General features: G+C 37.9%; 12 protein-coding genes across 20 annotated transcripts in view; 8 read left to right on the top strand and 4 right to left on the bottom strand.

Annotated features, from left to right (window-relative positions):
* The first annotated feature begins 3237 nt into the window (after nucleotides 1–3237).
* Nucleotides 3238–11079, top strand: LOC128207439 (NPC intracellular cholesterol transporter 2-like). The gene is made up of 4 exons (XM_052910359.1): nucleotides 3238–3395; nucleotides 8653–8763; nucleotides 9095–9270; nucleotides 9636–11079. The coding sequence occupies exons 1-4, from the start codon at nucleotides 3323–3325 to the stop codon at nucleotides 9717–9719; spliced, it is 444 nt and encodes a 147-aa protein (XP_052766319.1). The 5' UTR covers nucleotides 3238–3322; the 3' UTR covers nucleotides 9720–11079.
* Nucleotides 11080–15915: 4836 nt separating this feature from the next.
* Nucleotides 15916–25635, top strand: LOC128209706 (proton-coupled folate transporter-like). 3 transcript variants are annotated; one of them, XM_052913875.1, is made up of 6 exons: nucleotides 15916–15934; nucleotides 17666–18529; nucleotides 18856–19098; nucleotides 19839–19922; nucleotides 23273–23429; nucleotides 23975–25635. In XM_052913875.1, exons 2-6 carry the CDS (start codon nucleotides 17680–17682, stop codon nucleotides 24105–24107), a joined length of 1467 nt encoding a protein of 488 aa, XP_052769835.1. In that variant the 5' UTR covers nucleotides 15916–15934; nucleotides 17666–17679; the 3' UTR covers nucleotides 24108–25635. The 3 variants fall into 3 exon arrangements, with proteins under 3 accessions (XP_052769835.1, XP_052769834.1, XP_052769833.1); XM_052913874.1 differs by lacking the exon at nucleotides 15916–15934 and adding an exon at nucleotides 16237–16279; XM_052913873.1 differs by lacking the exon at nucleotides 15916–15934 and having other exon boundaries at nucleotides 16286–18529.
* A 3265-nt stretch (nucleotides 25636–28900) lies between these two features.
* LOC128209554 (uncharacterized) lies at nucleotides 28901–40889 on the bottom strand. Its single transcript, XM_052913628.1, has 6 exons — nucleotides 40858–40889; nucleotides 35119–35361; nucleotides 34517–34736; nucleotides 33877–33996; nucleotides 33272–33357; nucleotides 28901–30903 (listed from the first exon to the last, which is right to left on the bottom strand). The coding sequence occupies exons 2-6, from the start codon at nucleotides 35350–35352 to the stop codon at nucleotides 30346–30348; spliced, it is 1218 nt and encodes a 405-aa protein (XP_052769588.1). The 5' UTR covers nucleotides 35353–35361; nucleotides 40858–40889; the 3' UTR covers nucleotides 28901–30345.
* Nucleotides 40890–40937: 48 nt separating this feature from the next.
* Nucleotides 40938–55533, top strand: LOC128209553 (DNA replication licensing factor mcm5-like). The gene is made up of 15 exons (XM_052913627.1): nucleotides 40938–41131; nucleotides 47035–47161; nucleotides 47363–47491; nucleotides 47734–47906; nucleotides 48616–48771; nucleotides 49395–49476; nucleotides 49817–50073; nucleotides 50608–50788; nucleotides 51107–51247; nucleotides 51537–51713; nucleotides 52170–52285; nucleotides 52573–52701; nucleotides 53247–53389; nucleotides 54317–54444; nucleotides 54866–55533. Exons 1-15 carry the CDS (start codon nucleotides 40974–40976, stop codon nucleotides 54965–54967), a joined length of 2199 nt encoding a protein of 732 aa, XP_052769587.1. The 5' UTR covers nucleotides 40938–40973; the 3' UTR covers nucleotides 54968–55533.
* A 4444-nt stretch (nucleotides 55534–59977) lies between these two features.
* On the top strand, nucleotides 59978–64949 carry LOC128209476 (alpha-tocopherol transfer protein-like). The gene is made up of 7 exons (XM_052913523.1): nucleotides 59978–60515; nucleotides 62063–62228; nucleotides 62568–62632; nucleotides 63125–63327; nucleotides 63548–63658; nucleotides 64237–64366; nucleotides 64644–64949. Exons 1-7 carry the CDS (start codon nucleotides 60386–60388, stop codon nucleotides 64847–64849), a joined length of 1011 nt encoding a protein of 336 aa, XP_052769483.1. The 5' UTR covers nucleotides 59978–60385; the 3' UTR covers nucleotides 64850–64949.
* LOC128209475 (galactose mutarotase-like) lies at nucleotides 64624–77332 on the bottom strand. 2 transcript variants are annotated; one of them, XM_052913520.1, is made up of 9 exons: nucleotides 77319–77332; nucleotides 71921–72020; nucleotides 69128–69258; nucleotides 68043–68203; nucleotides 67438–67647; nucleotides 66927–67008; nucleotides 66610–66760; nucleotides 66217–66400; nucleotides 64624–65238 (listed from the first exon to the last, which is right to left on the bottom strand). In XM_052913520.1, exons 2-9 carry the CDS (start codon nucleotides 71974–71976, stop codon nucleotides 65155–65157), a joined length of 1059 nt encoding a protein of 352 aa, XP_052769480.1. In that variant the 5' UTR covers nucleotides 71977–72020; nucleotides 77319–77332; the 3' UTR covers nucleotides 64624–65154. The 2 variants fall into 2 exon arrangements, with proteins under 2 accessions (XP_052769480.1, XP_052769481.1); XM_052913521.1 differs by lacking the exon at nucleotides 77319–77332 and having other exon boundaries at nucleotides 71921–72025.
* Nucleotides 72404–77513, top strand: LOC128207806 (mucin-4-like). The gene is made up of 3 exons (XM_052910945.1): nucleotides 72404–72437; nucleotides 74602–77292; nucleotides 77416–77513. Exons 1-3 carry the CDS (start codon nucleotides 72404–72406, stop codon nucleotides 77511–77513), a joined length of 2823 nt encoding a protein of 940 aa, XP_052766905.1.
* A 61-nt stretch (nucleotides 77514–77574) lies between these two features.
* On the bottom strand, nucleotides 77575–90497 carry LOC128207137 (uncharacterized). 3 transcript variants are annotated; one of them, XM_052909907.1, is made up of 5 exons: nucleotides 90409–90497; nucleotides 90150–90207; nucleotides 83224–83879; nucleotides 79209–79320; nucleotides 77575–78848 (listed from the first exon to the last, which is right to left on the bottom strand). In XM_052909907.1, the coding sequence occupies exons 3-5, from the start codon at nucleotides 83808–83810 to the stop codon at nucleotides 77844–77846; spliced, it is 1704 nt and encodes a 567-aa protein (XP_052765867.1). In that variant the 5' UTR covers nucleotides 83811–83879; nucleotides 90150–90207; nucleotides 90409–90497; the 3' UTR covers nucleotides 77575–77843. The 3 variants fall into 3 exon arrangements, with proteins under 3 accessions (XP_052765867.1, XP_052765868.1, XP_052765866.1); XM_052909908.1 differs by lacking the exons at nucleotides 90150–90207; nucleotides 90409–90497 and adding an exon at nucleotides 86450–86626; XM_052909906.1 differs by lacking the exons at nucleotides 90150–90207; nucleotides 90409–90497 and adding an exon at nucleotides 85293–86199.
* An 8377-nt stretch (nucleotides 90498–98874) lies between these two features.
* LOC128207807 (calmodulin-like) lies at nucleotides 98875–105890 on the top strand. The gene is made up of 5 exons (XM_052910947.1): nucleotides 98875–98893; nucleotides 100217–100360; nucleotides 101058–101193; nucleotides 103087–103202; nucleotides 105820–105890. The coding sequence occupies exons 1-5, from the start codon at nucleotides 98875–98877 to the stop codon at nucleotides 105888–105890; spliced, it is 486 nt and encodes a 161-aa protein (XP_052766907.1).
* Nucleotides 105891–109603: 3713 nt separating this feature from the next.
* LOC128207596 (alpha-amylase-like) lies at nucleotides 109604–113263 on the top strand. Its single transcript, XM_052910633.1, has 6 exons — nucleotides 109604–109675; nucleotides 110186–110474; nucleotides 110644–111740; nucleotides 111925–112119; nucleotides 112504–112735; nucleotides 113009–113263. The coding sequence occupies exons 1-6, from the start codon at nucleotides 109642–109644 to the stop codon at nucleotides 113247–113249; spliced, it is 2088 nt and encodes a 695-aa protein (XP_052766593.1). The 5' UTR covers nucleotides 109604–109641; the 3' UTR covers nucleotides 113250–113263.
* Nucleotides 113264–117428: 4165 nt separating this feature from the next.
* LOC128208911 (uncharacterized peptidase YuxL-like) lies at nucleotides 117429–136611 on the bottom strand. Of its 4 annotated transcripts, none has more exons than XM_052912616.1 (15): nucleotides 136542–136611; nucleotides 133410–133575; nucleotides 128067–128356; nucleotides 127753–127869; nucleotides 127083–127169; nucleotides 124264–124341; nucleotides 123489–123725; nucleotides 123100–123264; nucleotides 122816–122960; nucleotides 122224–122398; nucleotides 121837–121991; nucleotides 121306–121502; nucleotides 120781–120862; nucleotides 118884–118993; nucleotides 117429–118460 (listed from the first exon to the last, which is right to left on the bottom strand). In XM_052912616.1, exons 1-15 carry the CDS (start codon nucleotides 136584–136586, stop codon nucleotides 118437–118439), a joined length of 2073 nt encoding a protein of 690 aa, XP_052768576.1. In that variant the 5' UTR covers nucleotides 136587–136611; the 3' UTR covers nucleotides 117429–118436. The 4 variants fall into 4 exon arrangements, with proteins under 4 accessions (XP_052768576.1, XP_052768577.1, XP_052768578.1 ...); XM_052912617.1 differs by lacking the exon at nucleotides 136542–136611 and adding an exon at nucleotides 133810–133873; XM_052912618.1 differs by lacking the exon at nucleotides 136542–136611 and adding an exon at nucleotides 133675–133695.
* The window catches only part of LOC128208912 (galactose mutarotase-like), a 14877-nt gene continuing 4828 nt past the window's right edge, over nucleotides 134131–144179 (top strand). The window contains exons 1-5 of the mRNA XM_052912619.1: nucleotides 134131–134280; nucleotides 135246–135373; nucleotides 135569–135729; nucleotides 136094–136303; nucleotides 136563–136644. Coding sequence (XP_052768579.1) covers nucleotides 134216–134280; nucleotides 135246–135373; nucleotides 135569–135729; nucleotides 136094–136303; nucleotides 136563–136644 — 646 coding nt within the window. The 5' untranslated portion in view covers nucleotides 134131–134215. The remainder of the gene's footprint in view (nucleotides 134281–135245; nucleotides 135374–135568; nucleotides 135730–136093; nucleotides 136304–136562; nucleotides 136645–144179) is intronic.

A 144179-nucleotide genomic window follows, 5' to 3' on the forward strand; every position in this document is an offset into this window, starting at 1 on the left:
CAGCAGTTTCATTAGAAAATAATATTATTATTAAAGCCACACCAGAAATGATTGACAACATGAAAGAAATTCATTTAGGAATGGAACAAACAGTCTCAATGGGCTTTTATGACCAAACTGTCTCACTTTGTACTTCAGTTTGGATACCATTTTCTAATATATTATCTTGAAGTACTTACAAATTACAGCATGTTGGCAAACACCAAGTACAGCTTGGCCTCTGGTGGGCAGCTTGGTGGGGGGGGGGGGGGGGTCTTCAACAGACAGTTCCTCCTGGGTCTGCTTCCTATGTTAAAAAAATCCCTCCATTTATACTTTGGAATTGAAAGTGAGGCTTTCATTCATTAGTTACCATCATTTGGAACTATTTCCAAACATTAAATTGAAAGTGAAAGTAGTTTTTTTTTAAAAATGTCAAAAATATATAAGAAAATTATATATTATTAATTTATATTATGTAATATAAGATTTTCACATTTCATACTCAAACACCAATATTCTATGGCTAAGCACTGTCAACTGGCCAAATTTCAACCAGATAGCTGTATAAATTAAGAATTTATAACAATTTAAAATAGGCCACCCCTCCAAAAGCTTCCTCTATATCAGGCGTGAGACCACAGTTATTTTTACTATATGTTTCATATAGACACTAACCTGGCTTTTGACTTTATACACACCCCAATTGAAAAACAAGGACATGGCATCTCTAGAACAATTCAAGACACAAAATATAATCACAAGAAAACACCATGTTAACCATTGACCCGACTGTCAAAATTGAGTTCAAATACATAACCCTTCCGCCAGGGAGTCAATCGGCTACAAACAACTAATTTTCAGACTTCCACAAGCTATGATTTTTCCAATATTTACATTGAAAACTATCAATTTCTGCAATAGAGTGTCAACTTCAGTCAAGTTCTCTGCAAAAAGAACATTTTTTGCTTCTTTTTCATTCAATTTTAATAAAATATTGATACTTGAACACAAGCACTCTTTGTTTCTGTATTCACATCCGGATCTTGGTCAACGGGGGGCAGATAACTGTGGTCTTGAGCCAACTGGTTCCTGATTTTCACACAGAGAAATAGGTACGAAAAACACGGCCCTAGGGTCTAACTTTTTTAATTCTTTACCAATTTAATAAATTTTGGTATCGTTATAAAGAAGAAACAACCACCTTTCAGAAAATGTTTTGGTTTTTAATTTCTAGTATAAAAAATATGCTTATATTACCTTAAAGTCATTGTTGAAAACCGCGTATTTTCACACACAGAAACAGGTATGAAAAACACGGCCCTAGCATCTAACTTTTTTAATGTTAACATTTTAAAAGTTTTGGAATGATTGTAAAGAAGGAACATCCAGCTTTCAGAAAATGTTTTTGGTTTTAAATTCCTACCTTTATAAGCTATGTAAATAAGGTCTAAAAGTCACCGTTGAAATTCGCGTAATATCGCACATGGGCGCAAGTATGGAAAAACACGGCCCTAGTGTCTAACTATTTTAATTCTACATCAATTTAATAAATGTTGGTGTCGTTGCAAAGTAGAAATAACCAGCGTTTAGAAAATGGTTTTGGTTTTAAATTCCTACCTTTATTAGCTACGCAAATAATGTATAAAAGTCACCGTTGAAATTTGCGTAATATCGCACAGAAGCGCAAGTATGATAAACACGGCCCTAGTGTCTTTCCATTTCATTTCTTCATCAATTTAATAAATTTTGGTATCGTTGCAAAGAAGACAAAACCAATTTTCTGAAAATGTTTTTGGTTTTAAATTCCTACCATCATAAGCTATGTAAATAATGTCTAAAAGTCACCATTAAAAATCGCGTTGTATCGTTCAAAAGCGCATCGTTTAATTGCACATTACTGTCACAAATGTCACATAGGTGTGAAGAACGTGGCGCTATGATCTCATTTCATTCATTCTTATTCAATTCCAAAGAAAATAATTAGTTTAGTTATTGTTGTAAAAAAAAGACAATAAACTTTCAAATAATTTTTGGATTTAGATTTAAGAACAAATATGTCTTGAAATCATCATTCAAAATCCGGTCCTTTACTCAAGTAATTGGTAATACAGGAGAAACACGGCCCATTTTTTTAATGTGATAGAACACGCACAAAAAAGTTATTCGCATAGAATACACCATCTGGAATGCAACATTTCAGAATAATATAAGCCAAAACTTTCATGGGCACTCATGCATGTACAGCCTTCAAAGGGGACCACCCAAGTAACTATTAGGCCCTCTTTTGCTAATGTCAAATCATGGGGAGCCCCATGTGTAACGTTTCTTCCCTAGCTAGCTCGGACACACTACCATAAATTAAACTACAAACCTATTCTCGGACTGCATTGCCCCAAAAATTAAGTGTGAAATCAGTAATATAAACACGTGATTAACAATAATTGCTTACAAAACCAAACGATTGGAAATAATTATTATGTTTCAAGAATCAATGTTTAATTATCCCAAAACTAATTACGCACAAACAGAAACACTACAATACCTGTACTTCGACAGGACCAGCATACAAAACGCTTATGTGAAGCATTTTACTTCGGCGCATATAACTTAAGGTCTACTGTATATTTGACGAGGTTCACCTAAGTGTAATCTGCATAATCATTTTGACCAACCTCAAATTATCAAAAATTAGTTGAATCAACTTGAGTCTGAATTAATGGAATGTTAATCACCAACAAAACATAAAACCATGCTCGTTTCTTGTGTAACGAACGATAAATCTGCCCGGAGGCTCTCTAAATGATACACAGTATGGTGTAACCTCATTGTATAACTTCGGTTCATTCGGAGCTCCTCGGCCATTTTTTCAAACTCGGATGTATGCCGGTACATCTGTTGAAGTAGTCCGTATTTTTTTGAATAAAAGCATTAATTAAATGTAGTGTTTAAGAGTTGTATTCATTGCTCTCAGTTTAAATTGATTGCCAGTGAAGTGTATTATTGCAAACATAATTACGATTCCCAAGAGTTAAGTCATAAATTTTAACTACTAAATAAGATTACTACGCGATCTATTTGCAGCGGACTTAAACGTACCACTTTTTAAGTATGTAAACCGTCCATATACATCCGAGGTTGTTTTTGAAAAAATGGCCGAGGAGTTCCGAATGAACTTCGGTTGAACCAATCGGAACTCCTCGGCTAGTATCAAGATGTCTATCTCGAAGCTTGCCGGAGTTGGCCGAGTTGTTACGATTGCGGTTGAACATTCACACAACATCACGCGACTTTTAAGCTTGTACATGTATGTGAAAGTCGAAAGTACAGTAACTGGACCAAAATGAATTCTTCGTTATCACTTACTATTTTATTTGGCTTAGTTGCCGTGAGTTTTGGTGTACAGTTCAAGGACTGTAAGTTTTAATTTTAGATCTTTCTTAATTATTTTTAAAAAGTTTTGATAATTTTTTTTTCTTCAACTCGCTGTGTAGTTGACTGTTAGTCATTCTAAAATGCCGTCCAGGCTTTTTTTAATGATGGTTAGCCTGGGTCCAGGCTAACTATCATTAGAAAAAAAAGTTGACTGTCTACTGTGCATGGTCATCTGGCTCATTGTGTCTGAACTATAGATTAAATTCATTTTGGATACATACTGTATAATGGATTTGGATTTAAGCTATTGTGGAATTGCGATTGTCTGTCATCTTCGTCTGTCGTCAACATTTTCCTTCAAATAATTTCTCCCCTGTTTTGACCATTTCAACCAAACTTCACAGGAATGTTCTATGAGTGGTCCTCTTCCAGGTTCCTTCAATAAAAGTGGTTACATACAGAACTCTAGTGCCATGGCAATAACTTTGAAAATCATTTCAGAAACCACACAGCAGATTTCACCATTTATGTATAATTCACAGAAATGTTTATTAGGTCACCCTGTATCAAATTCCTTCACCTCATTTTGATTCGTAAAATAAAAAAACAACAATTGCCTCCAGGCGGAGGGCTACTTTTCACTTTAGCCAGAGGGCAGGGCTACTTTTCACTTTATGTCTATGCATCATGTCTATGTAACCACGCCCCCCATAAACCATGATTCATTAACAACATGGTTGCCAGGGGCAGGGCTAGTTACGACTTTATGTCTATATTGAATATATATTTTTTTTGTATTTTTTTTATAATTACTTTGTTTTTCAATCATTGATGATATGAACTTCAAACTTCATGAATTTATTCAAATTAACAATTTGCCCTTTTGTGACCAATAATATAACTGCAACTTAAATATTGCAAGATATTTTGCCCTTGTTAAAGCCGCACTCTCACAGATTGAGTCAGTGGACTGTTTTATATATTAGTAATTTGTCAGATTTTGCCGTAAGTTTTATTAACATTTTATCAATTTAGGCTGTTGATGGCTGACTGTTTCAGTATTAGATTGACAGGGAAATAGAACTGCTTTAGTCATAAACAAATACAACATTTTATCATTCTTCAAAACAACAATTTTACCATACATGTTTTCATGTTGATGTTTACATAGTACATTTAAACTGATAAAAATAAGTATTTTATCGTTTTTGACTTATTTATCGTTTGTAACTTATCACCCTTATGTCAGCATAAAGTTTGCCCAAGAACTGAAATACACGTAGGGCCAGAGCTTATCCCCAACAATGTGTGGTTTTAAGAGCAAAACGATTTGTTTCCAACCTTTGGTCACGAGATTTATAATAGACTTGGCATCGCTATTGTCTTATTACCGGCAAACAAAAAGTTTACTGGTTTAACTTTTTTTATCGGATATCTCATCAAATCAGGAAGGTATTGTAAAAAAACAACTTCAATTAGTCTCTGAGATCTGCGTACCTAGTGGTACTTGTGGAACAATGTGTAAAATTACGCATTTATTTACTATTTTCTTAACATTCTATAATGCATTTGCATGTTTTTAAATATTTTTGTATGAATTTTATTTAAATCTATCAGATTTGTTTTACGAACAAAATGTTGAAATTGAAAATTATCAAACTAGTGGAAAATCAAAGACTTCAAAAGTTCACACAATTTACATATCTTTAGAGTAATTGGAGAAGAAATAACATTTAAATAATGATGGGTATTTGAAATTTACACATTGAATTGTTCAATCTGTATTTTTACAGATAATGTGTAAATTTACTCAAGATATGTCAATTTAGCACTTCCCTTTTCCTGAAAGACAAATTAATATTAACCCAGCCAACAGTCTGATAATACTGTTAGTAATTTGAAATATATATTTTTTTAGACATTGGTCAACAATTGGTTATAATCATCTTCTTGTCCTAAACCGCTTGGACAATTTTGATGGAACTTCATAGGAATGATCCTTGGTTGGTGCTTCTTCAAAATTGTCCAAAGAAATGAATTCCATGCAGAACTCTGGTTGCCATGGCAGCCTAAAGGAAAATGTCAACAATTTGGTTATAATCATCATCTTCTCTTAAACCCCTTGGACAATTTTAATGAAACTTCATAGGAATGATCCTTGTTTGGTGCTTTTTCAAAATTGTTCAAAGATGATGAATTCCATACAGAACTCTGGTTGCCATGGCAACCTAAAGGAAAAAATACAAAACTCTTTTGGCAAATACTATAAGGCCTAGTGCTTAAATATTTGGTGTGTAACCTTTTCTATTGGTTATCTACCATGTTAATTCAAAGTATGCACCTGAAGAAAAATTGGCCTCACCCAGTGGGTTACTAGTTCATCATAAATACATTTTGTTTGTTAGTTTTGATAGTTCATTATAAATACATTTTGTTTGTTAGTTTTTCTTTAGAAGAAATTTCATTTTTACTTAATGATAAATTTAATAATCAGTCTTTTCCATTGAACTTCATGTATATTGTTGTAAACTTCATGTAGATTATTCTAAGCTACAAATCTTATCTTCTGTGTGGACCATCTCCGTGGCCTAGTGGATAAGCGTCCGCCTACGGAGCGGGAGGTCGTGGGTTCGATCCCTGGCCGCGTCATACCAAAAGACGTTAAAAGTTGGTACAAGTAGCTCCCTTGCCTGGCGCTTGGCATTTAAAGGATAGTGCTTGGAAAAGTGGTGTACTCAGTACTGGTTTAACCCAGGAAAGTTGTACCCCGTGTATCGGTGCTTTACACCGAGCACGTAAAAGAACCAAGGGGTCTCTTAGAAAAAGAGCTAGGGTCTCGCACCCGGACTTTCTTGTATTCCACCACTGTCTCTTTAGCGTGCTGTCCCTTCAGCAAAAACAAAGGACCCCGTTGGAAATAAGTGCTTGCACTTTTACGGGTTATCCTTGATCGCAAGGTCTAAAGAAATACATACATACATACATACGTGGATAGTGAATAAGCCTGCAGGCAATTGAACAAAGTCCTGTCAGTTGTTTGTGTATCTACATGTATACTAAAAGTTCTTTCAGTGTGCAAGCAATTTAACATAGTTTTGTCAGTATGCAGGCAATTGAACAAGTCCTGTCAGTGTGCAGGCAACTGAAAAAGTCCTGTCAGTGTGGAGGTATCTGTACCAAGTGCTGTCAGTGTGCAGTCAATTATCAAGTCCTGTCAGTGTGCAGGCAACTGAACAAAGTCCTGTCAGTGTGCAGGTATGAGAATCAAATTCTGTCAGTGTGCAGTCAATCTTCAAGTCCTGTCAGTGTGCAGGCAACTGAACAAAATCCTGTCAGTGTGCAGTCAATCGACAAGTCCTGTCAGTGTGCAGGAAACTGTGACAAGTCCTGTCAGTGTGCAGGCAACTGTGACAAGTCCTGTCAGTGATTATCCAGGGAACATTTTTGACCAGTATGTTTTTCAATATTCTTTGAGAACAAATATCAAGCTATATTGATAACATAGGTTAAACTCTTTTACTCAGGTGAGCGATTTAGGGCCATCATGGCCCTCTTGTTTATTTTTTGTCTTGGAAGAGCAGTTTTTTTTTGCGTAAATATCTGAAAACCAGTGATAAAAGACTGATGACAAAAGATCAAAGGGCAGATTTTTTCATTTCCGCTCCAAAATTGATGTTTTGTGCATTTTTCTTTAACCGTTAGTAACGGTTTAAGCCATAAAACATTAAATTTGGAATGGAAATATGAAAATCTGCGATCTGATCTTTTGTTAACAGTCTTTCATCACTAGTTTGCAGATATTTACGCAAAAAAAATGCTAATTCCAAGACAAAAAATAAAAAAAGTTGGAAAAACGGTAAAACTGTGAGTGCAGCTTTAAGATTTTAATACAAATAATTTTCAATGATTTGTTTATTCAAGTTTATCAAATTGATTGACAATGTCTGCTATGTCCTGTTGGCTGTGTTATGGCTTGACCCCACCATGACCCCATCACAACTTAAAATGTGTTTAAATACCATAGGTAATGTAGATGACCTGGGGATAGAAGTGATTTTGATGCCCAGTCAAAACCAGATATTTGAAGACTTGATATAAAGGAGTGAGGTACTTGAGATCTGGGTGTAATACCGTAGCTTTTTGAAGTGACCTCTTGGTTCTTTAATATGCTTGGTGTATAACTCTAATTCATCCAAATACAACTTTCCATTGGTTTAATCAGGACTGAGAGTCAGACATAGTACACTTATTCCCAGTACTACCCTTTGAATGCAGAGCGCTAGGTAAGGGAGCTACTGGTACCATATTAAGATATCTTCTAGTTTGACGCAGAGGTGGTTTGAACCCCTGACCTTGTGCACCAAAAGCCATGGAGCTATTGGGGCAGTATGACCAATTTTCAATGGTACAGAGTACTATGACGAAAGGCTTTAAGAATTTTTTATTAAACTAGCTTCATTTCAGCATGGTTTTAATCGTATACTTTCAGTCCACCACATGATTTTTGCTATCTTCAAGTTCAATTTTAAGCCTCTTAAAGGCTGTTGCCCTATGCCAGGAAGTGTTTCATTGAATTGTAGTAACTACTGTTGCTGATAAAAACATTTTTTTCTTTTTATTACCTAACTAAAATAAGGTACTAGTTCATGAACTGGGCATTTCCTATCCAATGTTTACCAATCTAGGTAGCAATGTTTAAAGGCATCTCAAAATAAATACCAGATGACTACAGTGATTTAGCTCTGAATAATTTAGCAGGACTTTGTTGCATATTTAACATACATGTAATAGACTGAAATAGATTATTCAAATTGTTTTTAACCTGTTTTCCAAAAAAATAACTATTGATGAAAATGTTAATTTTAACAAAAAAATTAAGTTGCCCTTGTTAGTTTGAACATTTTATTTCGAATTCAACGTCTTCTTAATTAAATTGGGTATGTATGCATCCAGGAGACTTGTCTAATAGCAATATTTACAGCTACCCACATTTCGATTTTGAGGTCATTTTCCAAAGTGAAAGCACTATATTTAAGGAATTCCTTGTTGCATCTTGCTCACATCACTCTATTCCCCAAACACTCTGCAAAATGATTTACAAAAAAAATTGTGCCAATTTGTTACTTGATACTTTTTTTTATATTTACAGAATTACTTATAATCAATTCAACTAGTATTCAATACTGGTGCCAAAAAATAATCAATTACATTACAATACCTTGTTCTGAACATACCGTTTTCTAAGTTCACCAGTATACACATGTGGTTAAATCATGTTGTTATTATTTTGTTTTTCAGGTGGTAGTAAGGAAGGTGTAGTGACGGCAGTAAAATGTACCACAGGCGGATCCACAGCCTGTTTACTGACCAGGGGAGAAAATGCCACGCTGGAGATAGACTTTAAATCAAGTAAGTTAACAATGACCACAATCAATCTCCTTTTATAAATAAGTTTGATCAAGATATCTATCATATATTCTACCATACTTTATTGCGTTGTCATATTCAACTTCTACCATATTGTATTGCGTTGTCATATTCAACTGCTACCATACTGTATTGCGTTGTCATATTCAACTTCTACCATACTGTATTGCGTTGTCATATTCAACTTCTACCATACTGTATTGCGCTGTCATATTCGACATCTACCATACTGTATTGCGTTATCATATTCAACTTCTACCATACTGTATTGTTATGTCATATTCAACTATTGACCTGTATTGTGTTATTACAGATACTGCACAGAAAAAACTGAAAAACGTTGTGCACGGCATTATTGCTAGACTTCCTGTTCCTTTTAACCCAGCCGATGCTGATGCCTGCAATGGAATGGAACCAAAATGTCCAACAGAAGCAAATAAGAACTACAAGTTTGTAACATCATTACCGGTCAAAACAGAATACCCTACAGTAAGTAATTGATTAAACTGCTCCAATGTTGTTAGAATTCATGTAAACCAGGACTGGCCACAGCGTTTGAGACAAAGTTCAAAATCCCTTCTTGAGGTTGAGACTTCCGCTTCCATTTGAGAGTTTACATATCGTTAATTACATATTTACAGTGTACTTTGCTAAAGCAAGTACCTGTTACAGAGGATGATCAAGTGGACACTTTAGTTGTGGAAAAATAATATGCTGTAAACAGACATTGTTGTAAGACTAGATGATTGTTGAACAAAGATTTTTATGTTTGTTCTTTCTGTTTCAAGACAAAAGTAACATGAACACATCCATGTCACTGAAATACACCCTATAAATGTTCATTTTAATTTCAGATAAGACTTGTTGTCAAATGGGAGATACAGGATGACCAGAATAATGACGTAATCTGCATTGAAATCCCAGCTCAGATCAAATAAAGTCTCTAAATTCCATGATATAATTTCTATTAACAATCACAGTCATAAACAGTGACAGGTGAATTAATTACATTCCATGGCTTGTATAGGCAATCAAAAGGACACTTAAAACAAATTAATATACAATTTACTGGACTATCTGGACAACAGGTGAATTAATTACATTATTAAAGCCATTGACAAAATCTGTCATCTGTTCCAATTCCTTGCCTTGTTATGGTTTGATTTATAGTATTAAAAAAAACATCCAATGGACCAAATTGTATGTCAGAATATTGAATATTTGAATCTTGCATTTGACTTTGTTAATATTTCACTATTTCACTGGATTCACCTAGATTGCCAACACTTGTGATGGTCTTACAACACAGATGGACAGATTTGAAACACTTTGTTTTAATTATTTCCTGTTTGATTGTTTCATATGCAAGTGCATTGTTCAAAACGAAATGTTATCGGAGTGTTTAAAATCAACTTGAATACAACTAATTACAAAGTTGGAAGTAAGCATTCCAAAATAAAGATTTAAGATGCTTGGTCAACCACACATTTATTTGTGCACGGAGAAAGATTTTTTATATCATTCACTGTTTTGTTTCGTTTGATTGTTGTTACATGATACATCTGTGTTGAACAAGCTTAACAGCTGCCCAAGTGATTCCACTTTGTTCAAGTGGGCACCAAGGAAGCCGGTCATTTACTGACACCATTAATTAGACTCCTACTTCTTGCTATGTGCGTGAAATTTTCTTATATGTTTTTCATGTATGGCTGTTGATTGTATGTCTTGTATGTTGATATTGTCTATTCATGCACAGACAACAACGAATAATTATATTGTCCTAGAATCACTGAATTCTGTTTTAAAGCTTCCCATGTTCAAATATGATTTTTTTTGATGACTGACATCATTTTAATGGATTTGATATGCAAAAAAGATAGTAAATATCATCAAAATAATCATTATTAATTATTATAAAGAAGCTGGTATTATTTTTTGTCATAGCTATAAATACATATTACCTGGTAATAACCAGGAAGCAATTCATTTCTATATGAAATGAAAATGATGCTTGGTCACAACACAGCAACCTTCAACATTATCACCTATGACTTGATATAGCAGTATTAATAACTAGTTTAGACGGTGTTTGTTAATTAAATACACCAGCTTATGTTAGAGAGTTTGAACTTTATACGTATATAGGAATCTCTGTATTGTTTGCTCATGTTATTCGAGTCATGGGCTAAACAATGGTAAATTAACTAATTTTGTACTTTTGTGCTATTCGTTTTCTCTTTGTATAGTTAATGTATACTCTTGGTTATTCTTATTTTTCTAATAAAATCTGAAAATGCACTTTAAATTCCCTGTATTATGTCATTATTTTCATGTATTTGGTTACAATAATTATGGACAGTAGAAGTGTATATTTCTCGATTTTAGACTTGTGCTTTATAACTTCTTATACTAGTATTATTGGTCCCAGGCAAGACATAGTAAATCAACATTATGCAAAACAAAGTGATACTTTTGCCAAAATATTAATTGTCGAGTGATGTGACGTAAAAATACGTTTAGAAAAAATCAGAATTACAGCATACCGAAAAGAAAGTATTCCATTTTGATTATACATTATATATAAAGTTTTACAATGACGGTTTTTAAGTTAGTCATAATTGTCAATGAGTACATCTAGGGGATTAACAAATTGAGAAAAAAACTCAAGTCAGCAAAAATCGGCAGAAAAAATCTCATTTGGAGCTCCTCGGCCATTTTTGTTGTTTTCGATAAAAATTGCCAAGGAGTTCCGAATGAAAAGATCTGACCTACGGTAGTCTATTTTCCTGGTGGCGGTCTCCCCGGACATTTCAAAACCCTATCAGTCGGAAATCAGACCGCTGTCTTGTACTCTTGACAAATGCAACTATGAAGAAGTTTTATTGGCAAATCGGCATCTCACCTATGGCCATTTACATTCCGATGAAATGAAGGAGAGCAAAACAAACCACAAGGCCTGACACCACTTTTTCTTGTGTGTCTTGTTAAATCTGAAATCGCCGTTTTAAGTTTCTTTGTATTCCGCGGAACCAAGTGTGAACTTCATGTATACATGGAACACATGTGCCATTTCATTTTAAAATCCCACTGTGCACGACCTAGTAACAGCCCGGACACGACCAACTAAACTCTTAAGTGCATTTATGCAGATTTCCATTATGATTAAACCTGTAAGTTTGAACTTGAGCTTTGAGGTAGGAACGTGGGTCTCGCATGCGACACGTCGTCATTAAGTACCGGAAAAATATATGCAGCATTCCATAAAAATTGAACTCCATATGTGACCTTGAACTTTAAGTAGGGGCGCGGGTTGCACGCGACACATCGTCTTTATGTATCGGACATTATATGCCAAATAATTTACATATCCTTCTCTGCATGGCAAAGTTACAGTCCGGATACAACCAGCGATTATGTATGACAGTATGTGCATGTTAGCAGCATTCCGTAATGATAAACCTGTAATAGTGACTCTGGCCTTTGAGGTTGGCTCATGGGGCTTGTACACGACACTTGGTCTTTATGTACTGAACACATGTGCCAGGTAATTTTAAAATCCCTCCTTGCATGCCTGGACACGGAAAACCGGACGGACAGACAGGAGGTTCGATTTTAAATCGTACCGCCTTCGGTATTGAAATCAACTTACGAAAAAGTAGAAAACTATTAAAAATACAACTTATTCGTATAAATTAATCATTTACTTGCTAAATTTAGACATTTAATACTAAAACCATAACATTAGTATTAAATACACGAAATCATCATAAAGAAGTCATAGCGATATTTTAAAGCGAAAATCAAATACTCTATAAAATTCACTAAAACATAAATGATTATTTTCCGGGCTCCGGACTACATGATTTCATGAACATTACATTACCCACGCCTCCGGGTTCATGCGTCCGCGCATGAAATATTATGTCAAACAAAATAAAAGAAATGTTCAGTTATCTTTGGTTTCTCTAGTTTGGTATTTGCCACTGCATATTCCAAACCAATGTCTCAAGGCTTGAGACAGACGTTGTCAGATTCTCAATAGCAATAGCCAGTGAATCAGTCTCAGTGGATGCAGACCTCATATGTTCCTGCTGTCTTTTCTCAGCCCGATAAAAAAGCTTCCAACTCCACTGCATGCCTCACAGCATCATTCAGATTGGTTGGTCTTGACTGTTTGATTTTCAGACTCATGCCTGAATTAACCAGCGCATCCATAAACTGCTCTTTTGCTAAGGTTTCTCTTACATCTATAGGTGCACTACATGGTACCCTAGGTTCGTAAGGCGTCTAATATCCTGATCTAGCTCTCCAATGGACTCCATGGCCTTCTGTCGCCTATCCCGAAGTTGAAACCCTATATAATTCAGTCTGGTTGATAGGCGAAAATCGGTCTTCTAATGCTCTGACTAACTCCTTGTAGTCAGTTGTGTTTGAGCTCAGGTAACCAAAGACACCTTGGGCATGGCCTCTCAATGATACCGAAAGGTACAGACCTTTTTGTTCTTCGGACCATCCGTTTAGCTGAACGCATTCCTCAAAATGTGCCTTGTAGTCCGTCCATGCTCCAGTGCCATCATAGGTAGCCGGCTTTACATGACACTTATTCTGGCCTGTACTACTATCAGATTTAGTTTAAACTTTATTTAATTTTACAACGATTGTGAAACAAGCTATAACAACTTATATTAATCACTCTCGTTGGCACGATGTTGCGCGAGAGTGTGGTCTTTTGTTGTGGGGGAAACCGGAGAACCCGGAGAAAACCCACTTGTCCGGCTTGGTGACAACTAACCAAACTCACATGCGCCCAGGCCGGGAATCGAACCCGGGTCGCCTTGGTGAGAAGCGAGTGCGCTAACCACTGCGCTAACCGGACAACCTCAGGCTTAGTACCCGTCCGTTTCCTAAACTGAATTACATGTCTGCCCATACTCTGGTCCTGGGCGTCATCACCTATTGGAGACGAAAACTTTTTACATCCAGTTTCATCATCCGAAAGTCCTCTCTGTATATCAAACCTCATGCGTGGTTTGAGCTGATATTTTTGTGTAGACGTCATGCTTGGTGCTGCAGTTCTATCGAGCTTCTTTTGCAACGATGAAATTTCCTGCTCCAACTTAAGCCTTGTTATTTCTTGTTTCAAGACAGCGTTTTCGCCGATCAGTCTCGAAACCTCGTTCTGGTTTGGGCTGTCCATGTTTCTTTTGTATTCAGGGTAAGCTAGATTGCTATGAATCTATATTGTCCCTCGTTGGGCGCCAAATTTTGGTAACGTTTCTTCCCTAGCTAGCTCAGACACGCTACTTTAAATTAAACTATAAACCTATTCTCGACTGCATTGTCCCAAAAAATAAGTATGAAATTAATAATATATACAAGTGTTTAACAACGATTGCTTACAAAACTAAATGATTGGAAATAATTATAATGGTTTGAGAATCAATGTTCAATTATCCCAAAACCAAGAACGCACAAACAGAGAAACACTACAACAACTATGAAATAACTTCAAACTGGACCAGCATACAAAACGCTTAAAAACCAATTACAAAATATCAGTGAAACCCACAGTCCTAAATGTCTAGCTTTTACGGGGAATCAAACCATTGACCCTGTTCCGTCTGTATCGCAATGATCCAGGCTTACAAAGAGGCCAAAAAGAAACCCCACGGATGTCCGAACCTAGAAACTAGAAGCTGTAGCGCAATGCCTCACTTTAATTTTCCTAGCCTCCAATAGTTCAGAACCCGCCCTCAACAGTACAAAAAGATATTTTAAAGCTTCCCTATATATTACCGTGATGTTCTCCCATCGGCGTCCAGACACGAACTAACTATATATGTCGGGTGGTGGTGTTAGTAGTTTATACTCCGAGTCCCGGCGTGAGCACATTGAAGGGTCCCAGAGTGACAGTTCAACCACCGTACACCTATATTGGGCAGAACCAGTACTAGGTGCCTTCACCTCTGCAAGGAACTGACAACTTCTGTACATGCCAGGGGCAGTGGTACAGTCAGTGCGAATGATCGTAGAAATGATTTCATAACCAATCACAACAAAGGTGACCTGTTCCGCCCGGAAATCGAACCCGGGTTGTCCAATTCAGAGTCCAACCCTCTACCGATTGAGCTAACCGGGCGGACACTAGCTATGGTGGTGGTGGTGTTAGTAGTTTATACTCCGGGTCCCGGCGTGAGCACATTGAAGGGTCCCAGAGTGACAGTTCAACCACCACACACCTATTCTGGGCAGAACCAGTACTAGGTGCCTTCACCTCTGCAAGGAACGGACAACTTCTGTACATGCCAGGGGCAGTGGTACAGTACGAATGTTCGTACAAAGGATTTCATAACCAATCACAACAGAAGTGACCTGGTCCGCACGGGAATCAAATCCTCTACCGATTGAACTAACCGGGCAGACTCCTAACTATGTCTATGCCTTTCGCTTGTTATATACCCTAACATCACGTGACCAAAATGGAATGGTCCATTTTAACAAATCCTATGGGTGAAACCATTATATATAACAAATGTTACAGAGTAGGGGTGTCAAGTTTATCAAACTTGCGAAAAAGTAAAAAACTATTAAGAATACCACTTATTCGTATTAATTAATCATTTACTAGCTAAATTTAGACATTTAATACTAAAACCATAACATTAGTATTAAATACACGAAATCATCTTAAAGAAGTCATAGCGATAAAGCGAAAATCAAATACTCTATAAAATTTGGTCCCTAGACTTACCGAAATACGATTATTTACCGAAAGACGGGAAAAATTACCGAAAGACGCATGAAAGTTACCGATATAATAATTAATTATAAAATTCACTAAAACAGAAATGATTATTTTCCGGGCTCCGGACTACATGATTCCATGAACATTACACTCCCATATTAGATCATCCAAGTTCAAGGCCAAGGTAAGGTGGTATTATGACATAATTGCAAATATTTAAAGTTTCATGTTTCATCACAGGGACTTCTAACAGTGTTAATACCAAAGACAACACTCACCATAAAACAGATTTTATTTTGAACGTTTTCAAGTTCTGATTGAGCTGTTGGAATTGTTGTCTGCTACCAAATTAGCGGGTTATCTAAGAGTTACCCCCCTTAGATTCAAAACTCATATGACCTAAAAGTGGTAAGCTGTTTTGAACTATACTGTAATACTGTGTCTCAGAACCTCAGATTAACATCATTAAAAAAAGCCTTGGACGGCCTTTTCTAAAATCTTGAAGTTTTCAGAATGACTAATAGCCATATGTTTTTCTGTTCATAGCTGAATAGCTGAAGTTCAATGTCCAGAAAAAACAAACCGAATATGTCAAATAAGGAGGGAAGTCATTCTAAAATGCCGTCCAGGCTTTTTTTTAATGATGGTTAGTCCACCATCATTAAAAAAAAGCTTGGACGGCATTTTAGAATGACTAATAAGGAGGGTAACTTGAAAACCTTTAGTTAGTGTAGGAGATCTACTTCCTTACTGGTATAACCCAAATCATGCTAATATATTTAGATAGTGTAGCATTATGCAAAAGCTTGTTAGGCATTTTTACCATTGTAACTTTGAAATTGGCTTAAGTTGAACCAAAATTATTATGCTCTTAAATTCCATATTAACCTTGTAACAAGGACCAAAAATGAAATATTGAATGCATTTATAATGATAAACAATGGGGAAATTGTTTTCAGTTTTGTATTTATCTTTTATACCTCTGTAAGAAAATAAAATTTGTTTTACTTTAATGCATCCCATCATTTTAAGTTCAAAATGACTGCTAACAGTGTGTACACTCAAATCCCCAGGGTTTGATAATCGGACAAATTTCATAATTGATAATCAAATCAAAACGGAAAATCATTATCAATCGTCAAACTAATATATTTTGCATTGCTTATAAGTATTCAATATCAAAGAATTGCATTGCTTAGGAGTGCAATGTAATAACATTGGTCTAACATAATTCTAGAACTGCAACGATTTACAAAAAGCTCGCTTCGATTCTATTCTGATATCAGACATGTTGATTTGATTATTTTCGATTCATGTTTTACATATTGCTTCTATTTAAAATTAAGATGTTTACTGAAAGTATGTTAAATCATTGCAACTATGAAAAACTAGGACAGTGTTTCATCAAAAACAAATTTTAATTTACAAAACATTCTGTTTACAAAGCTAAATAAGAAGTTAACATCACAAACTTATAACAGAAACTGTCTGTTGATAAACTTGAAATGAATAACAAAACATGACATGGTTTTGATATTCATTTCAATTTTATTAACAGATAATTTCTGTTAAAAATGTGTGATGGTTTTCTGTACATGTCAAATTTGACGATTTGACAGACTAATTTTGAACACATCAGTGGAGTGTTTCCTTTTTAAATGCTGCATGAGATTACCGGTAGTTGAGCTGCCGGACTAAAAGTGGATAACTAAGTCTAACGTTATCAAATTAAATGTTACATGTGGTATTTTGTATCAATCCCTCGCGGAGCCAAAACTCCCTGATTTTAGTTTTTTAGGAGCATCTTGCATTGAGGGAGATGTCATATTACTAGGATAGTAAGAATGAAACTTTATTATTGATTGGATGCCAGATTAACTATTAACCAATCGCTTGCCGACAAAAAGTCGACAGGCTTAGAATGCGGATACAATGGGTCATCTTGTAGCATGCATGTTTTATAAGCCGATCGAATCAAGTTTTTGGGGTTTCTGTATCAAATCCAAAAGGCGAGTTTAAAACTGTTTTTTCGATGCATTGAGGCGAATCGTTGCACCTCTACATAATTCAGTCACTCAAAGTCATCAAAATTAGAAACCAATTACTAAATAAAAAATTGATTATTTGCTTTTTTTTCAGAATTGGAATACAAAATGGGAGTGATCATTACTATAAGGAGATGGTCTTTTGATCTCAAATCTATTACAGTAGAGCCAGTTATGTTCATCTACATGTTCAATGTGTTTTTGAACTTTGTAACGTTCCAGGCCCTAGTTTACGACAAAGTGTGTAAAATGAAATTTAATTCAACAGTATGTAAAAATCTGGAAAACATGACTTTTGCTTTAGAGGAAGATACTGTCCAGAAAACAACTTCCACTTGGCTCTTGTACAGTAATCTTACAATGGCTGTGCCAGGCTTGTTGACTGTCATGTTTTTACTGGGGCCATGTGGGGATAGATTGGGAAGGAAACTTCCTGTACTTTGCCCCATTATCGGAGCCATTTTGAGTACAGTCTCAAATCTTGTCAATGCTGCATACATGGATGCGCCTTTAGAGTATTTATTAATAGGCACTGTCCTTAGTGGGTTATTTGGAGGGTACATTGGAGCTTTAATGGCAATGTACACATACATAGCACACATTTCATCACCTACACATAGAACTGTCAGGATGGGAATTCTCGAAGCTATGGTATTTCTCTCAGGCACATTGGGGACAGCAGTGTCCGGTGTGATACTTGATAACACCAGTTATGTGTTTGTGTTTGGGCTGCTTGCCGGTCTGCTTCTGATGGGCCTGGTGTACACTGTGGTCTGGGTGGACAACATCGTGCCGGAGCAGGCAGAATCCACCCCTGATCCTCTAGGTTGGGCGGCTGTCATGCTGGGAGTGGTAAAGGATGTTGCCATGTGTGTGTGGAAAAGCAGGAGCAACAAGAACTTGCTCAATCTCTGCCTGCTCTCTGTGATAATCTTTTTTCTTATGCTCGTTAATGTTGGTAAGTTGTGTAAAAAAATAAATATTACATAATACAGTACCGGTAGTATTTTTTGTGCTTATTACACTAATTCAATCTTGCGGAGACTTTCTTAATTTGTGTTTTTATCCATACCGTAGTAACATTGAAAAATGATGGTTTTACGACTTTATACAGACTTGTCCAAAATATCATACGTTGTGTATTTAGAGCAAAAATGATAAACTGCATTCTCAATATTAACTTTACAATTTAAGTCTTTTGTATAGAACAAAGTCATTTCATAAATTTAAGAAACATTCCATGGTCCATGATCATGATAAAATCTTGCTTATTTATCTTTACAGGCGAAAATGATATTATTCTTATTTTCACGAGACATCGGCCATTCAAATGGTCCCAAACTACTTTCGGATTGTTCAAAGGGACAGAGTCTCTACTCCGAGGGCTTGGAATGCTGATATTGATGCCAATCTGCAAGAAGATCTTTGCTGCACGGGATACTGTTGTGATGCTTGCTGGCCTTATTTCAAAAATGATTTCCATGATTTTTTATGGTTTAAGTCAAAATACTGGAGTCATGTTTATTGGTAAGATTTTCTGAATTTCTTGTGTTTTTATCTTGTACTTGTATATTTGATTTTGTGTATTCAAACCTAAACATAGAAATAAAAATGTACATCTGATTGGTATCAATATTATTTCAGAATCAAATTATCCAGAAATAAATTCAAAGGCTCTAATTGTTTCTGTACATGCATGCATATTCAGGTAGATATTGTCATGCTGTTCACATATTTGCATGGTTTCAATGTTTTTCCAAATGTTGGGCCCCAAAAGAGCATAGGACAAACTATTTTAACTTGCAGCAATATCTGGTCTCAAACCTGTGATGTCCTGTTATAAGGCATTAACCCGAGAGTCCTTTAGAAGTGTTTTTTTTCTGCCCAATTTAGATTGAAATTTGGCCCCATTCTCAATGTTAAATCAAATGCTTTTTTTCAAAATATGATAATAAAATTCCAAATTTATGTATATTTTTAATAACTTGAAAGTACACTTTGAAAGTTTTTATAAGAGTTGATTTATTCTTAAGTACACAAACGTTGTACACATTCTTTTTTTAAGGCATTCTTGTTTATTGTAGGCAATATTGGAATTTAAATTTTAGTCAGCATGAACCATTTTGACAATCAGAAAGGCAGTTTCCTTTTTCTAAAATTGTGAAAAAAATATCATTGTCTAGTGACAGAAAATTTGGCAGCTAACCCATTTTCTACCAAAAAAATGAATAGTTACTGTAACAATTGCTTTGTGTGGCATGTTTCAGGGGCTATCAGTGGAATCCTGCAGGGGTTTAGCTCAGCCTCGATTAGAGCACAGTCAGCTGGGATGGTGAAAAGCAATGAACAAGGTCTGTACAACAAAACCAGGAAGTATTATCATCTTTGTTTACACATCTTAACAAAATGGAAAATAAATCATGTGTTTTTACAGTTTTATTTCTTTAATTTTCCTTTGTGAAGGTTACAGTATGAAAATGGTTTATGTGTGATACTTTTTGCTGTATTTCTGGGCCAGGTTGCTCTGAAAGCTTTATATTTAGTTAAAGGGACTAGACACCAGAAGATGCCTTTGGAAGAAAAAATAATATAAAACATAAAATATAGTATTATTGTATACAACGCATTGGATCTTACTTACTTACTGATGTATCACATGGCTTACGTCACATGACTGACTTTCGCAGTTCTTGTGTATTTTTAGCTTGACTATTCGAAGAATAAGGAGAGCTATACTATTCACCCAAGTGTTGGCAAGGTTGTCACACTTTGGTTAAGGTTTTGCATGTAAGCACCTTTAAGTCATTATCTCAGTAAATACATCATGTGTTGCATTGACACTTTAGATGTGTATTCCAAACTATCTAACCTACTAAATTAATTAAGTTAGATAACACTTGAAGTTAATGTAAATAATGGGCCTTTATTATTTGACTAAGAAATTCTGGTTAACGTTTTGCATGAAAGCACACATAGGTTAATATCTCTGCAACTGCTTGATGTATTACATTAAGACTTTATAAAATAGTACTCAACCATCCAACCTACTAAATAAACCAAGTTAGATAACTCTAGTTTGCATTTAATGCAAATAATTGCTCTTTATTATTCGACTTAGAAATTCTGGATAAGGTTTTGCATAGAAGCACACATAGGTTAATATCTCAGCAACTACTTGATGTATTACATGGAGACTTAATACAATGGTACTCAACCATCCAACTTACTTAATTAACCAAGTTAGATAACTCTAGTTTGCATTTAATGCAAAATAAATGCCCTTTATTATTCGACTTAAAAATTCTGGTTACGGTTTTGCATCTAACCACATCTCAGCAAATACATCATTTACTGCATTGAAACTTTAGAAATGTATTTCCAATTATCTAACCTACTAAATTGATGAAGTTAGATAACACTTTTTTCAATATAATGCAAAGTATAGGCCTTTATTTTTGACTTGGAAATTCTGGTTAAGGTTTTGCATGTAAGCACACATAGGTTAATATCTCAGCAACTACTTGATGTATTGCATTGAGACTTTATACAATGGTACTCAACCATCCAACCTACTTAATTAACCAAGTTATATAACTCTAGTTTGCATTTAATTCAAATAATTGTCCTTTATTATTCGACTTAGAAATTTCGGTTAAGGTTTTTCATGTAAGCACACATAAGTTAATATCTTGGTGTATTGCATTGAGACTTTATACAATGGTATTCAACCATCCAACTGACTTAATTAACCAAGTTAGATACTCTAGTTTGCATTTAATGCGAAATAAATGCCCTTTATTATTCGACTTAAAAATTCTGGTTAAGGTTTTGCATGTAACCACATTTTAGTTAATAATTCATCAACTACTTCATGTATTGCATTGAGACTTTATACACAGGCCCCCAACCATTCATTTCTACTTAAATAACCAAGTAAGATAACTGTAGTTTGCATTAAATTCAAATTCAGGCCCTTTTTTATTTGACATAGAAATTCGAATACATCATGTATTGTATTGAAACTTTATACACAGGCCCCCAACCATTCAACCTTCATAATAATTCAGGAAAGATAACTATCTTGCATATTATATAATTTTTGCCCCTTTATTATGCGACTTAGAAATTCTGGTTAAGGTTTTGCATGTATGCACACATAGGTTAATATATCAGCAACTACCTCATGTATTGCATTGAGACTTTGTACACAATGGTACTCAACCACCCAACATACTTGAATAACCAAGTTAGATAACAGTATACCGTAATGGCCCTTTATTATTGGACTCTGGTTAAAATTTTGCAGGTAACAACATCATGTTAATATCTCGGCAAATACATCATGTATTGCATTGAAATCTAATCTAATCTTACAGTGATCCATGTTTCGCCAAAACTTTTCAATCCTTACACTGAAAAGCGCGGGAATAGTCGAGCGTGCTGTCTCTGTTACAGCTCTTGTTTCAATTCGAAATTTACTGGATCTGTCTATCATGTAAATCCCAGTAATTTCAAAAATAGTCATTATTTATCTGTACTAATCACATGACTTTCACATGTTAAATATACACACTATAAACTGGGAAACCATTATGTGCTATTTTTAAATGGGCAAATTGAGCTAAGACAGCAACAAAATATTATTTTAATAATGTAAAAAAATTTGGCATCATACTAGCTCATATTGACAATTCTAGGCTTGTTTTTTCTAGGCTTGTTTTGAGGAGATGCTGTATTTGCCAATTTAGTCCATTTGGTGTCCAGTCCCTTAAAAAACCTGTCTGCATGAAGTCTGATAAAAAAGGAGTATATCTTCCACTGTCATAGATAAGCCCCCACATAAGGTCATTTCTTTCTTGGTGATAAGACATGAATCTTACACCTCAGTTTAAGTTTAGATTACCACCAAAAATGGAGTCTTGACTCATCAGTATGGTCAGAAGTTATTTGTTAATCAGAGTTTCTGAAATAAAACAAAGATTAAATTAGGGTATTTCCTTAGGCTTATGAAAGTGTGTACAGTTAGTTTTGATGGTGTCATCAATTTGCATCCAGGCTGTTACTTGGCCTGCTTATGGGGATTCTAAAATAATTTTACAGAAATGTTCTCCATGACAAGATGTTGTTTCGTGTGATAGACCCATGTATGTAGGTCGAAGGTCAAGGTAACACTTAATGGTCAAAATTTGTTGTATTTTGGCTTGTCCTGGCTGTTAATTTGTACATTTTTTGGTGAAATTTAAGATTAATTATGTACAAATGTTCACCATGAAAAGCCAACATGTCATATGCCTTACCTTTGTTAGTAGGTCAAAGGTCCAGGTCACACTTATTGCTCATTCGTCAAATTGTATTTTGGCTTGTCCTGGTACCTTTAACTTAATTGCCATGTGTTTGGAAATTTTAAAATTACAATTGCCACATGTTTTCATTGTGAATAGCTTGTCGCCTGAACAAAACCAATACAGCAATATTAATATTAGTTTGATATTCATAAAAAAGTGTTTAATTTAACAACCATTTATATCTATTTATCGACGGGCTTGACATTGATCACGTTTTGTGGGTGAAGCCCTTGCATATATAGAGCATATGAAAATACCCTTGTCCATATGTAGACCCAACCATCACTCATCAATTTGAAAATTTCACAAATTGTAAACCCGGCAGGTCTAGTTTATGATATATTTTGTGTTTTTAGGCAAGTTGTTCAGTCTGATGGCGCTGTTTGAGAGTATTGCTTCCATGGTAGCTACTAGTTTGTTCAACCCGGTGTATAACGCCACACTGGATTTTTTCCATGGCTTCTGCTTCCTTATGGCAGCTGGAATTATGTGCATAGGGATTGCCCTTGGCATGTACGTAGCTAAAAACTTTTACATTTGTATTAAAGCTGTACTCACAGATTTACCGTTTTTACAACTTTTGTATTTTTTGTCTTGGAATGAGCAAATTTTTGCGTAAATATCTGCAAACCAGTGATAAAAGACTGCTGACAAAAAAATTAGATAGCAGATTTTTATATTTAAGTTCAAAATATGATGTCCTTGTTCCACCAGAATTATATGCCTTGTTGGTGTATTTCTTATGCAGACAATAACTGGAAAGCTACTGAGTGTTATTGGTAAACAGTATAGTCACAGAACAGGTACTTTGGACTGTTAGCTGAAAATAGCTGTAAAATTATGGCAGCAACTGAAAGCAAATATATGAAATTTGAAAAAAACTGTATAGTTAATTTATATTGTTCATCTAACCATATTGGCGATGGCAATACATCTACAATAGACCATTGTATGTTTGTACATGTACATTTATAACAATGCTACTTGGCTTTTGGTATCTAATTTCCATTTTGAATTATATTGACATTATTAGTGAACTGTTCAAGTTGTCTTTGCAGCGTCCTGCATGTGCGAGTGAGTAGGAGTGGTCAGCAGAATTACAGCCACCTTGCTGAAGACACACTGGACATAGCTGAACACAATGACCAGTCTGTACAGGAACAGAGCACTGCAGTCGATATACAGTCATAAATAATAAAAATCACTAATTATAAGTCATTGAAATTATGAAGTTCATGTAACTTTCTTTGGTAAAGGCCTGGGCTTGATTTGGGTTTGCAAGCTTATGCTTACTTCTTCCTCTGATGTATTAAAGTATGTTCAAAATTAAACATTGAGTTGTGAGTGTGTAATACTGCTGTTTTAATATTGAAGTTGGTGTATAGCTTACTCTTGTGGAGATGTAAGTTGAGATTACATTTGGGGTCATTGGGTAAAGGTCAAGATCAAGGCTTCTAACAATAGAAGAACAGTTTGTGCTCAAAAGCTTGAGTTAGGTATGCTGTGTAGTGATGAAAGGCTGTGATGAAACTTGGTATGTTGCAAGCTCATGTGGAGACGTGCCAGTATCTCACTTGTACTTCATCCGAATATACTCATCCATGGTGAAAAATAAAGATGTGATGGGTTGAAACTTGTGAAACATATCTCGGGATTGTATTTTGGGTGAGTAGAGTCAAGGGTATTGTTTCTTAACCAATATTTTATCTCAATAACTGAAGTTATGAATGATATCTATTAATAAAGTAAAGTCAAATAGCATGTATGATGATGTTTACTTTGCATTCATTTTGGTTGGTACGAAAAAAGTAAATTATAGAATTTCTGCTTATATTTCTGAGACACCTTAATGTGAACATGCTGAATCATTTTTTTGGGTATAAAATCTTCCAATAGAAAGTATGGTATGGATTAGAAATTGTTTTATTTTGGCTCTGTTGATTTATAAGCATTCTCATTCATCAGAGGTTTGATAATGATAGTTATATGTTATATGCATAGCATCATCTCTTTGGAATGAGAATGATTTATAAGTTGGTGCATTGAAGGTTGTTTAGAATTTCATTGACATTGGGTTCGGTTCACATTTTCGAGCAAGTTTGGTATTTTGGTCACTTCTAAAAAGCCTTTAATGCAATTGACATATTATTTATCATAGTGAATAATGCCATCCAAAAAAATAAGTTGGATTACTCTATGATTCTCAATTCAAGTTATGACCTCAGATTGACTTTGAAAGTTTAATTGATTTTTTTTTTTTGCAAGTTTGGATTTTTGGTCATATCTCAAAAATTGTTAAGGCAATGTAGATGATATAATTCACCTTAGTATTTTAGTATTCAATGTCATTTGACAATTATGTTGAATAACTCTTACTGACAGCTCTTGTTTGATGTTTTGATGTTAAGTTGACCTACTAGTGTCTTTATTTTGAATGAACCTAGTTCAGTAAAGAGTTTCATTGTTACATTATTCACAAAAAATATCTTTATCATAAAATGATGATATTTACTGTCATGGAGAAAATGTGTTTCTACCCTCTTGCTTGCATAGATTATAATAAATCGCTGCATGGATGTGTAATGATTGAATGTAATTTATTTTGAGCATAATGAATAATGATAAGACTGGCTGCTGTGATACACTAGACAATCCATTTACTGTATTTAGTGATTTTGTTTAAAACTTGTTTTGTATTGTTATAAAAATTTAAGCTTTATTTGTTGCTTCTGATTTATTACCCGGTAATAGCAAAATTTGAGTCTTAATAAATATGTCAAGGAGTTACCCATGTGTATAGATTATATTCCCACAAGCAGAGATTGAATGGGGTTTATAAGAATATTCATACATTTGGATGGTCTGTTGCGAAAGGTTTGTGATTGCCTTTTAGAGGTTAGCCTTGAACATGTTATCACCATGAAATGCCTGATATTCTATTAAAATTAGCATTTTAAATTTAGCTGTATGGGCTTTGTGGAGCCAATTATTTCTTCATTATGTCTAAGCACTTGTGTACTTGGGCATGATATATCAGTCTAAGCTGAATTGAATGGAGTAAGGCGCCCATGAACAAAACATGCTGGACAATATGTCTCTTGTTCACATGATGCCTGCATAATATTTTAACATCCTTTGAACTGTACGATAACTCTGTAGTTTTGCATCTGCAACTGCTGCGTATTGTCCCAGGCTAAATCTCCGACCATGTCATACCAACAAAAGTGTTCGTTGCATTGCAGTTATAGAGAAGGAGATTCTTAAATATTTTCCTTATAAAGTCTATATAAAAGATGTGACCTCTAGGGCGGGGCCAATTATGACCCAATTGGTACAATTCGAAAGTTCTTTGTTGATGACCACAGAATAATGCTACACACCAATTATCTAACCTCAGCTTTGAACATTTTTAAAGATTGTCCTATGAGTTTATATGAAATAAGTCATCCCCAGAGTGAGGTTAACACTACATGCTAAATATCTAAGCTCTAAGACTTGTCAATTTTGGAGTTAAAGACTTTTTTGAAGTTTTTCCTTTTGGTTGCCATGGAAACCCAAGTTTTAGATAGAAAATACTTCTATTAACAGTTTTAAAAGAATATCAAGTTTGGTCAAATAAGAGCTATGGATAGTCAAGCACATATCATTTGAAGCTATTGTTGATGACCAACCTACCAGAATTGCTCATTACTAGTATTTCCCTTGGCTGGCACTTGGCATTAGAGAGTAGTATTTGGGACTCAATACTGGTTTAATATAAGCAAAGATTTCCATGTATTTGTGCTTCATACAGGGCACTGGCAATTTGAACAAGAGCTGTCACAGAGACAGCGCGCTCGACTATTCCGCAGCTTTTCAGTGTATGGATTGAAAAGTTTTGGTGAAACATGCATGGATCACTGTTAGATTAGATTTTAATGCAATAAATGATGTGCTGAGATATTGACATGAATTGAATTGGAAAATATTTGAAGTGGTACGCAAACTTTATCGTAAATTCTAAGTCGAAAAAGGGGCATTTATCTGTTAAAATGCTTGTTACAGTGACCTCCTCCTGTGTACAGATTTGGGGCATGATGGTGAACAGGCTTGTGAAGTTTCAAAGCCAGATGTCAATGGACTTTGAAAATATTTGAGGTGGTAGGCAAACTTTAATGTAAGTTTTAAGTAAAAAAAGGGGCATAATTTTGTCAAAATGCTTGATAGAGTTACCTCCTCCTGTGTACAGGTGTAGGGCATGATGGTTAACAAGTGTGCAAGTTTCAAAGCCAGATGTCAATGGACTTTGAAAATATTTGAGGTGGTCCGCACACTTTAACGTAAATTTTAAGTCGAAAAAGGGGCATAATTATTTGTCAAAATTCTTGATAGAGTTACCTCCTCCTGTGTACAAGTTAGAGGCATGATGGTGAACAAGCGTGCAAAGTTTTAAAACCAGATGTCAATTGACTTTGAAAATATTTGAGGTGGTACGCAAACTTTAACATAAGTGGTTATGCCGGCGCTCGAGTGACTCTTCGAATTGTCGAGCTAAAAAAGTAGGGTATGAAAACCAGATCTTTAAAAACACTTGACATCATGATGGCACACAGTGGTATCAAGCCACAATTTGTGTATGCAGACCTATATGAACTCAAAGAAACAAACTGATGTCAAAGCATGGGTTGTGATAATTCATGATAGTTTTAGTTTAATTGTGATGAGCTTGACATATTGTTTAACATGATGGAGTTTCATTGTACACCTGTACCACGATACGATCTTGTCACGTCTGCAACTTTGTCATTCAGAGGCACCAAAATTGTCTGTTATTGTAATAAACAAAAAAGGGACATGCAACAATAATAAAGCCCGAGTTATGGGCCCTGCTACATGTATGCAGATTGTCTTTGGCAAAAGTGATAATAGGTTCATGTGGACAAGTTTTGACCAAAATGTTTCACAAAAACCTTTTTTTACAAGAAGAGGGCCTTGATGATGCCCCAAAACACTCACCTAAGCAAAGGGCCACAACTCTGTGATAAAGCATTAATAAAAATGTTGCAATTTAAACATATCTTTACTGATGACGATGCCTTGTTTTATATATGTAAAGGGTCATGCAATGAAGCTACCTGTAAAGTTTCAGTGAATTAGGCCTGGTAGTTTCAGAGATTTTATTTTAAGCAAAACAGTAAGTGGGCCATTTTGTTGTTGTTGTTGTTGATCAATCTCAATGCCTTGTGGTATATTTGTAGAGGGTCATGCAATGAAGCTTTCTGTAAAGTTTCAGTGAATTTGGCCTGGTAGTTTCAGAGGAGATGTTTTTTAAAGCAAAACAGGAAGTTGGCCAAATTGTTGTTGTTGTTGATCAAACTCGACCCCTTGTTGTATTTTTGTAGAAGGTTACCCAAGGAAACTTCCTGTAAAGTTTCATTGAATTTGGACTGGTAGTTTCAGAGGAGAATTGTTGACGGATGGACGGACTTACCACGGACAAAGACCGATCACAAAAGCTCACCTTGAGCACTTCATGCTCTGGTGAGCTAAAAAAGAGAGCTGCAAAAAAAAAGATTACTTCCTTTACCCTCAAATCCATCCCATTCTCCTCAGACACTACAGACACAGGAACTTACCAAGAATATGAACACTGATACTGTTAAAAGGAAATGGTGCTTCATATGCCAAATACACGGGAATTAACGGGATTTATTGACCATGAGTAGCATGTCCCCCCAGTTTTAACCAAGTACTAACCTCTTAAAAATACAACTTTGTATTTAGAAAAATCCCGTGATAAACAAGAGTCCTGCATGTAATTTTCAGTTCATCCTTTTTATATTCAATAGTTATAAAAGCCAGTTTAGGGCCTTCCTAATGCATATGCATGTTGTCATTGGCAACAAGTGTGCCAAGTTTCTCATGAAAAACTCTAGTAAATTGTATCCATTTTTGTTATGTACATATTAACAATAATATCTTCATGTTTTTGTTTTTATTTTCTATAATTACATCAATAACAAAACAAATATCACAGTGAGACTGACTACAATGTATACCGGAAAATCTTAACCTACAACTAGTAAATTCATAATAATAAATGTTTTATATAATACTGACAACTTGTCCTAAGATACATGTCAAACTCAAATTTGAATATAGCGTAAAATAATACATGATATGGTATACTGAACGGTTTAAGAAAAAAAGAGCTGTCTCTAAGTTAAGTGAAGAATGCCCCTATTGTGCCAGACAGATGAATTGAATATGCAAACTTTCAGGAAAAGCTTACTTAACTTTAAGCATATATTCAGTACTCCATTTCTGTTGACTTCAAGAGGTAGGGACCTTGGACTTGCATGAGACACATCCAGAGATAAGGACCTACTTCATGCACCAAACATGTCGCCTTCAGTAGTGTGCTGAACATCTGTGTAATGCTAATATTTCACAATCACCCCTTGCATGACAAAGGTTCAGCCTGTAAATGACCACTTATACTCTGTGTGCAGTATTCCATGATGATAAACAACTAATTGTGACCTTGACCTTCCAGTTAAGGATGTGGATCTATCAAATTGCCAAATTCCCCCTCTGTAAGGCAAAATTACAGCCTGGACACGACCACCTACTCTCTATGTGCATACATGTGGCATTCCATAAATAATGATTAACCTGTGTGTCAAGTGTGACCTTGACCTTCTGGGTAGGGACGTGGGACTTGCATGCAACGCATCGCCTATGTGTGCCTAACATCTGAGCCAGGTAATTTCAAAATCACACTGTGCATGACAAAGTTACAGACAGGACTAAGAAACAGACCAGCTAATGAAGTCGGCAGGAATGATTCATTAAAATAACATACCCTGGTAACTGTTGAATGATACATGTTTAAATTAAATATATAAGAAATGTCATAAGTTAACTCTACACCTGATGAACATTTAACTTAAAACAAGATCAAGACATTACATGTATGTCTGTCAAACAAAACAACATTGACTTTCAATATATTTTTATGATCACAAGGGTCTTTAAACTATAACAACCACATTTTGAATGATTTCTATAAAATGTAAGTAAATCACACATGTTTTTATAAACTTAGTTTAAGAGGTTTAAAACCTTTTTTCAATAACTTCTTTGGTAGTAGATTAATGGATTAATTTTTACTCAGAGTCAACACAGCATCGGCATATGTAGGAAATGGAATACTCATAAGTTTCAAACAAAAGCATCACAAGTTAAATAAATGCTATACTAGTAATACTACCAAAAATTCTGTTATGCAGAGATAATACCAGCAATGCAAAATGCTAGCTATTGTCTAGACTGCTATGAAAATCTTATTTTAACAAATGCTACAAAACCATGCTTTCAAAGAAAAGTCAACCATACTATTTATTCCATCACTCAAATATTCTTTAACTCAAAGAGAGTGTACCCTGATTCATAAATCAATGTCATGTACAGAGGCATTGATAGGACCAAGAAATTTGGAAATAAATTCCACATCTGACATTTTTTGGTAATGGACAGTTTCCATGTTGCTGTAGTCAAAGTGATCACCGTGGAAATTGGCACTGGTACTCAGGACCTCTGCCTCATTTCCTTTCATACATCCAATGAATTTGGCATGGAATCTTTTGAAAGGATAAATCATTGCTGAAAAGATCTTGTACTCAATGTACATCTGCTCTTTGGCATCATATTTATCCAATGTCTGTTTCTTAACCTGTTGAATGGTACCAAAACCATTCTCATCACACTTTTGCCGGACGTAAATGGAGTCTAGGTTGGCCTCAATTCTGTGCTGTATGACAATGTTGCAGATGTCGGTGAGGCGGGTGGCATCCAGAAAGGGGGTGACAATGTACACCTTCCTATCAGGATCAGCAAGCCAGTTGTGCAGAAGGGACCGCCAGAGTCGGTAGATGTATGTGGAGCCGTCACGAACACAGCATGTCTGCAATTTCCTCAGCTGGCTCTCCAAAACATCGACTGGCCACTGAAACAAAATATCATAAGGTAGTTGTCAGACTGCACACAAAAAAAACATACTCTTTCTAAATAACAGTTTATTTATACCGAAGGAATTTCACTGGGAGTATGATGTATTACTGGTTTAAGCAGCAGTTAGCAGTATTTGATGAAAGGCTTTTTTTCCCAATCTCAAGTCATAGGCAAGTAAAGCCATTTGACATGAAACAATGATTTTGTAGACTACAGAAGTCCACTCACTATTGGCAAGTCGGGCATCAGGAAACTCTACCAGTTCCCCACACTATTTTCAATATCACAAAGGAGGCAGTATGACATGTCAATGATTAAGTACCACATGTCAATATTACGGATAACGAACCACTTGTTAATATAAACAAAGGGGCAGGAAATTGCACCACAAGTCAATATGACAAAAGGAGGAAAAACATGCTACATGTCAGTATTACAATGTGGCGGGGTAACGTACCACACGTCAGTGTCACGATGTGGCGGGGTAACGTACCACACGTCAGTGTCACGATGTGGCGGGGTAACGTACCACACGTCAGTGTCACGATGTGGCGGGGTAACGTACCACACGTCAGTGTCACGATGTGGCGGGGTAACGTACCACACGTCAGTATTACAATGTGGCGCACATGTCAGTATTACAATGTGGCGGTGTAACGTACCACATGTCAGTATTACGATGTGGCGGTGTAACGTACCACATGTCAGTGTCACGATGTGGCGGTGTAACGTACCACATGTCAGTGTCACGATGTGGCGGGGTAACGTACCACACGTCAGTGTCACGATGTGGCGGAAAAACATGCTACATGTCAGTATTACAATGTGGCGGGGTAACGTACCACACGTCAGTGTCACGATGTGGCGGGGTAACGTACCACACGTCAGTGTCACGATGTGGCGGGGTAACGTACCACACGTCAGTGTCACGATGTGGCGGGGTAACGTAACGTACCACATGTCAGTATTACAATGTGGCGCACATGTCAGTATTACGATGTGGCGGTGTAACGTACCACATGTCAGTATTACGATGTGGCGGTGTAACGTACCACACGTCAGTGTCACGATGTGGCGGTGTAACTTACCACACGTCAGTGTCACGATGTGGCGGGGTAACGTACCACACGTCAGTGTCACGATGTGGCGGGGTAACGTACCACACGTCAGTGTCACGATGTGGCGGGGTAACGTACCACACGTCAGTGTCACAATGTGGCGGGGTAACGTACCACACGTCAGTGTCACGATGTGGCGGGGTAACGCCACATCGGGGTAACGTACCACATGTCAGTATTACAATGTGTTGGGGTAACGTACCACACGTCAGTGTCACGATGTGGCGGAAAAACATGCTACATGTCAGTATTACAATGTGGCGGGGTAACGTACCACACGTCAGTGTCACGATGTGGCGGGGTAATGTACCACACGTCAGTGTCACGATGTGGCGGGGTAACGTACCACACGTCAGTGTCACGATGTGGCGGGGTAACGTAACGTACCACATGTCAGTATTACAATGTGGCGCACATGTCAGTATTACGATGTGGCGGTGTAACGTACCACATGTCAGTATTACGATGTGGCGGTGTAACGTACCACACGTCAGTGTCACGATGTGGCGGTGTAACTTACCACACGTCAGTGTCACGATGTGGCGGGGTAACGTACCACACGTCAGTGTCACGATGTGGCGGGGTAACGTACCACACGTCAGTGTCACGATGTGGCGGGGTAACGTACCACACGTCAGTGTCACAATGTGGCGGGGTAACGTACCACACGTCAGTGTCACGATGTGGCGGGGTAACGCCACATCGGGGTAACGTACCACATGTCAGTATTACAATGTGTTGGGGTAACGTACCACATGTCAGTATTACAATGTGGCGCACATGTCAGTATTACAATGTGGCGGTGTAACGTACCACATGTCAGTATTACGATGTGGCGGTGTAACGTACCACATGTCAGTATTACGATGTGGCGGGGTAACGTACCACATGTCAGTGTTACGATGTGTCGGGGTAACGTACCACATGTCAGTGTTACAATGTGGCGGTGTAACGTACCACATGTCAGTGTTACAATGTGGCGGGGTAACGTACCACATGTCAGTGTTACAATGTGGCGGGATAACGTACCACATGTCAGTATTACAATGTGGCGGGGTAATGTACCACATGTCAGTATTACAATGTGGCGGTGTAACGTACCACATGTCAGTATTACAATGTGGCGGTGTAACGTACCACATGTCAGTATTACAATGTGGCGGGGTAACGTACCACATGTCAGTATTACAATGTGGCGGGGTAACATACCACATGTCAGTATTACATTCTGGCGGGATAACATACCACATTAAGGGTCATCAGTTCCAATTCCTCTCGGGACTCCTCTGCTGCCGCCTCTACAGCCTGTCGCAGCTTCTTTATACGAGTCTCTACAACAGTCACATAATGTTGTATTATTTTCACTACATAGAGACTCTTATAACTTAAAGACTATTGCTTGAACCAGTTGTCGCTCACCTGGCAACTTTCCCATCTTTAAGTAACCTGATAATTTTTGCTATTTTATAAAACCCATTTAATGAAAATTATTGCTCACCTACTTGGGTCTGAAAAACTAAGGTCTTTAAGTATGATTTAGCAAGGTTGGAAACTTCCTTTGTGTTTCCTATTGTTTATAGTATACTAGTATATTCAGCTTCCAATACATAAGATCAATTTTTACCAAGGATTTATATTTGATGCGTGTTTTTTTAAGCGTTTTGGTAAAATAACATGTTCATCTCACTGCTGGTATTTTTACTGAATCTGCTTCCATTATAATCAAGCTAAAAGAAATAAGTGAAACCAACACAAATCTCTCCATCAAGTCTCAGCAGTACAATTCATTAACCATTTCGTATTTGATGCTAAATGATTTACTCATCATGTCAACAAGTGCCACATAATACCTTTGTCTTCCTTCATTCTATCATAAGCTTTGGCTGTATCAGTCTGAATGATATTTTCTCTGTCCTCCAAGATCTCCAGGGAGCGATCTTCTCTAATTCTCTCCTCTCTGTCTGTTTCAGCTGTAAAAAAATCTGAACTGTATCATCGTACAATAACACAAGTCCTGCAGACTTGAATGATTTTAACCTAAATCAGATGGCTAGTGTTGAAACAAATATCTGTCATAACAAAATCTTTTTTAAAATGTAAGCAAAACTGTCTCAAAATAATTCAAACATTCATGATGAACTGAGTGAATTTTTATGGACAGAACATATTATCAAATCTATCTATTTGTATACTTACTCATAAAAACATGAAATATTATACGCAATTATGTTTACTTTTTAATTTTACTACCTCTAGAAGTTGTCCTTTATCTTATTCTTTGAAACAGACTTCAACAGCTTAACTTCTTATTACTAAGATCTGATCATACGCCAAGCAGTCTGTAAAAGTCAGTGAATAAGTACTGTTATCAACGTTTATTTTCACCCTCAATATCTCACCTGTGATTCAGATACACTCATGTCAAAATTCTGGATATGGAAAACATGTACGGTAAAAGGCAACTAAAACAAAACACACCTCAGAACTTACCTTTGCGTAGTGCATCACTCTCCTGCAGAGTTTTCCAGCTCTCTGTGTACTGCTTGTAGACTGTGGAGGGCTCGGACCGAACACGCTCTGGGGCATCATACGCCTCAATGATTGTGGGGAAAGTGTTTAGGAACCACTCTAAAACCCAAGAGCCCTGCATTATCAGGGTGCCACATCGCATCAGGGTTGTTATTTTTATACTGTCAACTTTCAGAATCACCTGAAAAGAGGGATATCATCATACATGATGTAAATAAAGTTTAAAAATAAAAGTTTACAGCATTTTTGTGTGTTTTTTTTCCAAGCAACCAGCTCCAAGTTTTACATAATTATTTGTTTTATTATGCCTGAGCTGTATGAGAACATTTCATGGATTTCTACAAGAGTTTTCAAAAAGGGTAATTATTTTCTATTCATTTCATTGATATTTTTTACCTTTAATTTCAATTCCAACAATGTCATCATTGAATGTTATGGAGCTTGATAATGTATTACATTTAGTAATTGCATATCATGCTTTATGCCATTTAAGTCATCAATGTATCAGAAATCTTTGTACAAATGTTGAAATACATGTACACCCAAGTGCAATGACATGTTACCTTGTTTGTGCCTTGTTTATCATAAACCTCCTTGTAAGGGTATTTGGGCATCGGGTAATTGTTCTTGTGTCTTAAAACTCTCAGCCAAAACATGGCAAGAGCAGTGGAACCCTGTCTGGCGCGTGATTGGACACATATTGTGTTGCTCTTTGCAACATCCAACCAAACTTGCTCTTGAATTTTGGCAAACACAAATTCCCTCACAGACTTTTCTATGGCAGTCTCTCCTTCCATGGCTCAAGCCTGCAACAAAAATGTAGTTTAGGATTGGACAAAAGCATCTCCAGTTAGAGCACGGACATGTCTATTATTTTTAATGCAACTTCATCGACGTGCAAAAGACGGCTATTTTATTGTTATGTGACATTGGTCTGCTTTAAGGTAGACCTGCAACATATGTATGTAGAAGTTTCATTTCTGATTTAGTTTGCCTGGCTAAGAGCACAATGCAAAGTACTATTCCTCATGGGATGATGGTTGTGTCACAGGAATGCTAAGTACAAACATGAAACTAGATTTAGACAGTCTCCAAGATCACCCAAAACAGGCAAAGTTGGTCTTCCTGTTTAAGATAATTAGTGGTATGGTGCCAGCAATCAACAAAACAAGTTATTTATCACTGATTGAATAAAAGTGACAAATAAAAGCAAAAATATATAAAGACTCCATTCAAAAAGAAAATAGTTGAAAAATTCACCAAAAATCTCTCTAACTGCTTCAAGATACGAGATACAACAATCTTCTTTTTTATATATATATATATATAATAAGAAATATACAAAACATAACTAAAAGCTGGTGACCTAGAAAATAAAAGCATCTAGTTTTAAATAGGTACAATATTGGAACAAGTATTTAAAAAGGCTGTTTCTTAATATATTCATTCAATTACAAGAAGTAAGATGGATTAGAGCACTGTATACAGTGGTAACATCAACAACCGGTAGTATTCCTGGCTGTACGACCTATTTGACATACCTCTGTAAAATGTAAGTTTTTTCAAGAGTATAAATTAAGGATGATCGTATACATTTAAAAAGGCAAAATTGTAAGTAGCATTATGTACATGGGATTACAGCAGGGTGATGTGAAGTTGGTTGAAATATTATAATTAATTTACTTTGCTAGGAATTATCTTTGGAAAGTATTGCTAAGAGGAGGTACTTAATTTATCATGTAATTTAAATACTACTAGATTTTGCTGATATTATCAGAAACAGTACTGTACAAAGGCATGGTTTCTCCTATGCATAGATCAATCCCTACCTACAGGTAACCATCCAAATTTCTGCACGGCCACCGTCCTGACAATATCAGCACCTACCACTGTGTAAGAATGTTAATTGAAAATGCCAAATTGTAACACCTTAATAATCACCTGCCACAAAAACACACACAAATAGATGTATGTGTTGGACAGATGTTAATAATATGTAAATTTGAAACAGTCATAAACAGAGATTAGTCCTTGTTATTCAATTTGATAATTTTTATTCATATTCAAAATGCCTGCTGAAATCTTTTCTGGTATTTAAATGCCACATCTTGTCCAGTGGATGTAGGCTATCCCAATGGAAACAAAACACCTTTTCTGTGTAGACAAATGATAAAAGATACTCAGTGAAACACCTAATAATTCTCAATTTCTTCTCATTTTAAGTTATAAAAGATTATTTGCACCTAAGGTAAGAAGCACCAGTCCAGGTGCAGATCAGCCTTACAAATTCCAGGTAGTTTTTTGAGCAATTTATTTCCTTCGGGAGGCTGTTCAATACCTGACTGGCCACAAAGCGGGAAGAGTTCTTCCCATATTTAGTTCTTACTGATAGCACATCTACACAGCTTTCATTATCTGAGATTAAAATTGTGTCTTAAAAGCTACAAGGTTTTGAACATATTCTGAACATATTCTGGTGAGAAACCCTGCAAACATGTTTAGGTTTCGTCAATTTTACAGGTATCGTGATAGATAAATGGTTTCTCTTAGGTTTCAAAGATAAAAGAACAATTATTTTTTTTATAGTTATCATTAGTAACAGTTAATAAAAAAAAAATCGAAGGGGGAGGGGCATGGTAAAAGGATTGTGTCAAAACAATACACCCTGCCCCTGTGGTACATCCCATATCGGATCACCTACTAACCCCGTAACATATATATATCATGTCAACAACCTGTTATCTGTTCAAATGTTTCATTTATTTATCAGAATATTCACCAGAATCAGAAAATAGATGCCATTTTGGTACGATATAAATTTGGTGACCCAATATAGAAAAATATGGGATCACCGTGCGGTGACCAGTCCTTGACCAATGATGCGTCATTTATGTTGGAGGCGTGATAAATGAATATGAATATTAATAAGGAGATGAAAAAAGATGAAGTCAAAATGCAAAATAGTGAAATACATCAGAAAAAAAATCATCAAGAACAGTATCCAAAGGCAAAGTAGAAGTTAGAACTTCAAGAATATATAGAACAGAATGGAGAGCAGAAGCAGAAATTGCTTATCAGGGATCGAATTTAACGGTCGCTAACTCGCAAAATGCGAGTAAGAATCGAAAAATGCGAGTAGAAAATCCTGGCACTGAATATTTTAGCGACCGCGAATAAAATCGTCGAATTCGCTCAAACTCTCCTTTGCGCTTTAAAAACTTCTTTCAGCAAGTTTACTGCCAAAAAAGAAGAGAAAATTAACCACGTTTTGTTACGCAAAAAGGCCTGGAAAGGTGAAAAGGCTGACAGCGACGCGGGGATTGACCGAGAAGCCCCCCAATAAAACCAAACCTAGCGAAAAGTCATGAATTGTCGGTACTTTGTCGCAAACCAAAAATTCTCGGTCCGTTTCTACGGCATCTGTCAGAACCGTCAAAAAATAGGAAACGGAGTTGAACACCAAACTTTTGTATGCAACAACAGAGAATAATGGCAATGTTGAATTCAAAGTGTAGTGTGATGTTTGTAAAGAATTCGTCAGCGATAAAACATCAACTGTAGGCATTTCAGTATTTAATTTTTATTTACTAAGCAACAGTTTGCACCCTGCCCATATTACTTGCTAGATCCTCCATGCTTTGGTCACGTGTGCAACATACATTACCATCGAAAAATGTCAGTGTACATATATATTTTCAAGAGAAAAACATCTACTCTGTGTAGGATTCGAGCCTATGAACCCCTGCTTGCAAGTCTGGTCCTCTACCCAACTTGACTTACCAGGCACTTGGCTACTCAGTCGCATTGAATGGCTTAGAATAATGACTGTTACACTCCTCCCCACTTTACATTTTGAAAGTATAAACTTTGGTGGGGAGGAGTGTAGTCACTTACTACTAATGATTCAAGGCTTTTGAGTAACCAGGAGCTCAGTTAGCCCAGCTGGGTATATGATTTATTTATGTAAGAATTAAAAACAAAATGTAAACGTTTATAGTTTATTCTTATCTCAGTGCACTTTATAAGCAATGAACATAATGCTACAACAGAACTACTTGTTTATTTGGCAACTAACATGAAGTAAAACAGCCTTTAAATAAGTGCTAGTGGAACCCACCATTTTGCTAGTTGAAAAAAATGGCACTAGCAAAAACTTGCTAGTGGCAAAAAAAAGTTAAATTCGATCCCTGGATTAGGAATTGCCTACCTAGGGTTCTTTGGAGTTTGGGTCTTAAACTTTATATTTTGCTGATGGAAATGTAATGAAGTTGTGCATTTTATGAAACTTTATAATATTCTCAGAAGAATTCAAGTTAATTGGAGACAATTGGTTAAAAAATAAATAAGTTATAAGCTTTACGAAAACACCATCGTTCGTCAACCTTAATTAGAATATTAGTATTTTGGGGATTTTTTTTCTCTTAGAATTTTTGGTTGATATTTACATGCTAAGGCCACACCAAATTGATATTTCGTTCCGCAGATTTACCGCTCCTATTTTCAACATGTAAAAAACATTTATTTATTTTTTGTGCGCCCGCACCTCCATTTTGATTGCCAAGCAGATTTTTTTCAGGTAATAATTTTTTTCAGGTTATAATTTATTAAAAGGCTAAAAATAATCAAGTATTATTCATCTACGCTAGTTTTCGTGTTTTTGTAAAGGGAAGTTACCGATGCGTAGTGTTTTTATACTGTATATCGATCGGTTTAGCATGGGTTTCAATAATTTTCATCAAAATGGCGGCTTCCGGTATAAACAATGTGGCTCAAAGTTTGGAAATTAAATCTTATTTTTGACAATAAATATGTTTTGAGCATGCTTGAAGTCACTGTTGACCATCTTATGCACTAAAGGATCATTAATTAAAGCAATCATTATGCAATAAAGCATGTGTATCTGAGAATGGTAGCGATTATTTGCGTAATTAATAATTGACTGGTTTTGAATGGAAATCGGAATGATCAACTTAGTACTATTTTATTCAAGTCATAATACAAGGGACCAAAATTTTACCTCGTTACGACGATGCTGAAGATGACAGGTCAACTTATCTGGAACATGAGTCATTGTTTGGTCCAAATTGATGTATCAAGCTCATTTTTCATCAAATTCTGACAAAACATCATTTTTGAACAAATATCTTTTCACAAATAGCGATATAAGCACTGGTGTGGATATACCTTAACATAAACTAGAAATGTGTCCATAGGACACGGATGCCCCCACTTCGATTTTTTGTCACAGAAAATAAGCCATAATGATTATTCAGGATAATCTCAAGTCTTTTTTTTGCAAATAAAGGGCCGTAACTCCTAAATGACAAAAGCGATTTCCATGGCTATCGAACTTGATCAAGATATTATGGTCACAATCATGTATGTAAAGTTTGGTGAGGATTGGACACATACTTTTCAAGAATTAGATTGGAAACATATATTTTTGAAGTATTTTTGGCAAAAAAGGGCCGTAACTCCTAAATGACTAAAGCGATTTCCATGACTATCGAACTTGATCAAGATATTATGGTCACAAACATGTGTTTAAAGTTTGGTGAGGATTGGACAAACAGTTTTCAAGAATTAGATCGGAAACAATCTTCGGGACGTACGTACGTACAGACAGACAGACAGACAGACAGACAGACAGACGTACGTACGAACAAGGGCAACCCTATATGCCGCCACTTTGTGGGGGCATAATAAGCCTAAGTTTATCACCTTATATTTTGTTTTTATTTGCAGCATAATCCGGGATTGTAATGCACTTGTCAATTGTAACCACTGCCCTGCCTACCCCTCGCCCTCGTTCCAGGGGTATACCGGGGACAGCGGAGGCAACGGGCTGCGTTTTTACCTTTCAGGTGGCCCCACAGTGCCTAGTGAATGTGGTTTTGTCTTCATATTAAAAATAGTCAGTATTGGGCCTCACATAGGCATTCGGGGTTGCAGGGCCATTTGGCAGGGATTTTACCAGCAGTGTGTCCCAGCAGGTCAGGTATTTTACCTGGGTTTTGAGAGACCGGAAGTCAAAGTCCCCGCTATTCCGGACTTAGGGGAGGGGGGCATATACAATTGGCTGGTGCATAAAAACATCTAAATAACCAAAAAAAGTACTCTAAAAAATACCCTTGTTTTGTTTTTGTTAAAAAAGTTAAATTCGATCCCTGCTTATGCACTGAAGTTCAACTACATGCATCAACTACATGAACTACGTGTATCATTGTATGTATATGTTGCATTTTTTCGCATAAATGTACGCGAAAAGACTATTTTAACACCAAATTAATCCAATTACTTACGTTAGCAACAACTGTTTACACAGACACCGGTTACCTCCTTTTTGAAGAGTAATACGGAAGTGAAGTTCCCGCGAAAACCTTCCCGCCGCAAACAAAACCACGTGAACAAAACAAAGATGGATACAGGCTTCGACGACCCGGGCATATTTTTCAGCGATAATTTCGGCTCTGAGGATCAAAACAATGACGATCAAATCAACAGAGTACAAGTAAAGAAGCGGTTTAAGGATTTCATCCGACAATTTCATGAAGGCCAGTTTTCATACCGTTACAGGTGAGATATCTTTGTTACACAACTTCAGACAACTTCCTTTGATCGTTTGTTTTATGCGAGTTTATCGAGATCTGCCCGCGCCCGTTGGCTGCATTTTTGCTTGACCCCGCCATGACGCTATCACGATTTAAATTGTGTTTGAATGCCATGAGTGTCATGCGATAGAAGTGACAGCAATTCACAGGCAAATCCAGACATAGGACAGTGGCGGATCCAGGTTTTTCAGTTAAGGGGGGCGTAACTTCTGAAATTGACTTCTGTTGGCCGCTAAGCCCATGTTATGTTTTCATGGTAAATCAGGGGGTCGGAGGCCTTCGAAACGGCCTCAAGCTCTTTAGTCTAAATAATTGTACGTTGGCGGATTTTTTTTTAGATTTTTGATATGGCAAATCCTTCACATGTATACAAATTGTTTAGTATCAAAAGTGGGTAGTTGTTCCGATCAGGATTCCGGGTTAAAGCATATAGAGTCTATAAAATATCATAAAAACGAGAAATATTACCAGATAATGTTATTTTATATTAGTTCCGTACACAAAAAATAAATATCCAACTTATAATTATGAGTTTGACGGCTTTTTTTCATTTCATTCTGTCAAAACATAACGATATATATATGATGGGCACCTGCAATGCTTCAGGGCACAGTTTTAAATCGCTCGGAACATTTCGGCCATGGCCGAGTTGTTACGATTGTATGACGAGGTCAATCTCGAAGCTTTGTCGGAGGAGGCCGAGTTATTACGATTGTATCGAGTTATTCCCCTTTGCATAATTGTTTTCTGTGTTAGTCAACTTCCGTTTTATTGGAAAGGTAAACAACTTGTTTTAATGCATTAAATGCTTGTTTAGTGCAAAAAAACATTTCACTTACATGGTAAAATATGAATATAACTCTTTATGATCAATTTCAACCATAAAATACTTCACTTAAAACAATTTCAATATTTTTAAAACACCCCCGTTTTTTGCACATTCCCGTTTAGACATTAGGGATTGGAAGAATCCTGTATAACACATCTATTATTTTAGACTACAAGCTCTTAAACTATTGCATGTGTTTACTATGGAACGCCGGGCTCCATGCTTCTTGCGAAATGCGTTATGCAAATGCTATACAGTACACTCAACGAGTTAGACCCACTTTCCGTTTCCCTCCGCGGATTTTTGCTATAGCGGACAACAAAATGATTTTATTGACTGTCTGCGTTCCTCGGAGTTTGAATTTAAACCCGAATTTAAGGCCCTCGGAGGGTGATCAGTCGACCGAAGAATAACGAACTCGGCGTTCCTCTGAGGGGTTAACTCCGTGAAACTCTGCGGACACTAGATAAGAATCTACGCTAAAGTTATATTTATTTTATTATAATTTTCAGCCGATTACGACGGCTCCAGTAAATTGCTATTATTCTTTTTCCTCTGCCTGTTTTGCATTAAGTTAGCTTACCACAAGAATGCAGTCGTATTTCACTAGTTGCACATGCATCTTATAAACATGTTTTTGCTAATGACTGATAAACATATTTCTTCCGAGAAATTCTTGGTTACACATTTTCGGAAAATCAGGAGGTCAAACACTCGTTCCAAGTTCACAGCGCATGGTTTTGAAGGCCTTCTTGCCTCGTTTTCTGTGGAAAATTCCTTGAAACGTCATAGCTATTTTTAACCACCAATAATAAATAGTATATTCTACATTGTATTGATCACGCGCTTGACATCAGAGGTCATGGTCCAGAATCGTGTAAATAGTCGGCTGCTTTATGATGTAATAACTTAGTGGATATACTTTAATGATTCAATGTTTATAATTAAAGACAATATTCTTTATTAATGGAAAGTGGGTCTAACTCGTTGAGTGTACTGTATATAGAACAATAGTTTATTTATGTCTTATGATCTAAAGACACCTCTGACTTTTGCACTCGGTAAAATTGATATCTTACTTGGCGATTTAATGAGGATGATGATGATAGCATTGTACTACAGTAGGACAATGTTTTTGTCCGATTAAGTATTCTACGTTACGTGTCGTATAACCCTGCTATTAGTAAAAAGTTTGAAACGACTAATATGAATCTACCTGAATCAGTTTAACATCATATGGAACTGTAATTAGACATACTTAGGATTTATTTTGGATTTGTAAAAATGATCACTTACACAGGCATCATCAAACATCAGACTCCATATAACATAGACTAAATTTTGTTTTTATCATCACAGGAAATGCAATGACATGACTTTTGTGCTAATTAAAACAAAAACAAAACAAGGGTATTTTTTAGAGTACTTTTTTTGGTTATTTAGATGTTTTTATGCACCAGCCAATTGTATATGCCCCCCTCCCCTAAGTCCGGAATAGCGGGGACTTTGACTTCCGGTCTCTCAAAACCCAGGTAAAATACCTGACCTGCTGGGACACACTGCTGGTAAAATCCCTGCCAAATGGCCCTGCAACCCCGAATGCCTATGTGAGGCCCAATACTGACTATTTTTAATATGAAGACAAAACCACATTCACTAGGCACTGTGGGGCCACCTGAAAGGTAAAAACGCAGCCCGTTGCCTCCGCTGTCCCCGGTATACCCCTGGAACGAGGGCGAGGGGTAGGCAGGGCAGTGGTTACAATTGACAAGTGCATTACAATCCCGGATTATGCTGCAAATAAAAACAAAATATAAGGTGATAAACTTAGGCTTATTATGCCCCCACAAAGTGGCGGCATATAGGGTTGCCCTTGTTCGTACGTACGTCTGTCTGTCTGTCTGTCTGTCTGTCTGTCTGTACGTACGTACGTCCCGAAGATTGTTTCCGATCTAATTCTTGAAAACTGTTTGTCCAATCCTCACCAAACTTTAAACACATGTTTGTGACCATAATATCTTGATCAAGTTCGATAGTCATGGAAATCGCTTTAGTCATTTAGGAGTTACGGCCCTTTTTTGCCAAAAATACTTCAAAAATATATGTTTCCAATCTAATTCTTGAAAAGTATGTGTCCAATCCTCACCAAACTTTACATACATGATTGTGACCATAATATCTTGATCAAGTTCGATAGCCATGGAAATCGCTTTTGTCATTTAGGAGTTACGGCCCTTTATTTGCAAAAAAAAGACTTGAGATTATCCTGAATAATCATTATGGCTTATTTTCTGTGACAAAAAATCGAAGTGGGGGCATCCGTGTCCTATGGACACATTTCTAGTTTATGTTAAGGTATATCCACACCAGTGCTTATATCGCTATTTGTGAAAAGATATTTGTTCAAAAATGATGTTTTGTCAGAATTTGATGAAAAATGAGCTTGATACATCAATTTGGACCAAACAATGACTCATGTTCCAGATAAGTTGACCTGTCATCTTCAGCATCGTCGTAACGAGGTAAAATTTTGGTCCCTTGTATTATGACTTGAATAAAATAGTACTAAGTTGATCATTCCGATTTCCATTCAAAACCAGTCAATTATTAATTACGCAAATAATCGCTACCATTCTCAGATACACATGCTTTATTGCATAATGATTGCTTTAATTAATGATCCTTTAGTGCATAAGATGGTCAACAGTGACTTCAAGCATGCTCAAAACATATTTATTGTCAAAAATAAGATTTAATTTCCAAACTTTGAGCCACATTGTTTATACCGGAAGCCGCCATTTTGATGAAAATTATTGAAACCCATGCTAAACCGATCGATATACAGTATAAAAACACTACGCATCGGTAACTTCCCTTTACAAAAACACGAAAACTAGCGTAGATGAATAATACTTGATTATTTTTAGCCTTTTAATAAATTATAACCTGAAAAAAATTATTACCTGAAAAAAATCTGCTTGGCAATCAAAATGGAGGTGCGGGCGCACAAAAAATAAATAAATGTTTTTTACATGTTGAAAATAGGAGCGGTAAATCTGCGGAACGAAATATCAATTTGGTGTGGCCTTAGCATGTAAATATCAACCAAAAATTCTAAGAGAAAAAAAATCCCCAAAATACTAATATTCTAATTAAGGTTGACGAACGATGGTGTTTTCGTAAAGCTTATAACTTATTTATTTTTTAACCAATTGTCTCCAATTAACTTGAATTCTTCTGAGAATATTATAAAGTTTCATAAAATGCACAACTTCATTACATTTCCATCAGCAAAATATAAAGTTTAAGACCCAAACTCCAAAGAACCCTAGGTAGGCAATTCCTAATCCAGGGATCGAATTTAACTTTTTTTTGCCACTAGCAAGTTTTTGCTAGTGCCATTTTTTTCAACTAGCAAAATGGTGGGTTCCACTAGCACTTATTTAAAGGCTGTTTTACTTCATGTTAGTTGCCAAATAAACAAGTAGTTCTGTTGTAGCATTATGTTCATTGCTTATAAAGTGCACTGAGATAAGAATAAACTATAAACGTTTACATTTTGTTTTTAATTCTTACATAAATAAATCATATACCCAGCTGGGCTAACTGAGCTCCTGGTTACTCAAAAGCCTTGAATCATTAGTAGTAAGTGACTACACTCCTCCCCACCAAAGTTTATACTTTCAAAATGTAAAGTGGGGAGGAGTGTAACAGTCATTATTCTAAGCCATTCAATGCGACTGAGTAGCCAAGTGCCTGGTAAGTCAAGTTGGGTAGAGGACCAGACTTGCAAGCAGGGGTTCATAGGCTCGAATCCTACACAGAGTAGATGTTTTTCTCTTGAAAATATATATGTACACTGACATTTTTCGATGGTAATGTATGTTGCACACGTGACCAAAGCATGGAGGATCTAGCAAGTAATATGGGCAGGGTGCAAACTGTTGCTTAGTAAATAAAAATTAAATACTGAAATGCCTACAGTTGATGTTTTATCGCTGACGAATTCTTTACAAACATCACACTACACTTTGAATTCAACATTGCCATTATTCTCTGTTGTTGCATACAAAAGTTTGGTGTTCAACTCCGTTTCCTATTTTTTGACGGTTCTGACAGATGCCGTAGAATCGGACCGAGAATTTTTGGTTTGCGACAAAGTACCGACAATTCATGACTTTTCGCTAGGTTTGGTTTTATTGGGGGGCTTCTCGGTCAATCCCCGCGTCGCTGTCAGCCTTTTCACCTTTCCAGGCCTTTTTGCGTAACAAAACGTGGTTAATTTTCTCTTCTTTTTTGGCAGTTGCGAATCACAAACCAGACGAAAAAAAGTTATCTCCTAGGCGCTTGCTTAAATACCCGATAATAACATTTGAGGACAGCGACAAGCGTCCATACACGGTCACATGATTATCTTCGAGGCGCTTACTTAAATATCCGATAGTAACATTTGTACGCAGCGACAAGCGTCCATATACCGGGTCACGTGATTATCTTTTATGCAGTAAACTTGCGGAAAGAAGTTTTTAAAGCGCAAAGGAGAGTTTGAGCGAATTCGACGATTTTATTCGCGGTCGCTAAAATATTCGAGTGCCAGGATTTTCTACTCGCATTTTTCGATTCTTACTCGCATTTTGCGAGTTAGCGACCGTTAAATTCGATCCCTGTAATCACCATCAGAATCTGTGTTTTCAGCTAAAGTTCACCTTCTAATTTCATGCTCTGTGTAAAGCACCAATTTAGTGTCACAGGATTCAACTTTCCTGGGTTTAATCAGTACTGAGAGCACCAATTTCCCAGCGTCCCCTGAAGGAATGAAGTTGCAATTCTAATAAACATTTAATTGGGCCTCAAACCAAATAAATTGAGATCCTTTTTATCACAGAATTAAACAAATGTAAATGTTGTAAAGATCTTTTTTATCAGGATGGTAAAAGATATGAAATATATATCATGTTATTAAAATATTTAATCATAATGCAGTTATTTTTTGCATTGACATATATTTTCGTTTTTAATTTCCTGTCGTTATTTTGCAGGGATGAACTGAAACGTCATTACAATTTAGGAGAGTACTATCTGGAGGTCGAGATCGAAGATGTATCCAGCTTTGATGAGGCACTAGCAGAAAAGTTGTACAAGCTGCCAGCACAACATCTTCCACTGGTAAGTAAATATTAGGCTCTTCAATAAACTCTTTAGTTTCTTGTAATAAAAATATACATTCTGCAATCATTCCTTTGGGGCTGATCTAAAGAGATACAGTTTAAAATATTAATTTGCATTTGTGTCTTGGAAAAAAATGTTAGCTGTACACTAGATAAACAAATAAGGAGTTTGGACAAATGTCTTATGAGTTTTTATTAGTTTGAGGATGCAGCAAAGGAGGTGGCAGATGAGATTACGAAGCCAAGACCGGATGGAGACGAGGAAGTTCAGGACATTCAGGTCATGCTTACATCTAAGGAAAATGCAACCAACCTCCGCGGGCTCAAGGTAGTTACTTTTTTGTTTGGTTTAAATGATTGACAAGAAAAGAAGTCAGTTTTTGAATAACCACTTTCAGTATTTTTCAGGGATAATTATGTTGATGTTCTGGTGCTGCAGTGAGACTTGAAACCCAAATTGGCCTATTAATCTTGATACAAAAAGTTAGTTAACATTAATTTGAGTCTTTGTAAAAAATACAACAAGGTGAATGAAATTATCAATGTTAACAATGTTTCAATCATTTTCAGTCTGACCAGATGTCAAAATTGCTGAAGATTCCTGGCATTGTCATCGCAGCATCAGCCATCAAATCCAAAGCCACCACACTGACCCTCCAGTGTCGCAGCTGCCGTAACGTTATCAACAACATTGCTATTAATCCAGGATTAGAGGGCTACAGCTTGCCTCGAAAGTGCAATACGTAAGCCTTTGTTATCTCTTAGCAGGTGTTTTTGTATTTGACACGCAGATCAGGTAATCTGAACCATTGGCATTCTTTTTAGAATAAAACAAGATTTCTAGTTTTGACAATAGTTTTTTGCTATACTGTATAACATAAATAATAAACAACAATTTCATTCTGTCACCCTGATTGCTCTCTCCTCGAAGCCCTCAGATAATTTGTTGTCGTTGAGAATTGTATAAGCAACAGCCGTAGATTGTATGTTAATGTTCTTTACACCTTCAGCTAAGTATATCAAACACATGGTATAATGTGACGAATAACACTGTCATTGCATCAGTTTGTACTATTGGTATGGTGCTAAAGTAATGCAGAGGGAGATCTTCGCACATTGATGGTGCATGATGCCACTTAATGATCATATGCATGTCTATTTTTATTTTAATACAGAATTGTACTACCTAATATCTATTGTACAATTGAAAACGTTTAAACAATGTAGGCTTCTAAAAGTTTGAAATTCTGGAATTTCACTTGGTTGAGCCCTGGTTTTGACCGAGATTAAAAACAGAAATTACAATTGGTGTACCATTTTTTAAGCCTTTTTCTGTTACTGAAATCGGTCTTGCAGAGTAAAAATCGGTCCAGACCGACAAATTGTCAGTTTTTAAAAGACTTGTTAATAACCATAACCGATTTTCCACAAGGGAACCATGTCTATTTTCAGTGACCAGGCAGGGAGGCCCAAATGCCCAGTTGACCCGTTCTTTATTGTACCGGACAAGTGTCGCTGTGTAGATTTCCAGGTGTTGAAATTGCAGGAAGCTCCCGAGTCAGTGCCCAATGGGGAGATGCCACGACACATGCAGCTCTTCTGTGATAGGTGACCAGTAATCTAAATTAAGATTTTCTTTATCAAGCTTGAATACTTTGTTCATCATATTATTTAAATATTATAACTAACAAGCCTGATTCTGAAGCTAAAGACACTGCTGACACTCAGCAATTTTTCAGGACAGACATTTTATCAGTTTGAACCCCTGTTTATAAGCATGTATGAGAGATTTTCCATACATGTTTATAAACAGAGGTTCAAACAGATAGTTTTATCTAGTGACCTAGTTTTATCTAGTGACCTGCTAGCCAATAGGCTGTGGTAATCCTGTACAAAAATTGGGCGTCTTTTGTCACCAGGTTTCTGTAAGTGTTGCTGCTCTCAAACCCAGCTCAAAATTGAATTATTTGTTCTATGCTAACATCCATACAGTGTTCTTTCAAAGAGCTATCATTCAGAATTTGAAACTGGTAGTATGAATTTCCTAAAAAATAATATATGAAGATTTTCACTGAAATGTGGAAGTTTTAAGTCTCTCAAAAAAGTTGTTAACTGTTTCAACTATAATGTTTAAAAACATGTTTTGGGCGTAGTCATAAAATGTTCCCCATTTTTCAACTTTTATGTTTAAAATCATGTTTTGTGCATAGTTGAAAATCTATCATTTGCAGGTACATGTGTGACAAGGCTGTTCCGGGTAACAGGGTGTCTGTCATTGGCATCTTCTCCATTAAAAAGATGGCCCCAACTAAGGTTTGTCAGACAGATAATCTTTGTGAAATTTGGTAAAGTATTGTTCTGGGTGGTTCCCATTTTAAAATATAAAATAGTGAACATTGTATAATAGTGAACATTGTATTTCATGTTCTTTGTTAGACGATCATGACAGATCAATGGACAGTTTGGCTGGTAAAATATAATGGAGTGGTCTATTGGTATAGGTGTCATCAAATTTGTGTTGATTACAATTAAGAATGTAGAGATTTAAGATATGACCTATCAAAAATTTTGGGCGCAGTCATAAAACCTATCATACTGTTTGAAATCCCTACCAAGGGTAAAAGGTTTCCCAACTGCGGTTTCATTGTTTCAGGGCAGTGCTAGGGAGAAGGTGAATGTTGGAATCAGGGCTCCGTACTTCAGGGTAGTGGGCATACAGGTGGACACAGAGGGTAAAGGCCACGCTACAGGCACCACCATCACACCCACTGAGGAGGAGGACTTCCAGAGATTGGCCAAGACTCCCAATGTTTATGACACCATTGCCAAGAGCATTGCTCCCTCCATCTATGGTAGCTTAGATATGAAGAGGGCTATTGCTTGCTTGCTGTTTGGTGGCTCTAGGAAAAGGTAATTTGGCCGATATCTTATAATTCCCATTTTCCTTCATGTAATGTCCCAAATATGACCTACATTTGGTCCAAGGGTGATGAAATGATGTGAACATGAGGTGGTCAAAATATCTACATTTTTTAAGATAAATATAAGTCATGAAATGGACAAATTTAGATAAAATGTTTAAAACTTTTCTGTTTAGCTTACTTGAGCTCTAGGTGACTATTGTGATCAGTCTGTGTTCTGCGTTAACAATTGCTTATAAATACCACCTCCTCCAAAACTGCCTGGACCATTTTGATGCAACTTCACTGGAATATTCCTTGTGTGGTGCCCTATCAAAATTCTTCAAAGAAATGAACTTGATGCAGACCACTGGTTGTGAAGAGTTGCCAAATGGAAAAACAAAAACTCAATTTATAAATAGTTTTGATAGGGTGAAACTTTAAAAAAACTTGCAGTTTGCTTTAATTTCCCTAATCAGGCATTTTCCCTATATTACTGAAATAGCCATGCAGAATTAAAGATTTAAAATTTTGTATGTTCCAGACTACCTGATGGTTTGACACGTCGTGGGGATGTAAATTTGTTGATGTTAGGAGACCCAGGTACTGCCAAGTCCCAGCTGTTGAAGTTTGTGGAGCGTGTCTCTCCCATCGCAGTTTACACCTCCGGCAAGGGCAGCAGTGCTGCTGGTCTTACTGCTTCTGTCAATAGAGACCCGCAGACAGTGAGTGCTTATGATCAGTTGAAATGATTCATCGAATGTTATTGTTTAAGAGTTCCAGTAACTCGTGCAATGATCACTTGTAATTACTAGTTATTTAAAAGAGATATTTGGTTCAACAAGTTTAAATCCTTACATTATGATATGGCTGATTTAACAAGCTTTGTAAAATTAAACTTTTGAGCAAAGCCAGTTAATATTTTACCTTGAGTTTTTCCTAATTGTTTATCATATTCATTGCACCAGTATGATTTGGTACTAGTCTACAATTATCAAATTAACAACATTGTCAAAACTGGGATTGTTATGTGATTATTTCAGCGTAACTTTGTGATGGAGGGTGGGGCGATGGTTCTGGCAGATGGAGGTGTCGTCTGCATTGACGAGTTTGACAAGATGAGGGAGGATGACCGTGTCGCCATTCACGAGGCCATGGAGCAACAGACCATCTCAATTGCCAAGGTACTTTAGTTCTAGGCCATGGCCCTATCTGACTTCATAATCCTTCAGCAACAGATATGGCATTGCTGACTTGTAAAGAAAGTTATATTTTCTAGTCTTAAACTTAGGGTTAATTCTCTAATAGGCTAGGCATCAATTACATAAGTGATTTGTTGTCTGAAGACAATGCATTTTTTTATGTGTTTAAAACTATTTCATGAGCTTTAGGTAGATCTCCTGATCATGTTTCAACCATTTTATACCAATTCATGCTATACCAATTTGCTTAGACATGGGATGCATATTACAGGCTGGCATCACAACAACCTTGAATTCTCGCTGCTCGGTGCTGGCAGCTGCAAATAGTGTGTATGGCCGCTGGGATGACACCAAGGGGGAGGAGAATATTGACTTTATGCCAACAATCCTCTCCAGGTTTGACATGATCTTCATCGTCAAGGATATGCATGATGAAGCCAGAGATACAGTAAGTATGTTACCCTGTCATTTCAATTTCTGTTTCATATATCATAAATAAGATTACGATTTTCTCGATCAAGCATTATCACTAGATACTTGTCCTAGGTTATAACCCGCAAGCCTGAACATGAATATATATCAACGCTCCAGCTAGGCCTAAATAGCAGAGGGTAGAGCCCTGGTGTCCTTTTTTGGCCCCCTGTTGCATTTTATCCGCCCTGCTGTACCCTTTTCCTTTTGTTTGATGGACACTTTCATCAATTTTTTAGAAACAAGTTTAAAAATAATAAATATACCTAGTTTCATAATTCAACAATATTGTAGAGAACAGAGCATTCTATATTAATATCGTGTCTGGGCCTGTGCCCAATTTGATAACTGCTGTATGATAACCACAGATGACCTCATGCTGTATATACTCTGCCATAAAAAAGTGGAAAAATATTTGTACACGCTATTTCAGAGATTGGCCAAGCATGTGATGAATGTCCATCTGAATGCTCTTCAAATGACCGAAGAACAGGCAGAGGGTGAAATTGACCTCCTGACCCTGAAGAAGTACATCAACTACTGCAGGGGGTACAGGCTTTTTGTCTTCTACCAACTGATATGTGGCATAAAACTGTGTTTATGCTGTACTTTTTCGTTGTGTAAAAATCCCACAACTTTCTGTTCTTTTCATTTGAATAAATTTAATATTAAGAAAAGAAATTGCAAAGATCCACTTAATATAAGTGTGATGGCCAATAACTTGCTAGACTTAATTTCTGATCCTGAGTCTTGTGCTCCTTGTTTGAAAATTGTCGATATTGGCTAATAGTGCTGTTATTAAGTAGACAAATGAATATTGTGTACTCACCCTTCAGTAAATGTGGTCCCCGCCTGTCTTCGGAAGCTGCTGAGAAGCTGAAGAATCGCTACGTCTTGATGCGCAACTCTGCTGGGGAATATGAGCGAGAGACGGGCAAGAAAGTCAGCATTCCCATCACTGTCAGGTAGCCTTTGTTTCCCTGTAGTATATATATATATATTTATACTGGTAGCGTCTAGTCGTAGGTCTTTTGTTGATGCAGACTAAGAGGAAGTTACTGATATGCCAAAGGCCAAACAAAAATAATGTTGTGGTTTGTTTAAATGTTGTTGATTTTTTCCCTGATTGTTAAGGAAGTTAAATTAACTAAACTTAGATACTCTTCGTTGGCGTGAGAGTGAGTCTTGCGTTGTGGTTGAAACTATTGAAAACCCATTCATCCGACTTGGTGACCACTATCCAAACTCACAAGCACCAAGGCCAGGAATCGAACCTTGATTGCATTGGTTAGAAGTGATTGTGCTTACTGGACAACTTTATGTTGTTGGTCCTGTTATATGCTGCCAAAAAACAGGCTTAGTAGGCAGTGTAAACATTTTGTTTTTAATGAATAATTGTGCACTGACACATGAATAATATAATAACAAAGAAAAAAACCCATTTATGATGTTAAAATGAAAATTAATAAATATATGATGTCAAATTAAAAATGCCATGTGTCCTATGCAGACAACTTGAGGCAATCATCCGTATCAGTGAGTCGTTGGCAAAGATGAAGCTTCAGCCATTTGCCACAGAGTCTGAAGTGGACGAAGCTCTACGCCTGTTTCAGGTCTCAACCCTGGATGCTGCCATGACTGGAAACCTTGCAGGTACGCTGCTTGGTTTTATTTGGTTACTTGTTTTGCTTATTGAAGGTATTCCGGCTAAGGAGGTTGGCTGTAACCAGTACATGATCCATTTTGATTAGGTCAATGTGACTTTAAACCAAAAATTTGTCCCAGTAATTAGACAATACCTAGACACATGATCTTCAAAGCTGACTTGGTTGGTGTGACCAGTAGATGACCTTTATTTTGAAATGATCAGGTCAAGGACAATTAATAACTTGACAATGTCTGCATCTATGACCTACAAACTTGACATGAAGGTTGTGGGTGTGACCAGTTGATGACCCCAAATGATTTTGAGGTCGAAAGTCGAGGTCTGAGTCACCTTGAATGTGAAGTTTTTCTTGAGTAATAACTGGACAATGCCTTGATATATGATCTTCATACTTAACATTGAGATTGGACTGCCCAGTAGCTTACCACGGTTGGTGTTTAGGGTCATCAGTTCCAAATGTCAGGCAAGTTCACAATTAATTGGCGTGAAAAAAAATCGAAGTGAAAACAATGCCTGCATTGAATGGTCCTCAAATTTGATGTGGAGGTTTCCAGTAGATGAACTGTAGTGATTTTGAGTCCAAGGTCAAGGGCAAGATGACATTGAATGCAAAAACCTGATCTGATTGATAACTCGAGAATGATTTGCCCTCTTCATTCTTCCCATATGGTATGGCATGAAGAGACTGAACATGTAGATCTCTGTAATACACCTTTTTTAAACTATCCTCCTTTATTGAACATTGGTCATAACCTGCACTGCATCATAGGCATCTTTTGGTCCATGCATATTTTATTTCAATTGTCCAAATTATTGTGACATGGTGCACAAGGGGGCATAATGTTAGACAACCATATCTTATTATTTATATGTCATGTTGGCTTAATCAAGTAAGCTGGCTTATCAATGTGTAGGTGTGGAGGGGTTCACGACAGAGGAGGACCAAGATATGCTGTCTAGGATCGAGAAGCAGCTGAAACGACGTTTTGTGATTGGTTCCCAGGTCTCTGAGCATGCAGTTCTTCAGGACTTCTCTAAACAGGTCAGTGCAGGGACCCGAGCATGCATTAACTTCTATTTAGATATTGGGGATTGGTTCTTTGATAAATAAAGAGTTAAGTACATGTGTCTTTTCTAACAGGTGTCATCTTCCTTCTCTCCAGGTAAAATGTTCAGGATTCTAGATAAAATAAAATCTTTGCAAGGACACCAGATGAAATGCAATAGCGGTACGTAAGTGATGTTTTAGGTCATGAATAATTGCATATTGTTGAAAAGCATTGCAGTAACAATCATTTTGGCATGGTTGTCCCACTGAACAAATGCCGTCATAAGAACTTTGCGCACAATTATCAATCTCCTGATAGAATCATTTTGCCCTGAAAAGTTCTGAAATGACTGTGAGGTACAGTGACCATCTATTATTTTGCAATATTAAGACCATTCAATGATTGGTTTTGCAGAAGTATCCAGAACGTTCTATTCAGAAGGTGATACACTTCATGCTGCGGAGAGGGGAGCTCCAGCACCGTATGCAGAGGAAGATGCTGTACAGGGTGAAATAGGGGGACCCCAGCAATCTGATTAAGGCCCCTAGTAGGCCTACAAGCACTAGACCGGAGCTTCGTAGAGAAGGCCTAAGACAATACAACAGTGCTAGAAAAAAACACATCTGAAGCTCACAATATACATGATAGTTAATTATGATAGTTAATAATGAAGATTTGTTCCTTTGTCACAAACATGGAACCTATTTTGCAATTGGCAGGATTATCGTGAACTTTAAAAAAAAAAAATGGCACCAAATTTGATAAAAATATTTTTTTTAAAAACCTAGTGTAGTATGATATAGGAAAATTGAGCAAAAAAGGAACTTTTAAAAAGGCAGATGTAAGTGATAAAATAATTTGCCAACAGGGCATTCAGTTATTAAGTTTCATGAAGACAGTTATATCTTCTATACTTATTCTCTGGAAATGAATGTTCTCAGTGTACATACTTGTATTATACAAATGTTATAGCCAAGATTTTGAGGGAAACTGTTCTGATACCACGTGTGTGTTCAACTGTACAGAAAATGTGTTCAAGACTATAATGTGTTCAAATATTTTTCATAAATTCTTCCAATGGGTTTTGTTTGTATTGGCTTTTGGAACCTGTTTACTTTGTATATTTATATAAAATTGCATTTTTACAGCGCATATACTTGCTCTCCACACGCTTATTTTGTCATGACGATTTCTACATTGATCAAATAAAATTCAAATGAACAAAACTATTGTCAGTTGTTTCTAGCTCGTCTGGGGTTTTGTAAGAAAAGAAGTTGACGTTAAGCCCTGGCTTGTCGTCGTGTAAAGAACTTAATTAAATTAATATTAATCCTTAATGGAAACTGGGGTCTGTTTAAGCTTGTGTGTGTTTTAAGCTCTACTGGCTAAATGGATTTCTGTGGCGTCCTTGACAAATCGCTTGTGAAAGCGAGTCATTTATTATCCGACGTTACTAAACTTATTCAGTAGCCAGATATCAATGAGCTCAGTTTCTTGCGAAAAAGATCCGTCCATGCATGATGAAATTAAGGCCCTTGATTTAGACAAAAGTATTGGCCTTTTGACAAACCATGCTTGACTTGATTATGGCCATTTAAATTTGAGGTCATAGAGTCCAAGGTCATGGTCATAACACTATACCCACACTTTCAATGGTCATAATCTTAAAACTGCCTCAACAGTATCCAATGTCAGTGACAAATCAGCTGTCATTTCGGTCCATGCATATTTCATTCAATTTTCCATATAATCCTGACAACATGGCGCTCAAGCATCTCTTGTTCTGTTTTAAGTGAATTTTTTGCCAATTTTATGTATTATTTTGAACCTGTTGAACAATCACGCATAATGACACATATTTATCTTATATTTACTTAGTATTGCTCACTTAAAAGGTTTTGCTGAAGACAAGTTTTCCCATCGTTTTGTGTCATTTTAACTTTGTCTTTCATATTTATTTGTTTTGAAATCAGTTTTATCAATAATCATACCACCTTGTACAATGAATCTGCTTGTACTTATTTTGCTATAACCACCACAACAGCTATTCATTTAATGGACATTCGTGTGCAGAACTTTGTTTGTCTAAAACACACAAATGTTCAGACAGAGTATTGCATGCAGGACCCGACTCCTTAGTAAAAGGATAATATGAAGTCATTTTTACCAAACATATTTTTTCCAGTTGACAGTTGTTTGTCTTTGCATAAGTTCATTATCGTGCGTACTGTGACATGAGCAAAATTTATTTTTTATAACCATGGGCAATGTGACAAACCCAGAACTTAGCATCCTCCATCTAAGGTCAATTTCCGTGATAGAAAGATTTTCGTTGTTGGATTTTAGGGCATAACTGTACGACTACTGAAAGCTCATCAACTATTGATCTTATTCAATCAAACTTTATACAATAGTTTGGTATTGACCATAACCTGATCATGTGCAGACCCAAGTCCCTGATTTCAAAATCTAGATAAATGTAAAGAAATTATGAAACTTGGCCAGACCATACATAGCTTACTACAGCTGTATTCTTCACGTATTTCCCCCATTTCCAGTCATACGTGAGTATCCGATTATGAAACTTGGCCAGACCATAGCTTACTACAGCTGTATTCTTCACGTATTTCCCCCATTTCCAGTCATACGTGAGTATCCGATTATGAAACTTGGCCAGACCATAGCTTACTACAGCTATATTCTTCACGTATTTCCCCCCTTTCCAGTCATACGTGAGTATCCGATTATGAACGAATGATATTTCTTACTGTTAGACCGTTTTGTGTCTTGGAATTGTATCCTATCAGAATTTATCTGTCACTTATTTAACTATTTGGTTCAACTTCTCCATGCATTTATAAGCTGGCATATGCTGTCTAAATAATTACGTGGTTTCATATTGCAAGTTTTCATCAGTCAAAACAGTTTTTTTTTCAAAAAACATTTCTTAAAATGTCTCCTGGTGCAATGTTATAATTCATGTCATATTAAGTTAGATATTTCAAAATCTAATTATGATGACAACTATGGTGAGTTTTCTAATGTGCATCTGATATGTTAAAAGCATCTTGTCAAATTTTGCCCATAATTTGTCTAACGCTTCAAATTATTTATTTTATATTATTTTATAATGCATAGCAGACATTTTGTTTTGAGCCCCTCTTAATGGATGAAAGTGGCAAGCTTTGAAGCTTTGTTTTTTGCTTATTTATTTGCTGCAAAAACATCACTTTGTTGCATTTATGTTCACTTCAATTTGACATCTACATTGCTTTGAACATATATAACTATACAACTTTATTCTTGTTTATTTTATTTAATCAACATGTCCGTTACGTAATCAACATCTCACTTAAGATAGAACTTGTTAACATATTGAACTTTAAAGCATACCATTAGTACACTTGAGTTTAATTAAATCATCTTTATTTTAAGTGCTATACAAAGTGCTTCCTCTTTTTATACAAACAAAACTGATGTGAAAATTATCTCTTCGCTGTGATCTAACTGGGGCTTGTTGCATAGTTATTTTTTAGTTAAGATTAAATGTTCAATAAACTAAATCTTTTATATTTTAAGCAGACCACAAATAAACTTAAGTCTTTTAATACTTTATTATCATGAATGTCATTTCATACTACAGAAAGTTACGTAAAAGCTTCTCTTCCCTAAGAATTTGACTATAAAAGGTCAGGCAGTTGACATGTGCACCCCCCCCCCCCCCCGCCCCAACCCCTCTATCTGCTTCTTTAATATAGGTGTGGGGGCACATGTCAACTGCCTGACCTTTTGAACATGTTCGTCAGTCAGTCTGTAGACCAAACATCCGATAAATAACTAACGCGAGGTTTGTCCTCAATCTTTGTAGGTAGGTTACCCATGACCAATATTGATTTTGTGGTCACGGTCACGTTTAACGCCACTTGTAAAAACACCCTGAAAGAACAGTGTGTGTATACACCACGTGATAAATTGCGTCATAAATGCTACGTCGGAAGGCAATATTTTGCTTCGATTGAAGACTTAAAACAATGATACGGTGATAACTTCTCATTTTCTTTAACATTTTAAATGAAACATAGCACAGTCTATGCAGCTTACGGAGCCCCGCCTTCGGTCTTTTACCAAATTTTGATTGACAGTTTAGTTTCTTATAACACTTCGACAAACCTTTTCACGATACGGCCGTCTGACGGAGCACTGTCAAAACATTGTTTGGGAAACAGGTTTGTCGAAGTGTTCGATGAAACTAATCACCTTATCAAACTCCGGTTATAAAACAAAGGTGGGTCTATTAAAGCTGAAATGACTGGCCTTTCTTCATTTAAAATGGTGAAGTAAGCGAAAAGTTATCTTTAATTTAAGTCTTTATTTTAAGAAAAATATTGCCTTCCGACGTATAGTAGCATATATGACGTAATTTATCACGTGGTATACACACACTGAAGAACGCTGGGCCTAACTGACCTCAAGAGCGGTTGGTCCTGACAAGTATACGACCACCTATCGCTATCAGTGTTAGATAATTTGCTACAGTTAAGTAATTCGATCTGCTGTTGGGTGAAGGTACCAGTAGTTAATATTGAATTAAAAATTAAATTTGCGCGAAAACGACATAATGTCGTATTATATAGTATAGTCGAAAGCATACTTTACCAACAATCAAAAGACCTGGACAAGACTCCCGGCTGCGGGAGACGGACGTTTCATGTTCCACAACTGATTTTAGTATTTGTAATTTTGTAACTCTAATTGCTCACAAATGTCTGATGATATTCATACAGAAAGTGACAAATTTGGCAAGCCAGTAGAGCACAGGCCTTCATGGGTCTCTTGTTTAAGAAAAAATAGTTCTTGTGATTACCTTTCCTGCATGCAAAACGTTAAAACCGTTCAAGACATTTGCATGAAACCTTAAACACATGTTTCTAGTTAAACACATGTGTATCAAGATTCATAACAGGCCCCAATATCACAAAAATACTTAAGTCAACTTTATACTCAACCCCTTTTTACCACATAACGTCAGAATTAATTAATAGTCTTACAAGCTTTTGCATTATTTAAATGCACATTTTGTCATAGAATAAGTGGATGAAAAAATTGGTAAAGATGTCAAGATATTAGGGTTTTTTTTAACTATCGATCAAATGTTTTTATCAACGTCTTCTATGAGAAATAATATTTTTACAAAGGGTATAATTATGTACGATTTTTTATGTTTTGTGGTAAAATGAGTTGAGATTTAGTTGATATTGATAATGAGATTTGACTTGATTTTGGACATCATATTTGACAAGCTTTGCCTCTTGGTCGACTGGAACAGACAGGCGAACGAGGGCACCCGATTGGCTTGAGAAGGGAAGCGGAAACCGTGGGAACAAGTTGTTAATTGTCATGCCAAATTTCGTGCTATTAACGTACCATTGTTCATTGTCAGACTTAATATCACACTGTCATGTGGTGGATGGTGGTCTTTAGTATCGGAGAAAGTTTGAGATCGGAAACGACGGAAACAAGTTTAATCGTAATATTATACAATGTGTGAATTGGACGTAAAGGGTGTGTTGTTGCCATTGTCAAGTTTCGTGCTTTTATTTCATGTTATAACATTTTTCATTGTCAGACTTGATATCACACTGCAGTCGTGCACAAAATCGATAAGAACATATTTGGTTGGGGAACTGAAATATCTGTAAAACCGCCACTTACTCGGTGAAATCCAATAATCGTGAAGACAATTGCAGTGCAGTGAAATAGCCTTCACCATGGCCCTGGAAGTTTGTCAGGATTCAACCAACGAATACTAGTTTGTCATGAACACTTTAATCATTTAATCAAGAAAGAACATTAAATGGACTCGAGGAATGCCTATATGATATGATCGCCTGTTTGAAATTACTGCATCAAAAAGTAGCCGGGACCTAGACTGCTATGGATCAAACGCCCGTTGAGTGTTCGGAAACATTTCCGGATTGTCGCAAAACGGAAGTTGATGTGAAGGAGGAGACGGACGCGCTCCGGGATTGGATAATCCAGCAACCGGAAATACCAAACTTTATTGGTAAGAAACGCGCTTGAATGCAAATGCATATGAGCCACGTGTTGTATTCATGTGCCATGATTTTTTAACATTATATATTTTCAATGTGACCGATACTAATGTTATGTTTTTGCTACTTTAAAGTAATTAATTCACAATGATTTTGTTATCATTTGATTAGCAACAAGCACATATTAGTTTCATTTATTTTATTGAAATGATGTTAATGCAAATAAATAATGAATTCATTGTATTATATAACCAAATATCGTTTTATTTTAATACCTACTAGTATAGAATTTGTTAATTATACGAATCGTTTCATGTAAAAATGCGAAAAAGACGCAGGATGCGCATCGTTCCATATACTTTTCTGACAATTTTTCACTAAGTTCATAACCAGAGGCGTAGCTTGGCTGAAAACACTGTGTGTGCTGAGTTTTCGGGGACTCTGACGTTCGGGAGACATAACCTCTTCGGAGTTATATATTTCTTATAAATAAAGATGTCTTCATCATCATTCTTTTCTCGAGTTTTCTGATAAGAATGTATGACTCCGCCTACATTACCTATATGTAGCTACGCCCCTGATACCAACACATATTGTTTAAGGTCGGTTACAATTTGGCTGCAATATATTTGTGTTTTGTCTATTTGTGAGTCAGTTTCCGCTAAAGGATTTCAAAATAGCTGCATCTAGTGCACGTTGTGGCGACGATACATTGAGGTCAAGCAACTTGACAGATAGGCAAACAATATAAACAACTTAGGCAGGGTTTTAGCAAAACAGTTATGGGTGGTGGTGCTGTACCCCGTCCTTTAGAGAGCACCTTCTCCCTCATGGAGACCAGCATGTACACCCTGTCCTTTTGGGAGCACCTTCTCCCTCAAGTAGACCAGCATGTGTCCCCTCCTACCTTTAGAGAATTTAATGCTTCGATAATCAAAACATTTTTTGATCAAAACTTAAACTTTTATTTTAAACTCGTACAAACTTGACATATTCGGCAGTTGAAACCAATTATAACTACGATAAGGAACAAAATTAATCTTATTTTTGTTTAAAAATTCATTAAGTTCAAATTCTTCACTGCCGACACAATGCGCCCTTTTCTACTTCAGCACCCTGTCCTTTAAAAAACCTGGCTAAAACCCTACCAACCGCTGCGTGAGTTTACATTGTACATCACGCACATAATACATTCATTTGTATGCTAATCAGGAATTGCTTCGATTTTGAGATAACTTGGCTCAAAAACGTCATGATGATGTGGTTTCTGGATGAATGTTACAGTCGCGGCAGTGCAATGCCAAGATTATCTGTTATTTTAAATGTTTGTCAATAACTCACTGTACGCTTTTCATTATATATAACCGTATTTCATTATGCCAAAGAAATTATATGTTCCCATTTGTGCTTTCCATCTTACTCAAGTTTATCTTGGTTAGCATTCATCAGCACCATGCTTTATTTGAAAACCGACATAATTATTCACTTGTTTCGTAAGTGTCCTGACAACCGATGTAACGTGTTACGCCATGATAATTGGTTTTATCTTTTATCTCAGAATCTCGCGTTTTGGCGGCTTTCCTGAACGTGTGCAAATTCAACCAAACCAATACCCGAGAACGCCTTCGGCGGTACTGGGTAACACGGCGGGACGGTATTTTACAACACCTGAATGACCTTGACCCCGCGTCTCCAGTCGTCCTTGAAATCCTCAGGGGTCCACAGTAGGTTCATTTTTTCTGGTTCCGAGTTAACTTTTGTTTGAATACTGAATGGGATATGTACATTAAAGAATATGCCACATTTATCACAGTTCGGGTGATGGCAGGAGTAATACAGATTGCCAATTGAATCAACGACCAATAACATAGTGACCCCATTTATATAACAAACCGATGAGGCGCAACCATGTTCGAGGTAATTGTTGGTCTATTGATGATTTGTATTGAGTCACCTATGACCATCCTTAATCAAAAACAAAATCATTGGTCATTATGAAAACATGTTCTTGTAATTCATACAGCATAGTTATTAATATAGCAACACAAAAACGTGTATTTCAGTGCAGTGTACGTGCCGCTGCCAGGCCGCGACAAGGAGGGGCGGCGGGTGATTTTGGCTCGCTGGAGTAAGCAGATAATTATATCATTTCACCATAGGGACATAGGGATAGTTAAAATTACATTTGGTTTTCATTATAAAGCAAATCACCTTCTCCGACTTCCACCTATGCCGTTACCCTGCTATCGTATTCTTGGTATCCTATATGTGTAATAATTAATTACGGATATACAATTACGCTTGCCAAGTTGGTTTCAGTGTGTTAAAAGGTTTAATTAATACGACGATACTAACTTAATATTTCTAATGGAATCACGCAAACATCATCACCTGCTGCACGTTATACGGACTAATTACCAATACCTTGATGTATTCTGATCTAATGAATTTATACTCTCAGATTTACACCGCTGGAAAGTGCCAGCCAAAATGGCCATATATCATATGTACATGTGCACTATTACTGTAGATGTATTGTGGCGCTCCAGACATGGTCTTTCTTTATCAAAACCAAATACATCTACATGTAAAGTTTTTTTGTTTTTGTTTTTTTTTACAGATGAGCTTGACGTCAGCGGAGTGTCTTACACGTTTGAAGAATGGTTCCGCGCAATCAGCGTCGTGTTTGACGTCGTCAGCTTCATGGATGAAACCTCATACCGCAATGGCATCACGATCCTCATGGACGCCAAGGGCGTTCGGCTCGCGCACCTGCTCTTTTTCGGTTACACCAACAGTTGCAAGCAGGTCGCAATGATGCAGGTCAGATCAAACGTTTACACACACTCGTTAAAACTTGCTAGAAAGTTTCCGGATCCCTTAGACATTTTTTTCAGTGGATTCTGTCAACATATGTAGCATCTGTACTTAGAGACATATCCGAACTGACAAAGACAGTGTTAGAAAGAAGAAGATGACTTAATGTCGAATAAGTACTAAAAACGAATATTGAATTGTGTTCTTTTGCCTTTATTCCCTTCAGAAAGGCTACCCGATCCGGATCAGGCAGGTGCATTACATTAACAACAGCCGGGTGATCGACATCTTCCTCCGCATCGTCAAGAAGGTCCTGTCCCAGAAGCTCGCAAACAGGGTATGCAAACACCGCCCCAACCACACCACCATAACCACATCACCGTGATCACCATACACCATAACCACATCACCGTGATCACCATAACCACATCACCGTGATCACCATAACCACATCACCGTGATCACCATAACCACATCACCGTGATCACCATAACCACATCACCGTGATCACCATAACCACATCACCGTGATCACCATAACCACATCACCGTGATCACCATAACCACATCACCGTGATCACCATAACCACATCACCATGATCACCATAACCTAGCCGACTCCGGCCTATCCTATTCAAACACTTTATTTATACATTTAGTATCGTTACTTGGCCAATATAAATCTTGCTAAAGAAAGAACAGTTGTTGAACAAAATACTCGACTATGTACAATTGTTTAATTCCTTTTCATTTCCAAACATCTGCGTTGTTTTCTCCTTGCAAACACCATTAACAAGACTGGGTATCGTCTCTGTTAGGGCTTCTGTGACCCAAACTTATTCATCATTATTTTTATAATAGGAAATATCATTGGCTCAGTGACATGAATCATATGAACTTGTTAAATACTTTTTAGATCGCATTGCACGGGACTAAGTACGAGAAACTGTTCCAGCACGTGGATGTCACGTGTCTCCCTGACAACTACATCCCGGCGTACGCGGATAGCGATGGGACGGGAGCGGGGTCTATCCATGATATCAAGGGTACATTCCTCTTTAAGTTCCACTTTTAGCCTGACCGTTTTGGCATACTTAATAAAAATATAATAAAGGCCAGAGAAAAGAGGAAGAATATGGTGCACATTATTTAGCACTGCCAAACTTGTAAAATAAAAAAAGGAAGATTATGCCATCGTTAAAAGAATATTGATTCGGTCATTTCGAATGACTTAATTTGGGAACTATGTTATTTATTTTGCTACCATCAAGTCATGCCGTGTATAACGTTAACAATTCACCAGTTTGTGTACTTCTGTTAAAGAGCGTTTTGTCCACGATGAGCTGCTGGCCCCACGGACGCTGACCTTCCTACGTGAGCTATACAGCGCGAGGGCCGGACAGGATGAACCCTGTCCTCGGAACTCGGGACTAAAACTGGAGGAAAAGCCAGCTCCGCGGGATGGAGTGTTATTGCCGGGGGAAGAGACCCCGGCGAAACCGGTGTATGATGAGTGTGACTTTGACTAGGAGGCAGATGACGGACAGGGCGGGAAATAGAGACAACTACGACAATCGTGTTCACGCCGACTGTGATTTATGTGTTCATGTGAACTGTGTTGTAATTTGGTTATTGAGTTATGTTTGATTCCTGTTTTTTATAATTAAAATATAATTATTCATGACTTGCTGTGTTATAAAACAGAACAGAAATACCACTCAATTTATAATACATCTATGAAATGTTACCAGCTTGTATAAATGGTCGATCACTGTTTTGGGTGTTTAAATGTGTAAGCAGTGGCTGAGTTTATTGACCATTCCAATATCCGGGCTCACTGTTCTTGGAGGCCAAACGTGTACCAGGCGGTCTCCCGGTACTGCTGGTCGGGCTTCAACACTGACTGGGGGAACTCCGGCTGAAACACGGAGAATACAAACAAGTCTAATCGTTGAAGCTGGATATGCGTGCTCCCTCGGGATGTTGGGATCTTGTTTTTTTTTTCTAATCGACACAATGATATAAACATATCATAATGAAACTTATACATACATTATATATATATATATATATATATATATATATATATATATATATATATACAATAATTGACCCACCGTTCAAAATACTTCTTCTAGGACAAGCATTATCGTGTTTTATATGTTCCAATCATAAACTAAATTCAGATATAAGCAGACATTAAAATGTGAAGCGTGTAGCCAGAATTCTTTTTTCTTTATGAATATTCATATTGGTACGTGCAAGGTTTAAATAAATTGATGTTTCGAGTGTCCCCAATGTGAAGAAATTGGAGCAAACCATCTTTTTAATTGGCACAGTGGGCAGAGAAGTCAAATGATAACCTGATTGTAAATTGCCGACTGCGATTGAAAAATAGATAAAGCATAAGTCCATCAAGAAGATAATGTTAAAAAAAATGTTGTATTCTGGGGCTGGGGGCTTTATTAACAATAAACTCAGCTGAATTTGAGTTGATATACTATTTATATTAGTAACAAGAGATATGCACCTGAGGCTATGCCCATGTTGCCAAGTCTGGAGTAAACAGACAATAGTCCTTGTTGCAAAACATTGATGTGGAACCAGTTCGTTTTTTGTACTCATGTACACATATACACATATCTTAAAAAAAGAACACTATGTAAATCATTTAAAACATATTAACAATTGCCTTTCTCAGTCTCAGTTTAGGGTCAGATTGGTGTCCGTCCGTATATAGATACCTCAGGTACTAGATTAGCAGTATTAACAGTCATAAGTCTGTGTTGGAGTGTGTGTGAGGGGGGGGGGGGGACTTTTGCCATTACTCAGGACACAATTCGGTACAGAATATCTAAACAGTCACCACAATGTTGAAGCGGTCTAAGAAACTCACCATTTTGACGGAGTTAGGGTAGCCCATCGGCATGAACTCAATGGCGGCGTAGCGCGGGTACCTGGCGCCTGCCTTACATGGGGCGTCCCCGACAATTTGGGGCATAAAGTGGTTACTGTACGCGAACACTGTACTGTTGGTAGAGGCGACCTCTAGGTACCGACCGCTGCCCGGATGATCCACCCTGCAGTTAAAAGTGACACGAAGGGATTATGCTAAAAGCTAGTTGCTTTCAAATGTATGATCAATCAAAATTTGACAAGTTGTGCGACGTTCTATTTCGACAATGCTCCCTTTTCATTACACTTTACTATCTACTAAGAGGTAGAGAGAGGTCTAGAAGCATGTGTATCCATCATAGGTAAGGGCCAAAAGAAATTAGTATAAACTAACCTTGCCATACGTTTTCGCTCTCCTCGGCGGTCGAAGACAAAGGCGTGATGGAAGGCACAACCACCGCTCAACGTTTCTAATACCTCACCGGCCAGGTCGCGACCGGACCGGAAGTCCATCACCGGATCCTCATCCACCGATATCAGCTTACCTGGGGCAGGAAATGGATTTCGGGTTAAAGGGGACGTAACTTTTAGTTTATGAAAAGGTAATGTGTACCCTGCCCCCTCCCCTTTTAATGATATGCAATTTATCTTTGGCAAGGAATGAAGAATGACCACTTTTCGAGAATGCAATTTGGTGAACCTTTATAATACCTGTTGGAAGAAAGTCGTCACCAATGTCCAGGAATTTGTCGCTGTAGACGGTGACTTTGTGATCTTTTATGGCCCCTTTGTCCTGAAAAACAAACACAATGAAACTTTTTAATGAATGTCAGACTGGTCAATTAAAGCGGCACTCAGTTATACCGATTTTACAATGTTTTTATTTTTTGTATTGGAAAGAGCAAATTTTTGCGTAAATATCTGCAAACCAATGATAAAAGATTGCTGACAAAAGATCAGTCGCAGATTTTCATGTTTCCAAAACACCAATTTTTGATCTTGAATATAAAAATCTGCGATCTAATTTTTTGTCAGCAGTCTTATATAACTGGTTTCCATGTATTTTCGCAAATTGGCTCGTTCCAAGACAAAAAAAACGTAAACAAAAGTTGTCAAAACGTTCAATCTGTGAGAGTGCAGCTTTAAATAAATGGATAATAATTACGATTGACACATGATACAAGCTACACGTTACATCAACCCCACCCCCATGTGTACGCACGTGTCCGGCAAGATTGACCATGAAGTGACTGCCCATGTCCACCACAGTGGTCTTTGTGGTTGTGGCACTGTAATCCATAGTAAGGGTGTTGTCCTCACCCAACGTGAACGTTACATGGGTGGTCACCTCCCCTGGGAACCCTTCGCTGCCGTCAGCGTCGACGTACGTTAACGTCAGCGTATCGCCCTCGATCTTGTAGTCCCATACACGCTGGAGTAGGAAGGTGATAGTGTTGTACTGACATCGAAGCGTTGAACATACATGACAGATTCATGACACATGATTCGATTCTGATAATGAAGAAAAACATATTGTATTCTGTAATAAGTTCTCGTAACTAAGCTACTTATGTTGTATGTACTAGCAAAAAGGAACAGTACCTACTTCGAGATTTTGCTGAATAAAGTCGCGTGTTTCGATGATTGCATTATGTTAACCAACTATTTGGGAATACATGCAACGGTGTTAACGAGAGGCACTTCCTCAAAGATTTTGAATTTTTCACAGTTAAGTCATTTTTAAAATATCCAATACAAATGTAACAACGTATGCCGTATATTAAAGGCGCACAAATAAGGTTGATAAAAACCCCAGACAAAGCGTACCCTGCTGAAACCTACGAATCCCCCATGGACGATATGGCCGCCGAGCGGGTCGTTACGGGAGAGTTTGAACGTTTGTCCGTCAATCGTCATCTCGCCGTTCCCGATCCTGTTTGCAACCCTTCCACACAGCGCTCCAAAATAGTTGTTATTCTTCTCATAATCTGGTGGATGAATATTGATTAGGTTTGCTACGAAGTAATTCCGTACCGTTTTTGGTAAAATCAAGTCAAGTTTATCGTCTCACCCCTTTTTGAAGACTGGAGATACACGTCTGTAAATACCGGTTTGTCGGTCGGATAGTCTGTCTGTCGGTCTGTTTATGTCCACACAAAAAATGGGATGATGTAAGACCATAAACCTCCAATGGAATTTAGCCAGTAGCTGACGCCTATTGCATTTGGGGGTTTGGTCCAGTAGTAGGTTTTCATTGTCCGTGATTTTGATGTTGGAGTCAAGATAAAGTCACTAGTGTTTGTTGGTACACTATCGAGACAGGTTTGACCTTTGACAATGAAACTTTAGTAAGAGGTTGTCCTTGACCAGTAGTTGATGCTTAAGGCTTTGTGGTCCGTATGTCAAAGGTTAAAATATAAAGTTACTGCACAGTACCTTAAGAGCGGTGGACGACGAGTCAGGAGAGAGTTATCCCTGTCCAAATGCTGACCCCATTTTTTTGGTGTCACAACGTCAAAGTCAAGACCAACTCACGACCCGTTTGACATAGGACCTTGTAACTTGACGGGAACGTTGTTGCTTTGGAAACGAATTCGTCAAATATCAAGGCCACAGCGATTTTCAATGCATTCCTTCTTAAAAAACTGAATGCAGTCTAGCAAATGTTTCTGATAAAGTGGCGCTGACGGGGATGTTTTACAAACATTGGTTTTGTGTACGTAGCATTGAAATCGATTCTAATCTTTATAGAGCAAATAAATGAGCAGTAACGATAAGCGTTGTATGTTTGTTTATACAACGTTTGTATGTTCTGTTTGATGTTGTAAAATGATTCGGTATTCATTTAAGTATATTCACTGTAGCATCTTTTTTTTTACTATTTGGTAAATAAGTTAGAGTTATGTACGTACCTTTGACGTTATCGAAGCCAAGGTTGACGTCGACAACGTTGCCGTCTCTGTCCGGCAGCTTTATCTCGTAAATGACGCAACCAAAGTTCAGAACGCTGATGGTGACCTTGTTCTCATTCGTGAACGTAAATCTGTTTGGTAAAAGTTTTAAAGTACATGTTATTTGTGTTTCTGTAGTCGCTTGATTCCTTTTGCAGAGTGGAATGGTCTCGCTTTTTGGATAATTTGAAATTAAGGAATAATACCAATTTGGGGAGATATGGTAGTAGACTTGTCAGTCCGTCGGTCAGACGATAACTCATAAGATTGTGGATGGATTTAAACAACTGTTTAACAGCATAAGCCATTCGGAGATCCTCGGCCATTTTATCGAAAACAACCTCGGATGTATTTGGACGGTTTACATACTCAAAAAGTGGTACGTTTAAGTCCGCTGCAAGTAGATCGCGTATTAATTTTATTTAGCAGTTAAACTTTGTGACATTACTCTTGGGATTCTTAATTATGTTTGCAATAATACAATTCAATGGCAATCAATTTAAACTTAGATCAATAAATACAACTCTAAAACACTACTTTAATTAACGATATAATTCAAAATTTTACGAACTACTTCAACTGATGTACCTGCATACATCCGAGGTTGTTTTTGAAAAAAATGGCCGAGGAGTTCCGAATGAGCATAAGCAAAACGCAAGCTCGTTTTGGGCTACGCTCCACTATATTTTTTATAACATTATGGCCCCTTTCCATCTAAGAATTTGCCAAAACTACGTTGTCCGGACAAGAACTCATGACAAGGTCGACGGATTTAAATTAGTATTGTTATCTACGCTTTACACCATGAAAAACAGGTCAAATTTGACTACAAACCATCAGTTATTGACGGAGTTATGTTTCCTTTTCAACTTAGAATTTGCCAAAAAAACGTTGTCCCGGACCCTGAATACCCGTGAGAGGATTGGCGGATTAATATGAGTTTTGATATAATAGTTGTTTAACACCATAAACAAAAGGCAAAGTTCGCCTTTGGTTTCGATCAACTAGTTTTTACAGAGTTATGATCCCTTTTCAACTTTAAATTTTGATAAACTTCGGTGTCCGGACAATATCTCATGACAAGGTCTACGGATTTAAATTAGTATTGGGACCCTCGTTTAACACATTTGGTCAAACAAAATAACTTCGACGTCTTTATGTAAAGAAATGATATGACAACAACTTACACAGAGTGTGTGTATACCACGTGATAAATTACGTTATAAATGCTACGTCGGAAGGCAACTTTTTGCTTCGAATGAAAACTTAAAACAAAGATAACTTCACTATTTCTTCAGCATTTGGAATGAAACATAGCGCAGTCTACGCCGCTTATTGAGCACCGCCTTTGGTCGTTTACCAGAGTTTGATTGAAAGTTTAGTTTCATAAAACACTTCGACAAACCTTTTCACAATACGGCCGTCTGACGGAGCAGTGTCAAAACATTTATTGGAAGCAGGTTCGGCGAAGTGTTTTATAAAACTAATCACCTTATCAAACTACGGTAATAAAACAAAGGTGGGGCTCTTTAGGCAGCATAGACTGCCCTTTGTTTTATTTCAAATGGTGTAGTAAAAGAAAAGTTATCGTTGATTCAAGTCTAAATTTTAAGCTAAATGTAGCCTTCCGACGTAGCATTTATTACGTAATTTATCACGTGGTATACACACACTGTTAAATTAATATTAAATAAATACCCATAGTTAATGGAGCTACCTTTTAAACATCCGGAGCATTACAGTGCCACGGGTTACAATTCCAAGTACATGATCTAATTGTTAGGTACGTTTATGAATGCACACAGCCAATATATGAATGAAATGGAAGCATTATGAGATGTAAGCAATGGGGGTAGTAATTCATTTTGACAATTAATCACTGAAAACTAAAATAGTTTTTTTTTTGTACATAGACACCACAAATCATTTTAATATGGTTCAGTAGTGGCATGCAGTCTTAACAAGACTTAGTTCAAAGTTATTTATGGTTTCAAGACACACCAGCATTTGGTGCGCTTCCGTTTACAATCAAAATGTTTTATTTGCTTAATATTTAGGCAGCGCTCTTTACATACATCATTAAATGGGACACCCGATAGCCCAGTGGTTGAACGTTCGTTTTGGGTGTTGAAGGTCAGGGTTCAAAACCCAGCCGCGTTTAACCGAAAGACGTTAAAACATAGTCCCGTAAATCGGTGCTTTACACCGAGCACGTTAAAGAACCAAAAGTTATCTTCACAACAGCTATGTTTCTTCAAGTCTTCTTAAATCTAGGTCGAAAGTGATGGTTGTATAAATCCATAGCGAGCGTTCTACCTGTTTTAATAACGGTACCAATAGGTTGAATAGTTTTACCTTTAATCACAAAAATCCAATGTATAATAAAAAGCAACAGCAGAAGAGCGTATTACCTGTGCGAACTGTTGGTCATCAAGAGAAATTATCACCCATCGAAAGAAGAAAATGTTGCAAAAACATCTTGTTATAATAAACTTACCACGTTTACAGGTTGCATTGATTAAGGGAATTGGCTGCTAGAATTATAAAACAACATGCGTTTGTGCTGTAAAGGCAACCTGTAACTATATGCATCGTGGTTTCGGCATTCAGCACTGACTTATATTTTCCCAACAAAAGTCGCTGTAAAAGAACAATATCATAGCTGATGTTTTAACCATGCATTATAAATTACATTTCTTGAACCGATTCATGCTGAGAAATGTCTTACAGAACAGACAGGTATATCAAATTTACTTGTAAACGTCTTCGCCTGTCGACGTCTTTCCGAATAATTCTTGTTTTAACGGCATCTTTCACCTCACGTTCCCCTCATCAGTCAACTTGGATGTACACCCTGAGTTTATTTTCATTATCTAGATATACATGATTTTATCGTATGTCTATCATAAACATTCGGTATCTGTCTGAACTCACGATAAACAAGCATATTCAGCGGGATATAACCGAGGTCATGTGTTCTCTCACACCAGCCGCCCCAGACATCCCCCATCACAAGAGACCAGCCCAGATCAAACGCCCGTTCCCTTTCGCCCTACAGACAACCCTTACCATAAATACGTCACTGTATTGATTTATGTTATATTTCTTATATGCTGAATTTAACATTTAAGAACGAGTTCAAACCAATGGGCGTTTATTTGAAAATTGATAGATACACATAAAGTCTCGACGTTATATGGTGACCTTAGTCCAGAAGTGTTCAACTCCTGTGCAATCATGGAACGCACCGTTACTTTAACTAAGTACTACGGTAATTAAAATCTGGGACAGCAGTAGTGGTTTCATTGCAGTGAAAATAACAGCAGAGTAAATAACATGATAGCTCACCGAAAATAACAATAACCTTCCCCTCTCCCATATCTTATCACTTCACGCCATTTCCCTCTCCAAATGCACATAAACTGACGCCTTACGACCCCCCCCCCCCTCTTCCAAATCACACAACCTTACGCCATTCGCCCCTTCCCCTCTCCCATATCACACAACCTCACGCCTTTCGCCCCCCTCTCCCATATCACGCAACCTCACGCCATTAGCCCCTTCCCCTCTCCCAAATCACACAACATCACGCCAATCGCCCCTCCCCCTCTCCCAAATCACACAACCTCACGCCATTCGCCCCTTCCCCTCTCCCAAATCACACAACCTCACGCCTTTCGTCCCCCTCTCCCATAGCACATCACCTAACGCCTTTCGCCCCCCTCTCCCATGGCACATCACGTCACACCTTACCCCTCTCCCATATCACATCACTTCACGTCTTTCGCCCCTCTCTCCCATATCACATCATCTCAAGCCTTTCAACCCCTCTCCCATAACGCCATTCGCCCCATCCCCCTCTCCCATATCACATCACCTCACGCCATTCGCCCCTTCCCCTCTCCCATATAACATCTCCTCACGCCATTTTCCCCTTCCCCTCTCCCATATCACACAACCTCACGCCTTTCGTCCCCCTCTCCCATAGCACATCATCTCACGCCTTTCGCCCCCCTCTCCCATGGCACATAACGTCACACCTTGCCCCTCTCCCATATCACATCACTTCACGTCTTTCGCCCCTCTCTCCCATATCACATCATCTCAAGCTTTTCAACCCCTCTCCCATAACGCCATTCGCCCCTTCCCCCTCTCCCATATCACATCACCTCACGCCATTCGCCCCTTCCCCTCTCCCATATCACATCTCCTCACGCCATTTGCCCCTTCCCCTCTCCCATATCACACAACCTCACGCCTTTCGTCCCCCTCTCCTATATCACACAACCTCACGCCTTTCGTCCCCCTCTCCCATATCACATCACCTCACGCCTTTCGCCCCCCCCCCTCCCATGGCACATCACGTCACACCTTTCGCCCTTACCCCTCTCCCATATCACATCACTTCACGTCTTTCGCCCCTCTCTCCCATATCATATCATCTCAAGCCTTTCAACCCCTCTCCCATATCACACAACATCACGCCAATCGCCCCTCCCCCTCTCCCAAATCACACAACCTCACGCCATTCGCCCCTTCCCCTCTCCCAAATCACACAACCTCACGCCTTTCGTCCCCCTCTCCCATTGCACATCACCTAACGCCTTTCGCCCCCCTCTCCCATGGCACATCACCTAACGCCTTTCGCCCCCCTCTCCCATGGCACATCACGTCACACCTTACCCCTCTCCCATATCACATCACTTCACGTCTTTCGCCCCTCTCTCCCATATCACATCATCTCAAGCCTTTCAACCCCTCTCCCATAACGCCATTCGCCCCTTCCCCTCTCCCATAAAACATCTCCTCACGCCATTTGCCCCTTCCCCTCTCCCATATCACACAACCTCACGCCTTTCGTCCCCCTCTCCCATAGCACATCATCTCACGCCTTTCGCCCCCCTCTCCCATATCACATGATCTCAAGCTTTTCAACCCCTCTCCCATAACGCCATTCGCCCCTTCCCCCTCTCCCATATCACATCACCTCACGCCATTCGCCCCTTCCCCTCTCCCATATCACATCTCCTCACGCCATTTGCCCCTTCCCCTCTCCCATATCACACAACCTCACGCCTTTCGTCCCCCTCTCCTATATCACACAACCTCACGCCTTTCGTCCCCCTCTCCCATATCACATCACCTCACGCCTTTCGCCCCCCCCCCTCTCCCATGGCACATCATCTCACGCCTTTCGCCCCCCTCTCCCATATCACATGATCTCAAGCTTTTCAACCCCTCTCCCATAACGCCATTCGCCCCTTCCCCCTCTCCCATATCACATCACCTCACGCCATTCGCCCCTTCCCCTCTCCCATATCACATCTCCTCACGCCATTTGCCCCTTCCCCTCTCCCATATCACACAACCTCACGCCTTTCGTCCCCCTCTCCTATATCACACAACCTCACGCCTTTCGTCCCCCTCTCCCATAGCACATCACCTCACGCCTTTCGCCCCCCTCTCCCATGGCACATCACGTCACACCTTTCGCCCTTACCCCTCTCCCATATCGCATCACTTCACGTCATTCGCCCCTCTCTCCCATATCATATCATCTCAAGCCTTTCAACCCCTCTCCCATAACGCCATTCGCCCCTTCCCCCTCTCCCATATCACATCACCTCACGCCATTCGCCCCTTCCCCTCTCCCATATCAAATCTCCTCACGCCATTTGCCCCCTTCCCCTCTCCCATATCACATCACCTCACACCATTTGCTCCTTCCCCTCTTCCATATCACATCTCGTCACGCCATTCGCCCCTTCCCCTTTCCCATATCACATCTCCTCACGCCATTTGCCCCTTCCCCTCTCCCATATCACATCACCTCACGCCATTTGCCCCTTCCCCTCTTCCATATCACATCTCCTCACGCCATTCGCCCCTTCCGCTCTCCCATATCACATCCCGTCATGCCATTTGCCCCTTCCCCTCTTCCATATCACATCTCCTCACGCCATTCGCCCATTCCCCTCTCCAGTATCACATCACCTCACGCCATTTGCTCTTTCCCCTCTTCCATATCACATCACCCCACGCCATTTGCCCCTTCCCCTCTTCCATATCACATCTCGTCACGCCATTCACCCCTTCCCCATTCCCATATCACATCTCCTCACGTCATTTGCCCCTTCCCCTCTTCCATATCACATCTCGTCACGCCATTCGCCCCTTCCCCTCTCCCATATCACATCACCTCACGTTATTTGCCCCTTCCCCTCTCCCATATCACATCTTGTCACGCCATTCGCCCCTTCCCCTCTCCCATATCACATCACCTCACGCCATTTGCTCCTTCCCCTCTTCCATATCACATCTCGTCACGCCATTCGCCCCTTCCCCTCTCCCATATCACATTTCCTCACGCCATTTGCCCCTTCCCCTCTCCCATATCACATCACCTCACGCCATTTGCCCCTTCCCCTCTTCCATATCACATCTCCTCACGCCATTCGCCCCTTCCCCTCTCCCATACCACATCACCTCACGCCATTTGCCCCTTCCCCTCTTCCATATCACATCTACTCACGCCATTTGCCCCTTCCCCTCTCCCACATCACATCACCTCACGCCATTTGCCCCCTCCCCTCTTCCATATCACATCTCCTCACGCCATTCGCCCCTTCCCCTCTCCCATATAACATCACCTCACGTCATTTGCCCCTTCCCCTCTTCCATATCACATCTCCTCACGCCATTCGCCCCTTCCCCTCTCCCACATCACATCACCTCACGCCATTTGCCCATTCCCCTCTTCCATATCACATCACCTCAAGTCATTTGCCCTTTCCCCTCTTCCACATCACATCACCTCACGCCATTTGCCCCTTCCCCTCTTCCATATCACATCACCTCACGTCATTTGCCCCTTCCCTTCTTCCATATCACATCTCCTCACGCCATTCGCCCCTTCCGCTCTCCCATATCACATCCCGTCATGCCATTTGCCCCTTCCCCTCTTCCATATCACATCTCCTCACGCCATTCACCCCTTCCCTTCTCCAGTATCACATCACCTCACGCCATTTGCTCCTTCCCCTCTTCCATATCACATCACCTCACGCCATTTGCTCCTTCCCCTCTTCCATATCACATCTCGTCATTCCATTCGCCCCTTCCTGTCTCTCATATCACATCTCCTCACGCCATTTGCCCCTTTCCCTCTTCCATATCACATCTCGTCACGCCATTCGCCCCTTTCCCTCTCCCATATCACATCACCTCACGCCATTTGCCCCTTCCCCTCTCCCATATCACATCTTGTTACGCCATTCGCCCCTTCCCCATTCCCATATCACATCACCTCACGCCATTTGCTCCTTCCCCTCTTCCATATCACATCTCGTCACGCCATTCGCCCCTTCCCCTCTCCCATATCACATCTCCTCACGCCATTTGCCCCTTCCCCTCTCCCATATCACATCACCTCACGCCATTTGCCCCTTCCCCTCTTCCATATCACATCCCGTCACGCCATTCGCCCCTCCCCCTGTCCCATATCACATCTCCTCAAGCCATTTGCCCCTTCCCCTCTTCCATATCACATCTCGTCACGCCATTCGCCCCTTCCCCTCTCCCATATCACATCACCTCACGCCATTTGCCCATTCACCTCTCCCATTTCACATCTTGTCACGCCATTCGCCCCTTCCCCTCTCCCATATCACATCACCTCACGCCATTTGCTCCTTCCCCTCTTCCATATCACATCTCGTCACGCCATTCGCCCCTTCCCCTCTCCCATATCACATCTCCTCACGCCATTTGCCCCTTCCCCTCTCCCATATCACATCACCTCACGCCATTTGCCCCTTCCCCTCTCCCATATCACATCACCTCACGCCATTTGCCCCTTCCCCTCTCCCATATCACATCTCCTCACGCCATTTGCCCCTTCCCTTCTCCCATATCACATCACCTCACGCCATTCGCCCCTTCCCCTCTCCCATATCACATCTCCTCACGCCATTTGCCCCTTCCCCTCTCCCATATCACATCACCTCACGCCATTTGCCCCTTCACCTCTTCCATATCACATCTCGTCACGCCATTCGCCCCTTCCCCTCTCCCATATCACATATCCTCACGCCATTTGCCCCTTTCTCTCACATATCATATCACCGGTACTGCCCACTACATATTGACGTACCAGCCGGAATTTACTGCAGCAGTCCGTTTGTTACTAATATTTTTTAACAATACCAGTACTTGAGTATATACATAATATGCATTCTTATTCATCACAGAATCTGTAGTACGCAAAGCATTATCGCTCGATCTGGTGTACGAGAAAGAGATCTGGCTGATGCAAGCCGATAGGAAAACTTTTACATACAATTTGTAGCAAGTGCATGCTGTATTTGTAGCAAGTGCATGCTGTATATGCAGAAATATAACGCAAGCCCCCAAGTTCACAATGGTATAATTTTGCAAAAACAACATCATGATTAATTGAAATATTTGTTTTTAAATATAACGCTTATAAATTCAACAAAAGTTACAACGTAAGTAAGTAATAATATATAATGTAAATATAACACAGGCCGGGGCTCAGCCAAAACCATGAGAGTAATTGCATCACATACGATGCTGTAATAAGTTCTTATTACTTTAATGAAGGTTGAGATCTATCTTTCGATTGATGATACACATGTATATACGTTTACAAGCGGTCTCATAACTTTGTCTGAAACATGAACACATCGTCTCTGTGAGCGGGCCTGTATGACATGGCGAATTGGTTTGTCCGTCTGTCCTCCACACTCGGACTGCGATCACGTGGTGGTTTTCTAGGTGACGTATATGCACGTGCAATATTTCCGTTGGGTGCTCGTGTGAGTACCACAAATGGCTCCCGATGCAGATTAGAGCTGACGATCTCCCGGTCAGTGTAGGCCTGGGGAGTCGCACTGACCGGGCTGCTCGGAAGCTGGCTAGATCTCGCTACACTATAACTCCGGGGTATCTGTTGAACATAACCAGAGTGCTCTTTATCTCGTTGTGACCTCGTTTTCAAGTTTTTGTCCTTACCTCCGGGACTATCATGGTTTATGTCTCTATTTATGTGCTTCGTTGTCGACCTGCGATTGTTAAGTGTGTAGTAGTTTATATCTGGTCGTTCTGTCTGTAAGTTAAAGTCAGGGTCAAATGACTTCGACCTGTATGTTTGTCTGAATGTGGACCGAGGGTCCGCGTTGAAATTGACCGGATGGTCCTCCATTGGCGTCCTAGGGAGTGAGCGCTGGCTACTTGATCGAGGCTGTTTGCTATTCGGAATAACCCCATTCTGAATGTTCACTTTTGCACTTTTAGGTATATAATTTGAAATCTCATTATCACTGCTGTCAGGTTTCAGAATCTTGGGCACATACTCACGAAGTGAAGCTCTGGATGATTTTAGATCATTCGGATTGCCACTCAGTCTTTTGTCAAAGATGCGGGAGGTAGAGAGTGACCTCCCTTTGGGGCTAGTGGGCTTCCTCGTCACTAGGTTAGCGTTCGTGATGGAGTACTCGTAGTTGGCCGCATCCGGGTCGTACCAGTTGCAGTGTGGACTAACGGGGCGAAGCTCAATCGAGCGGCGGTAGGCCGGGTTGTCGAACATGACCGGAAGTCGGGAGAAATCCGTGGATCTCCGAATAAAGGAAGAACCACTGCTTCGCTTGCTGGACATCGATTCCTGTAAAACGTCGAATATTTATATGCATGAGATTGATTTTAGACATGGTGTCACTCAATTTACTTCGTAATACACGTAACCCAAGGGAGACTTAGAAAAACCATTTCAGGTTACTTTTTTAATTCTGTGAATTTATAAGCTATGTGAAGTTAACTAAACATACGACATTGGACATTCGAAATCCAATGTCGTGCCAGCACGACTTTCATTTTTGAATGTCCAATGTCCAATGTCGTATGTTTAGCTAACTTCACACAGCTGAATTTATATTACTGTTATGCATTGCAATTGACCCGATTTGTTCAACAAACATGTTTTGCAATAAATACTGGTTTAACCAACAATTTCACGGGCACTCACGTCAACGTCCACACTATCATACAACTTCGTGTTTTGCACGTCGGGAAAGCGCCGACGACTCCTGCCTCGTTCACGACTCCGCTTCCGGGTAACCACGCCTCGCTTCAGAGCGCTGCCAAGAAAGAGGCCGTGCATTTAAATATACAAATCACACATTAAATTACAGTAGTCTAGTTTTTCTTATCAAAACGGAAAATTCGGTTAATGAAATACGCCAAATTCATACATATAGGAATGCGCATTAGTCCATTTACCATCATGACAAAATATACTTTCTCGTTTAGACAATATAAGCGGTATAACACGTCTGTGAGCGAGGAATACAAATTTTAGTCATCGTGTTTTTTTGATTGACTTCAATTTCCATCTTGCATTTTCCCCAGTTATAAGAGAGAAAGAATTTAACAGAGTAGTGGCATTTCCATGATAAGATAATGCTAGTTTATACAACCAGTAAAATTGTTCTGAAACTTGAATATATGCTGTTTTTTCTAGCAGTCAACATACCGATAAAGTTCTTCAAAAATCATCAAACGCTACATCTCATACTTAAAAAGATCCCTGTAATATGTGATATTTTTTCACCACGAATATTCAACACAATTGATTTAACAAGTCCTCTCACAATTATCCTAGAGCATTTAATCACAGTCTGCCTTAGTTAGAAGGCAGTTAACGCGTTCGCAACGTCCATCTCACGTCAAGGCTTCGACGTGACAGGTCCGTCTGAAAGGTAATCAGTGTCGATGATGGGTGTTGTTATTCCCTGACTCGCGGTTTAATTATCATTATCCGCCTGTCAATATCTGACCCTGTGTTGTAATTAATGACCGTTTTGTTATAAAAAATATTGCATCAAAGGGTTAAAGTCAGGGAGTTTAGCAATTGTATTTTCTGCGTCGTATGTATATATTCGAGTACACAAAATATCCTTGATAAAATTATGAGCAGTTACTTCCCTATTCGTGTATGTTTGCAGAAAATAAACAGAAAACACGTTTTGTTGTTTTGAGATTCTAGGTTCAATCAATAATTGGCAAACATTTTTTATACAAGTTTTCAATTTTCCGAGGAAAAAAATCAGGCTTCAAAGGCCTAGATGCCAATGGCCGGGAAGTATTTTTCAGTGTTCAGTTGCTGTTTTACGTTTAAGTCCATTGTCTCCTGAAATATTTAAAGATTGCTCTATGCGTCGATTTTGATAGACTTCACGTCAGCAACGTCGACCCTGTCCGGCCCCTTATGATAACTCATGTGTCCTTGCTCGTCAGTCCGACGTGACCTTTTTCTTAGTCATCAACGAACACATTAATTAGGTTACATGGTATTATCATTTATTGAGCGTAAATGTCATCTGTGACATGGGGTATTAACATTCTTCATATAAGTTTATACAGCCATGATCAACTACAACTTATGCATTTCGCAGGTGTACTCGCACTTAACAAAGCCCGACACACTCTCAACGTCATCGGGAGAACAGTTACCTACTGTAGCGAGACTGTAACAATGCAATCATAATTATTCAAGATGTAAATTGTATTAATGCGTAATAGAAATACAATCAAACACACAACTCACTACTTTTTAGTTCGTAAATTTCCTTGATACATTTTTATTTTCTATTATTATACCAATTAATAGAAGGTTCGGTATCTTATAATATTTTGTTGGGTAGCAGATTGTGCCTAAAAGCTCTTGAGAGTTGAAACAATAAACATAGACAGGACAAGGAACTCAATGAAACGGGGAAATGTTTTGACAGAACTATTATTACAGCTAGACACGAGGGTAACTGCAGTGTTGATATGAAGGCAGATGTATTTTCATTGAGGATGAAATGTTACAATCAAAATAAAGATACGGTCGACGTGGAAGCTTGGCTTTATGCCTATCCATCTGGCACATGCAAACGCTATTACAGCCTATTGGCATATCAGTCATTGTTCTATTGTCGGTAAAACCTTCGACACGGAGACCTCGTGCACCCAAGTCTGCGATCTAGGGTAATTTGGGAGACTCACGGAGACGAATGTTCAGAGCTACGATGTTTCTATCTTTTGGGCTAAATTTAATGTCAGACTGTTGGCCCACTTGTTCTGGGAAATTAGTTTCAGTTATTTTAGAAATCTAGAGAAACAACCCACATCTCTCGACACATTAGACTGTCTACTCAAATGAAAATAATGTTTTTGTTTGATCAAATGTAACGTAATTGTGGTTAATTGTTTGTAGGCAGATGCTCCACCTTTCTGGCGCAACCATGTTATTAGTCGGCGCCGACTATATTTGATATTACTTTAGAAATATTCCAACTTCGGGACTAGTTCATAAATTGCAGAACAATGCTTTCAATAGTTTCCACGTTGCATGATAAAATATGAAGTTTTGTTTGTTTTATAAAACTTTACACTTTAATTGATAATGAAATCTTAAATTATAACAGCCCTACTTATCATTTTGAAAATTTTGATTTTAAATACCAACTCAATCATAACAACTCGGCCATCTCCGAGAAAGATACAGGCCGAGGTGTTCCGATTGAAATCAAATAGATGAAGCATTCGGAGCTCCTCGGTCATTTTATAGAAAACAACCTCGGATGTATTTGGACGGTTTACATACTCAAAAAGTGGTACGTTTAAGTCCGCTGCAAGTAGATCGCGTAGTAATTTTATTTAGCAGTTAAACTTTGTGACTTAACTCTTGGAATTCTTAATTATGTTTGCAATAAATCAATTCAATGGCAATCAACTTAAACTTAGATCAATAAATACAACTCTAAAACACTACATTTAATTAATGATATAATTCAAAATTTTACGAACTACTTCAACTGATGTACCTGCATACATCCGAGGTTGTTTTGAAAAAAAATGGCCGAGGAGTTCCGAATGATAGATGAAGGTTACACGGTACTATTAAAATATCCTTTATGTTTGTAAACCTCCTACGCAGTAATCTCCCTTGGCGACAGCAAAATGCCGAGTTTTAAAAAAATAATCTTGAGCTTAATTGTTTGTTTCGAAGGAATGAACTCCAGATAATTCCCCTTTGATGTATAGTGTTTTTATCCCCGTTCTATACACTCATATAATGAGTGAAATGTGTTACAAAAACTTATACAAAATATAAAGCAAGGAATTAACATAACATGCCGGTACAAATAAAAGGTGAATTTCATGCTATTGAAATCTATGTATTAGACCATTGACTCTATTTCATCCGAAAAAAACGTATGAATATTTTAATAATACGCCTCCGACACTAGGGAACATTCGTTGTTAAAACAAGAGAAACGAAAATTATACACAACATAACAGTGGTAGCAAAAAGGTTTTCGAATACCGATTTTGACATTCGAATACCAAACGTTCGATCGAATATTCGAATATTCGCTTGCATCCCTAATATTTTTGTTATAATTTAGTTTTAACCGGAGGATTAGCTTGGCGAAAAAACAGAATATCTTTAATTCCGGGCTTAAACTATTGTAACAATATTATTAACCATAATGTCCTTCGAGCATATGTACACCCAACTTAAAACAAAATATTATCATTGATATAATAACCATTTTTGGTTATCTGCATGCACGTTTTTTCTTCTAATTTCATTGCTATGCATCAACTTTTTTCTTGTATCTTTTGTCTTAATGTATTCATTATCTAGCATGGAAAGCATTTATGCTCACGTGACAATAATGTCATCACCTTCTTATCCAATGTGCCACAAATACCACTTTCAAGTACTGTTGTTGTTTTTCTAAATGTAAACGGATTTCACAATTTTCTGTTTGTATGATCTACAATAAAGATACTTAAATCTAAAGGCCTAGTACGTATAGTGCTACTTTAATCTTATGTTGTGTTACTAACTAGATACACGTGCACTTGTTCCGATTTCGTAAGTTTACACTACATATCGACTGCTTAGAAATATTCATGCATTTTGATAGAAATGTCTCCCACAAAATGTATGTCTTACACACAGAACATCTCAACGAAATACTTACATAGCGAGTACGGCACACATGATGACAGCCAAACAAAGCGCTCCCGTCACCACCCCCATCACACACACATCATTACAAAGCTCAAAACGCCCTTGGGTCTGCACACCACCTGCAGCTTCGTCCGTACTGACGTTCCCTGACGTCGCGTTATCCGACGTCCCGTTTATAGGCGTGACGTACATTGAGAACAATGTTGTCGGAATGTGTGTGTTTGAGGAGGGTGTTCCTTGAAATACTGTGGTGGAAATGTATGTGGTGTTATCTACATCGGCATCCGTACTGTTGTAAGAGGTGAACGGCCATTCGGTGCTGCTAGTAGTGGTAAGAGTTGGTGACGTATATTCTGATGTAGACTCTGTTGAAGTCGCCGTTGTTGGTGGAACTGTGGAAGTTTCAGTTGTTGTTGTTGTTGGCATCGTCGTCGTCGTTGTTGTTGGAATATCGATGTCACACTTAGCACGGATGACGTCAACCTCGTAGGCTGTGAAGTTGGCGGCAGTGGCGGTGGCGACCAGGATTTCGTACGCGCCCTCGATGAAGACTGGCGGACACGGCGCACAGTCCAGGGAGTCAAAACACAGCTCCATCTTGCTCTCATATGGTGCAGCTCCTCCCTCCTTCTCTAGGGGGTTTAGCCCACTCTTTTAGCCTAATATCTGAAAGTAGGACATACAAATTGTGAACTCATTTGTAATTTCATTATCTTCAGCACATATGTAAAATGTCTCATGTTGTTTATCAGTCTCGATAAGTAAAAGTACATTGCTGACCATGTTTACGTGGCAAGGCAACGATATAAGACCATATAGCTAAAACCTCCAAAGAGTAGAAACTGGATCCCAATTCCCGCCGAGTTTTAATAACAAAAAGACCCAAAGCTTTACCGCACAAAGGCTTTGAACGGATTTCTCATAATATTCAACTTTAACATCTTATACAAGGCCGAAACAGATTACCTGTCTTCGTCTGATGTTTCTTTCACTATAGCTTAATTAATTGCGTAAGGTTTGTTCTTGCTTTTGAGGTAATTGACTCATACGGCTTGTTGAGCAAAAATTTCTGTGGTAAGTCCATGTTATTTAGCTTATTACTGTGGTAAGTCCATGTTATTTAGCTTATTACTGTGGTAAGTCCATGTTATTTAAAGCTTATTACTGTAGTTAGTCCATGTTATTTAGCTTTATTTAAAGCTTATTACTGTAGTTAGTCCATGTTATTTAGCTTTTTACTGTGGTAAGTCCATGTTATTTAAAGCTTATTACTGTAGTTAGTCCATGTTATTTAGCTTTTTACTGTGGTAAGTCCATGTTATTTAGCTTATTACTGTGGTAAGTCCATGTTATTTAGCTTTTTACTGTGGTAAGTCCATGTTATTTAGCTTATTACTGTGGTAAGTCCATGTTATTTAGCTTTTTACTGTGGTAAGTCCATGTTATTTAAAGCTTATTACTGTAGTTAGTCCATGTTATTTTGCTTTTTACTGTGGTAAGTCCATGTTATTTAGCTTATTACTGTGGTAAGTCCATGTTATTTAAAGCTTATTACTGTAGTTAGTCCATGTTATTTAGCTTTTTACTGTGGTAAGTCCATGTTATTTAGCTTATTACTGTGGTAATTCCATGTTATTTAGCTTTTTACTGTGGTAAGTCCATGTTATTTAGCTTATTACTGTGGTAAGTCCATGTTATTTAGCTTATTACTGTGGTAAGTCCATGTTATTTAAAGCTTATTACTGTAGTTAGTCCATGTTATTTAGCTTATTACTGTGGTAAGTCCATGTTATTTAAAGCTTATTACTGTAGTTAGTCCATGTCATTTAGCTTTTTACTGTGGTAAGTCCATGCTATTTAGCTTATTAATGTGATTATTCGCCACCAAGCGTATAACCTTCATTAACACTTAATGAGCCCCATTTTTTGCCTTGATATATATATCAATATATATATATGTATGTATGTATATCGGCCAATTCTTTTACTATACATGTACCTTATTATTATACACATCCAAACAGTTTTGTTCAATGCGAAATAAATACGCTCTTTGGTACCTTTAAACGTCAATCATACCTGGGAGCAGGATTTATTGGTCCCAGGTCATACGTTGTAAACTTTCAACTCGTTACTGCTCTGGTAGTCTCGATATATAGAGAAAATCACAAGTAAAGTTGTTTCAGCTGTACTTGTTTATATTTAAAGTTTTATTTTTTTATGAGCACACCATCGTATAGTTCACGTTTAAACGTTATACCGTATTAACAAAGATGTCGTTCATCGCGTTATTAATTACTTTCAGTTCGGCCAACAATCAGCCCAGCCTGTGTCCAATAAATCCATTGTTTGTATATGAAGAACAGGGCCGATATTCATAAAACATCTTGAGTTATTTCCTAACTTAAGTCATTTTAAGTATCTCATTGTTCATTTGACATAAGTACTATTAATTAAATGAAAATTTTAGGAAACTATGTAAACTAGGAAATGACTGAAGATGTTTTATGGATATCGGCCCTGACCATCCTCTCGTTGTGTTCTTATCCTAAACATCTTGACATGCACTAACTCCACGTCCCAATTCCTCGAAACTTCTTAACCTTAACAGACTGAAGTACCTTATTTTAATTAGTCGAAACACACACTTTAATTTGATTTTGATAAATAAAACACGGTTTAGTGTGATTATCACACAGAAATTTCCTAAGTTTAAAAACTCTTAATGGAGAAATTACTACGCAACTTCTAAAAAAAATAGTGAGCTTAGCTTAATCCTGTAAGGAGCTTCAGAAGGTCCAATTATCATGATTACTGTCAGACATCAATCGCACTGAATCTGTGAAATAGTCCAAACTTGTGTTGTAATCAGTAAACCGGAAGAATACATCGGTATCAACCAAAACTTCCGAGGGTGCCGGGCCAATATGCTTTAACCCAATTAAACATCTCCATAGTTCAGCCTTGCGCATTAAGATCAATACAGATGCTCGATATGATCGCCCAAAACAGAAATCAATTTACCCAACATGCTGCATGCGTAATCTGAGATGCAGACCGAGATTTGGTTTGCACTTTTGCTGCGGAGAATAATAAAGCCCGTCAACAAGAGACAGCCGGCGTCAAATGATTGTTTTTATAAATACAACATACTTTGTTGTATTCCCTAACTCACCGTTTTTCGACTTATAAGAAGCAACAGTAAAATCTGTTATAGTAGAAACACAAGTACTCACTAGCTATCAAAGATGTACAAATCCAATATTTCTTTCTATAGAATACATGTATGTCCAATAAACACTTTTTTGATGAAATAACTAACTAGAATTAAACTGCAAACACTTGCACTCAAGCAATAACATGTAAAATTGGAAGGCAAGCAACTCATTTCACGGGGAGTACATATAACTCCCAGTTACGATGTAATGAGTTGTTAATTTTTTGCTTCGAAGCCTCTCGTGCAGGTAATTCCCGCGAGCAGACATAGAAACTCGGTGCGCGCGTGCTCGTGCTCGTGAGCATCTGGCATTAGCAGACATTACAAACGCTGGTCCGAATTTCCTGATTTATGATACATGTGAAGATGTACGTGACGGAAAGACTGTATACACCTCACATTTTGATCATGTTCTTACATTAATACACAGGTCGAAAAAAATTGAATCATGAAAATCATGCACGTGAGTGGGCCGATTGTTCAGAATTCAGGTATGTACAGTAAAAACGTTGTTAACGTCATCGGTGTAAAATCATCTACGTAAGTGTTATCAGTGCAATATATACTGGCGAACATACCAAAATACACTGTTAATTTCATTTTCATACAATGTTCAGAATGGTGAAAAAAATGGCTTTTGTATGAAGCGGTATTAACACTGTAACAAAGTGTCTATCCAAGATGTTTATCGCTGCCTTCTAGCTCAGTTTCTCCTCGTTCTGCCACACGCCAGCATCGTATTCATAACATCTTCAATTATAATAATTATTTACAGTTTTATTAAACATTGCTCTTCTATTTTATGCGCAAAACAGTAAATTCATTTCTGGCTTTGTTTGGCTCACTATTTACCAATTAATGTATCTGGGTTGTTCATATAATTGTGAATAGTAAGTTTCGAGTTAGAATAAGCGAGTTTCGGATCCATAAAGGTATGTTTCGAGTAACAACGTGAACTTCGAGTTTAATAGAACTTGAAGTGAGTTTCGAACTGGCTTCTGGAATTTAATTAACTAAAGAAATAAAACATTACATTTACTCTATCCTCCATTATGTTTTAAGGCACACAAATGCATTTAAATGTTGATAAAATCGAATCGAAAAGAGGAGTTTACTGCTAGAAATGCGCTTTTGGGACGAGATGACCCGATGCCTCGCCTAAGCGGTCGATAATGTAAAATGCAGGGTTGACCCATGTCACGATGCATATAATATGCCCCATTTAAATGGCGAGCCCTTAGACCTGAGTAGCCGAAATGGATCTCAAATATTGAAGTTAGCTACTGTAAAAGCACTTTTTGGCCGAGCTGACCTGAAAATTCGACTAAGGGGACCATAAAAAATGCAATTTTGAACCATGCCACGAATCGAACAATATGCCATATTCAAACCCAAAGTCGAATGTAGCTACTGTAAAGACGCTTTGGGAGCGAGCTGACCCGGAAAATCTACTATGGGAACAATAACGAAACGTTCTTATAAACGAAAATAGAGCTCGAAAATCGAAAGTAGCAACTGTAAAGGCTATTTTGGGCCGAGCTGACTGGACCACTAGACTATGGGGACCTAGTGCAAGGATGAATCACGCTTCGAGGCATTTGATATGCCCTTTAAAGATCGCCGTACTTTTCGTCTTGAGTAGCCGAAAATAGAGCTCGAAAATCAAAATAAGCGGCTGTAAAAGCGTTTTGGGGCCGAGCTGACCCGAAAACTCGACTAAATGCAATACGATAGTAGTTTATTTCGCTTGAAAGCTTAAACAAACATGATGGTAATGAAAGTTAAACATTTTCAGAGGAAAACGGTGTGTATGTGTGGGATAAAATGCATTTAAGAATGTAAAGCATAACTTTGTACAAATAAACAAGTCATGTTCTTCTTTTCATTGCAAAACATATTAATCCAATACTACCGACTTAAGCCAGTCTTAATTCTTTTTCAAACTTGTGTAAGGAAGGCCATATTAAAACGTAAATCTCTATATTCTGGACATACTTGTATGATACTCTGATTCTATAACTTGCATCTTACAACACAAACACATATTTTGTTCTTCAGTGGTAGTATTGTATCTGCCTGTGTCAATGGCCCTGTGTCTGAGTACCAATGTTGGTAACACATGTCTTGTTATCTTTGTTTTATAACAAAGATGGAATATTATTATCAACTCTGTTTATCCATATGTATTCTAACCCTTGTTCTTGTAACGTCGTTCTAATTTGTGCCCAGTTTGTGCCATTGTATGTAATATTTTGATTTGCATCGATGAAGTTTAATAGCTTTATCCGATATTTAATCGTTTTATTTTTTTCTAATAACAATCAGTGGTACTCTGAATTTCTCATAATTCTCCATACAGTGCGGAAATATTAGTCGACCTGTTAAACAAAGAGTTTGTCTCAAAAATTTAGTATGTATAAGTTTAAGACTCCTGCACCCATTTGTTCCCCATGTCTCACAACCAAAACGTACGGCATATGATACAAGTCTATCAAACAGTTTGTATTTTTTTTTGTTTTCTTTTGGTGGCAACCAATTGTATTTTTTCCTAAATTCAAGTTAACATATTTTTATTTTTCTAGTAACGTTTATAATTTTAAATGACATTGACGTAACATTGACGTAAGGGCTGAAATGAATGTTGTCTTAACTTGTAGCCCAACCCATTTGTTTTGTTTTGTTTGATTTGACTGTATGTGTATGTGTAAATTTAATGTAATTTATACCGTTGGCAGAAAAGAACAATACAATATAATTAAACTTAATTTAACCTTGTTTAAAATCGAAAGTCATTTACTTTCAAAGTATTAAAACATGGTGAGCTACAGCTTTTAGCATTGTAAACCAGGAACCATTTTTGAACAGGTAAATCCCCAAAATATTTAAACGAATTAAGTACCTCTACCTTCATGCCATGTAACAAGAAACCATTCACCGTTTTGCGTCCTTTTTCACAAAGCATTACCTTGGTGTTATACGTATTAAGTTTTAACTTACAAATATTGCCAAGTAGTAATATATTATTCAACAATAGCTGTAAAGATGATGAAAATATTGCAAAAACAACTTGATCATCAGCATATAACAGTAGAAAAGCTTTAATTCACATATAGAGAAAAGGTTGTCCATACTAGCATCAATATCGTCAATTAAATCGTTCATGAACACAATAAATAACAACGGAGAACTTGGGTTCCCTTGTTTCAAAGTAAGGGGATTGGGGTGAAAAAAAATGGAAGCGATCGCCAAGAAAGAATATTAAAAAGGGTCATATTGATGGCCACGCTTCAAAACACCGCAGCTTCGAAATTCAAAGTTTTTATCATAACGATTTTTTCCCGGCATTTTGATCACACATGGTCTGTTTACAAACTGCCAAAGTTTTTCAAATTCTGAAGTAACACTTTGTGAAGGTTCGACAATTCTGTTTCTCTATGAGATTTCCGATGTCGACATTTTGACTGATCCCATGATACAACGCCATTTCCCATCGGACTATTTTCGATATTTTGCAACAAGATATGATTTTAGTGATGTAATTATTCCGAAACCAGGAAAAAAGTTCAGCTTCGGGCGTTTCCTTAGATGTCGCCTTAGTTGTAACCTAATATGTGATTTAAAGAAAAGTTTGATCTAGAAAGTTGTCTTATCACTTAAAAAGTTGTTTAGATCAACATATTAAAGTTACGAGTTAAACAACATTGATTTTAAACACATACCTGTTTTGTCAACTTAAATATAAAATGGCTGTTCAGCGTCTGTGGTTAACTTCCTGTTCTGAAACATGACAAATACATACCTGTTAGTTAAACTAGAATTTTTTTTATATTATCTTACATAAAACAATATTTTCCTTTTAGAAAGTTTGATTACGCTCTCATTTAATGTTATTGTATTCGTTAAAAGTACATAAACATTCAAAAGAAAAAAACAACAGTATTGACAGTTACGAATAATGTTATATATAAGGCTTTTTACCTGTTGTGATTTGAATACATGAACTATGTGAAACAATTTAACAATTTTAGTCATTCAACTCTTATTAGTTTCTCGTATAAACACATACTATAAAATATAAACACACATGCACACTAAAAATATTATACATTTCATGGCAAGTGTAAGAAATGTAATACTATAAGGTTGAATAAAACAATGGGAATGCATTTACATAATTATCTATTCAGGCGTATGTGACACGCTTCTCATGCTGATAATGTTCAATTTATTCTTGATATAAGAGAAGAAGGTAAAACTTTATTTGGGTCATTCATTCACAATGGTGACCGTGGCCGTCTACACAGACATTGTCTTATTATGGTTAACATTCGAACTAAGTTATTTCACATGTCTCCAGTTTATTGCCACAAGATTGGACGGCTTGTCAAATGCATACGTTTTTTTCTTTCAAACTAAACATTTCAAGCTTCCGATGTCTATTTTTTCGACAAAAATAAGTCGAGTTATTGCGGGGCGTTGGCGTTGTGTTTCCCAGGAAGGAACCAGCGACCTCTGCAAGCGTGTCGGACGGCTTCTTTACAAGACATATGCACCTTATCAGTAGTTATTGCATTTCAGCGTGGTCACATCTCAGATAAGTTGTTTGTCTTTATTGAGCTACGCCAACGGGCACCAAAATGTAAGAAATTACTGCTGATAAGACCTGCAAGTAAGCATTTACAGGTAGATTTTCAATGTTATATTTCTTAGACGTTCATAGTCTTAAACATGAGTTTCTATAGATGACGAGTTTTTGTTATACATGTATTTAAAAAACGGCCCAAAAGTGCCTTTACAGGAGATTAGTTTGATTTTCGAGTTTCATTTTCAGCTACTTATTTCTAGATATCAAGCAAATTAAACAGGCAATATTGAAGGCGTTGTGGCAAAGTTCAGTCGTACATTTCTCGTTATGGTCTAAGTTGAATTTTATGATCAGCTGATGAGCTCTTACAGTTGTAATTTCAATTTTGCAAGCCCTATTTCCGGATTCTAATGGCAAACGTTCTTTTAATCTAAGTATGCCACATAGCGGATTGTATCATACAGTTTATTCTATGATCCCCTAATTGGGATGTTTGGATCATATCGGTTCAAGAGTACCCTGGCAGCAGTAGCTAATTTTCATGTTTGAGCTCGATTTTCCGCTTCTCTGGACAAATACTTTAGTAATCTTTTTAAGCCGTATGGAAAGCTTTGTGGCAAAGTTTAACTCACACTTTACCCTATTTTCTCCCACCTCAGATAAGTAGATCCATTAACTTAACCATGCTAGAAATTCTTATCTTGCCCACGGGCGAAGATAAAATGCCAGTATGGAACTTCTTTTAATGGTCACCACATTGTAATTACCTCCATTGTTGAAGACTGTCGTCTGTAGCGCATCATGGAAACCTTGTCTGGTGTGGCAATATTTAGAACGCGAGTTAATTATTTGTCGCTTCAAATGTCACCAGAAAAAAGGGTTCACGCATCTTTCAAGAAATAATGCTTTACTCTTCTTATAACTATTTAAAGACCGATCAGACCATTTACATACTCTGAATCACTGCGCGAATATCCATGACAACCACGAATTCTTGCATATCCGTACGCAATTATTTTCACTAGGCACAAAAGAGTTCCGCCCAAAAAATACATTTTTACTTAATTTTGTTTAACTGAGGTGGGAGAAAAAGCATCTACCATAGCCGCTCGTGTAAGATAGGTTCATCCCGACCCTCGCGCAGGGTGTTTTGCGGAAACTCGGTAAACCTCGTTTCCGCAAAACACCCTACGCTCTGGTCGGAATAAACCTATCTTACACTCTCGACCATGGAATATACTAATATTCTCCCACCTCAGATAACTAGATCCAATAATTTAACCATGCTAGAAATTCTTATCTTGCCCACGGGCGAAGATAAAATGCCCGTATGGAACTCCTTTTTAATGGTCACGACATTGTAATTACCTCCCTTGTTGAAGACTGTCGTGTGTAGCATCATAGAAACCTTGTCTTGTGGCAATATTTAGAATGCTAATTAACTATTTCTCGCTTCAAATGTCGCCATAAAAAAGTTTTCACGCACCTTTCAAGAAATAATGCTCCACTCCGATCAGGACTATTTTAAGAACGATTTGACTATTAACATAATCTGAATCAATGCGCGCATATCCATGACAACAACGAATTATCAAATATCCATACGCATTATTTTTACTACGCACGAAAAAGTTCCAGCAAAAATACATTTTTACTTAATTTTGTTTAACTGAGGTGGGAGAAAAAGCATCTACCATAGCCGCTCGTGTAAGATAGGTTCATCCCGACCCTCGCGCAGGGTGTTTTGCGGAAACTCGGTAAACCTCGTTTCCGCAAAACACCCTACGCTCGGGTCGGGATGAACCTATCTTACACTCTCGGCCATGGAAGATACTTATAAATCTCAAAAGTCGAATTTCCTTATCAGCTCACATCAAGAGAGCTCTTTATGCAGTGAATTTCGATTTTGAGCTCTTTTTTCGGCTACTCAGGACAAAAGCCACGTGGCGATCTAAATATAAAGGACATATTGAAGTGTCGTGGCATGGTTCAACCCTACACGTTTTGTTATGGTCCCTAGGGTCGAATTTCCGGCTCAGTTCGGTCTAAAATAGCCTTTACAGCAGCTAGCCTACTACTGATTTTTAGATCATATTGTAGGTCTCGTGGCATAGTTCAACAAAGCACTTTTTGTCCTAGTCCCATTAGGGGATTTCTTCGGCTAGGCTCGACCCAAATGTGCGTAACATCAGCTAATTTCCATATACTAGCTACATTTTCGGCTACTCTGGACATAATCACAAGCGATCTAATAAGGTCATATTGCAGGTATTGTGGCATGGTTTAACCATGCAATTTTCTTTATGGTCTCTTAGTAGTTTTTCGGGTCAGCTCGGCACAAAATTGCCACGTCAGTCATTTTTTGGACCGATTTTACCCACATATTAATACATATGCTTGCCTTTATCGTTTAATATTATATGAAGGTATAATTAATTTATAGTTATTTAGATTGTTGATTGGTACAAAATTTAGAAGATAGCTACCGGCTTACTTCCCGCAAATGATTCATATCCTATATCCCGAGCTCTTACTGGGTCAGCCACTGACCATATCAGAACAAGCCTTCGAACAGCCCTCACCCCACCCATAAACACACATATACACGCTTCTAGGGCGGACGCCCTAACCACTTATATTATACCACATATTATTTTATAATAATTCATTCTTAATTGAAGTGTCAGCGGGCCTTTAAACCACGGTATTTCGTAAGAGCCATCGGCCCTGAAGCGAATACGCGAAGGGATATCGGCGAAGTATCGAAGGCGAAGACGCGAAAGAAGGAATGGGAAGACGCTCCTTCGCCTTCGTCCCTTCACCGTCGTCACTTAGTTCCTTCGCCTTCGTAATTTGCGTCTTCGCCTTTTTGTCTTCGACCCTTCGCTCCTCGTCTTCCGTTTCCGCAAGCGCTCAACACTCATTTACCATGCCAGTAAGTCTGTAATGTTCTTTTTCCAGCCTGAGATCTAAACTGTGGCTGAAGAATATGTCACCTTCATGCCATCAAACAGTTGCTATAAATGCAAGTCTTCTAAGGCAAACTTTAGAGCAGCAAATTGAAATCAGAGAAAGCATGTGATATTATTTGTATGCTTTAATATAACTGTCTGCTCTTCGTTTCATTCGAAATGCACTGAATATATTTAATTTGAGAAGATGGTGGCCCGGGAGACATCGATTATTCGTGTCGTAAAAAAGAGGAAGCATGAATTTACATGTGTTCCAAATAAATTATCTTCTCCGTATTTGTGGGGTTAGATGCACAGCTTTTGTCACGTTTGGACTGAAGATACAATCTTTGAGCTAGTGACCTTGATATTGGAGTGACATGTCTTGAACATAAGTTTTGCACGTCGTCTCGTTGATCTTTTGACAAAAGTTGAGGCTTGAAAGAGGTATGAGCCGCACACGATCAAACGGACAGGCGGGGGCCATTACTATCCACATCCCTTATGGCGATGGGATCACAAGATCAGCATCGGCTTTATAGTTTGGTATCATAACTTCAAAAATTGAAAAAAATACAAAGAAGCGTGTTCATTTTATCCTAATTGTTGTCGCATTTTCCAGACATATTTGGCATTTCTGTGTAAGTTGTAGCCTATCTTGCATGTTAATAGTCCTGTTTTCCTAACTTCGTGCCTTACTTTCCCCTGTTTTGTTTGCTGCAAGCACATTGCGCACATTTTGGTGTGACTGGAAACAAACCTCTGCCTCTGTTCAATAGTTCAATTGTGTTCTACCGTCAACATTGCATCGTAGCCCAATAGCATTATATGGTTGTGAGCTTTGGTGTAACATGTCTACGACAAATGCTAACTTAGTCAATAGATTTCAACACTTTATTGTAAAAAAGATACTGGGGTTTACGATATTGACTAGATCTGATATGTGTGAAGCGATAGTTGGCTTGCATAAGCTTAGTTGCGACATTGAAATTAGAAAGCTTCTGTTTTTGCACAAACTCTTAGCTTAAATGTCCACTGCATTAGTAGAAATCTGTTTATTCGTAGGTATCTATTATATTTATCACAAGTTGGAACTCACATGTATGGCTTTGTACCTGATATATGTTTTATCCTATGCAAATATGGTTTACAGTCAACTGTTAACGATGTGATTGTTAATCCATCAAAGCTGCCATGCAAATCAAATTGGAAGAGCCACGTTAAGACCTTAGTTTACCAGTTTGAAGAGAGCAGGTGTAACTCGCGTGTGCTTTGTGATGACAGTTTTCAATATTTTAGGGTTCTTCACCCAAACGTCCGTCCATGTATTGTATACAAAGTGTGTTTTCACAGCGGATACAGATGTATAATGAACACTATTGCAAGACATTGGTGCCGCAGCGTCAAACTCCAGCATAATATTTGCGATCAATGTTCTTTTCCAATGACAGATGTGCTAGTACATAGTGTACATGTATGCGTTGCGACATCGACATTACGCACGTCATTTATAAGTGACATTCATGTTTTTGGGACGCAATTCCTAGCAGACTTATTGCATCTAGATGGAACTTTCTTTTTACTAAGACTCCTCGGTGCTCCTATCTTACCACAGTTGAATGAAGAGGAAACCCTTGTTTTCCTCAAACGATCATTTAAGTTCATCTGCGACTGTGTTAAAGTTCCCCTTTAGGGAAGGTAATGCGTAGGGCACGCAAGACATGTTGCTGACGTTTATAGAAATATATACATGTATACATATGTAAATGCATGTACCTGACCGACACGCAAAAGCTGTACACATATTGTGTTAACTACATGTATGCTGCATTGAACATCACCATGTTTTTTTTTATTTAAACATTATGTAACCCTTCCACTTATAATATGTTTATTGTAATAATTTGTACATAACTTGTATATCTTCAGTAATGGAGGAAATAAAGAAGATAGATAGATGGATAGAAATGATAATAATAATAATAATAATGATAATAATAATGATGATAATAAATTATGATACCAAACTAAGATGCCGATCGAGAATATGCTTTTTTGAACATACTGGACGCATACAAAGAAAAAGTCCCCTCACCAGGCAAAAAAATGGTACCATAATTATTACTTTTTTACATTTTCCCCGCCATTTTTTGTTTGCAACCGAATATTTTTCACACTTAATGTGTGCATCAAACCACAGTACGCATTCCCGATGTAAATGAAAAAATAAAGTCAGGAGTTCCACCTTGTTAGAAATTGTGAAAGGATAGGAAATATCACACAAATGGGACATTGTTATTTTACAATCTTGTTTTGTTGAAAACCACTCTGATAGGTATTTGAACATTCGTTATCTTCGTTATTTAAAAAGTTTTGCAGTTTGTATATCTTTTCTTCACTTCAACTAAAATTGCACGTGAGCAGGTATTTTCGAAATCTTTCAGCGCCAAAGATATAATTTGTATTATTATTTCTGGCATAATTTTTACACATTCTAAGTCCACTAATAAAACCCTTTCAAATGACAACACATATATTCGAAATGTATTTAGTGTCGCATATGTAGCTATATACAAACTACTACAAACAAATCACAGACCATACAGCAGTAGCAATATATATTGGAAGCTTCGGCTCTAAATAGCCAAACATTATTTAAATCATGCAAGTTGTTCAATTTTGAGTGAAATCATTCGTATACTGTTGGTGGCCGGTAGCGGCCATTTTCATTCCGGGTTTTTTTTTGTCTTCAAAGTTTCATGAATATTGGATCAAATTTAATCAAATCAAAGTCTATATTGTGTTCCAAAGACTTTCTTATGATTGGACCTGGTGATCTAGTCTTTGGACCCACGTTTCCCATCTTCAACTCATAAAAGATTTTATCAAGGCCACATTGGACCAAACATATTACAAAAAAATGTAATCGAATGATTTTCTAAGATTTGACCTAGTGACCTAATTTTTGACCCTATGAAAACTTGATTCAAACTTAGCAAAGAATTCTGATTAAGTTTCATGAAGATTGTAGTGGATATATTGCCTCTGTTTGTTCACAAGTTTTCTTTAAGATTTGACCTACTGACCTAGATTTTGCCCACTTGTGACCCACTTTAAAACGGATTCGTTCATGTTTTGGCACTATTTTTATATTAAAGTATCTGAATATACTTATATTACAACGAGATTGCTTTTTGAAACCGAAAATGCAGAAAAAAATACATTAAAAGTAAAGCAAAATATTCTGTTTTTATAGGGCTGCCAACACACGCCGTTACAGTCAAACAACAAAAAGAAAACTGACAAAACCTCACGTCCACAAGGACTCACGCACAAATATAAGGACATCTTAAACTTTAAGCCTTTTGATGAAACGTGTTAATAACGCTATTCAAAATTAAGGATTTCAAAGACTAGATTTAAACACACATGTCAATACAATGCATCTTAATTTTAACACTCCTAATAATTTGCCACAATTCATTTCGCCAAACAAAAAGTGCATTTTACAAACACATAAGCTAGTACCTTTAAAGTTTACCAAGAGCACATTCTTACCCCAGTTTGAACAAAGGCTGGTCAATAAATACCAATTTATTTGGTTTCGCACATGATATTCAAAATATTTGACCTTGTGATCTAGTTTCTCACCGGTTTCGATTTTTTTAAAGATATGATTCTTTGACCTATTTTTGACACCACATGACAAAGTTTCAAATAAATCCTAGAGTTCTTTAAGAAAAAGAAATCTGATAAAGTTTCATGAATATTGGACCAAGTAAAGTGTCTCTAGTTTGTTCCAAATATTTTCCTAAGATTTTGCACAATGACCTAGTTTTTGACGCACAAATGGTAAATGTTTTATTAGGAGGGACTTTGTGACCAAGTTTGAACATTTTCTAACTAATTCGTACCAAGATATGGTCCCGGGCCGAAAGATGTGAAGGACGGCCGGACGGGAGGACGGACTGACGGACAGAATGATCATATAAAACAAAATTTCATATAGTTTGATCCTTTAAAACATAAGTGTCTATTTAAATTGTTTATTTTGATATTCGTTGCATCGGTAAAATATATGCCGTTCAATTAACAACAGTGTTAATTTTGGCCTTCAGTGTGTACTAATTCACAGTGGGGCCATACAATTCACGAATTAAACGTTGTATTTAAAACTTTGAATGTTTTAAAAAGTAAAACGCCTCAAACTGTCCATCGCGTTAGGAAAAAATAGCCTCGGCATTGCGTGCCTCAAACTGTTCTTTTTCTGACATAATGGACATTTTTTACATTAACTACTAGATTCTGAGTAGCAAAAAACTCTGTTTATATGCTAGTTCGACCACAGGAGGTTTAGGTGTAACAGAAATAAGGACTATTTTGTAAAGCTGCATCACCTACAAAATTTACCTCATCATGGCGAGTGTGAAAACATTAAAAAATGTGTGGTCTATCTGTGAGACCAACCCTCTTCGTTAGACAAGTTCAAATTCAAGTTAAAGTTTTTATTCGTCAAGGCATATACTATGCATGTGACATAACAAAACAATGAAACACATATTAATTAACATCAAATAAAACAGTGAACAAACATGTCAAACACAAGAAAAAAAGAAGAAATTTTTCTAAACAACATCAGTGAAAATATGAAGTAATAAGGCACAATGGGATGGTATTGTAATTATCAATAGATCTTTGGTTAATCGGGACAGAAATGACTTGATAAAACAAATGAGAAAGGGAAATAAGATAGTTAGTTTATGATATTCAGACACGTTTTATGGAAACTAGTATTCATAGAAAACAAATTATTATTGAACTGAAAAATCAACATCGTTGTTATTTATATTTGATAATTCCATGCCCATTCCTCAGACTTTTTGAACTGATATGAACTTGTGTCTCAAAATGGTTCAACAAAACTCGGGTGAGGATTTGTCTAACTTTCTAATTGTGCTAAAAGCTATAATGATTTTGTTCATTGCTAATCTAATTAAAAGTAATCAAAAGGTCACATGTATTGACGCACGTTTTATTGGATCAAAGGCAGTATTTTAATAACACTTCTGATCGATATAACAGGATTTAATAAAAACAAAATGAAAATCCTCGATTATTGTTATTCAATATTTTGCAAATGAAAGCCTCATAAGTTTCAGTGGAATGTTTAATGAAATGGCTAGAGATAAAACTGAAATATTAAGCTGTGATAAAGGGTATTGTTCATATTTTACCCCCCGTTAATGACTATTTATTTTTCTAGTGGTCTATAAAATTGAAAGTGTTTTATTAGTAACAGTGTTTGTTTATTCAGACCGAAGTCGCCATGAATAAATACTGCCCCTGCTCCGTTTGTTTGAGGAAATAATTTCATTTCATTTGTGGATTTTAACGTTTCAATGGTAAACCATTTTACTTAATTTGTATCAGAAAATACTTAATACATTAAAATGTAATTTTATGATTTTCTTGGCATTTAAAAATGAAAAATATATACGGCCCCTGCTCCGTTTGTCTAAGGAAATAATTTCATTTTATTTGAGGATTTTAACGTTTCAATGGTAAACATTTTACTTAATTTGTATCAGAAAATACTAAATGCATTTACATGTAATTTTACGATTTTCTTGGCGTTTTTTCATGTTTAAATAAAATATGAATATCTTACTTTAAAAATATGTATGTATGTATTCTTGAAAACGGACTGCAGTAGTGCATGCAATTTTAAATAGATGGAAACTGCACCTAGGCTAGCCTCCAGTTTGCAGCCTGAACCAAAGTATTGTATGCTGTTGTATCTGAGCACTTTTTTTGTAAGTTTCCATTTTTTATACAGGCTACGGGAAGTCTAACAGAGAAACAAAGGGCCGGTAAGTTTGCATGCCGTGTGTATGACATCACGAACACATAACTGGCTTGTTGCCTGCCAACTTTTTCTCTCAGCTTTGTTCAGTGATAAAAGCAGTAATATTCTTTATGAAATAATAAATGAGAAACATTTAGTTTTATATCAATGTAATTGTAAACGTAACCTATCGTTACTGTTCGTATTCATGTCATGAAGCTAGAACAACTAAATTCAATAGTTTGTATTACACCAGAATTTTCCAGGGCATTTAAATACTCCATTTCCGGTTGCCCTTTTCCCCATATTTTGTCCTTTATGTTTGTTATCCTATTATGGAGGTAATAAAGTCATTGAATTGAATTGAATTGATAGATATAGAAATATAAATACAACCTGTCTTAGACATTCAGTCGGCGTTCGAGCGGCAGGCAGGGCCGGATCGGAAACGGCTCTCCCAGGTGGAAGCGAGGACAGCCCTCTACTCACTCGGCCTCAACCCCACCAGCATCGACGTAGCCAAGTTCTGGGCAGACCAAGATCTACAAGGTATAATATGGTCTTGTGATTTGGTGGTAATCTGGCGAATTTACAGATAGGAGACAGCAAGAACATGCCACATTTTCTTGGAAGTAGTGATGTACAATTACAAATATGCACTAGTATGTGGTTGATCTAGTCTAAAATAATAGACGTGTTATACGGGGTTCTACTAATCCTAAACTACGTGATGGATTTGCCAAATCAAAAATCGTAAAAAAATCTGTCAACGTACAATTATTTGGACTAGTGGTTGATCATTAGGCATTTCGAAATATTCGAATAACATTGTTAAACTACAGTAATTCACATTTATTTTTATGCTGGACCGTAGATAGGAGAGACCCCTTTAGTTTAAATAAGTACTTTTAGGTTAATTATCACTAAATTTTGTACAGGTCATATCACACTAAAGAAGGAGTCAACTCCCATCAAACGACTGTGATATCTGGAGATCGTTTTTACCATAGGCACGCCACTATTTTATGCGTTTTCTTGTAGCGCTTACCATTACCTTCATTATTTCTAACCAAGGCGTATCCTTTATTGACACAACCCCTCCCTATCAATAACGCTCAAAGCCGATTATAAATTTCCTGAACAAATTCTAAAAAATGCAATTCAGGAAGCAACTCGTAGTACACTCAAACACGGGAGGTAAATATAGGAAGTAGTCGGTATAAACGTGTCCCCTTGAATCATTTAGATGACGGCGAGATAGACTTGCTTCAGTTTGAGCGGCTGCGGTGTTCTGTGGACGAGGACCCCGCACAAGCACTTCGCTGGGCCTTCAACAAGTTCGACACTAACGGTGACGGCACCATTGACAAACACGAACTCCTGTATGTACCCCGAGATTTGTCCCTCGTATTCGTGTTAGACTTTACTCCACCTGTCAAGTTAAAAACTTAAAATACATCCATGTAGATATAAACCGAACAATTGTTATAACTTCTGCATTTCAAGCATTTCAATTTAATTTTTATTTTTAGTTCGATTACGGATTGGTAGATCATTGAGAATATTGTGTGCTTCCTTACAGGCGGATCCTGCGGACGGTGTATTACAGATAAGAAAATCATTGAAAAGAGCGTGTTTCCTTGCAGGCGGATCCCGCGGGTGGTGTATTACGGAGACCATTGTGTGTTTGCTTGCAGGCGAATTCTACGGACGGTGTGTTACGGATTGGCAGAGCATTGAGAACAGTGTATGTTTGCTTGCAGGCGGATCCTGCGGACGGTGTGTTACGGATTGGCAGAGCATTGAGAACAGTGTATGTTTGCTTGCAGGCGGATCCTGCGGACGGTGTGTTACGGATTGGCAGAGCATTGAGAACAGTGTATGTTTGCTTCCAGGCGATGCCTGCGGACGGTGTGTTACGGAGAACATTGTATGTTTGCTTGCAGGCGGATCCTGCGGACGGTGTGTTACGGATTGGCAGAGCATTGAGAACAGTGTATGTTTGCTTGCAGGCGATGCCTGCGGACGGTGTATTACGGAGACCATTGTGTGTTTGCTTGCAGGCGAATTCTACGGACGGTGTGTTACGGATTGACAGAGCATTGAGAACAGTGTATGTTTGCTTGCAGGCGATTCCTGCAGACGGTGTGTTACGGAGAACATTGTATGTTTGCTTGCAGGCGGATCCTGCGGACGGTGTGTTACGGATTGGCAGAGCATTGAGAACAGTGTATGTTTGCTTGCAGGCGATTCCTGCGGACGGTGTGTTACGGAGAACATTGTATGTTTGCTTGCAGGCGGATCCTGCGGACGGTGTGTTATGGAGAACATTGTATGTTTGCTTGCAGGCGATTCCTGCGGACGGTGTGTTACGGAGAACATTGTATGTTTGCTTGCAGGCGATTCCTGCGGACGGTGTGTTATGGAGAACAGTGTATGTTTGCTTGCAGGCGGGTCATGCGGACGGTGTGTTACGGAGAACATTGTATGTTTGCTTGCAGGCGGATCCTGCGGACGGTGTGTTACGGATTGGCAGAGCATTGAGAACAGTGTATGTTTGCTTGCAGGCGATTCCTGCGGACGGTGTGTTACGGAGAACATTGTATGTTTGCTTGCAGGCGGATCCTGCGGACGGTGTGTTACGGAGAACATTGTATGTTTGCTTGCAGGCGATTCCTGCGGACGGTGTGTTACGGAGAACATTGTATGTTTGCTTGCAGGCGATTCCTGCGGACGGTGTGTTATGGAGAACAGTGTATGTTTGCTTGCAGGCGGATCATGCGGACGGTGTGTTACGGAGAACATTGTATGTTTGCTTGCAGGCGGATCCTGCGGACGGTGTGTTACGGATTGGCAGAGCATTGAGAACAGTGTATGTTTGCTTGCAGGCGATGCCTGCGGACGGTGTATTGCGGAGAACAGTGTATGTTTGCTTGCAGGCGGATCATGCGGACGGTGTATTGTGGATAACAGTGTATGTTTGCTTGCAGGCGGATCATGCGGACGGTGTATTGTGGATAACAGTGTATGTTTGCTTGCAGGCGATTCCTGCGGACGGTGTATTGTGGAGAACAGTGTATGTTTGCTTGCAGGCGATTCCTGCAGACGGTGTATTGCGGAGAACATTGTGTGTTTGCTTGCAGACGATTCCTGTGGACGGTGTGTTACAGATTGGCACTGCATTGAGAACATTGTATGTTTGCTTGCAGGCGGATCGTGCGGATGATGTTTTACGGATTGCTAGAGTATTGAGAATATTGAGTGTTTTCTTGCAGGCGGATCCTGCGGACGGTGTACGACGACGTCGATGGCGAGTTAGTTGACGAAGATTTCACAAGCGCGTGTCTGACAATGGCAGACTCCAACGGCGACGGTGTACTACAGATAGAAGGTAAGAAGTGGAGAGAGAGGAGAGGGTTGGGGATGAATGAGTGATTAGAGTGACGAACGAGTGATAAATGAGTGATTAGAGTGATGAATGAGTGATGTATGAGTGATGAACGAGTGATGTATGAGTGATGAATGAGTGATGTATGAGTGATGAACGAGTGATGTATGAGTGATGAATGAGTGATGTATGAGTGATGAACGAGTTATGTATGAGTGATGAATGAGTGATGTATGAGTGATGAATGAGTGATGTATGAGTGATGAACGAGTGATGTATGAGTGATGAACGAGTGATGTATGAGTGATGAACGAGTGATGTATGAGTGATGAATGAGTGATGTATGAGTGATGAACGAGTGATGTATGAGTGATGAACGAGTGATGTATGAGTGATGAACGAGTGATGAATGAGTGATTAGAGTGATGTATGAGTGATGAACGAGTTATGTATGAGTGATGAACGAGTGATGGAGTAGGTTCAACTGTGAATTCATGTATTTTTTTATCTTAATTAATACGAGTAAAGGTACACATACGTTATGGAACTAAGCAGGTGTGAACATTAGATAAATAGTGCGCCATATTGTCAGAAACATGTATTCCATCAAACCACCCGAATGGCAACCGACAAGTCAGTTAGCATTAAATGTCTGCGAGACAAATTAAGGAGATACATGTTTGTGGAAAATATTTCATACACGTAAGGTCGATCGGTACCAGGTGCACAATCGCCTTCTTTTGAGTTAATCATATGTCTGCCTAGCCTAGCTTACGCTTAGCTCTAAACTTACACCCTGTATTTCTTTTCGTTATAATCGTTATAACTAACGACAAGTCTTGCCCTTGACAAAGGGTAATAACCATTTCGTCTGACCAGCGACCAGTCTCAATAAAAAAGAGAATATAATAATTTTGTTGTTTTTCGTTACTGTTTAAAGTTGGCAGCCACTTTATATTCATTCATATAAAGCCTAGCTCGCCCTTCCGAAGCCACCTTATGTATGGCTGCCATTTGACAGTTTGTAGCCAGTTAACAGTTGTCAGCCACTTAACAGTTTGTAGCCAGTTTACAGTTGGCAGCCATTTAACAATTGGCAGCCAGTTTACAGTTGGCAGCCACTTTATATTCATCCATATAAAGCCTAGCTCGCCCTTCCGCAGCCACCTTATATATGGCTGCCATTTAACAGCTGGTAGCCAGTTTAAAGTTGGCAGCCATTTAACAATTGGCAGCCAGTTTACAGTTGGCAGCCACTTTATATTCATCCATATAAAGCCTAGCTCGCCCTTCCGCAGCCACCCTACAGCGATGTGAGAGGAAAAAATACCCTCCTAGGGTTAGGTTAGGGTTACGGACACAGAAACATTTTTTTTCAGTTTCAACTTTCATCCTGGGACATGAGTGAACACATAAAAAGTTTTATACTTAGAAAATCAATAAAAAAATCTCTTTTAACATGCTTGCCTCCTGTGGCCTGTCTGTCTATCTGTCAGGCTGACTGTCAGGCTTTCTGCGAAGCTGTGATAGGACATGGCTCAGTGTTTGTCAATTTGCTCTTCAATGGCATTTTGTTCAATGGTTGCCTTTGATAAACAGGGGCAGGGACAATTTGCTTAACGGTCTGCCTGGCTAATATTTTTTTATAAAAAAACATATTTCATATCGGTGTTTTATCTATTCTTGGACACCAAAAACGGTTCCTTAACAACATATAGTTCATGGAAAAGAGAAATAAATGTGTTATCGATAAGCACTTTTCATACGATATAAAAAGTGAAACATGTATTCCTATCGACGCGGCCTCCGCACGGCCTCTAAACGCCAGCTCCACCACTTTACGGTGGTGCAAAGAAATAGTTTTCAGTAAGGTTAAGGTATTTCGTGTCGAGTTTTGTTTCCGCAAGTAGTATGAATAACCAGCATAACAATGAATGATAAACATAGCAACCTTTGTATTCATTTCAAAAGCGTTAACTTTTTATATTACTTCAAGAGCAAAACATACTCAATAGCGCCACCACTACCCGACACCGGCACCACTAGGGAAACAGCGCCACCATTTTTATAAATATGTGCATTTTTCCTTTTTAAGAAGTGCTTATTAGTTTTGTTGTGTTCCGGCTAAGGTACTATACATAACAGCTATGTTTGCATGCGTGAATAATGTTCTTACGGGGTGTGTAAGCACCGAAATGTACTTGCTATGCAAACAGATCTCAAAATATGCACAAGTCCGATTCGGGAGAAAGGCTCCTGGCACCACAGTTTGCACAATATTGAAACGAAATAGTAACCAGCCTGCAGTAGAAGTGTTCTTACACGGTACCACATTATCCATATTTCGAAATATGTCCGTTAAATGAAATTATCAAATAAAATATAAATCATACTCTCGTTTGTTCATGTAAACAGCTCCACCACGGAAGTGTCGACAGCTCTTTTTCTTTGCACCACCGTAAAGTGGTGGAGATGGCGTTTAGAGGCCGTGCTCCGGGACGCGACTAATTAACGTTTTTATTTGATTAAAAAATCAAAGCATAATTTATTCATGCGTTCACAGTAGACCTTGCTTTTTAAGAAACAGAGTCACTATAATAATCATATTTTAACCCTGCAGAGTTCGTGGACATGCTCATGGCACGGTCTGGAAAGGACGGAAGTTCTAACAATTCTACACCAACCACGTGACCGAAACAGCAAATCGGAACCACATGACCTGTCTGCTTTTGTTTGAACTATTTGTTTAACTATTTTCTGTCGTACGTCCTTTTTATGTCATTTATTTATCGTTCAGCAAATCATTGTATCTTTTTTTCATTTTATACGAAATGTTATGTTTTACAAGTGAAGTTAATCAATATAACAAGATATAAACTAGGTTCGTTAAACGATATGCCCCATGAAAAGCATGTGCTTGATTGCCTGATAAAGTGATTAACTAGCCAAAAATGACTTATTACACACACATACAGAAGTATAACTTGTTACCTTTAAGTCTTTGGTTGAAAAGCGTTACAAACGCTATTCGAAATCGCGGATTTTAAAGACAATATTTGAGCATACGAGCATGAAAAGTTTGTCAGTGTTGGTGGGAAATACTTCGAAAAAATGTGACGCTTTATGAGCGCAACGTCACTAACGTCATTGGACTGCGCCGGTCAGGTTTAACCATAATTATGTCATAAAAGCATTGTAATTCAGCAAAAAAACTTATGTATTGTTCTGAAAAATTCAGGAATTATACCAGATATGTAATATATATAGTACGTGATTTTTCTATGTTCTATGTGCATCGATAATTGAATTATTAAAAAAGTCCACGTAATTCTGGAGCAATCCTCGTATATCAACACTTGTTGAAGGGTTCCAGCCGTCAGTATCTTAGTTTTAACATTTTAACATAAAATGTAAGAGGTTTACAACTTTTTCCAGATATAACTGAAATATTTCTTATTATGTTTGCAGATGATATTGCATGTGTATCTGACACCGTTGTAAGCCTACAAAGGCAGTTAATACAGGATTTTTGCAATGAATGCAAGCTTGTTGTTAATATAGACAAAACGAAAGTTATGGTATTTCAGAATGGTGGACAATTATCAAAACATGAAAATTGGTATTATGCAAATAGTAAACTTGATGTTGTAAAGGGTTTTGATTATCATGTTGGTGTTCATTTCTTAAGTACATTATCTCTGTATAAAATGGCTGAACATATGTCAATTAAGGCAAAACGAGTACTTTTGCATGTTTTATGTTCGTTTCAGAATTATAATTATGAACCATATAAAACATTTTTCAAAGTATTTGATGCAAAAATCATGCCCATTATGTTATATGGCTTAGAGTTGTGGGGACTTAAAAATATGGTTTGCATTGATAATGTACATATGTTGGGATGTAAGAGATTCTTGATTGTTCAACAAAACGCTTGTAATGATGTGCTTTTAGGTGACTTGGGACGTTTTCCTATGTATATGCATGTTTATTCATCTAAACGTTGTATTAAATACTGGACTCGTCTTCTTAATATGCCGAAAACTAGATACCCTAAATTATATTATAATATGCTTTTATATTATGATAGTATTGGCTTTTGTAATTGGGTGACTACTGTAAGAGAAAATTTATATAGTAACGGCTTTGGCTACATTTGGGGAAGCCAACATGTCAATAATGTTACGTTGTTTTTATTCCAGTATACAAATATGTTATACTAATAGGTTAAAAGGTCAGTATTTGCAAATATGGAGAACCAGATGTATAGCGAATAGAAAGTTATCATTATATTCTCAATATAAAACAAATTTCACACTTAAAGCATATGTTTATGTATTAGATATAGCTAAATTTCGTAAATGTTTTGCATCATTCAGATGTTCTGTACATAATCTTTCTATTGAAACCGGTAGACATTTTGGGATACAGAGAGAAGAACGCACTTGCCCATACTGCGAATGTTATATTGAAGATGAATTCCATTTTTTGTTGATATGTCCTTTATATAATGTTTTAAGGAATGTTTATATTGCAAAATACTATCGAGAAAATTTTTATGAAATAATGTCTAGTACAAATGCTTTGAATATACGTAATATAGCAATGTTTATTCATTATGCATTTGAAGAAAAAAAATATTTTATGGACATTTGAGTTTGATATCATGACATGTCATTATCACTATCTCTCATGATTGTTTGATATCATGACATGTCATTATCACTATCTCTCATGATTGTTTGATATCATGACATGTCATTATCACTATCTCTCATGATTGTTTGATATCATGACATGTCATTATCACTATCTCTCATGATTGTTTGATATCATGACATGTCATTATCACTATCTCTCATGATTGTTTGATATCATGACATGTCATTATCACTATCTCTCATGATTGTTTGATATCATGACATGTCATTATCACTATCTCTCATGATTGTTTGATATTTGTAGGCTATTGTGTTTGTGTACGGGCCTTTTGAACAATAAACTTTGAACATTCCTAATGATTTGCCACACTTAATTTCACCATTCAAAAAAGTGCATTTCACATGTACATGAGGGAGTCCCTTTAAATAGGCAAACGGTTGAACGTGTCGGCAGTGCTTTAAACCTTGTTGATACCATTTAAATAACATCTTGAATGTAAAAGGGGTCATTCACACCTTGCCCTACTGTCCTCAAAACCAATAGGGCTTATCGCCTGTTCAATATAAATATCCCTACGAAGTTTGATCGAGGAGCGTAGGGCTATTGAAGTTTACGTATACTGAGCGGAAACGTTTTCAAGTAAAATTCACTTCAACCTCGAGCTCTAAGCTACTGACCTCAAAATCAATAAGGGTCATGATAAATAATCCTCTTAAGTTTTGTTTCCATATCTCATAGCATCTTGGATAAATTTTGCAAAACTGTTTGTATTAAATGTCACAATGGCCATTTAAAAGATGCAATCGAATGGACATGGTGCTACGTCAAACCGCTTCTTGCGATATCAAATTAAAAAGAAAACGTTGGCTGTGACCGTGACCTTTAACGTACTAAACCCCGAAACAATAGAGGTCATCCACTGTTCAAATGCAGCCTAGTGGTGGAAGCAAAATGATCCTAAGTCAAATAATTCCAGTCTGAGGGTAATTAGGCGGGCGATACATGGTCTACCAACCGACACACAAACAGCAGACTATCCGACAGACTGATCGACTGACAATTGAATACCGACATCTGCCCCATTTCCGTCGAAGGGGACTTGCTTGGACATCATGTATGATATATGCAAGCTGCACTTGCTCTATGGATATGGAATTTTATACAATTGTTCGGTCAACCAATCCTATAATTATAATATATTTTGGAGTTTGCAGTATAAGCCCATCCTATAATATGGCTGTCTAACGGCTTGAACTATTTGCACCCCCGTGAAACCCTTAAACTGAAGGAGAATGATAGAAAAGCAATTGAAGCAAGAATGATGTGAAACCGCGATGAATGACATCTGAACCCTCAGTGTTCGGCGTGACCATTTTGTGAAGGAGGCGCTCTCTATGGATGCCACCCCACAGGTCTTAGTAGAGTCTCCATGCTGACACCTTGCAGTCATTTAATGTCGACCGTTCCCAGGGAGCCAAATGCCCTCTTCACCACGACAGGCATAGGTGGACGAGGAAATACAAGCGTTACAACGCTCTCGACCAAACTGAATTGTTTGTATTGTAAAGATCCGGAGTTTATTATTCCTGAGTAAAAACAAACTTAAACGACCCTATAAAAGTGAAGTATATAAGGTAAGTAACTATAAAACCTGAAATGGTGTTTCCATTTAGTAATATCGACGCACGTACGCTTGTCCTATAATATTAAAGCAAGATAAAAGATTCGTATTGATAAGATAATTACCATACAGACCGAAGGCTCTGCGACATACACCAGTATGAACACATTGCTGGCATTTTGTGCGCTCCTAGGTAAGTTCTTCTCAATCTATACTATAACTTTATTACTAATATTGATTCAAAATGATTTCAAGATTGCCATCCTCATGCACCACCGTAATACTATGTAGAATTTTACACTTAACCCTTTTTATTCAGCAGAACATATGTGAACAGAACACCATCTTGTAAATCTTATATATCTTATATCTATATCTAACGTATATCTGTATTTTAATGTCGATATTTATTTAAGAGCTTTATAAACATACATTTTGTACATGCAAGGGACTGTTCGTCACACGTAGCCGAAACAACGAATTAAACAACGAATTGAAACTAGTTACGACCAGAAAGTCAGACAATTAAGTCGTGGGTGATCGCAAAACCGCCCAGAGGCTCTGCGTCAGAAAATAGTCGAATAGCAAGGTCATGGTCATGGTTCTTTGAATGAACCTATGGTGGGATTTGCCGTATAAAGTACGACGATAAAATAGTAAATGAACATTTTCGGTGTGTTTAATATTCATATCCTGGTTCCAGGGGCGGCACTCGGTGATTACACCGACCCGCACTGCGGGGGGAAGCAGGTAATCGTGCACCTGTTCGAATGGAAATGGACGGATGTCGCCCTCGAATGTGAGCGTTTCCTCTCCCAAAAGGGTTTCTGTGGCGTGCAGGTTTCGCCGGCCAACGAACACGTGATGGTATCGTCACCGCCGCGCCCCTGGTGGGAGCGCTACCAGCCCGTGAGCTACAAGCTGCACAGCCGCAGCGGCACGGAGGCGGAGTTTGCCAACATGGTTAGCAGATGCAAGGCTGTCGGAGTTAGGTAGTAATTTTCTTACTTTATCATGATAGTATGTGCCTCCTTGTATCACCACTCATAAATCAAGACTTTTCATTATGTATTCAATGTTTAAAAGAAACACCAAGACCAACCTCTATTTCTATATACATTGTATTAAACTTATATATTTATCAATAGTTAACTATTGTAGAATCTACGTCGACATTGTGATAAACCACATGGCCGGAAAGGGTCGCCAGGGGACCGGAACTGGAGGTAGCAGTTTCAACGCGGATAACTTCGACTTCCCCGGTGTCCCCTTCGTCAGGGAGCACTTCAATCCCTATTGTCGCCTCACCAACTATGGAGACCCAACCGAGGTCAGGAACTGCTATTTGGTTGACCTCACAGATCTTAACCAGGGAAACGAATACGTCCGGAACAGCATCGCCGGTTTCCTCAATACAATGATCGACTTAGGTGTGGCCGGATTTAGAGTGGACGCTGCCAAGCACATGTGGCCACGTGACATCCAGGGGATTCAGGGGAAACTCAAAGACCTCCCCGAGGGCGGCAGGCCGTTTTTCTACCAGGAAGTTATCGACCAAGGAGGGGAACCGATAAAAACGAGCGAGTACACCGGAAGTGGATACGTGACAGAGTTCCGATTTGGTATCAAGATGCGTGAAGGTATTCAAGACTTTGGACGTCTGGGTCAAGTGGTTGACTATGGGTGGGGTATGACAGATTCCGCTCACGCATTTGTGTTCATCGATAACCACGACAACCAGCGAGGACATGGGGGCGGCGGGGACCAGCTTACTTATAAGAAACCCCACGAATATAAACTAGCAGTGGCCTTTATGTTGGCCTTTGATTATGGTTTCACACGTGTTATGAGCAGTTACAGCTTCTCCAGCAGCGATCAGGGGCCGCCTCACAACGGGGATAACTCAATTAAAGACGTCACAGTCAACGCCGACGGTAAGGGGTGCGGTAACGGCTGGGTGTGTGAGCACAGGTGGTCATCCATTGCCAACATGGTGGCGTTCCGTAACGCCGTGGCCGGAACCACCAAGGGTCACTGGTTCGACCAGAATGACGAGGTCGCCTTCTCCAGAGGTAACAAAGGCTTCTTCGCCATGGCCAAGAGCGGCCATATGGACCGGACACTAGACACGGGGCTGCCGGCTGGCCAATACTGCGACCTGATCACAAACTGTGCGAAGAAAATCACGGTTGACAGCAGCGGCAAGGCTCACATTTCTATAAACAGTGTTGATGAACCAGTTGTGGCTTTCATAGTAGGTAAGAGTAACATTGTCATGAGAACCCCAGTTGTCAACAATCATAAGCATACTTATCTGTAACGTCTATCAGCTCATAGAGACATGGCGATAAATAAAGCTCATTGTTAGGGTTTAGTTAATTGGATGAATTCTTTCAAATTTTGTGGACATAACACTCATTCAAATTTCTACCCATCAACCAGGTGGGGCGAGATCCGAGACACCAGCAGGGACGTCCGGCGGAGGTAGCAGCAACTCCCAGACAACCACAGCGGCATCCGGCTCGGCCCCCACGGCCCCAGGTGGCTGGTCGCGGACCGTCATCATGGTGGAGAAACAGACCAACCCGGGTCAGGACCTGTTCATTCGCGGCGGGCTTGACCATAGCAGGAATACTGGTAAGGGTAACAACGGTTTAATTTGTATGGATTGTAGTTTACCAAATTATAGGTTTTCGTTGTTTTATGTTTTGCACAGGTACATGTACATGCAGTATATCGTTTTTGTTGTGTTTTAATGTAGGTATGTAATAAAGACACTTAAATATTTACTACATTTATTCTACAAGTGTATAACATGTGAGTACATCAATAGTCTGAATCATACTCTTCTCTCTCTGATACTTCTAGGGGTTCCACCTTGGTGCCTTAGCAGGGCGGTTACTAATTTGCATATAGACAACATTACATTGAATCAAAGACCTTAAACGTACTAATCACGTGTTTGACAACTTGTTTTGAAGTAAATAAATGCCTCATCTGGCGTACATGTCTTATCCGAAGGCTGCAGCCAGAACGCCAAAACAAGCGCCTGTGCCATACCAATTCGGGAGCGGTCTCTAGGTACGTCCGCTCACTACACCAAATATAACGCTTGGTCAAATGGAGACAACTTCCTGGACTGGTACGGAGCGGAAGCCGGCCAAGGGACCTACCACGGCCAGGTGGCCGAGGGAACACCGGCTGTCTGGACAACAAACGTGGCAGGGCAGGCCGGGCACAGCGACCTTAACACGTATAAATAGAAACAATTTTGTTTACACCTGCTTTCAATAATATGTCACCATGTTTGTGCTTGTATCATAGACCTGATCATATCCATGACAACCCTAGCTCATCTTCCTTACCCAACCCAAACCCACAAATAAGTATTGACATATGAGGGATAAAAACTAACAATTAAGGTAAAATAAGGTCATATCTGCTTCTTTATTCAATATCACTGAAAGCGTTTTACTTGCACTTGTTGAATAGTTAACTCTAGCCAACTTCTGCAATACAATTACAGATACGGTCAGCATTATTGGTTGGTGGACGTTGATATGGACTGTAGCCGGACGGACGGCGGCTGGTTCGAGATCAAGGCGGTCGTCAACGGTCAGTGGGAGGGTAACATCCCAACCCCTTCCACGTGCTCCGGGAGTGGCGCCGGCTCCCCGCCCGCGACCACCAGCAATCACTGGGCGCGCTGTGGCATGCTTAATGTGTACCATTTTGGCAGTGGCACTTGTGAAATCAAAACGTTATAAAGGCCCGAAATCAACATGTTATGAGTTCACTTGTATTTTCAAAATTGTGTTTTTTTTAATTAAGTATTTATGTTTAAACAGCCTTTCCAAATTCTGAACATCTGGTGAACATATTTGTATAATAACCGAGGCATTAACTCGTTGATTGTGGTCCCAACCTTTGGTCCTCTAGCACCACTCAAAAATACCGGACTCAAAATACCTACTGACTGGAGGACGTAAGTGACCCTCCCGCACGAATGTTTCGTAATGTGATGACACTTTGACCCTGAAATTCGAGTCTGTGTCTTCTGTTCCCAATCATCTGAGATTATACAACAAGAGCATGTCAATGGGCCGATCTTTCAGAACTTTACTAAGGGTAACAACTTTCTTAACTGCATTGTTTTAACTGTAAAAAGTTGTGTGAAATACTGAATATCAAAAGAATTGCTAAGACACCTTCAAGGTAAAACATATTTACAAGTTTACGACTATGACATAAACAATGTTGTTAACTTTAACAAAGTTCTGAAAAATCGTCCCAATCGAAACTTTTATATTAATTCTTCAATAAATAGGTATAGTTATCCGATTGTCAATATTATCCAATCAAGTACGCCGTTTATACGACGACAAATCCCCCCGTGAAAATATGCGCATCTTAACACAAATACCCACGGGGGTATATTAACGCACACGCATATACATGTAGTTCGCACACATACATAAATTTGTTTTAATATGCAAACTAGCCAAAATAAAACCTAGGGATAACTTCTCAAAGTTTTATACAATTGGCTGCAGCTGTATTGCGAACTTCCCTTGACGTTTACCATAGAGTTACATTATGTTGTTGCCTACACGGTTTTTTTGTTGTCACATTTTCGACAAGGGTCAACATACCCTTCGAACACACCAAACATACTCAAACAATACGCTTGTTCCGCATCGAACATGTTCCACACCTTAGGCTTCCGCAAACATAATTAACGTTGGACCCCCCCCCCACCACCACCACCGAGTCACGAACAGTTTGGTGACATACGTTATGTACCGACGTAGATCACGCTCGTGGATTACATGGATCATTTATACAACAACCTGCATATCTGTACAGAGATTGGTGTTTGCATTCAGGAGACAGTATGGTGTAAAGAAAGGTCATCGTACAAGCTGGTTTTAACAAGGTCAATGTTCGCCACGTGCTTACAGTGGCGCATGCTATCTTTTCTGCAATACACATGATGACCATGATGTATGTATTTACCAGTGTAAATTTATTAATCTGATAAATACATACATACATACCTACTTACATACATATATTATATATGGCATGGCGGCAGATACATGGTTAAATTTTGAATGTGATACCCATGTGATACCCATATACCCATGTGATACCCATATACCCATGTGATACCCATATACCCATGTGATACCCATATACCCATGTGATACCCATATACCCATGTGATACCCATATACCCATGTGATACCCATATACCCATGTGATACCCATATACCCATGTGATACCCATATACCCATGTGATACCCATATACCCATGTGATACCCATATACCCATGTGATACCCATATACCCATGTGATACCCAACATGGGTATAGGAGAGTCATGAATTTGACTTGGAATCTAACTTACTAGTACATACATATAAATATAAAAACAACATGATTTTTACTAAGTCATACTTATTTTGTGGAATGTATGTTAATTAAATTTCTAACAAATGACCACAGTGAAATTAAGTACTATATTTTCTAATTCACAAATAAACATTCATGTGTAGGGTACACGAACATGTCTCTTCCGAAAACCAATTTAAGTATTTACGAGTACTCGAGGACAGTTTCTACTACTCTTGCCATTCCTAATTGGTGTCATATCAGGTATCCTCATACACATATAGTTACGTCTTTGAATGAAACACAACACAAATAAGCTATACATTTAGTATATGCTTACAAGTACAATAAAGTGAAACAGAATAGTACAAACATACAAATTTTCTGTAACATATCAATATACATGTAGCTGCAACTGACTCAGTATTTACAAGCATTCAACCACCTAATCCTTGAAAAATAGTAGCTACAAATCTGTATAGATTCGCCTGCGTTTGCTTGATGCTTGAATGAATAAAACAAATAACTGCATGTAATATGTATTGGGGTGTCTGTATAAGAATGGTTTAAAAAACTGACAACGTTCGGTTTTTTAAAGGTTACATCATCAAATAAATAGTGTAATTCACCACCCAAATTATTATTGGAATTATTACATACTCTTTCATTAAGTGGTATTCAATGCCAATTGCCAATTTCAATAGCTATCCTTTGATCTCTTGTTCTAAATTTAATAAATGGAAATGGTTGTTTGTTGGCATTTTACTGAGATTCTTTTCAAGGCCAATTCTTTTTTAATTTCTTTAAAAGACAGTCGTCGCACGCATGGATAATTATAGCTTCGGGTGATGATTATCAAAACAGGCCTGGTTTCCATTGAAATCTCTGACATTGGGTCATAGCAGTTATGGAAATACTGCAACAGTACCAGGTTTTGACGTTATGGGGGCGTAACTGAGGGGCGTAACCTTTTGACCTGCGGTACTCCCCCAAGAAGCTTGAAATACGGACTCAGTAAACATGTTAGGCTATGTACATGTAGTTAGTACTGTTACTGAAGAAACTTGAACGTTGGCGGGAACTGTGCAATGGTAACTCACTATAACACTATTGACCATGGTAGTCATAAAGCTATGCAAGGGCTATTCCAGTAAAATAGGGTGGGGGCAATTACTTAAATAATATATGGGTGGGTGTCTTTTTTCTCTAATCTGGACCCCGAAAAAGTAAATTTGCTTCTGTAGGGGGATGGTATATTTTTAAAGTGCCTTCCCCCTGGGGGTTATATGATTTATTGGAATAGCCCTCAGGTCACACAACCTCAGCGAAACTTGTTAATATTTCTGATAAGGATTCAATGGAATCGGCAAGACAGAGAAGGGGACCTTTATTTGTGTTAATACAATTTAATAAAAATAAATAATTCCTGAATAAATGAATATACCAGAAATGAACTATAATAATGAAATACAATAGAAACACAATACACACTTGATCTGGTTAATATGCAAACATGTCACTCCATACAATTTACTCCATGGTTGGTAAACATAATTTCTTGACAAGTATGACGTTATATTTTGAAGAAAGACATAATTAACTGAAATAAGAGCCCCATGAAAAGACGACAATGCAAGTCTGTTAGCCTCAATTGACGACAATGCAAGTCTGTTGGCCTCAATTGACGACAATGCAAGTCTGTTGGCCTCAATTGACGACAATGCAAGTCTGTTGGCCTCAATTGAAGACAATGCAAGTCTGTTGGCCTCAATTGACGACAATGCAAGTCTAATTGAGGCAATGCAAGTCTGTTGGCCTCAATTGACGACAATGCAAGTCTGTTGGCCTCAATTGACGACAATGCAAGTCTGTTGGCCTCAATTGACGACAATACATTGGCCTCAATTGACGACAATGCAAGTCGGTTGGCCTCAATTGACGACAATGCAAGTCTGTTGGCCTCAATTGACGACAATGCAAGTCGGTTGGCCTCAATTGAAGACAATGCAAGTCGGTTGGCCTCAATTGACGACAATGCAAGTCTGTTGGCCTCAATTGACGACAATGCAAGTCTGTTGGTCTCAATTGACGACAATGCAAGTCTGTTGGCCTCAATTGACGTCAATGCAAGTCTGTTATCCTCAATAAAAGACAATGCAAGTCTGTTGGTCTCAATTGACGACAATGCAAGTCTGTTAGTCTGAGTTGACCATCAGGCATTACTTAAAACCAATCATCATGCTTTTTGCCAGGATAATGTAACTTGGTACACATACCCACAATTGTATCATATGTACAAAGTTTTGTGAGAATATCTTGAACAGTTTTGATTTACATGTATGAACTACTTTTTGAATTTTTGTATTACTTTGCGGACAATAATCTTTTTATCAGTACCATGGTAGTACCTTTAATGTTATACTTCAGAGAAAAGACATTCTAAAGTGTCCTTTCAATGAATGACTTTACAACATGGTGCATGTACATATTCAAGGTGTAAAACTCACATTAGTATGTCAAGTGTACAAAAAATTGACCATAAAACTAGCACTAACACATTTTGTTTCATATTTAGCCATCAGTAAATTATGTAAAAGCGTGACAATACAACCTTACATGACAACACATGTAAAAAGACCTAATATTGCATTTGGATCAAGTTCATGTTGTACACAATCTTCACAATTAAGAGTCACCTAGAAAACTCGCAAAATATTCATTTTAATAGTACAAATGTCTTTTTGCTATAAAAATATTGAGAAAAACATAAGGTCATCACAGTACACTAGCGCATATAGGGCTGAATGTTTTAATGAAATCAGAATGTAAAAATATATTGTTTCAAAAATCAACCTTCGATTAATATTGTTGCAAGTTCCCATGCATTTAGCAGGGCATAAAAGGGTTGATGTTGATATATTGCGGTATGTTATATGCTGAACATTTCTCTATGAAATACACAATAATTTGAGTATTATAAGATCAAGAGTCAATAATTACATATATTTAACATTTCACAGGTATACAAACATATCATTTTAATTAACACAATGAAAACCATAATGAAGTATTCAGTGCTGGCTTTACATAAGGAAAATCAATTTTGATTAGAGTTGAATAAAGAATTTTTTCCATGTCCACCACAGACAGTAATCAGCAGAGTAAAGATTTATGATAATGAATTAAACTTCATATAAAAAACCATGATATTTACAAATTCATCACATTTGATAAACATTAATTATAAACATCCAAATTATTGTAAACAAAATGTATATGCACATGGGGTAGCCAAATAGGGACATACATGTGGCTATCATTACATGTGGAAGATAAAAAATATTGGATAAAAAAGGTAACACCAAATTTCTTATAATAAACAGTTGTAATCAAATTACAACCCATCAGAATGTATTTCATAAACAGTTATAACACTTAGATAATGATTAATGAATCAGCAGGAATCCATAAGCACTTCATTGTAAACATGTTTTATTAACATCTGTCACATTTTCCTTCCCAGGATTTCATCATGAGCTACTGGCGGCAGTCTGGCACATCACTTCAGGTTGTCAATGGGTAGCTGGGAAAAATAAGGTATCTGTTTAAGTAACAATATTATGTAAATACATTTTAGAGGAAAGATCCCTAACTAGCACACAATTGTCCACATCCCAGATCCCAATGTCTCTACACATCTTACGTGTAACACTTGATTTTATAGCTATTTTTTTAGTTTATTAAATAGCTTTTTAAATTGAAAATATGTTATACATTATTATATTAAAACAGTTGTCTCATTTTCTTTATGGATAGCAATTTTAAATCAAATGCTGTTGTGACATCTTTAATAAGATACTGTATACATGTATGATAATATGAAGCCATGAAAATGTGCTGAAAGAGGTGTTCAATATATACAATATTTTTTTCTAGCAGAATCAGATTAATTTATGGCTTAAGTAAACTCAATAAAGTATTCAAAGGTGAAAAGAATGTAACTCACATTGATATGTTTGTCTGCGGGGTCGTAGCCAAACACCTTGGAAAAGAAGTAAAACTCGCCGTCCAGGGCTGTTTGAATGTTCTCTGCCTTCCGAAATCCATGCTGCTCACCTACAATGGTAGAAGCACAGATTCGACTCATGAGGTGTTTCTGTAGTATTAACAAGAGCATTGCAAACTGGTACCTTGGTCATCTATTCTTGTTGTTGTTTTGTTGGAAAGAAATTAACACAAATACTACTAAAGCCAGAGTTATCGGCCTTGGTACACATATGCTTATTGTCTCATGTGCACTTTATATTTACAAATTTTATTTTAAAATCTTGACTGGTTTTTGAATACCACGCATGGTAAAAAGATTCCACAGGCCAATGGTACAGACCACGACCATGGTAATCACAATATTTGATACTTTTTTCTTTTGGTGAATGGACCGAGGTTAACGCCTCGGTCAATATACACCTTTGAGGACTGTCTGGCTGGTCCTTATAATGGCATATGACCCTCAGTGGTGTGTAATATTTCTTAAATAAACTTTGCACAATTTCTACTTTCCAGCGTTTCTTAAAACATAATCTCATTTTTCAGAAAACAATACAATGTTATGCACTCGTTAAGAATTACGATACAGTATGATCTATTTCTTTAAGCAAAAGAGAATCTTATTAAGTAACATCTCAATGGTTCTTCAGAGTGACAAGAACTGTCACAGAAAGTGACGAATGCCCCTAAAAAGTCATCCAGTTCAATAGATTATTCAAATATTAATATGCCTACATTCAGGAAGAGCTATCATAAATTAAATATATGCTGGCCCCCATGATTGTTGACGACAAGTGTGGAAGAGTGATACAGTAAGAGGTAGAGACATGGGTCTTGCACAAAACACATCGTCCTATGTACTGAATACATGTGCAAAGTAATTATGAAATATCACCGGGAATGACAGAGCTACAGCCCAGATGCAACCACTATATTCTATCTATTTGCATATATGCAGCATTATTGATGATTAAGTGTAACCTGAAAATATTAGGTAGGGTCATGGGGTTTTCTTGCAACACATCACCTTTATGTACACAACACAAGTGCTTATATAACTCTGTGCATGACAACTTTACAGCCTCGACACGGATACTCTTATCTTTGTGCATATATATATATTCAATAAAGATTAAACTCTCAGTGTGACCTTGAACCTTGAGTAAGGGTCCCGGTTCTTGCACGCTACACATTGTCTTTATTTACCAAACACTTGTCCAAAGTAAATTCAAAATCCCTCTATGCATTACAAAGTTACAGCCAGGATATGACTAAGAGTTACTACATCTATGCGCATACATACAACATTACATAACAATAAAGCTCTAGTGTTACCTTGACCTTTGACCAAGTCATCTTTATGTTACAAACACATATGACATGTAATCATAATGAAAGTGTCACTGTGTGGACTTGTACTTTCAGGTAAGGTCGTTGGTCTTGAACACTATATGCTTTATCAGCGAAGACATATAGGTCATTATCGATCATGCCACGTACATAGTGGGCCAGTATCGATCAGGTCACGTACATAGTGGGTCATTATCGATCATGTTACGTACATAGTGGGCTATGCCAAGTAATTTTTGAATCTGTCCTTGCATGACAAAGACTAAGCTCGATGCAGACAGACAGGCAGTCATATGCACGGATGGCAATGAAATACACATATTCAATAATGTATAATCTAGCTATTTCTCAAAATTTGATGTTTAATAAAGGCATCAAGTTCAGTTTCATTAACTATTTTTCACAAATTCTACTATCATTCAGATTGTAAATGAAATGTAGTAAGTTTTAAGTAAGTTTTTGTAGCCAGTGATGTGACAGTTTAAGTTATCCATCGAAGGTCATACCTTTGAAGAGAACATACATGGTCGGCAAGCCTTTCGCCTTCACTGCTTTATACATCATCTCAGCTTGGTTTGGGGGAACTATCTGAAATGACGGAAAGGAATGGGGTTTCTTCAGGGCTGGTGTGTAATGAACATGAATCTGGCTGTTATTCAACCATTCAGTTGATGGACTTATATATTATTGTCAATAAATATCTGGTTGCATAAATCCAGTGGACTGCTTAAACACCCATCTGAAAACTAACCTCTAAAAAGTGAAATGGTAGAGCTAGGCTCCCAATGTTAATTCAGAACCCTTGTACCCAGCTCCAGTCGGTGACCTTTGTCGATGTTTAACAATCAGTACCCCATAGACATGACTGGTTAATCCTTTATCCTTTACAACACCAGATGAAGGAAATCCTCCAATTGAAATGTAATCATTATTTTTAGTTTTGTACATTAGTAGTTATTCAATTATTATGAAAACCCCATACAGATCTGATTCTAGAATAGAACTCCTAGTTAAGTGACATTCAACATCACCTCATCTTCATCCCCCTGGAAGAGAGCGAGGGCACAGTTCAGTTTCTCGATATAGTTGATGGGCGAGCGCTCCTTGTATCTCTTCTTGTCCTCCTCTGTCACATACGGACCGATAACCGTGTCGAGGTAGCGGCTCTCAAACTTGTGTGTTTCCTGGGCTAGGGCTTCCAGGTCTCCTATACCGAAGTGGCTCGCTCCTGTGAAAAAAAGTGTGACAAGAGATCAGATTATATACTTTTCCATGAACAAACTACTTTTTTTCAACTGAAGTTTCATTAAATAACAAGGTTATTGTCGTCATTTTTAAGCTAATATTTTTTTTTCTGAATTCTGAAAAATAAAGGTTTTTAGGATTATGCTACAGTTCTCTAATTCAACGACTATAACATAGGATCATTAAATGTATTCATTAAATTTCAACTCAAATACTTGTTCATGCCAATGTTCTTTAATGTAGCTATGGTTAAAATTATAGCACTCAAATTATGATTATGCACCAAATTTAAACTTTTGACACTTTCAAGTGCTAACCAGCTTTAAATGTATCCCTAAAGGTAACGGCAGCCAATGTTGTATATCCCCCAGCAGACCCGCCATCAATACAAAGTTTGTTGCGGTCTGCTTTTCCAGACTGGGCCAGGAACTCCGCCCCTGTACATGAGTCATCAAGGTCCAATATACCCCACCTGTTGGCAAATGATAGAGATTGACCACATGGAAGTTGATAACATTGGCCTTTTTAAAAAGTGCAACTGATTAGTAATTATTAACTCCAAAATTAGCAACTAAATTTTCAACAAATTTACAACATTTACTTTGATCAAGTTCGAAATATTGCATGTGTCTTCACTGAACACACATCATCAATAGGGAATCAGATAGCGACAAACTGCTGACAACCATGACGTTGCCACTTACTGTCCTCGGAGCCTATGTCTGTACTGCTTCCCATATCCGGTACTGCCACGGTAGTTCACGTCCAGCACCGCCATCCCACGACTCGTGAAGTACTGGGTCTTTAGACTTAATGTGCTGGATGCCTGTGACGTCGGTCCTCCATGGTTCTTCACCAGAAGTGGTGGCAATGTGCCCTCTGATGAATAAAAGAAATAAAATATATAAGGAACTGCCTAAAAAATCTCCTCTAGAGCTAGTTGAAATTTTCTAACTTTTTATGATTAATATAGAGTTTGACTTGTATGCTACCCGGGTATTTTTGTATCTACATAAGAATGCAGAAAGTTTGATGAGTGCTAGAAAAGTAGAATTTCTAGCACTGGTTCATGTATATCAAATGCAGAATAATGAAAATAAACTTGCTACTAATTGGTCATTATTGATACCTGGGACCAATATATTATCTTAAACAGGAATTTCAAATAAAACTCCCTGAAACCATGAACATATCAGGTTAATGATTTAACTGACAGTTTAATTTTATTTTTATATATTGAAAATGAATAACAACTAATACTACATTACACCATTAGCCAGCTAAGACTACATGTACCTGGTGCAGTAAAGTCTTTGTTAACAGGAGGGTAGAAATAACCATACGCCTTTTCCCCGCCGGAGGTTGTCCACGTAATTTCCTTGGGAATGCTAAAGTACGCTTTGTCTACAGAGAGAGACTTGGACTCACGCAAAACTGTCACCTGTACATGGAAAATCGAATATCATTAAGTTGTCATGAACCTTAAGTGTGGATATCTTTTACAAAAAATCACTATTTTTCTCACCAATCATGTCCAATTGTATAAAAATTGTCTCAACATCTATCTATAATACACGTACCTTGTCCGACTGTGTGTCAACCTGTATGACACAGTGGAACTGGGTGGGACTGCCGGCCACACAGTACACCAAGCCGTTCCCGGTCATGTTTACGTATGACAGGTTGATAAAGTCCATCTTTACAGTGCGGTAATTCTTTGTTTTCAGGTTGTACACGCCCATCTCCTAAAAGACAGAAATGAAATACACATAAGTGACCGAATGTTTCATAAATAATTGAGTGTCAGAGTAAGTTAAATTTAAAATTCAATCCATATATATTGATGCAAAATAGAGTATAAATAACTTAAAATTAAACCTTTCAAAGAAATATTTCATTATAGACACAAACAAATTCAACAAAAAAACATAACCAATTTACCAGCAATTAGTAATAACAGTTTACTCACCGAACCAGTAACAGTAACAATGTCCCCATTTCCCCGTGGGTCCACCATGTATGGGTACAGCCCAAACACCCACTGTGGGCCCCCACACTCCTGGCTCCGTGGCAACAGGTTGACATGCTCACCACTCCCGGTCACATGGTACAGGTTCCACCAATCAGTGACATCGCTGATATAGAGCAGTTCATTGTCACATGTCCAGGATGGCTGTATCACGCTGGTGTTATCCCCTCCAGATACCTGTCACATTCAACTTTATCATAAAATGTGTATTATGTAATTACTCACATAAAAACAAGGGGAAGAATTACTCTTTTTAAATATTATGTTGGTGCACAAAACATTTTGAACAGAAAACATCCTTAAATTGGCATGAAACTTGTGTTTAAATACAGGGAACTTCTAGAACAATCTTCATGCACTTCAGTAATAAACACCTGAATATGATCTGCATTTAATTGTGCCAGAAACTGTTTCTAAAAACTAACTTAAGGACAATTAGATCAAGAAAATGCCAACACTCACCATTTGTTATCAATCAGTCAATGGACATATTGATGACAACTACTTTAGGAGTGATGTGCCTTGCACTACATACACACTTGCAATGTCATTGAACACATTTGTACTACGAAGTCCCATGTAGTTATATAGAGATATGTTGAAGGTTACCGGTAAGGATTTTGCACCATCTTGTTCATGCAGTCAACACCAAAGCTAGATGCCAATACCTCAATTTTTTCAGCAAAGCTAGACATAACTGGACATCAAAGTTTACCTGTTTTGCTGAGCCCGACACCAGCCCATCCCCGGTCTCATTAAGGTCTGCTATCCATAGCTCTGTCGTGTCCCATGGCTGGAACAGTACAAATATTTTATAACTATAGATGATAAGAGATGCATCAGTTCCTAGATTGAGGCATTGTACACATACCCAAGTGTGAAGGCTGATACAACAATGAGTCAGTTTCATAAACACTAACAACATGATATTGTCGATAAAGGTCTTTAGATGTGAATTTCTTTTTTCGCCGAATAATGTTTGCATAAAAATTTCAAAGATGAGATATGTATAAAACAGAAATAATTGGTTGATATGAAATGGTATATGTGTTTTCATGTGTGTATGTTTGTGTGTATGTTTGTGTGTATGAATGTATTAACATTTAAGATCCCAAACGTATTAAGGATGTAAAAAGTCTTGATTAATAACCGTTACGTTAGCAATGTTTCTTCTCAAGCCCATCCAAGACAATATCATTGAGGAATAGGTAAAAGTTTAATTAGTTTAGTAGAATTTTCATATTTAAATATGAATAAATCAATTTACGCGCTGCAATTTAACAGTCTTGTTACTGTTGTGAAAACAGCAAACGTATTATTGAAAAAAAAGTTGAAAAAAAAAGAATTATTATTTGTGGCAAATTGATTTAATTCACATTTATGGATTACACAAAAAAGTTATAAAATTACAATAACATACACTTGTACATTGTACGTAAACGTTTTCAATGTTGTCGAATTTTTCGCATTATGTCATCAGGGTCCTTGTGTGTTTCAATGAACAGCTTCAGCAATAGATTTTTATTTTGCCACGTACGGTAATTTAGCGACATGCCGCAAACTGCCATGAAAATATTAGCACCTACAACTCGATCTACAGTTTGACATAAGACACAAGGACAATGTTTAAAATTCAACCACAGGGACTGAAATAGGTGGTCGACATAGCAAAAAAAAAAATTCGACATAGAAAAATCGATACAAATAGGGACCCCAAAACACAATCCCATGAAAGTATCCATAAACTCTTCCTATAGACCAAGTTTGGTCAAGATACGTCAACCCTAACTAAAGTTATTCAGTTTCAACTGTTTTCTATTTTTAGTAACAGTGACCTTGACCTTGAACCTAGGGCACCAATCGCAATCCCATGAATGGTCTCCATAAACTCTTCCTATAGACAAGCTTAGTCAAGATATGTCATCCCTAACTAAAGTTATTCAGTTTCAACCGTTTTTCTATTTTTAGTAACAGTGACCTTGACCTTGACCCTAGGGACCCCAAACGCAATCCAATGAAAGGTATCCATAAACTTTTCCTATTGACCAAGTTTGGTCAAGATATGTCAACCCTAACTAAAGTTATTCAGTTTCAACTGTTTTTCTATTTTTAGTATCATTGACCTTGACCTTGACCCTAGGGACCCCAAATGCAATCCCATGAAAGGTCTCCATAAACTCTTCTTATTGACCAAGTTTAGGCAAGATATGTCATCCCTAATTAAAGTTATTCAGTTTCAACCCTTTTTCTATTTTTAGTAACATTGACCTTGACCACGACTCTAGGGACCCCAAATACAATCCCATGAAAGGTACCCATAAACTCTTTCTATAGACCAAGTTTGGTCAAGATATGTCAACCCGAACAACGACGTTCGCCATTCTAATAACTTTGTGAAAACCTGGTTAATAAAATAAGAAGGAATAAATTCGAGACCAGAGAAAAAAGCCGACACAACCGGAAAGTCGAGATATCTGACTTTGATTTAGCGAGTTTGGACTGTACCTAAGTTCATTTATCACATGCTTTACCTTGTTTCTGGTTCAATAGAACCATCATGTATTTTTCTGTTTTACACATGTCACCTTCTGCATTTAAACCAAAAATGACATCATGAGCATAAGACAAAATTATGACTTCATACAACCGGGTGTGGCATCACAATTTATAAGAAAGCAAATTTTGTGGTAAGTACAGTGTTTATTTTTTATTTCTACTGGATATCATATCTCAGCATTCATCTAACTTATAAATGGATTAAAACAATGAGAAATACATTTTGTTTTTAAATTATTTCAGGGATTTCTTTTTTGCAATGCATGTTGTGCGGGAAATGGCGTTGCTTTGTCTGTTTGTGGTATTCAGCTCATCATTTGCGCAGGTGAAAAAAGTAGGTCTGTTTGCTATTTTTTTACGGAAAAAAGATTCTGGCACTTATCATGATATAAAACAACTTGTTCGCTAAATAACTTATTTCCAAAAATACCGTAAAACAAGAGTATCACTGGAAGTGATGGATGCTCCAAAATGAGCCCAATTTATATGAAAAGGCAGAAATTGTATTACAATGTAATGTCAGATAGAAATAAAAGGGTTGTAGCAATCTTATACACAAGTTGGGAAATTCATAACATTGAAAGATATGGGCAGGTTTAAGAATTAATTAGATTTTAAAATAAATTTCAAGCAATGAAATAAAAAAGCAGCAATGAAATTCATAAACACAGTAGATAAGGAGCTTTGCATGATAGCCTCAATATGAATCTTTCAAAATATTTATAAATTGATTGCTATCTATCTATATACCAAGTTTCATATGAATCCCTTAAGAACAATCAAAGATATGGCTCGAACAAGCACTTTTTACAGAAAAATATCAGGTTAAGGGGGATTGCTAAATAAATATGCAGGGTAGGATTATTATTCGTGGATACTGCATTTTCTGTTATTTTCATCAATCTACATTTTAAGTTTTATTTCAATCCCTTTAGTATTTTAAGACAAGCACCCATTATAAAAAAATGTAAACCTCACCATGTTTGGGTGGTTCCACTGGATCCAGGCAATCTTCTTGCCATCGGGGGACACTCGTGGGCTGCTGTAGAAGTCACATCCTGACGCCTGCACAATGAAAACAAGATTAAACTATACTTTGTCAATCGCTATTAGTCTATTACAACCGGTAACAGTAATAATGAAAATATGTCTTGAAGAATGGAAGTACCAGAGAAACATTTACATAAAATTATTATATACATCAATATGCAAATAATGACTTCAGAACAAACCCTGATCAAATGCAGACAAATCATTTAGAAGTTGTTAAGTTCAAGCGAAAAATTTCGGCATTTTTGATTTTGAAAAAAATGATCAGACGGCAATTTCTAGTAAGATTTAATATTTCAGTAATTTGTTAAGAAATTGTTTAAAATATGTAAATATTCTATGATAATGTACATTTCTATCACTTTATACTAAATTCCAATGGTAAACTTAATTAAGGGTTCAAGCTCTTATAAATATGCTAGCAATCTGAGACAGAAAACTAAATAAAATATAAAGATACTCACACAATACACTCCTTGCTAGATTGTAAAGTTCCCAGAATATATAGCTTGCTAGCACTAACTTTTCATTTGGAGCAATCTGTCATTAAACATATGACAGTTTAAATTATAAATGATAATATCCAGACTTTCCTTACCAAAACTACCTGGTCGCCAGTGTCTGGGTTGATGGTAACAACAGTGTTGACTGCCTCTTTTTTCTGCCCCTTTACCCCGCTGCTGTGGTCCTCCCGCACACAGTAGATCCTTCCAGTCTGAAAAAGTGGGCTTATCAGCTTAACACAAGATTGGAATCAGGTTCTGAGATAAATTTAGTTAATCAAGTATCTATCCTACATATGTATGTATCTTCCAGATATTCAAAATATTATAGTATGTTTACCAAGAAAGCTTACATGTGAAAGTGAGATATTTCCATATAATTCTCCCTATTTCTCTGGCAACCACAAACCTTAGCATTCAAACTTCCATCAGCATAACGCCATCCCTTTCCTTCTTTAGTGACAGGGACAGGTTTTTCACCAGGGGCTGTTTGCTTATACATGTTCTGATCAGCAAAATTGCTAAAATACAGTGTGCCATTGAAGACAAAGGCTGCTCCCCCGCCATACTCATGCACTCTTGTTCTGGCGTTGAATCCTTCTGGGGTCCATGACTGATAGCCCTCGGTGCCAACCTTGTGTGAGCAAATCACGTACCGCCCACCTTCATCATACCGCAGTTCACTCCAGTATACTGTATCTGAAAAGGACACAAATTGTAGATGGATATACATATTTTAATGCAATTTCAATGCATTTTTATGTACACATACTAGCTATGTACAATGTACTCATTTCAATGTAAATCCAACCTACATTGAATAATTTTTGGCCATATGATGCTGCAATTATTTGCCGGTCGGGGGCCCTCATATCAAGTCTGCTAATCTGACCATAAGGTCTATTGTTCTGGGTTGTATGGGCAAGTCTTTTGAAAATGCAATGCCAAGATACAGCCTGGACAAGGATCATTTCAACTGTTGACCTCTAAGAGTCCTTTACATTTGAGGTGCAAACCTGGGTCTTTTGAGCAACATGCCACCTCATCATGTTGAACTTTCATGGCAAGTTTTAAAAAAATTCTACAATGCAAAGTTCAACATACAGCCTGGAAAAGGATCATTTCAACCTTTGACCTGTAACCTTGACCTTCACCTTTGGGGTACAGACCTGGGTCTTGTGTGCGACACTCCATCTTATCATGGTGAACCTTCATGGCAAGTTTTTTGAAAATCCTATTATGCATGGTCAAGATATGATCATGGACAAAGTCCAGTGCGGACAGATGCATATACACAAACGGAACTGCCATTGTGATAACTATGTCTTGCTCAAGGCAAGCAGGCATGACAATACAATAGTTCAGTGAATACATAGCTTTAATATATCAATACAAGACTCAAGGCAAGCAGGCATGACAATACAATAGTTCAGTGAATACATGGCTTTAATATATCAATACAAGACTTAAGGCAAGCAGGCATGACAATACAATAGTTCATTGAATACATGGCTTTAATATATCAATACAAGACTTAAGGCAAGCAGGCATGACAGTACAATAGTTCATTGAATACATGGCTTTAATATATCAATACAAGACTTAAGGCAAGCAGGCATGACAATACAATAGTTCAGTGAATACATGGCTTTAATATATCAATACAAGACTTAAGGCAAGAATGAGAAATAATTGTTTATCATTAAGGGCAGAAAATTGTCCTGAATATTTAAGTTAAACTTTTTATCTCTTTTAAGTATAAAACTGCATCAAGATTTATTCTCTATCTTCTAAGATAGGCAGCACATAAAACAAATACAAATTTGAATAGTTGTGGCCTTTTATTCTGCCTGACAACGCATCACATGACCAATTCATCATTACGTGACTTTAATTGTATTCACCTGTCATTGTAAACAAAAGGGTATGGTTTTACTGTATTTGCATGATGTCACATTCTGAGCAGATGCTCGAAAATAGCGGCCAATGGAATGTTGTTATGAAAATAAATTTGCTTTTTTTAGTTAATGTAATCATTGACCATGTAGCAAAGTTGGAAAATAGACCCACCAGGGCCCATGGTCAATCTATTATTGCATGCAAATTTAATAGGACAATTAAGGTAAATGGAATAAAAACATCAATGACCCTAAAAAAATTAAAAATTGACAAATTGCTTTAATTTAGAATCATCTTTTGACAATTTTGTTTGGGCAACAGTAGGTTAACACTTATAAATGTCCAAATGTTAAACAAGTTTCCTTAATGCGCATTTTTGTGGCGAAGTAAAGACTGATAGTCCAGTCATATTGTGACAAAATTTTACCTAATTGTGCACTTTTGGTTAAAATCATGAAACTCTGCCTGACACTGTCAGGCTGACACTTGTGCACCCTGATAAACAAGCTCAGGACCAACCTAAATTTTGTCCACGATGGCAACCAAGATGCCATCACCTTAAATCTAATAAAGAGGAACTGTCATAAATAAATAAAATATTTTATTAGATGCTTTCCTGTGTTTTATAAAAATTGATCATTGAAAATTAAGAGCTGTTGTAGGACAGCTGCTTGACTATACACAGCTATGTCTTAAAAATGAATACAATAATCATGAAATATGTGCCTGTCAAAGACAATAAAAATAAGTCAAATAAATGAGTAAACAAGAAAAACTCCAATGCCACAAAGCCAGGTTTTCAATGATTGACTTCAGGCTTCATTGTGTGATTCAGTTTCAACTTATTTTTTCCATTTTTAGTAACAGTGACCTTAACCTGGACCCTAGTGGGTCAAATGCAATCCCATGGAAGTCCTTCATAAACTCTTCCTACATACCAAGTTTGGTCACAATATGTCAATCCTAACTTAAGCCATTCAGTACCAAATGGTCATCTTTTTTGTAACGGTGAGTTTGAACCTAGTGGCCTCCAAATTCAATGCCATAAAAGGTATCCATAAACCTTTCCCATATACCAAGTTTGGTTGCAATATGTCAACCCAAACTATAAAGTTATTCAATACCAACCACTTTTCTATCTTAAGTAACAGTGACCTTGACCCTAGGGGCCCCAAACACAATCATTGCCATGAAAGGTCTTTGTAAACTCTTCCTACATATACATATCAAGTTTATTTGCAATATGTCCACCCTAACTGAAGTTATTCACTACCAACCATTTTTAGTAACAGTGACCTTTACCTTAATTCTGAAAGGCCCCAAGTGCAATCCCATAAAAGGTCTCCATGAATTCTTCCTATATATCAAATTTGGTCATTATATGTCTAACCTAAAGAGGTGAGTTTGAAGCAGCCCTACCGCTGGCCTGCCTAAACATTCTAATATACAAAAATGTACATGTCAAAAGCAATACAATTAAAATAAAAATAAAACAAAGTAAACAAAATGGTCAAGGGCCATAATTTGTATTTTTGGTTAAAATGGAGTTATGTCACCTAATTTGTGCGATGGCCACTGTGTAAACTATAAACGCAATTAAATGAAAACTATGATATCAGAGTTAAAACCCAAAGTTGCCCAAAAACTTTCACAAAACTTATGAAGTAAATCAAGGGCAATAATTTGTAAAGTTGTTTAATATGGAGTTATATCAAAATTTTTGGAACTTCTGATTGGGTTTTTTTATTGGAAAATTGGGACAAGAGATACTTTGAGCCATTGGGAATATGACCGAATGCCAGCTTTAACAAAAGCTATCACAGAGACAGCGCGCTCGACTATTCCGCCGCTTTTCAGTGTATGGATTGAAAAGTTTTGGCGAAACATGCATGGATCACTGTTAAATTAAATTTCAATGCAAAACATGATGTGCTAAGAAATTTACATAAATTTAATTTGAAAATATTTGGGGTACGCAAACTTTAACGTAAATTCTAAGTCGCAAAAGGGGCATAATTTTTATCAAAATGCTTGATAGAGTTACCTCCTCCTGTGTACAGGTTGGGGGCATGATGGTGAACAAGTGTGCTAAGTTTCAAAGCCAGATGTCAATGGACTTTGAAAATATTTGAGGTGGTATGCAAACTTTAACGTAAGTTCTAAATCGAAAAAGGGGCATAATTTTGTTAAAATGCTTGATAAAGTTACCTCCTCCTGTGTACAGGTTGGGGGCATGATGGTGAACAAGTGTGCAAAGTTTCAAAGCCATATGTCAATGGACTTTGAAAATATTTGAGGTGGTACGCAAACTTTAACATCAATTCTAAGTTGAAAAAGGGGCATAATTTTGTTAAAATGCCTTGATAAAGTTTTCTCTTCCTGTGTACAGGTTGGGGGCATGATGGTGAACACGTGAGCAAAGTTTCAAAGCCATATGTCAATGAACTTTGAAAACATTTGAGGTGGTACACAAACTCTTACAAAAACTTTAACATAAGTGGTTACGCCGACGCCGATGCAGACGCCGACGTTTGGGTGACTAGGATAGCTCTCCTTATTCTTCGAATAGTCGAGCTAAAAATCACAGAAAAAAAACCCTGAGCACTGGTCTATATATTCACATTTTTTTGGTCAACAGCCTATTCACACAAGCAGTAGCTACAATATTGAGCATTCAGGGATACTTGTTTTTTTTATTTTGACATTTCTTATGTCTTGAGTCTGCCATAGTCATAAAATCATCAAAAGACTTGTTGACGGCCATTTTAATAGGTGGACTAACATAAATATGCAGCAAATTAGCCTATGCACTAGTCCAAATAATTGTACATTTACGTATTTTTTTTAAGATTTTCGATATTGCAAATCCTTCAAGTACAAATTGTTTTGTACCAAAAGTGGGTAGTTATTCCCATTGGAATTCCGGGTTAAACACTATTGCGTCAATAAATATCATAAAAACAAGAAATATTACCAGATATTGTTATTTTATATTAGTTCCATACAAAAATAAATAAATATCCAACAAAGTATTATGAGTTTGATGTGTTTTTTTCATTTCATACTGTCAAAACATAATTATATATATACATGAATTGCACCGGAAGGCTGCGGTTCACAGTTTTACAACAATCGGAACACCTCGGAGATGGCCGAGTTGTTAGGATTGAATTTACGAGGATGGCTGAGTTGTTACAATTGGCTTAGTTGTTGTCTGTATCAGTCAAGTTTCATTTTATTGGAAAGGTAAATCCTGTGTTTAAATGCATTGTAAGCTTGATTTGTGCAAAAAACCCGTAGACTGTAGAAGCATTAAGTAAATAAATCATAATACTGCTTCCCTTTTTGTCGTCTGACCACTTCCCGTCGGCCACAGTTAATTAGGATAGCAGTCAATCTTATTAGGAATGCCGAAGAACACGATGAGAATCTTATTTGAATTAAGCTTGTATCAATGACTATCCAAATCGGCTATGATGGCTCAAGAGCCCTCTTACAAATTTTCACATCGCGAAAAAAAATTGACAGAAAACACGTTGCGAAAATGTATGACATTTCTATAAAATCAGACTCTTTTTTTTTGGGGGGGGGGGGGGGGTTGTCGCCGGGTCCTGTACAATTGAGGTTCTAAAATTTTAGAAGCCCTGTAGCAGGGAATGTCCCATGTCCCTGGGGTGCGGGGGCATTTTGCGGGGGTTTCACCAGCAGTTCGTCCCTGCAGGGGGGGGGGGATTTTGCCTGGGCTTGGCCGGACGGAAATTCAAGGTCCCCGCTATTCCCCAGACCTGAGGGGGCCATGGTATCAATTGACTGGTGCATAATGATGTGAAATAGCAAGACACTATCAGCAAACCTTTGTTTTCAATACATGGGTCAACATGTACGCCCTGGAATGTCACACTGCTCTCTGACACCAGTTTACTGCTGATGGGAGAAGCCCAGGATCCATACGGCGAAACTTTGGTGCCCATCTTTCTTATCAGTCGTTGACAGCTATTCACTGTCCGGATGTTTTGACCCTGAATTAGAAAACTTTTTGTTACTCGAGTCAGACCGAGCCTAATATTTTGCATTGGTTCAAAAACCTTTATTTATTGTACAATAAAATCATAAATTACTTTGTTTTGGCAAAAGGCAGACTTGATTAATCTAATGTAATTTAATTTAATCGATCACCCATCTTGAAGCAGTCAACAATTATGTTCGATCTAATCGTACTCCTAGCCTGGGACCAATAATGTAATCTTATTTACTCCCAGTCCTAGCCTAAGTTCGATCATCAAATGCCGATACAGTCGGTCAATAGCTATTCATAGCTAATGTTTTCTCTGTTATGTCATACCGACTGAAAATAAAATTTGATTTGATTTGATTTGAAAGATTGTTGATATAAATCTTTTAGATATTGAAAAACAAAACAAACAAAAAAAACAACAAAAAAACTTTCAAATTTTGTAAATCAAATATTGATAACACAAACATTCATACATCTAAAGATATTGCAAATGCGTACTCACCACTGTAGGAATACATCACAGTATATTAAGTACTGATGAAGATTTGAATCGGAAGAGTTCAAGGTCCCGGTGATAACTCTCCACTAAACGTTATCTTATGACTACTTACGCACATTTCTCTCTAAAATATTAGAATCTTAAAATGAGTTTAAAAGAAATTACCAAAGAGCATTTTGGGAAAACGTCTGACGGAAAAGACGTTTATGTGTAAGTTAACTTATTTTCTTTATTTCAATTCATACGTACACTAGGGATGTGGGTTAACAATAATTTCGTTCCCTAGTATTTTCGTACTCTCCAATTTTCGGTGATTTTGTACCCTTTGAACATTCATAACCGAAACCTATAATATGTAATTTTGTTTAAGCTTTATTTTTTCAGCTAAAACTGAGTAGTGATTGTAGTGATTATACGAGGGTTGTCCGGGAAGTTTTGAAGCTACAAGTTCGATGATAGGATGCATTTTTTTTTATCTCATATGGAGAAATTCTGAAATGTTTAACACTATACTACGAAATGAACGCATTCAGCAAACATTTCAAAAAGTTAGTCACGGAGCACTTCGATCGTAGTCAAATGGCGTCACGTCATTTACATTTTTTAAACTGAACCCCGTTCTTTCTGCTGTTACGGTGACATTCAATCCATTGCTTGCATGATTGACTATATATATATATATGGTACGAAATGACTGGTTCCCGGGATGTCATGCCAGCACATTGTATACCGGTTTTATATATATCATCAGTCTGTTCAAGCACAATGTAAAGTTTCACGTAGATATATATATATACATGGACCGACATGATTTTTGTTTTATTAACTAATGCATTGGCAACCACGTACACCATGCAGATAAATATGAAAAAATAAAACTGACATTGTTTGCAATTATCGCATTCTTTCATATACATTGTAATACTATGTGTTATGAAATTGCCAGTGTACAGATTGTACAGATGCCCGTCTCTCGGGTCGTATAGGCACCATCACCCCCACCCCCAACTGCCGCATCTGTCCTGGTTTCAATTCAGGAATTACATCAACGTCTTCTAATAGATGTCTTATATTCACAATCGATGTTAAAAAAAGTTGAATACACTTAATGATTAATCGGAAATAATTGGTGATTTACATCACTCAAGTTCATTTTAGCTGTGTTTTCACAATAGGTTCATCCTGCGCGCGGGGGGCGTGACGGTACGGGTGCTCAACTTCGGCTGTGTGGTAAAGGAAATTCTCGTACCGGACAAGGACGGCAACATAACCGACATCTGCCTCGGACACGATACATTCGAAGGTACATACTTGTAGTGAAGGCAGAGAGTCGTTGCTTATGAGTAACATACAACATGAACGTCTTTGGTATAACTGGGCCGAAGATTTAACTCCCTAAACGGACGCTCGATCTACTATGCACTTATTGGACTGTATTGTGAGTCCGTCCGGTATTTGCAAAAAACGTCCATTTCTTTACAGCGTTTTCACCTTCCAGGCTATGAGGACAACCCAGCGTTTCTAGGTGCTATTTGCGGGCGGGTGGCGAACAGGATTGACGGGGCGACATTTGAGCTTGACGGCAAGCGCTATGACGTCAGCAAAAACGACCCGCTTGGAAACAACTTATGTCACGGCGGCTTTGTTGGCTTTACGAGGGTACGTTTTTGGGACAGCAAACTCAGCAGACTATAACCGGTTTATTATTTAAGACCTTTGTTATGTCTTAAAACATAAACTAATGATACATAGCCATGATTGAGTAATTATTGAAGTAATCAGTATTTAATGCGCTAACCGGCAATATGAGTTCGTGTAAATGTAAGTGCATGCCGGTTTTAGAAAAACTGCCTAATTTACGAATACACTTATTTGTGCACGTTAATGATTAAGTAGTTTACAACTATTCTCACACTGTTCATGTAGTTCTTTGTCGTGTATCTTGTTTGATCATATGGTTACATACTTATTATATTGCTTATACACGTAGTTATAAATATATCAGTATACATTATTCGTATAGAGATGTTTCGACTGGAAAATCGACGGCTTCAAGTTAATCCTGACGTACACAGACGTGGACGGAGCGGAGGGGTTCCCGGGAGACGTTGACGTCACGGTGACATATGAGCTGACGTCAGACGCGGAGTTCATGATGGATTACCAGGCGACTACGAACAAAGCCACTCCAATAGACATGGCGAATCACTTCATGGTTAACCTAGCTGGACATGTAGGCTCACAATTTAGTGTACACCTAGTCGTTTGTGCACATACATTAACTTGTTATAGTATCTATAAGTAGAGATACAGATCTGAAGATGACTGGTTTAAATCAAACAACACATGTGTTCTTTTTTAAAATATAAACGAGTAATTAATTACATTTGTATACTACTAATAATTTACTAGTATAATGTTTTTGCATATGTGTCGTCAGAACTTATAAATACAGTACTTGTACTACTTACTATTGCCCCGATTATTTCTAGGACCATGGGTATGTTGGCGATCATATCGTTACCTCAAACTCCTCCGAAATCTTGGAATTTAACGAACGATTTATTCCAACAGGTTAGATATTCGAATGTGTTTCCCCGTTATCATCATTTATGTTCTATTGTTTCCGGAGTAATGGACAACCTGGTTTCACTATGTATGGAAATAATGTAACGTTTCTTCCCTAGCTAGCTCGGACACGCTACATTAAATTAAACTATAAACCTATTCTCGGACTGCATTGTCCCAAAAATTAAGTATGAAATTTATATTATATACACGTGATTGACAATGATTGCTTACAAAACCGAATGATTGGAGAAATAATTATTATTCTTCAAGAATCAACGTTCAATTATCCCAAAAGCAAGAACGAACAAACAGAAACACTACAACAACTATGCTGTAACTTCAAACAGGACCAGCATACAAAACGCTCATAAACCAATCACAATATATCAGCGAAACCCACAGTCCTAAATGTATAGCTTTTACGGGGAATCAAACCATTGACCCTGTTCCGTCTGTATCGCAATGATCCAGGCTTACTAAGAGGCCAAAAAGAAACCCCACGGATGTCCGAACCTGGAAACTAGAAGCTGTAGCGCAATGCTTCACTTTAATTCTCCTAGCCTCCAATAGTTCAGAACCCGCCCTAAACAGTACAAAAAGATACTTCAAAGAATCCCTATATATTATTAACTTGATGTTCTCACATCGGCGTCGAGACACGAACTAACTAATTCTATGCATTTCGCTTCTTATATACCCTCACATCACGTGACCAGAATGGAATGGTCCATTCTTAACAAGCTCTAAGGGTGAAACCATTATATATAACTAGCGTTACAGAGTAGGGGTGTCAACTTTATCAAACATACGAAAACGTAGAAAACTATTAAGAATACAACTTATTCGTATTAATTAATCATTTACTAGCTAAATTTAGACATTTAATACTAAAACCATAACATTAGTATTAAATACACGAAATCATATAAAGAAGTAATAGCGATAATGGCGAAAACCGTTTTTACGGTAAATAGTCAAATTCTTTATAACTTTCACTGAGACAGAAGAAGTTGATTTGTTTCATTCTTGAAATATGAAAAATAGACGTTTACTTGATTATCCTTTTATTTAAAGCTCAAACGAAGTGTAAAATCTCAACTTACTTTTCAGACGATAACACTATTTACTTTGTACGTATAACATAAAAACCTACGCCCAACTGTACTATCCGGAAATGTTTACTTTCCGGGCTCCGGCCTTTATGACTCCAAGAACATTACATTACCCACGCCTCCGGGTACATGCGTCCCGCATGAGTAAAAGAAATAAGTCACTAGAACAAGAGACCAAATATTTTCAAAACAATATCTATTCAAAATTAAGTTAACACACAGATAGGTACATTTTCCCGTAAAATTAAGGTTTCAAAGGTTATCAAAAAAAAAAAATGCCAAACATTCCTCATACGCATGGAATACCTTTTCCACAAAAATAAAAATAAAATAAAATAAAACAAAAATAAATATCAAGTATGTACAGACAAACACCTTCTTGGTGTATTAAACTTTTATCAAGTCATGATTTTAAACCCTATTCATGCACGTTCTAGTGACCGCTTTAAAAACATGCAACTTCACTGAATGTCAATTTCCAAGTCAACTTCACCATTCTCGGACACCTTGAAGGTGATGTCTTCCGGACGAATAGTGCCTTCATCCAGAATATCTCCCAAGTTTATATCAAGCTTCATCTTCTTAGATTTCTGCCTGACCATTGACGTTTCGTAAATAGTGTCATCATCTTCCGAAACGCTTAGTTTCTGCTTTAGCTTCATCCCTTCTTCTACTCGGCAGAAATGAAGATTGACGTGTCTGTTCCGACCAGACGTCGTTAGAAAACTCGCATCATCCCGAGGCGGCTGTTCTTTCTCCTTCTCAAACACCCTTGTTTTCTCTGATATGGTATTTGGCTTCTCACTTTGAAGCACACGTTTTCTTGGCCCAGGGAGCATTGGTGTGGTAGGCTTTCGGACAGTCCTACCTTCTAATACTTTCTCCATTTCACAACCCTTTAGGCTTTCATCCTTACTAGAACCTGGTTTCACGCCACCATCAGCATCATTAACATAAAGTTCACTGTCGTCACTTTCACAATCACTCTCCTGTTCGGCAACCTCCTGCTCACTATCAGAGAGTTCCAGATCCACCTCCGGATCCACATCCCACACTTCCTCTTCCATAACTGTACCTTTAGCTAGTTCCGATTGCTCTTTCGGCGCTTCCCCTGCCTTACTTTGTGTTGTGCAAATTTCAGCTGATTGTTTTGTCTTCGAGTTCTCCCTTATCCCATGCACATTTTTCAAATGTTTCTGGAGATACTCCCGCTTCTTGAAGAGTTTTGCACATACTCTACAAATAACGTTCGGTTCTGGGACACACTTCTTTATGTGCTCATGGAACACCTGTCCAGAAGGAACCTCCTTCATACACTTCGGACATATTGGGCGACACTGGTCTTTCCGAGGGGTCTGCTTAGTGTTTGCCATTCCAACCTGAAAATAGAAAAGATAATCTTTTGACCATACAGGTGGCTTACGTTTTCTACCCCCAGTCAGTGTTTCTCGCAAATCATCAATCTCAGGAGTATCATCACTCTCACAACCAGTAGTCTTAAACTGTGTATTATCCTGATCATTTGAAAGAGTTTCACTATCATTATCCTCTGATTCACACTGGATTTCTTCGCCTATTAACAACTGCGTTTTACACTTTCTCATCCTGTCACAGTGTACAACTTGCTCAGTTCTGTTTCTTCCACAGTCTATTTTGTAAAGAACGTCTGAGAACTTAGCTACTACAGTGTATGGTCCACGCCAAAAAGATGTTAGTTTTGATGACGTGCCTGACTTCTTGACAGGGAAATACACGTACACCTTGTCACTTGGACTAAAATGCTCATATGAAGTTCTCTTGTCATGTATCTGTTTCTGCCTTAACATCGCTTTCCCTGTGCTTTGTCTGACAAATGCATGAGCTGATTCCATCTTCTCTTTAAGCTCCCAAACCCATTCATGGTCAGGAATTTCACGAATACCTGAAGGTAACTCATACAGTAGGTCCAACGGGGTTGAAACCTCCCGCCCCAACATGAGCATGTTTGGTGTCATTCCTGTAGTTTCATGCTCAGCACTTCTGTACGCCATGAGAACATAGGGTATTTGCTTATCCCAGTTTCTGTGATTGTCTTGGACATACGCACTTAGCATAGTTGTAAGTGTTCTATTAAATCGTTCGACCATACCGTCAGATTGAGGATGGTATGGTGTCGTCCTAGTTTTCTCTATGTTCAACAATTTACACATTTCTTGGAAAAGTTTACTTTCAAATTGGCTACCTTGGTCCGAATGAATCTTTCTTGGTATGCCAAACCTAGTAATGACTTCTTCGACTAATATATTTGCAACTGTTCTTGCTTCCATGTTTCTCATAGGTAAACATTCAACCCACTTTGTGAAATAATCAGATATCACAAGGATATACCGATTACCGCTTTCAGTCTCAGGCAGTTCACCTAAAATGTCAATCGCAATCCTTTCCATGGGATAACCACTCCGTACAATTTGCATTGGTGCTTGCTTGGTTTTGTTAGGTCCTTTTCGTGTCATGCACGTTTCACATCCATTCACATAGATCCGGACATCCTTCTGGAGACCTGGCCAGAAATAGGTTTGTCTGATCTTTTTGAGGGTTTTCTTAAAACCTAAATGACCAGCTGCTTTGATATCATGGGCATGAATAAGGACTTTCCTTCTCTGTTTAGTCGGTATCAACACTTGATACGTTGTTTGTCTGATCGCAAAGTGTTCAAACCTTCGTACCAGAACTCCTTTTTGTAGTTCTAGACGTTCAAATTGACTCCACAAACTTTTTAATGTATAACTCTCATCAGCAATTTCAGAAAAGGTTGGCTTTTTGTCGTCGTGGATCCATGTAATTACCCTGGCTATGTCCTTGTCTTCGGTTTGTAATGACTCCAGATCATCTGTGTCATTACTAGTTGTTTTAACACAGTTTACGCTCCCTGTCGGGCTGAGCCTTTCTTTATCACTCATACCATACTGTCTACATGGTATCCTGCTAAGTCCGTCTGCATTTCCATGAGATCGCCCTTGTCTGTGTTCTATTGTCATTTGATATGAAGATAAAGCTTCAATCCATCGAGCCACTTGCCCTTCTGGGTTTTTGAACTTCATTAACCACTTAAGTGACCCATGATCTGTTCGCACATTAAATGGTTTGCCATACAGATAGTGTTTGAAATACATTGTGAAGAACACCAAAGCCAATAGCTCTTTTCTTGTGACACAGTACTGGCGTTCAGCCTTAGTGAGTGTCCTACTAGCATAAGCAACTACTTTTTCCTTACCATCAGTCTTCTGCGATAATACTGCGCCTATAGCAAAGTCACTGGCGTCTGTATCTAAAACAAACTGCTTACTGAAGTCTGGATGAACGAGCAATGGAGCTGTAACTAAACTATGCTTTAATTTTGCAAAGGCGTCTTGGCAATCAGATACCCATTCAAACTTTCTTCCCTTTTCTGTCAACCTGTGAAGTGGCTTGGCAATGTGAGAGTAGTTTGCGATGAAGCGTCGATAATAGCCACATAGCCCTAGGAAAGAGCGTACCTCTGTCACATTGCAGGGTGTTGGCCATTGCCTTATGCAATCTATCTTCTTTGGATCGGTTTTCACGCCATGCTCGCTGATTATATGACCGAGGAATTCTACCTCTTTTCTGAAGAGCTGGCATTTGCTAGGTTTTAATTTCAAACCTGCATCTTCGAACCGTTGAAAAACGCATTCCAAGTTTTTCATCATGTTTCGAAATGTTTTTCCAACCACTATAACGTCATCCAGGTATATCAGGCATACGGTCCAATGCAAACCAGCCAATACGGCTTCCATGAGCCGTTCAAAGGTGGCTGGAGCGTTACATAAACCGAATGGCATAACTGTAAACTCATATAAACCTTTCCGGGTAATGAACGCTGTCTTTTGCCTATCATTCTCGTCCATCTCAACTTGCCAGTATCCCGAACTAAGATCTAAGCAAGAAAACCATTTTGATCCAGCTAACTGGTCCAATGATTCGTCCACTCTGGGTAATGGATAGGCATCTTTAATGGTAACGTCATTCAGACGACGATAATCAACACAAAAACGACGACTTCCATCCTTCTTCTTTACGAGAACGATTCCGCTTGCCCATGGACTAGTTGAAGGCTTGATGATGCCTTCATCTAGCATTTTGTCAATTTGGGTTTCAGCCTCGGTTTGCAAATGTACTGGGATACGTCGAATCGGCTGTCGAATTGCTGATGCATTTCCTGTAGGTATCTGATGCTTTATAATGCCAGTTCTGCCAAGGTCGGTATCGTTTTCGGAAAATATATGCGCAAACTTAGTCAGCAGCTTCCGCACTTCAATTTTCTCATTTCTTGTCATACCATCCGATGCTCGGTTATATACGTCATGCATGTGTTCAGGAAGACAGGTGGTATCGGATTGTTTCATTCTTGGTTCTTCAACCTTGTCAACCTGCGTCATAATAGCTATGTTGGTGTTTGGATACAAGGTTTGTGCTTCCTTTGAAAAGTTTGCCAGCCTTATTGGAATAATATCATTAGCCTTCACCAATGTGCGTGCAGCTATCCCTTTGCCAATCTCCAAAGACTTCATTGTAGGCTCCACTACGCCCAGTCCAAGACGTTTGACTCCTGGTTCTACACATCTTCCTGTGGTCATAATCTCTGAACCAGCTGGGATAACCACCTGTTCGGCTAAAACAATCCGATAACATCCTATATTACCATTGCATTGTAACTGTATCCTATCTCCATGAATGAGCATTGTGTTGTTTTGGGTATCAATGATTACTCCATTAGCTTGCATAAAGTCTATACCCAATACTACGTCAACTTCTAATTCTGCTATTACCACAAATATCGTGCACTGAATTTCTCCAAACTCTAGCGTCAGCTCTGTTTTTCCTACAACTTCCAAGTTGTTACCAGTAGCCGAAACGATTGGTTTATCGAAGTTTGTTATCGTATGCTTGGTATGGATACTCTGCCAAAGTCGTTTGGATATCAGGGATAAGGTAGCTCCCGTGTCAACTAAACAGCTTACTTTTGTTTCGTCTATCTGAGCAGAAGCATACAGTCCTGCAGAGAGTCTCCTTGTTGTCTTAACGGTATGCTTAGGTCTGTTTTCTTCTGCGTTTCACTTTGGACTTTGTCTCGACCTCTCATTAAGCTGTGGACAGTTATTCCTCAAGTGTCTGTCCGACCCGCATTGATAACATGTTCTTTTCAGGGTCCTTGGTTTATCTACATTTTCTCTGGTCTTATTGGAAAAAGACTGCGTTGGCTTGGTGTCCCTTAGGTTGTTTTGCCTCTGCATGTCCCGAACCAATGTCTCAAGCCTTGAGACAGACTTTGTCAGATTTTCAATAGCCTTAGCCTGTGTTTCAGTCTCAGTGGATGCCGTCCTTATCTGCTCATGCTGTCTTTTCTCAGCCCGATAAAAAGCTTCTAGCTCCACTGCATGCCTCACAGCATCATTCAGGTTGGTTGGTCTTGACTGCTTGATTTTTAATCTCATGTCTGAATTAACCAACGCATCCATAAATTGCTCTTTTGCTAAGGTTTCTCTTACATCTATAGGTGCACTAGGGTACGCAAGGTTCGTAAGGCGTCTAATATCCTGACCTAGCTCTCCCATGGACTCAATTGCCTTCTGTCGCCTATCCCGAAGTTGAACCCTATATAGTTCAGTCTGGTTAGCAGGTGAAAATCGGTCTTCTAATGCTCTGGCTAACTCCTTGTAGTCAGTTGTGTTTGAGCTCAGGTTACCAAAGACACATTGGGCATGGCCCCTCAATGATACCGAAAGGTACAGACCTTTTTGTTCTTCAGACCATCCGTTTAGCTGAGCGCATGCCTCAAAATGTGCCTTGTAGTCCGTCCATGCTCCCGTGCCATCATATGTAGCAGGCTTCACATGGCACTTATTCTGGCCTGTACTACTTTTAGGTTTTGTAACCGGCCGTTTTATACGCTGGGTAACATGTCTGTCCATGCTCCTGTCCAGGGTCTCATCCGCTATTGGAGACGAAAAATTGCTATAGCCAGTTTGAGCATCATCCACTCTTTATATCAAACCTTATGCGTGGTTTAAGCTGAGGTTTGGGCGTAGACGTCATGCTCGGTGCTGCAGTTTTATCGAGCTCCTTTTGCAACGACGAAATTTCCTGCTCCAACTTAAGCCTTGTAATTTCTTGTTTCAAGACAGCATTTTCGTCGATCAGCCTCGAAACCTCGTTCTGGTTTGGGCTGTCCATGCTTCTTGAGTATTCAGGGGTAAGCTAGATTGCTATGAATCTATATTGCCCCACGTTGGGCGCCAAATTTTGTAACGTTTCTTCCCTAGCTAGCTCGGACACGCTACATTAAATTAAACTATAAACCTATTCTCGGACTGCATTGTCCCAAAAATTAAGTATGAAATTTATATTATATACACGTGATTGACAATG

This window comes from Mya arenaria, chromosome 11 (assembly GCF_026914265.1).
Source record: "Mya arenaria isolate MELC-2E11 chromosome 11, ASM2691426v1".
In the NCBI taxonomy this organism is placed as follows: Eukaryota; Metazoa; Mollusca; class Bivalvia; order Myida; family Myidae; genus Mya; species Mya arenaria.

Bases quoted from the DNA above. Each gene is read 5' to 3' on its own strand.
- LOC128208911 (XM_052912615.1), bottom strand. From the start codon at position 133,629: ATGCAAAATATTAGGCTCGGTCTGACTCGAGTAACAAAAAGTTTTCTA. The intron at 127,870-128,066 runs GTTTGTGGTTGC...CCACTTTTTCAG, and splicing joins ATGGAAGTTTGAATGCTAAG to ACTGGAAGGATCTACTGTGT. The intron at 127,170-127,752 runs GTAAGGAAAGTC...TTCATTGTGCAG, and splicing joins CTGGCGACCAGGTAGTTTTG to GCGTCAGGATGTGACTTCTA.
- LOC128209554 (XM_052913628.1), bottom strand. From the start codon at position 35,352: ATGGAAGGAGAGACTGCCATAGAAAAGTCTGTGAGGGAATTTGTGTTT. The intron at 33,358-33,876 runs GTATTATGTGGC...TGACTGTTGTAG, and splicing joins TAGAATGAAGGAAGACAAAG to AGACTCGTATAAAGAAGCTG. The intron at 30,904-33,271 runs GTATGTTATCCC...ATTTTGTTTCAG, and splicing joins AACTGATGACCCTTAATGTG to TGGCCAGTCGATGTTTTGGA.
- LOC128209476 (XM_052913523.1), top strand. From the start codon at position 60,386: ATGGATCAAACGCCCGTTGAGTGTTCGGAAACATTTCCGGATTGTCGC. The intron at 62,633-63,124 runs GTAAGCAGATAA...TTTTTTTTACAG, and splicing joins GGTGATTTTGGCTCGCTGGA to ATGAGCTTGACGTCAGCGGA. The intron at 63,328-63,547 runs GTCAGATCAAAC...TATTCCCTTCAG, and splicing joins AGCAGGTCGCAATGATGCAG to AAAGGCTACCCGATCCGGAT.
- LOC128209553 (XM_052913627.1), top strand. From the start codon at position 40,974: ATGGATACAGGCTTCGACGACCCGGGCATATTTTTCAGCGATAATTTC. The intron at 50,074-50,607 runs GTAATTTGGCCG...TGTATGTTCCAG, and splicing joins TTTGGTGGCTCTAGGAAAAG to ACTACCTGATGGTTTGACAC. The intron at 53,390-54,316 runs GTACGCTGCTTG...ATCAATGTGTAG, and splicing joins CATGACTGGAAACCTTGCAG to GTGTGGAGGGGTTCACGACA.
- LOC128209475 (XM_052913520.1), bottom strand. From the start codon at position 71,976: ATGCCGTTAAAACAAGAATTATTCGGAAAGACGTCGACAGGCGAAGAC. The intron at 67,648-68,042 runs GTACGCTTTGTC...TTCCTACTCCAG, and splicing joins GATTCGTAGGTTTCAGCAGG to CGTGTATGGGACTACAAGAT. The intron at 65,239-66,216 runs GTGAGTTTCTTA...TCCGTGTTTCAG, and splicing joins ACCCTAACTCCGTCAAAATG to CCGGAGTTCCCCCAGTCAGT.
- LOC128207806 (XM_052910945.1), top strand. From the start codon at position 72,404: ATGGAACGCACCGTTACTTTAACTAAGTACTACG. The intron at 72,438-74,601 runs GTAATTAAAATC...CCTCTCCCATAG, and splicing joins TACTTTAACTAAGTACTACG to CACATCACCTCACGCCTTTC. The intron at 77,293-77,415 runs GTACTGCCCACT...TATTCATCACAG, and splicing joins TCTCACATATCATATCACCG to AATCTGTAGTACGCAAAGCA.
- LOC128207439 (XM_052910359.1), top strand. From the start codon at position 3,323: ATGAATTCTTCGTTATCACTTACTATTTTATTTGGCTTAGTTGCCGTG. The intron at 3,396-8,652 runs GTAAGTTTTAAT...TTTGTTTTTCAG, and splicing joins TGGTGTACAGTTCAAGGACT to GTGGTAGTAAGGAAGGTGTA. The intron at 9,271-9,635 runs GTAAGTAATTGA...TTTTAATTTCAG, and splicing joins TCAAAACAGAATACCCTACA to ATAAGACTTGTTGTCAAATG.
- LOC128209706 (XM_052913875.1), top strand. From the start codon at position 17,680: ATGGGAGTGATCATTACTATAAGGAGATGGTCTTTTGATCTCAAATCT. The intron at 19,099-19,838 runs GTAAGATTTTCT...GGCATGTTTCAG, and splicing joins TACTGGAGTCATGTTTATTG to GGGCTATCAGTGGAATCCTG. The intron at 19,923-23,272 runs GTCTGTACAACA...TTGTGTTTTTAG, and splicing joins GGTGAAAAGCAATGAACAAG to GCAAGTTGTTCAGTCTGATG.
- LOC128207596 (XM_052910633.1), top strand. From the start codon at position 109,642: ATGAACACATTGCTGGCATTTTGTGCGCTCCTAG. The intron at 111,741-111,924 runs GTAAGAGTAACA...CCCATCAACCAG, and splicing joins AGTTGTGGCTTTCATAGTAG to GTGGGGCGAGATCCGAGACA. The intron at 112,736-113,008 runs GTATAAATAGAA...ATACAATTACAG, and splicing joins GGGCACAGCGACCTTAACAC to ATACGGTCAGCATTATTGGT.
- LOC128207137 (XM_052909907.1), bottom strand. From the start codon at position 83,810: ATGGAGCTGTGTTTTGACTCCCTGGACTGTGCGCCGTGTCCGCCAGTC. The intron at 79,321-83,223 runs GTAAGTATTTCG...CTTTCTTGGCAG, and splicing joins ATGTGTGCCGTACTCGCTAT to CGCTCTGAAGCGAGGCGTGG. The intron at 78,849-79,208 runs GTGAGTGCCCGT...GACGTTTTACAG, and splicing joins ATGATAGTGTGGACGTTGAC to GAATCGATGTCCAGCAAGCG.
- LOC128207807 (XM_052910947.1), top strand. The intron at 101,194-103,086 runs GTATGTACCCCG...GTTTTCTTGCAG, and splicing joins ATTGACAAACACGAACTCCT to GCGGATCCTGCGGACGGTGT. The intron at 103,203-105,819 runs GTAAGAAGTGGA...TTAACCCTGCAG, and splicing joins CGGTGTACTACAGATAGAAG to AGTTCGTGGACATGCTCATG.